Below are 144,179 nucleotides of genomic sequence, written 5' to 3'. Positions count from 1 at the left end.
ATGACCTTGAAACCCACCACAATCATAGAACATGTCAGCAGCTACCAATTTGTAATTGATTGTGATAACAAAATATGTCTCGTTACCAATTTAATATGGAAATACTAAGTTACTCTACTATTCAACGCCCCCTGGTGACCATATGCAAAACCCAATGAACTTGAAAATCACCACAATCATAGAACATGTCATGAACTACAACTTTGCATTGATCATGATAACAAAATATGACTAGGTACCAATCTATTAAGGAAATACTAAGTTATTCTACTATTCAACACCCCCTAGTGACCATGTAGAATAACTAATGTCCTTAAAACTCACCACAATCATAGATGCAAATCGCAATAAGAAATGGCAAACCAGTAGTAAGCTACAGGACTCACAATTCCGGCCAAAATTGACATTTTTGGGCACTAAAAAGGTCATAGGACGACCATCTTGAGTCCGATCGACCCAATTTTTCTTATGCTGATGGGCTCTTGGGGTTTCAAATATATACAAAAGATCAAGGTAATTAATCAAAGCGTCTTCAAAATTTCCATCAAAGCTTCAAAAATGTGTAAGAAGTGCGGATTTTGGCGAACAACAATGGCTGCTAGTCGGCCATCTTGATTCTGACCGGGCCAGTCTTTGGACTGAAGATGTGTCTATGGTAGATACATGTGTAACCCAAATATCAAGACATTATATTGAAGCGTCTTCAAAACTTCCCAACATAACTGGATTCCGTATACGGACAGACGGACGGACGGACGACGGACGAAAAGTGAACGCAATAGCCCGCTGGGACTAAAGTCCCAAGTGGGCTAAAAACGACAAAATATGATGCAAGAAATATATGATATATATGTATACCTTCCCTGATAGAAAATGTCCACTATAATTTTTAGTTGGTCCCAGTCTCGTTAATAACGCGTGTTTACAAAAATTCACATCGTTTCTATACTGAGTTGAATACATGATTGATATCTACACGATGGAAATGCGTTTACGCAGAAATACATTAGAATTTTCTCGTTTTTTCCCCCGATAAAAACTACACTAAAACCACTCCGGCAGTTTTACGGATACACGGATATTCAAATTCGATTCATATCGTCGAAGTAAATGGCTTCACCTGCAGCAGCTGGTTTCAATAAGACTCCAATAAAAAATTTATGATTATGAAAAAATACATAAGAATACTGATATTTTGATAAGACATTTTGAATACCTCTTTTTTTCTAAGTTGAGACGCAATTAAACGTTGACGACCATTTGACGTCCGTTATGACGCACGCAGACAACACGCTATACGTCACAGAAAACCAGGATGGCCATTAAGTAACTGCTCGTTTAAAGTTTAGTTTATAGTAGAAATAATTAAATAATGTTAAACATTAAATGTCAAAGCTGATGCGTGACGTCAGTGAAAGTGGTCTTTAATTAGCCCTATCTTGGTCCTAGTTGTACTGTTATGATTTAAGGGAGGGGTGGGTTACGCGAGGGGGTTAGCATAATACATACGTTAGCAACTGAGGGTGACAGGGTAGGAAGGGCGGTAGGGGGAGAGATGGGTTTGAGGTAAAGCAGTTCATTACCACCGAGCCCATCGTTCAAAACATCAAGCGTACACAAACACCGTCAACCAAATCTTAAAACTACCCGTAATAACTGAATCAATATCAAACAAATAAATCAATATTAATTATCGATTGATTCCATCAATCTATTGATTATCAATAGCGATTAATAAGCAATCGATCGTTATTTAGTAATATATATCCGAATCTATAATCAATCGACTGATCAAATATCGATAATCAATAACATATTGCTTCCGTCTGATATTTCTTTGTGTGAAGTTGAAAGATATGGTTGTAGGAACAGCCTGTATTATTAACAATCTAATACTGTTTTGGTATTGATTATAACATCGATAATAATCTTAATACAATCATAATACATTTTATAAAACATTATCTATAATAACATATTTTCACGTAAAAACATTTAAAACCTTCTCTGTTGACTCTATGCTCGATGGGAACTCCAACGCTACAGTGGCAAGCGAGCTTACAAGTTGAATCCTCGATTGCCACAGTCGAACGTAGAGTCCCCATAGCTCAAGAGCCTAATTCTAATCGACTGTTGTCGACTTTGTTTTCGCTTCTGTGGTCGCGTTTGGCGCTTTGATAAATCGACTCTATATCACCGTAATTCGGTTTCGAATGCCGCGGACTGGCGACTGTCGGCTTCGACGTTGTCGACGCGGGCAAAAATACGTGCAAATTCAAGCATAAAGTAGTAGAAACTGCTGTTATAAGCGTGATCAAACCGATCATTAAAACGAGTGAAGCTACGTCGCGTTTCAGACGGGCCGAATTGGTCAGAACGTTGTTTGAATTTTTCATATCCTCTCTGCTGGATAGAGTCAGCAGTAAAGCCATCAAACCGAACGGAAATGCAATTACCATACAGGCGTATGAACACCACATTAGATAGTCGCGGGGCCTGCAATGAAAGGAAAAATAGACTAAAAAGTTAATACCACAAGACCACCCGAGGGTTCCGAACCCACGAGACATTAATATGACCAGGCGTAAGCTCAGTTTCACTCATCAATTATATTGACCGTCAGTGGCCGTTAAATGGCTAAAGACGCGCTTTGCCATCAAGCGAAATACTTCCATTAAAGCGAAAAGCTTTTGGCGCTGTGAATTGACCATAATTTCAGTTTTATAACTGATTTATTAGAGAGAGAGCCAAAATATGTAGCCAATTGGAAAAACCAAACAGGACCCCACGCTCCACCTACCAACCGCAAATGCAGTTACGTTTCCCTTACCTCCTATGAGCAAACATGAATACCCGGCCATCTTCCAGGTAGACATTATAGTTGTCGGTGCTACCTTTCGGTTCAATATGAGGTACTGGTTGTTTAATGCATGGCTTGATGGCGGGTGTCGTACAACCATTTGAATAGTTGCTACTAGAAGGATATCTATGGTTAGTGCATGGGACGGTCGCGTAGTTTTTGATGCTGTCGCCGATTTTCTGAGTTTTTCTGCCATTTTTCGCAGTCGTTGATGACGTTGCTGGATCATTACTGAAAACTTGCAGCGGGAATTCGGAGTCGGTTTCCGTCGCGTGCGCATTCGGGCATATATGCAAGACGACCACGTGTTCGTCCATGGGCAGACGAACTTGTTTTTTGGGCTGGGACGGATTCTCGGAGCGTTCCGCCTTCAATGCGCCGTTGGAGCAGGCCTCATCTTGCCGAATTGAATCGTTATCGATTTGAGTTTTGTTTCCGGTCAATTCATATTTTGCGGCCGATTTAGACGTTCTTTTTGTATTTTTCGATGGTTTCGCAAAACTGCGGAGTAAGTTCTTAAACATGGCCGTTTAATCGAATACATTTGGCCTGTTAATTCTCAGCGGTGCCCTGTTACAAAGGATAAAGCGAAATTAGTTCATTTTTAATTTTTTTTCTGACATCAGATTTCAAGAATCAGACTTAATGGGGCCAGTAACGGCTTGGACCCAAGTTGAGTCTAACACAATCTTGGGTAGGATAATAATACCGCAAAGGATATTCTAAACGTAAAATCATATAGAAAATATTGACAAGATTGAAAATAGTGTTGGATTCATCTACTACGATTACACTAATGTAGTTTTCGCGGAAGAGCCGGTCATGGAGCCATCGGTGAATGGAATCAAAGGGGGATGCGATTACAACAACTGTTTAGCTAATAACGCAGACAAGAAATTATATGAACAGTTAAACTTTCTATCACCTTGCCAATGCGTCACAGACAATGGAGAAGACAGCTTCAGTTTTACAGTTTACAAGACGAGACCTAGACAGAAAACAAATTATAGTTGCTTCTTTCCTGATTAGAAATCCGAGAGTAAAAAAAAATCGAATGCATTAGAGAATTGAATGTTATTTGCATGTATTCACGCCTTGATTGTAGCGTTAATAAATTGAATTTTACTCCGTTGAAAGCGAATGAAATTTTCATTCGCGTATTCAGAATCTCACGTTTCACAGTGGGTTTAAACACAATGAATTGAACAAGCCATACCGGTACGCGGCAACGCTTCTCGGTCTCGAAATCCGAAAATACCATGCGTTATTTTTTATTGCATTTTTGAAATGTTGTAGCTAGGGAGAATACAATTCAATTATTTCAATTTAATTCAATTAATGTTTATTGTCTTTTAAATCAATATTACATGACCATAAGTGACAAGAATATTAACAAGATGAGGAAGAAAATAGAATATATATATAATTAATTATTATTGATTATTAATTATAACAAAACTTCTAATAGCACTTATATTTACAAATTCAAAAAAAGGTAAAAGGTAATTAATACAATAGATGATCGATGGAATTATAATGTCGTCTTGATGAAACCCGCATAGCAAAAACGACCTAGGTCTTTAGCTAACTTAGTTGACGTGAGAATCTGAATAAACTGTACATTAGTATTTCGAGTACAATAGTCTGGGAATAGTTTTGCAAAATTTTTCAAAAGGGGGCCCTTAGAGCTGAATACTTTACATGTAGTTAAATTATGTCAAGACAATTTTTGTTGAATTTCAACACAGTTCCTCATATGAGATCATCTTCAGGGCCGCGTCTCTGAAAAGAATGAGTTTTTAGTCCCTACAGTTCTGCCGCTAGGTGGTGCGCTGGACACATTCTTTGCACTGACCCCCATACTAACATCGAACCTACGTTTCGTCAAAATCACCCACTATTATCGAAAAGAGAAAGACACACAGACCCGCATACATACAGACAGTGCGAGGCTTACACCTGAATAAAATTTATTTTTGCGATTTCGTTTCGCAAATCTCACTGTTCAGTGAAATTGCGGTGCGCAGTGGGAGACCCCTTTGGCGCGTAATCTCTTACTCAAGCGGTTACAGATCAGTCGTCAGGAAAAATCATCAAAAAATTTCAACGCAGGCCCTAACTGCAAATAACCCTCTTCAACCACTGTGAAAATTGGAAATATAGCTTAAAGATATACTTAGATATTTCAAAATTGATAGATATCGCGATTTTTTTTACGCGCGGTTAAGATATGCGGTCCTTAGTTTCACATATCGTCACTGCTCTTAATTGTTGCGTTCTAAAATTCCAAGAATCACCGGCAAATATCTGCATTTCATTTCCTTTTAAATTGGTGTATAAACTAAGTTCGTCGAGCAAGGGACTGCAGAACTGTATGATATTCCATCTAAACTTATGTTTTAAAAATGAGCGCAAATTATCGCAACAATGGGGACCTCGAGGGACCGCCACAAAATGGCGCCTAGAAACTGGAAATATCTAGAGTTAAAACTATGAAACTAGGCCTATGATAGAATTCAGCATCGTATTGAAAAGTTCTGAAATTATTATTCATATAATTACTCTCAAATGCGCATGAACGGATAGATGTTTAGTGACGTATTTATAACTTAGATAAGACGCAGTGACCAATCTGGACAGAAGTTCTGGACAAAACTCTATTCAATGCACTATAACTTCACTCTGCGGCATTCTACCATTAGACCATCAGTTCTGTCCGAACTCATGCGTTTTGACGTCGTAAACCTAAACTATTACTAACCTCTAAACCTAATCCTTAACCAAGCCCTAAAACCAATCTCGGGGTGTTTTCTAACCCTAAATACAAGAACTGATTTCTTGAATTACATTTATTGGAAAATCCACTCTCAAAATTAACGTTTCAATAGTTTAGCGACGGTTGACTGCAATGTTTTCTTCAGTTCGTTGATGAAATGAAGATCCCGCAATATGATGAAGTATGTTGTTTATTTTCTAACAGTTTTCGGATTTACCTAAATAAATCCGATCATCACAGCGGAAACAAAGAAAAAATGAAATAAACTAGATAACTCGTTGCCCTTTAATTAATACTGCCATCAAAAACAAGACAAAACCTTACGAAATCTTTTGATACGTTTTTTTTTTAAATTTGGTCAAAAACTAGAAATAGAAATTCGACACCAAAACCGAGAAATGAAACTTACCAGTATACCCAGTTGCCCGCCATACTCAACTACGCTGCTGCCGAGATGTCAAGCGGTAAGAAACTGATAAGAAATCGCCAATCGTAAACGGTTTTATCTTGCCACCAATGAGGTTAAACATTAACGAGCCAACCAATAACACTAAAGCGGCGATATCCTAGCGACAAATAACACGCAATGGTGTGAACCTCAGTTTTCTTTCCTAGGTCGCAATCTTAAATACTTTCTGGCCGTGTTTATTTATGAGAAAATGTTTTTTTTTCGCCGTCTAAAAATGTCAATGTTCTTATAATAGTTACAGTGCGTATAATGTTTCGACTGTACGTCGAAAGAATGCTCTTTTATGGTTACATGGTCCAAAGTCATTCTGATTTATTGTGTCAACTTTTTTTTATGCCGCTAGATACAGTCTGAAAATGTCATGCCTGTACAGATCTTTTTCATTCCTCGAACACGGATGAAATGATTAGCGAGATTTTTAAATTTTCTTCTTACAGAGGCAGAGACCAAAGCTGAGAACCGTGAAATTCTGTCACCGCCGGGATTCGAACCCACGAACATTCGAATTGGCAACAGCAGTGAAAAAGTGAACAGATAAATACCGAAACAAGCCGCAGACGGCAACGGTTCGCGGGCTCCGGCTCGAATCTGGAACTCCTAAATTCCGTTAGTTCCTATTGTATTTTTGAGATTTTGTGTCTAGGGCCAATAGCTTTGTCAAAACAATCAATTTAATTTTGACCCCGTTCCTCAGTGATGAGGTCATCTTCAAGGCCATTGGCTGAAAATAGAGTTTTTAGTGCCTGAATAGTTCTGTCGTTTTGAGGCGCAATGGGCCCATGCTTTACACTGGTCAACTAGACCCCCATATTAACATTGTACCCGAGTTTCATCAAGATCGACCAACTATTAACAAGTTAAGTGGCTGAAAGACAGCCACGCAGACAGGCACGCATACAAACAGTGCGAAAATAAGGGCTTCATAACGGAATCCCGAGATCCAATATTGTTAAGGTTGATTCTTGAGCTGAAACGAATTAATTTCCAATTTCCTTAAACGCACGTGTATCTGGGTCCTGGATTCAGTTCCACACTTGTGAGTTTGACTAACAATTTAACGAATTTAACTTCAAAGTGGCGTCGATTTAAACCGTGAAACCGTCACTGGAACTAGGGAACATCACATAGCTCTTGGTTAGATCGTTGATTTCCGATGTTTCAACTCAAGTTTAGTGAAATCTTATCATATAGCTCTTGGTTAGATCAGTGATTTCCGATGTTTCAACTCAAGTTTAGTGACTCTTGACTCGCTGTTGATGGCTTACCGTCTAGTTTCACTCCGATTTTGTCTGGAAAGCAGCGAAGACAAGTCACGGGGGAATTACAGCTTCTATACCGGGCTCATTCGTGTTACTTTATACGTGTTGCTTTTACCAGACGTAAATTAGATTCCTCGTACAGCGTTTTATAGACAGCACGACGACTGTTGTGAGACAATCCCGTTTTTTCTTCAATTGAAGACTAATTTGGTTAATGACTTCGGCAAATTGGGGTTTCCGGTTGGTGCCAGAAGGAACTGTGTCGCCACCGGAATGACGAAGAAATCAACGAGGAATGATATTTAGATCTGATACAATTAACGCCGAGACATTCGATGCACAACACTAACTGAATGACAAATAACCATCTCAAACGTTCGTCTTGTTAGAAAGACTTAAACAATATATACACTTATAACAATATATATATATATATATATATATATATATATATATATATATATATATATATATATATATATATATATATATATATATATATATATATATATATATATATATATATATAAATATATATACAAATAACCATCTCAAACATTCGTCTTGTTAGAAAGACTTAAACAATATATACACTTATAACAATATATATATATATATATATATATATATATATATATATATATATATATATATATATATATATATATATATATATATATATATATATATATATATATATATATATATATATATATATATATATATATATATATATATATATAAACTCTTACCTAAATACAGGAAAACTAGCGGTAAACTGATCGAGAAAATAAGCCTTTCAAGATACGATTTATTAAATGTTGGTTTTCGCGAACCGATCGTGACTGAAATTGCGTGCGCGGTTGATATTCAAATTCGGCTGTGGGGTGACGAGACATATTCGTGCTTTGACCGCTCAAAGCTTGAAAAAAAACGCGCGGAAACCAGCCTTATCATCAATGTGGGATCGTATTAATGAAAAAAAAAAAACCGCGGGAACCAGCCTTATCATCAATGTGGGATCGTATTCAATCGCATTCTGAGAAAATCGGTGCCAGACCGACCGAAACAATTAATGTTCAGTAAGCCTCATAGACGGTACTATACTCCAAATACTCGTCAGGAAATTAATTTAAAATGTACATTCATAGTGGCTCTGTACTAATGTCATTAAGCTATTAACTCGGTCTTACCTTATGGCGCATTCTTATGACTGATTATGACAACAATCGATTCTGGAAATAAAGGCTTTGTACAACCGGTCGTTGATTTAAGATCCAGGTGCACCGCCGCCTGTCTGTGCCGCGTTTCCCCGTCTGGTGTGGCGTAATCATTATTTCTCGAAAATACAATGGAAGTTCTTGTAATTTTCTGCGCGTCAACCAAAAAAAACTCGTAAATATCAGAATAGCGCAAATAAACCGCATGCTTTCGAGGCGGCGGGAAGGCGGTTTTCATAATCGTCGGATGAGAAAGGTCGAAAACAGAGACCCGCATGCAATAAATCGCCAGACAAACAATAGTGATGGGAACAGCCTATAATTAATGTAAACACATGGTCTAACTTTATATTTTCACAAGACGCGAAAGAAATCAAAAATGGACTCGCGTAAAATCTTACTTATAATTAAGTGAAGTGAATTATTGAAGAAAGCATATCAAATTTAGAGTTCGTTCAATGAAATCAAACATTTTCATTTCATTTTAGAAAACCATTTCTGTTTTATAGGTATGCAAATATATCATTTACCTTAATCCATTTCATATCCCTTCTCACCGGAGACAGGAGTTAAACATTCAAATTATGGAGTCATTTTTCTCTGATTCCACTGGAGCAAACGAAGCTTTTTGACAATTCTTCAATTCAGTGTAAAACGCACGTACGTAAAAACAATGACGAGAGAAATCCCCCAATAACGAAGCCAAGATTGAAAAATTATATATCAGAATGGTTGTATTTGAGGAGCGACGTACGACGTATGGGTACGCCTGATGATGGCTAACTGTTGTTAGTCGAAACGTCGCTCCTCAAATACAACCATTGCGATATAGAATTTTTCAATCTTGGCTTCGTTATTGCGGGATTTCTCTCGTCATCATCATACACGGATATTGTGTATCTTCTCGTCTAATAAAAACAATGTTTTATTCGGACTGCACAGATTTCACTGGTCACATTTCAGACCAATTCGAGGTTTACTGTAAAAATTGAACGCGGATGAGAACGATCGAAACTGCCGACTGTAGTATTTCAATTCAGGCAAAGACAAAAAAAGCCTCGGTAACTGTCAATTTTGTGTTTGTTATTTTTGAAGGAAGTGAATCGTGTGACCACACCCTCTTCCGGTTGTCATTCTGATGACATGTTTCTTATATTCATGAATTTAATGACTACCTCATGAGATGAAAATAACTGGTCTTTTTAGGATACACACACGATTGAAATGATATGGCTTATGCGACAGATAAGCGAAAAAACCGACGTTTTAATTGCGGAAGTTATTATGGGTTCGAGTCCCGATTTATCCGATAAAAATGGATACTATTTTAGTACGTTTTTCGAACGTGTCACGCGCGCTATGCATTGAACTGCTAACTGTTTAGTCGTCAGTCTGAATTTACTGTTGATAAAACAATAAACGACGAAATTCAGGCAGGAATCTAAGAGGGTCAGGGAGATTGCGATTTTTCTGAAGACCATCAAGCTATTCATCTTTACGGGAAGGGCCGGTATAGCAAGTTTGATTTGTGAAAAAAACTCCATTTGTTGAAGGAACAATAAAGATTCACAAGCTACGAAAACGACTATCAAAGCGAAAGCCATTCGCAAAGCCCTCAATTCTAATGTGTTAGAACGTTCAGTTCTTAAATCTTTCCTGGCTGTAAATTTCATAATTACTAACGATAGAATTAAAATAACGTTTAAAAGAATCAATAAAAGCATTGGTAGTATGATAGTGGGTATCGTTCCCAACCTTCCTGTCGAATGTACCTCCCAGTGAACTAATACCGAACTCCAGTATTGTGGAAAAAGTCGATTACGACGACTGAACGTTGACTTGTAGCCGAAACACGAAACCGCACCTAGTTGCCATTTCGGTATAAACATCGGCAAAAAGCAAAGGAAACCGAAAATTGAGATCAGAAAAACAAGAGAATTCACAACTTTTCGAGTCCAGAACATTCGTGATTTTAACGGGAAAAGTGTAACGATAAGTCTTTCCAAACTGATTAGAACAACGCACCAGTTTCGAATTTGTTGAAACATGTAATATGGTCCTAAAGCCACTGTAATGAATTCCCAACCAAAATGCCAGTCGTCATAGTGGAATATTGTTCTACCTAAATGTACAAAGAGGTGAATAGTGCGTAGAGGGTACATGATGAATACACTTGTACAGTAAGATACATCAAAAACTGCTAAGACTTTGATTAAATAATAAACTTCATTGTCCATTTTCTTCAACACTAAAAACGTGATCGTGTTTAAAATAATAGCGCAAACTGTGAGCGACCCGTAGCCAAATATATACATGTAAACACTGAATATGAGATCCCAGCCGGGCGGATACGTGTCCTTCGCCCAATCACACACACTCGACCAGGTCTTTACGATCGGTTCGATCGTAGTCGTCGGCGTTGAAATATTTGAATCTTTCATCGCGTTTACGTCTGCCATGAATGGATTTTCGTCCGACGCTGACAAATGTAGATTTTGGATCAACGTGATTCAACTTGCAGCAGCGCCACGCCCATCACTAGCAAACCCGGTAATTTTAGAAAAACAGCCGTGTACGTGCAGTATCAGTTTGAATAAGGATTTTTATAGTTCCCTCCGTATCACTGTGACTACAACGTTCAAGGTTAAAGGGAAATTTGGTTTCGCTTTAAAGCAACCAGACTCTGAATGTGATGCCAACTGATCGATCACCTCTTGTGGGCGAGCAGCGATGTGTTGAAGAATTCACGCGCAATATTTTCTTTTAATCGGAAATAAACTACTAACACAAGATAATAGAAATCTTATCAAAAAACTGATCGTCTATGTGTTTGAAGGGGCAGCAGACTGAACCGCCTTTCTGAGTATTGGCTGTGCACATGCTTTCTACTACGGTGTTTGTAAATATGATACTCGCTTCCCTGTGCATACTATCAATACTATCAATAATAAATCCTTCAAACTTTACTATCAGAAGTTGTTCCATGCCCGATTCGATCAGAATATCCTGCGTTTAAGGCGTAAAGATAGAATTACTAAAGACTATATCCGTGCGGATGGAATATGCGCCCTTAGTATCAAAGCGTTGATAGGCTGAATGTAGTTCTGGTCACTATTGGGCCAAATACAAAATATACACGGCGGGCAATGATGCCGCGCCTTGTTCTTCAAACATCAAAACCTTTCCTCTAAATGTTTACTACAAATGCAACATTGTTTTAACATCCTCGATGACTGATTATTCTGAAAGGTTTTGCGGAGTCGCCTACCTATTTGCCTTGTTTTCAGTCGAGTTCAGGTCAGTCTTGTTTCGGCCCAAGAATATTTATCCGGCCATAATTGCTAAATTTTCTGTCGGTTCTTGAGTAAACAACACGTTTTAGTGTATAGGCTTTTAACACTGATTCATAGCATGACTGCTCCCCCCAGACTTCATAGATAAGAAACCACACCACCAGCAATCACACTTCACACATTTGATAAGATAGATACTCGCACTATTTTAGTCGATGATGCCTTGTATCCTTAGGAAATTTGAATAAATCACTCGCCCCATTTTAAAGATTAAATCTCTAATTAAAAACCACCAACGTGCATCAAAACTACCCACTGTCAAGGTAGCGAAAAGATGAAAAGTAGGCGAATAACCACATGTCTCACATGTAATCTAGTGTCACCTTGTGAACAAACATACAAAAATACATTTGTTTTTGAGTCTCCTCTCCATCTCTCAGTGTTTTATTTTGCTGTTTGACTGATTTTTCGACAGGTTTTGCAAGTGCCCAATCTCTTTGCACTCAGGTCAGGATTGTTCGTTTGCTGGTTTCAGACCAAGATCATTTATTCGGCCATGATGCTTGAATTTCCTTCTTTTTCTTCGGTTTTCTTCATTGTTTTGGTGATAATTGCAGAGTTCAACCGGTTTGAGTGCAGACTTTCGTCAATGGTTTATAGGTTTTAGGTGACAGCATTCGCAGCAGACTGAATCTTTCATAGCCATAGAATGCAGACAGCATCGGAGCTGTATCGGGATTCTAACCCGACGGCCTGAAACCTTCACGGCATCCGTCAGATGTCGCTCGATAGTCGAATTAATTATTAATTGAATAAATGAACCAGCGGATAAAGGATAAAGTCTAACCATTATCGTATTAGTGGCTAGTAAACAAATTCGTGGTCCAGCAAGTCATGATCTCATCTTCCTTAAGTAAGTTCCTTCCGTTGCGAGTTCTGAAGCACAAATGACAAAAAATCGTGATCGAGCGAAAGTGTTTTCCTGGTAAACATGAAAAAATCTTCGCGAGAATTTCACCTATTTTTCGCGCCGTTTCTTGAACGGGTGGTTCTCGCAAAGCGACATTCCACCAGGATCCGCCAGGTGTCGCTAGCGTTAAATGCGTTAATATGACGTCAAAATGGTTACGTGTAACTATAATTTGAAAATCAATGAGATAATGATATAGTAATGTATGGTAATCTGTTCAATCTATATGGAAACAACCAACTTAGTTCAAAATGTATTGAATCCATCACGTATTAAATGATTACAACTTAGATTACGTATGGATGATCCAAGATCCAGTTGATGTCAAGGATTAGATAATTATATGAAATTATTCCTTAAAGATCGATTTATTCAACAGTGGTGGAATGAAATGGCTATACCAAAGATACCCTTTGTAATTATAGACTAATTAAAAAGAATTTTGAGTTTGAAAAAATACCTCATTGAGTTACCGCCAAAATTCTGTCGCTATTTGCTACGATACCGTGCCAATAATCATTGTTTACCTATTGAGAAGGGTAGATATACGAAAGAGAATTGTAATTCTGGCGAAATTGGTGATGAATACCATTATTTAATGATCTGTTATTCTCACAGCCCGGTCAATGATCTTCCTTCAACCTTGTAATATAGATAAAAATTGACCCCAATCAGTCGTTGGCCGTTTCAGACTGGTTGGAAGATTTTTTGAATGAACCGGAACCGAATTTCGTGCTTGGATATAAACAAAAAAATCTGTAAATTTGACCACCGATCACACATATATCTGTACTTCGATTTCCGATTTCAAAATCAAACCCCCGTTTCGGGTTTGTAAGGGACACTCAATCAAAAAAAAAATCAAACGAAATTTACCAACCAAACAAATAACAGGGTCAATCAAAAATATGCTTGGCAATGTCGGCCTTGACCCTCGGTGTTTTTTCCTTGACCTTACGTGTTGGCCCCGATCCCAGCGTTTGTCCTTGAAATCATCCAATCACACCAATTCGTCATCATTAGCCTCCCTCCCTGAAAACTTATTTTTTCGGGTTAGTATATTTTCATTTCTCGATATCTCAAATTTCAATATGAGAGTAAATTATGACTGAAAATCTAAAGAAAAAACTACGTAGTGATAACGTGCAAATCTAATGTATATAGCATATGAAACTATTGGATTTTGAAACGTTTGTCCTTACACGAACTACAGTGTACCGGCGTCTACATCATATCTCAATTAAAAATGAACCTTGAGATTGAGAACGTAAGGCACGGTATCTCACAACCATATTAGATTTTATGCCCTTTTCGCATGAATAAAACATGATTCACAGTTGTTTTATGTCTGTGCAGTAGATGATTACGCGTCGTCTCCGCCGCTGCTCTCTGGCTAAAAACCGTGTGAACGTATATACACAAGATGCGTTCGGTGACGTCTAATATTCATCGAACCCGAGTCCGCTGAAGAAAGGATTTCATTAAAGAAAAATAACCGATGTAGCGGATTTCCAGCAGATTGAAATTAAACCCACTACGCAACTGTGGAACTGAATCCAGCGACAAATTAAACCTAAACAACCGTGGATTGAACTGGGTTACCCACACAATATGTGAAACTGGGCCCACAGTGAAATTAAACCCGCACAACTGTGGAACTGGATCCAGAGGCAAATTAAACCTATACAACTGTGGAACTGGATCCAGAGGCAAATTAAACCCACACAACTGTGGAACTGGATCCAGAGGCAAATTAAACCTATACAACTGTAGAACTGGACCCAGAGTCAAATTAAACCCTCACAACTGTGGAACTGGATCCAGAGTCAAATTAGACCCACACAACTGTGGAACTGGATCCAGAGTCACATCAAACCCACACAACTGTGGAACTGGATCCAGAGTCAAATTAGATCCACACAACTGTGGAACTGGATCCAGGGTCACATCAAACCCACACAACTGTGGAACTGGATCCATAGTCGAATTAAACCCACATAACTGTGGAACTGGACAAATTTCGCACAACTGTCGAATTGAACCCGGCAGGAGTAAAATGGATGTTGGAATTCATTTTGCCAATACTTTGGTCCAGTGTCAAGCGTCAGTTTTCCGTATTTTTGAAGTATGTTTCTGATATATGGACATTTATCACGTGGCTGCAGTTTTGTTACCGCGCGGTTTATGGCTCGATCGACCTCAACAAGATTAAAGAGCTTTGAAGAGAGACAGAGAGACACACCCGGTATTCCCAGAATGCTCAATTACCAGCATCAGAAAGTGCTAATTGACGGTGTAGGTCTGTCTACGCCATATCAGACGTTGCGTCGAGGCTAATATGATTTTGAGTATTTCGCAAGAATGGAAAAATACCTTTTAAGATAAGAATAAAAACGTAAATATTAGCCACGTCGATCGGTAAAAATTCTACTTTGTATTGGAGAAAAACACATCGTTGATCACGAATAGAAATAGTATCCTTTTAATCAAATATAGCCGCCAGTCAAACATGAGGTATAATTTGACATTTTCTTATCGTCTTACACAGTCCATTGTCATTATATAATTTCTGATATCATTATCTGCAATTATAAAAATCATCAAAGAAACTAACAGAGACGACTGTGGCGAGTTCGTCCGATATCCAACCTAGAATTACAACAATTCTTCTGCGCGTTCGTTAAGATATATATAAATATATGTAATGACCCGATTTCTGGCAGACAAACCCATACTTGAAAATAGACTAAGATTCAAAAGAATGAATTGAAAAAACATGAATATTTATGACTTTTTCCACAACTGTGGAGCTGTATCCATACATAGGGATCTACCCGGTTCTACATAAGATCATACATTCCATAAGGTATTCCTCGAAGTCAAGGTTCCAAAATCTATTTGTGTATATACAATCCATACTTTTTAATAAATAAAAAAATAAAGAAGAAAAGGATGAAAATCACCGAGGACTGAGGATGAAATGACCAGGGGTCCAAAGAATCATTCTTACCTTCACGAGAGATACGTATATTAGTGCTACGTATTGGAGATTGAATCGGTGTACGTCGTATGATATAAACACCGCGGATCGTGGTAACATCTGAGTGAAGCGTCGTCTGACGATGACGTAATCTATTAGCAGACGTTATCGTTCAGGATGACCGATCGATCATTTTTGCACGAATTGTCTGTCTGTTTCCTTCGTTACACGTTGCACTAGAAACAAAACGACGATTCTATGTTCCAATTGTATTTAGTTGTGTTAACTCAGAAAAACTATCTTATTTCAGCGTCATTAAAGAACATTTCGTTTATTTCATAAGTCGTTTTAGCAGACGATGAGATCGATTTTCTGATGCCAGATTATTCAATATCTGTATCGCATCTGACCAGACGCGTACACACCACAGTCAGTCAGTCAGTCAGTCAGGGTTCGAATCCAACATAATCCGGATAATCCGTTACCAACTCCTGAGTCCAGGTTTCAATTGAATTGCTTAAATACGCAGGTACCTATATCAATCTAGTATTTATCATGATGGTTTTCGGGTCCATCCGGCAGATGAGGACAACTAAATTAGCCAGAGACAGTACGTACATTCCATTAGATAAAATCAAATCCTAGATGTTCAGCTGTAAAGCTGTCTGTGCATTTACTGCAGATACAACCACTTTACACTACCTCCGCAGCCTGACAACACGTGGTCTTTATCAATGCGATTTATTCGGGATTTTTATAACGGTTGGCTTTCTTTTTTATAATTCAAACGCGCATAATTTATTGTCGTAACCGAACGACTATACGGCTCGGAAGATAAATTCTTCGCTTACTGTTAACAGAGTTCACTCTTTACCCGAAGTCGTAAATTTCATTAAGAAAAACATCAAAAGATAAAATCAAACGCTTTCTCCAAAGCGATAAGTTTCTTTTTCTATAATATACATTTTAGACGGGAGCCACTAAATATATATGTTGATAAACTCTGTGATAAGCGACTGTGAAATTTATGTCAACTGTTTTTAAGTAAAGTTTACTTGCGTATCCGAAGAAGCTTTTTTTGGCAAATCGCTGAAAAACAGAATTGCCGAAAAACAGCGAAATTCCTAGAAATTGACTTTTATCGTTAAAAACGCAGACGTATTTAGGTTTATTAGCAGCAGTTTGAATTGAATTGATAAGAAATGCTCGAAGAGCCACGTATTCGATTAACGCGTTTTGGATTAGAATCATCGTATATATAAATGAAATCTGCGCTTCATCAGTGTTGAGTTGCAGAGAATTAATCCCGTTAAGATTACTGAAATGAATTTTCGATGTAGGATACACGATCCCGAAATATCGTTTACCCCTACCTCTTCAACACAGTCTTAATGCTGATCTGGATTCGATTTTATCTCCACCTCCCCCTACTAACGTACGTAATGAAGTCCCGCTCTAAATTTCCAATAAAGGTTTAGCAAATATAGCTGCAAAAAATCACGAAGTCGTTGGTAAACTTTTCTGCATCTTGAAATAGATTTATTTCAGTGTGAAATCGCTGAAAAAATCTGAAGTTGTTTTGAAAGGGATTTACACCGAAATAAAGAAATAGATCTTATGTAGTTTTTCTTTGACTATTTGTTACGGTAACTTATAGGGTCTCTTCGCGTCGCGTTTGAGCATATGCATATCAAAACGGTATTTATGTCATGTCTGGAAGAATTTTTTTTGGGAAGATGACGAAGCAAGTAGGGTGTATTTCCAGTTGGTTTTGTGGTCGGAGAAGCCGCTGAAATTCGCCTGAAAACTGAAATAGAATAGATATGTCCGTTTCGTCACATATATCTAAAAGCGCAAAAAAATCGGCGCGTCTTCAAGCGATTTTTGTTGAAAACTTAAACGACCTAGTTTTACAAACGTAAAAGAACTGACTTTAACCTTAACCTTTAACTCAACAAATGAACCTGAACCCAGTTCATGGCCGTCTCCAAGATGTAAACCCCTATTTAAAAATAAGTTGGAAATCAACTCAACGAGAACTCCACTTTGATACATGATGATTGGTCGGAATATTCATTTACTTCGAAGCACCATAACGGGGAAATATCTTTTGAATCCTTTTTTATCTTTTTCTTGGATAAAAGTTTTTGACATGTTAAACTTCGACCGTAAATCTACGCCATAAACACCCACCGATAGGACCGGGGCTGCTAGCGATATGTCCCGAGTCTGCTCCGATCATCTCTGGCAAGACATGATTTGCGTGTTTAGCAAGAGAGAAGAAAGGAATTTGCTTATTTTGAATCCACGGTTAACCAAGAGCGGCTAAAATGATTCAGTTAGACCAAAAACCTCTTCCAGTATTCCTCAAAACGCTATCAGAAAGCAATGACCTATTCCTGGGCGCCTCAAACAGGGCTGCTCGGAATTATTATCTCGGAATTCCGTAACCTTTTCTTTAAATCTCATCTTTTGAACAGGTATATCTAAGTTATTAATGATAACATGAAATGCACAATAAAAAAAAAATACACAACACGTGAAGAAATTAGTCGATAGAAATTGGGGAAAATGATAAATCTATATTTCTAAACTCCGCCGTCAAATATGAATTTGTTCTTGTACTGATTTCCACCATACATGTGTATTTTCGATAATTCTTATCATAAAGGCTTGTACGTAACTTTGACAATAGACCTTTATTATCCTTATATATATTCGATATTAAATTTACGCAATCGACTTTCATTAAATCGAGAGTGAATGCCAGAGAATACATATAGTAGCTTGCATAAATAAGGCATTGTAAACGTGAATTTCGGTCGATTGTTTGCGGCAACGATGAATCATACTCAAGTGGAAGTCGGTCGGACATACAGCAGTTACATAATCCTAATGTCCGTCGCAAACAAATTTGGCAGCTACCGAACGGTAGCTTTGGTTATTCTACCTATCTTGTTCCTACTAGGAGCCTTCGGAAATTCAGCTACTTTCCTGATCATGACGAGTCGCAGATTTCGCAGTTTATCTTATGCCTACTATCTTATTGTTTTGTCAGTCAGCGATTTTATGTATTGCATCAATCTCGGTTTGATGCCTGTTCTACAATTTGTCCTCTTAAACGCCTACAACGGTCCTCTATTCGTGATGAATTCACTGATCGTTTGTCAGATCTACGAATTTTTGATGTCACTTTGTGCCACCAATAGTTCGTGGTTGATAGTAGCGATATCTCTGGAACGAGTGGCAGTTGTGCTCTTCCCGTTCACATCTCGTTTGATATGTACACCTAGATTCGCTAGATTTGCTATACTCATAATCATTGGGATGAATACACTTATCCTGTATTTTCTACCTACTTTGGCGATACATTTCTCCGACCGGTTTTTCGGATGTTACTATGAATTATCAGATCAAATAACATTTTTTATCATAATTGTTATCTACGTTTACTTTATACCACTAAGTTTGATTCTTACATCGAATTCTGTTATAATAGTTCAGTTATTCAGAGGTTCAAAAATGGTTTCGTCCGATAAGAAAACTACAAAATCAAAGCGTACGACAATAATGCTTGTAACAGTTTCACTCGCATTTGCAATATTTACACTTCCATCCGCTATTACAGTATATTTACCGATCTCTAAGGGACAGAGGGATTTTCTGTATGATATTTTTACTCAGTTTCAATTGTGTAATTACTCCGTTAATTTTTACATTTATCTTTTATTGGGACGAGAAATTCGAGCGTATTTCTGTTCAAAAATCTGTTGTAAAAAAATTCAAATGAACAGCCACTGATATCGAGTTTGGTTTACCAGTACAATTTTATCAGTCACATTCATTGGAAATATATAATGTTGCTTGGTTTTCTGCGATATCGTGCTCAATTCAAGTCAGTATATACTTTTACAAGTCTAACCCGCTTAATCTGGATTAGTTAAAATCTGCATTTCGACACAATCCAGAAATACATACATGTACGTAATTGAGATGTGATTGATCTTAATCCGGATTTCTCATAAACTGGAAAATAAATACCAGCGCACATAGAACAACCTAGAGTCAAACTTTAACAGAGGACGTTCATTTATGTGTACCTGTATTACATACATGATGTGTACACAAATAGCCTACTTTCTAAAAACTTGATACCCAGATCCCAGAAGCGGTTAGAATCCATGTCTACAGCATCTAATTGAAATGCGTAGAGTTACTTTTTGAGTAAATAGGGGAATTTAAAGATGCATAGTAATAACCAATGTATAAAAACATTTCTGTAACGGTTTTTACGGCGTCAGAGATTGACAAATGTTATGTATTTGGTCGTGTTGATTCTCGGAAAGACGACTGGAATGAGCTACATTCGATTCTAATGGCTTCCAAAACACAGCATTTCCGGTGTCCAGGTGGCGCTACTGATGTGGCAGCTGCAGATACATTAAATAACGCACGTATATGAGCCTAAAAAATCTACGAAATATCTCTACGCCAATAAAAACCTGAGAAACCTTGAAGATTTTTTCATGATGATAGAAACTCGATAAGCGATCCGATAAACGATCGCACAATTGAAATATTTCATACAATTAATAATGAAAACATTATTGCAAAGATACAATAAAAAAAGAAGGCGAAAGAGAATTAATAAGAACGCATTATTAGTTTGAGATTTTTTTGTATTAAGAATTCATGTTTCTGCGTGAGAAATCGATCGTCAACAAAGCTTAAGAATTTTTACCGGGAGAGGAAGAAAAAGATAAAAAAGATTTTCATTGTGGTAGAAAGAAAGAATGATGAGAACAAAAATGTGTCCCGAATAGATATCCGTATACAACAGTACAATAGGGTGAATGGTGGTTTCATACGGGAGCAAGTAATTAAATATTTTCATATCTTGGAAGAATGCTCGGCTGCTTGATCGATTCACTTGATCAAACTCATTCGAAACACCCCACCCCCCTGTGCTCAGTATCAAAAGAGTATTCTCGATTTTTTTTTGTAAATAGATGTGTCCTGAATAGATATCTGTATACTGTATACAATAGGACAAAAGGATGAATGGTAGTTCCAGATGGGAGCAGAGTAATTAAAAGTTTTCATATCTTAAGAACCTGTTGGGCTCCTTGATCGATTCACTTGGTAAAATTAATTCAAAATTATCCCTTCCGCTTATTTATTATTCACGGTTTTTATCAATATATGCGTCCGATGAATTGTGATTGAACAGAAACTGTTAATTACGACCTAAAACGCACAATGGCTCGCAGCTTGATGCCAAAATATTGCCGATGGAACGATCCTATTTATAACGTCGTTTTAACATCCTCGGAATTCATATTTCGATATGGAAATGATGACTGTGATGAAGATGATTACGTTCATATTGTCTTTATTTCTGTTGTCTTGCGTTCGTTTTACAACATCATCGGAATTCCCAGGTACGTTTTTCTATCAAAAACTTTGCTTTTAGGCAATTCTTACGTGGTTGCATATGGTAAAAATAATGATGATAATCGTCATTTATGTAGTGGAGGTATCCAAAATAGAGTCTGTTTAAGTGCGCTCCAAATTTGGTATCATTGCCCCCTGCCTATATATAACTCTATCGATGTATCACAGTCATATCTCCCTGGGTACAAGTAACATCCGAGCAACTACTAGGCGCTCAGGATACGTCTATAAACGTATGGTAGACTTTACCTTAATCGGTGGTGGCTTTGCAACATTACGAAGTTCACTACCTGAGCGAACTGTATTATCAGTAAATAGGAGAGGGGGATGTGAGGGCAATTTTTGAGTTGAGCGGTACAGAGTAAGAAATTGACCCGTACCAAGTCTACCCGGTTGCACAGTCACGGCTTTGACTTAAGACCAGTCTAAGACCAACCTAGTTCTATAGCCAATCTAAGAACTTAAGACCAGTTTTAAGATTTAAGTCCACTTTTGGACTTAAGTTACGACTGTGCAACTGTTTTGCAATACATTCCGCTCGCAACAACCGCGTTATTCATTCAGTCCCGAGGGATAAGTGTTCATCGTCAAAAACGCATTGTCTTTCTAATTATAGAACCGATCGGTCGCTGGTTTTTCGCTACTAATTTAAACGATGACATCGGGAACGAAGACGCCACTAAGGATAATCAAATTGGATGGACGACTACGGACGCGTTAGACGCAAGCCATCATGGTCAATCAGCGACAAAGCACAAAGCGCTCAAACTTCAATCCAAATCGCAGGTAAGCTTATTCGTCTGGTTCAGAGATTCTGCAAAATAATGTTGTGATTGAATTCATCGGCGTTTTTTCATTCGCCGACGTTAACGCTTCCTTAAGCCCGCCGCACACGGCATAACGCTTGTTTCACCAAAACAGAAAATACAAAGGAAAACGTTTTCGAAAACGTTTTGACCGCGAACGATAGGCGTTCAACGCACACGGCATAACGGCGCAGATAGAATTTTATGGAATCTATGCAAAACACAAAACACCAACCGCACACAGGACGAAAAACGTTCTGTTGGGCGTTTTTTTGTATTGACTCCCCGCACACGGCATAACAAAAAACATCGAAAACGTTTTTTCACGAGCAAAGTTTTTTCAGTGCCGTGTGCCAAAATACTAACGAGTTTTGCAAATATTTCAAAACATTTCTATTGACGCACACTTCTGAAATAAAGCACACAAAAACGGTATTTCTGCGTACGGCTTACACAGCACAGGGAAAAATGGGGTGTTTCTCTTAAACGCGCAGGACAAAATGTACTTCTTTCTCATGTTCCCGTATTTCCGTGCGTCGTGTGCGTTGGGCTTTAGACATAAATTCTTTGCTTCATATTTTGGGCGTCTGTCTTGTTTTTGTGCGCCCGGCTTAGAGCGTCATCGATATTTGTATATAATCATGATATCACTATTCATTTCTATTCCTGATGGTCAGCTTAATAAGATAAGAAGATACTCTATTAGTAGTGTCTTCATATAAACAAGTCATGTCTCATTTCATCCATCTCGTGTAGTGTCATATCAATCTTTTCTTTGTTTTTTTTTAGGGTACAGTCACCACTTGGCTTGGTCCAAAGTCTGTGTCTGCACCCTCACTTATTGATGTTAATTCGGCATTTATAATGTTCATTTCATTGTTATCCGTAAGTAAAAAATGAATTATATATTATGTATTAATTTCATATTTAGATTAAGATCAACCATTGCGAACAGGATTTCAGTCTTTTCTTCTGTGTTCACCCGGACAATGCTACTTCCGGTGTCCGTGACCTTGTTCGTTGGGACGACGGCTCCGGCAATGTTACGACGATTCGTTTTAACTACGACAACGATGAATTTGAATACCTAAACGAAACGTTCAAAGAAGTCGCCGTAACGACCAATGCCACTGCCGGTCGATGGACTCTCATCGAATGGAGCCGAATTGGAAATAAGAATAGAGATAAGGTATGCGTAAGCTTTTGTTCAATTTGTGTCACATATTGTTTCGTCATACCTTTTTGGGCCTGAATCTATCATTCTTCATGTATCCATCTATAATTCTATTATCTGCACCTATCAAACGTTCAACACTTAATTAATTACTGGACGGTCGCCTTGATTGATACGTCATATAGATTTTGAAAGGATTAGTCATATTATTACCAGTACACTTTCACAGGCTGATCGTACACCTAAGATGTATTTTTAATTGAAAAATATATAAAAATATCGAACTTTTGACAAAATCACCAAGGTTTTACCTAGAATGAATAACCTTGGAGTAATTTATTTACAACGTACGCATTAGGGGAGGGGCGAGCGCAATTACATACGTAATGCTAAGCCTACATTTTATGTATATGAAAAAATGGCTGATTTTTCGAACAAGCATCGAATTTGTGAGTGATAAGTTTTCACATAGGATATTATGTAACTTCCAGGTGTGCAATGATTACGCATGTTCACTGAATGTCGATACAGACAAACACGTCAACTCTGGCTCGTGTAAGCTTATATTTGGAAACAAAGATTCCAGCAAATCATTCATTGGTCACATACGACACGTTGTGTTATACAATGAGTCAATCGCTGAAAGTCATACGCTCTTCATGACCGAACTTTGCAATGGTCGTAAGTACTTTTACTCCGACTCACCGCGAAGTCACTAAGGTCGTTTTTGGATCACAAGGGGTTTCGATGTACTCGAAATAATTGCGGAGACGGGAAAATTTAAAAAGAAGAATTTCTTTTCTTACAACAATGAATTCATTACTAGTTTACTAATCGGTGAGATAATGATGCCCACCAGGATTCGAAACGTGGAGGCCAGTAACCGAACGCTATCAGTCACGATATTCAGTGATAATACAAATAGTTCAGATTGGACCTGTCAGCATTTATCGTTTTCTAATCCAGAACTGCAGGGAAAGTGGCCGCTACGTCACAAAAGTTTAGACGATGAAACCGGCATGAAGCACCATTTTGAAGTTGTTAGCGGTTACCCCAAAACCGCAGAGACTGACTTTTATCTATTTGGGAACGAAACTGCGGGCGACTCGTATATAAAAACGTCCGCTCAACCGCTCATCGACTCGCATTATGAGTTACTACTCTCATTGTGTATATACCCCGAACAACAGACAGACAATTACACGTTCCTCGAGTTTCATCCGGCTACACACTTCTGGACAGGTAAGAAAAGACTGTCGGCCGAAATGTGCCCACAAAAGTCATGTACATATAGGCTACTTGTCTGTCGTCGCCTTTGCATTATTTTGTTCTTTCTTGATATCAATAATTTTGTTATAATCATGTATATTTGTATTGTTTTTCGCGTGTTTTTTTTCTTGTTTGAATGTACTTGAATGATATTTCTTGCTCGGATTCGTTTTTCATTGTTAAATTTTGATTAGAAAATGTGAAAGGTTGTGATATCCATTGAAGGCCTGCACCAGAGGGGAAAAATGATTGGTTACAAAACACTAAAATACAACATGCATTTGGAATACTTTTTATTTGCATAGAACAATACAAACATACACATGGACAATGAGGTACCATGCCCAGCGAAACCCACAATGCTATTGTTTCAGTTCACCCGAAACCTTTACAGTTTTGCAATCTCATTGTGGGGTTTTCTGCCACGAATAACGACATCTTTTGGTGAAATAACACTCTTATGTCAGTTGAAGAAAAATAAATAAAAGGTCCACATATATTGCGATACAATTTCAAATAATTATTTTTGATTAACTGAATTATTCTTTGGCTTTTTATTAACAGCAATTATCAGGTGGAATGATTATTCTGGGGTTGGACTTTTTATTCATAACCTCTTTTGTATTTTGTCCACCATTTTAGGTACCGGTGCGGACACTAGAATCTACCTCCAAGGCGACCACAATAGCTCGTTCTTTCACACTTTCATATCTAACAACTGGAATCATTTGATATGGTACTCGAAAGTGGACGTTGACGAATCGGAGACTAGGGCGTCCGAAGTTCTGTGCCTGAACGGCCAATGTCAGGAAATCGATCGAGACGACACCTATAGGAGCCTGTTAGAAACTGGAAATTTTCTGACGCTCAAACTCGGAGGTCCGGGATTCAAAGGCAAAGTGAAAGATGTTCTGCTTTTCAACCGCTTCAAACAATTAATCCTCAAACATCTGATGATGATTGAAGATCACTGCAGAACAGAAGGTAATATATTTCATGACGTTATCAATAGGCCAGTCAGTGGGAACAGTTTCGAAAGATTTTTTGACGCCTTATAAAACGTTACCATTATGAAACCTAAACAATGCTAACCATTCAGCGTCATTTTACAAACGACAACCGTAAATCGATGTGCAAAACGTCACAGGTTTATGTGTACACATACAAGCTATTTGGCAAAATATTATTGATAAAGATGTAGAATGGCTCCCTGTGATTATATTATGACCTCTATTTGAACGTCGGAATGTTATATTGCATTGAATATCATGAGAAGACGTATTGTAATAGTAAAGGATGTATGATTATATCAGGAGCGTCAGGCATAAATAGAAATGATAAGTAAATCGGATTATTCGGTTAAATGGCGGATGTATACACGATTTGGAAGTCTGATATAAAAGTCAGACCCTGACATGGGGATGCTAGTGGAATGACGAAGCTATCTACGATCTGAGTAGGGCCGGCGTGAATTTCATCGGCGGCTACAAGCGGTCTATATAAAATCGTGTAAACATATAATTTCAATATTCAAATGTTTTAGAAAATATGTTCGATATTAGAGGTATGCAGGTTTCGTGAGATAAGCAATTTATAATAGCATAACTGTCATATACGGCTCCGCGTCCACTGATGGCATGTGTATAAGGTGACAATTCAATTCAATACTTTATTGATCCTTATTTCATTGAAATTCCGGGATAAAATTCCCAAATTCAATAAAGTTACAAATTTTAAACTAAGAAAATACAAAATACAAGACACACGGGTAATTCATACAGAATAACATGAATAAGTTATTTAAATGACAATGTCTACTTCAACCCAGACTCAAGTCTAGGATATCGAGTGACAGTCAAACCGGCCGATCCCGCCGGTCGACCGGGCCGGCTTGCTACACGATATGCTCGAAGTCATGATGAAGCAGACATCAGAAGAGCTCTTTCTTCAACCATGGAGGCAATGAAGTTGCAGACCAGCTTAGAGGCAAAAGTGAATCGAAATCGGTCACAAGTTGACAATTTTTTTTTAAATTAGACCAGTCGAAGATTGTATCATCTACCCAATCGCCAAATCTCATAATTCCCCAAATTTCTTAAAACTTCGATTTCAAATTTGCAATTCCACATTAGCTTATCCCAGAAATTCTACATTTTTTCGCAGGCGTCAAATAATTTATTAAAGTTAATTTTCTTGTTTATATTTGTTTTATATATGTTATTTCAAATTACAAAATCGGACTTTTATTTTCAGATCCTATCGCTGCATACTTCATGAACGCTACACTAGAAGACTTTTCCGGTCTGGGTAACAATCTGACATCTGCAGGTGGAGCGCTTGCGTTCAATAAAGCTGATTCGTTTGATTTCCGCAGTAACCCGCCTTTACAGGCTTTCACCGCGGTACCAGCTCACCGTGCCACTTTTTACGCGTGCATCAAACGCGATGGTTCAGCATCGTCGGATGAAACTATATTTCGCTGGCACGGCGCAACTTCACCGGGAGACAAACATATATATCTAAACGACAAGAACGTTTATGTTGACGGTACTGATGCGGGAAAAGTGACGTCAGGTGAATGGTATTTTTTGCACTGGTCTCACCACGAAACCGACGCTGGCATCGTTGAGGAGATATGCCTGGACGATACGTGTACCCCCGTTACGACCTCTGCAGCAGTAAATGCCGAGATGAATGTAACTTTGGGAAACTTTACGGGCTTGATGAAACACGTCTTCCTTTTCAACGTCATGGTATCTACCAGTTACAGAGTAGCGATGGATTTGTGTCACGCAAAGTGTAAGTATTACTGATAGAAGTGGTTAAACATGAAGCGGATTTGTAAGGTTAGAGCCCCGATTATCCGAATTAAACGTGCATTACTGCCCCGTTCATCCGCTGTTTTAAAGTTTTGAATGTTTGAACCCGCTTAGCAGGGGAAGGCTTTCGACGGGTATTAATTGATACAGAATTGTGTCATAACGTCTTTGAAGCCCAGTGCACGCGGCAAGGCATAGTCCGCGTTCACACTTCATTATCTAGAACGTTCTGAATGTAGTCCGTTCTAATTTAAAACGGCCCAAGCCTTGATATTTGCAAAAAATTGGTTCTAAATTGGTTCGTTCTAAATTTCATTTCTCTGTGTTTGTGTGAGTAGAAAGTGTTGAGTTGACAGTTGGACCAGTGAGTTAAAACAGAAGTTTCGTGACTTGAGTGCGTTGCTCCGAAATACGGAATATGGTTTCCCAAAACCGTATATAGCCATATGCGACGAATCGACACAGTAGCACACTATATATTTCGTGTTTATTTCTTGCGGGCTAATAATATATGAGGCGCCAAAATATTATCTGATTCAGGTCCAGACGAGGGCTTCCGGTTGACGAATGAGACGCTATATTCAAATGACTTTGGCACGGAGTCGATAGTTGCCAGCGGAGGCGTGACGTTTAATCAGTCAGTCAAGCATGCATATTCTTATCTATCCGCATCTAGTAACGGTTCGGTGAGTAGGCCTTTTAAGCACTGGACGTATCGGCCCCACTCCGCGCGGTTGCGCCACCGTGCGGGATTTACGCGAAGCAGCAAACACAAACATGGCCACTCTCTCAATTTTCAATGATAGAAATCGTGTGTGCATTTCAATTATTTCGGCTGTTAAGGTTTTAAGGCACAATATAAGTTGATGATGTGATATGGCGATGTTAATTAATGATAATTCCGCAGTGAAGCTAGTCACGAACGGTGCCGATTGAGTGTACAGCTGCCAAAAACACTGAAATGTGCGTAGTTGCGTAACTATTTGCAGTGAATTGCAGACGAAACATGAAGCCTTAACGGCCGTTTAAAAAAAAATTATACCAATCGCAATTGTAAAATAAAAATGAGATAGAACCTAAGTTAAAATTCTGGCCATTTCTAAAATGTTATTACTAATTTTTAGTCAGTGCCGAACGTTTAGTTTTCCAACAATGATGAGGGGTGGTAGGTAGTCATGCAATTCAAGTCATCATTTATTACACGTTACTTCCTTCCGTGTTGTTGAAAATCTCGCGAGTCCTGGACCAAACCCCATTGAACAATGTGATCTGTGTGCTGGCCACAAATGCACACAGATCACACTACAATACCCATTACACACTCCAGTACCCACAGCTTTCATATATCCATCCAAATATTTAGAGTGTCTTTCTTCCTGGATTACAAACAATTTAGGCACTTGAATATGGGCTTTGATAATGGAGAAATATGTCAGAATTACTTCGATCGATTATCCGCCATGTTTTATGATGAATTTCCCCATGATGCAACTGAATTCGTCTGGAGTTTACTAGAATGTAGAAATATAGATAGAAATATTTCGGATGTTGTAAGCACTTCCTAATCAGTCTAGAATGAAAATGATACGTTAAGTGATTTCTATGTTTAATAGTTTTTCTCCATTCACACTTTACAATTGTGAGATTTCTTTCCCGTTTTATCACGCGTATTAATTGTGATTTCGAGTGAATCGCCTGCGTGGCACTTTCACGATCTTCATTTACATTCAGTTAACCCTGCACAATAGTTGCGAGAAGAAGTTTTCGCTGTTCGTCTGCTTCAAGCCGAAAAACGGTTCGGATAACGTAAAACGAAATCTGATCACATGGGATACCGGTCACCCGACCACCGACCCGCAAATATACTCCTTGAATAAGAAAGTCGGATATCTCACCCACGATTCCATTAGAGGCATTCGTACAACCGAATGGAGTTTTATCGAGTGGACAAAATTCAGCACTGGCCAAGAACGGGTGAGTTTGATGTTTCCGTTCACTGAAATTAGCTACATATACCTTATTCTATTTATCTGAAAATACTTCGGTCAAATTACGTAAATGTCTTAAAGCACTTTTTTTTGAATTTCCATAATCTATTATTCCCCTATAAAATCACTAAATAATGACGTACTTTTGCTATTATGTATATACTGCCCACGCATATTTTGAGTTATAGTAACTTCATGTTATTTGTATTAAGTTACGATGATGAATGCTGCGCTCCAAGTTCAAAACGCTCATATTCGAGGGACTTTTATACGAAGTCCATGTGATCATTAAAGGCACATTCAAGTCAAACTATTTAGCAACGTTTAAAGCGAAGGTCGTAATTTCGTAACAGTTTGAATATTCTCCAGACTGAGAGTCAATGTACGATTAGTTACTTGTAAAAGTCGTTGTATCATCGGTGATTGACCTCGATGTTTTTATTTTAATGCATAGCATCCAAATGAGGGAGGCTCTGAGAATATCCATATCATGGCGTTCACTAAAATATCAGCGAGCTAAAATATCAACCATATCGAAATGTTTATTATCTGTATAGATTTGCAAAGATGAACATTGTGAAGATGTCACCGATGGCATCGCCTACAACGGCGGTGGGTCTTCAAGTTGTAAACTCGTGATCGGTTCAGGCAATTACGAAGGATACGTGAAACACGTTTACTTATTCAACCAGCCACTGAGAAAACAGTATCGCTGGCTGAGGGACGTATGCACTGAAAGTACGTTACAACTAATATATAGTATTAACAATGAAATTATAACTGATATTAAGTCTACCTGTACTAAAGATTTCAATAAAAAAACCCATGAAAAGACGTTAAACTTTCAAATATACTCCTAGACATGCAAATCGCTCGTTAATTTTATCGCCCGGATCACGCTCTCTCATCTGCACCGTAATCACCGTCACTACCACACTCATGGGTGTTTCTAATTTCCATCCGAATGATAAATTTTCGTTACACAAAATTAAGCAGCAAATCATTTTGAAACGTCATGACAAATTGTAAATTGGATCGAAAAGTGATCGCCAAGACGCGTGGTCCAGATGTTAGGGTAGTATTCGAGCCAGATGTAGATAAACTTGCCGTAGAATGATCGGGTTGGTTCATTAGGCTAAACAATAATACTTTCTAAAACATAGGAATATTTCTTTTATGACATAACTCTTTAGGTGTCAAAATTACTTCGATATATACAACTCACATGAATCGTATAGTTGTACTAATATTCTCACTAGCTGTGCAACTGAACCTGAAATGATATTTTAGGGCGTATATCATTTTTTCAAATAACCGTGTTTCGTTTTTCATTTATTGCAGCATATGTTGAGGCAGCTAAAAGCAAATTTCCACAGATGACTCTAGCCGTTCTCTGCGATTTGTGGCTAAATCATGGATGGCCATGTACGTTTCCTAACAGTTCCATGGCATTCTCTTTAGCAGGGATTCGAGCTCGGTATCTTCGAGAATTACCAAATAATGACGAAGATGATAATATTTCTTTATTTATCTCTTTTTTAACATCAAACGTTATTGATTTATTGAATATTGTATTAGATAATACGTAAAAAGGGAAAGGAAAATGGTCAAGCCATTTAGACGGTTCGTCAATTGGGTTCGAATCCCTGCATACGAGGACGAGAAAAAAAAGTTCATTTCTCAAATCATCATTCGTTTTTCATCCGAGTTGTATTTCACTGTAGTCTCTAAACCTTGCGTTAGCGGAAACCTACCAAACGGTAAGAAACTTGTTCATCAGAGATTCACAAAGAACGTTACATACGAGGAAGCCGAGAACTTCTGTTTGGCATTGGGAATGAGCCTCCTGAATAGCGCTAGATGTTTGGACACAGGAAATATGGGCGACTAGTGAGTACTGTACTGTTAAATGAGTGTCAATTACCACCGATATACCGCCAGGTTTTCTCAATGTACATCTCAATACAAATACATAGTAAAACACCACCGATATACCGCCATACTCTCTATACCGCCACTGTTCTGCACCGATGTGGGCGGTATCGGGGGTTGACTGTTATATCAGAAAAAAAGATGATGATATGATCGACGGGTTTGAAATACATTTTAAATTTGTTTCTATATCAAGCCAATCCAGAGATATGAACGAAATAAAGAAAATAAGCGAGGGGAAGTAGGGACAACAAAATCAACGATGCGGACCCAGCGCCGATTACCCAAAAACATGACGTCGCCACCTCCTGACGCGTAAAATATCCTTACGCGGTTATCACCGGATAAAGAAGCTCCGGCGTTACCTCCTCGACACTCAGTGTCAGGTCCCCATGCTTCCATCCCTGAAAAGTTTTATGAATCTTCACCAATCATTTCTCACCTGGGGAGAACTTTGTAAACAATTGTCTCTATGGCAACAAATTTCATTTCGATTTCAGTTCGGCCGAATTTTGGAAACACACGGGTAACAGAAATTCGACGATGGATTGCAAGACGTTGTATAAACAAAATAATCAGTTTCTCAAGAGGTGGCGTCCATGTAGTGATGAAATTCCGTTCGTTTGTATACGAAAACATTACAGGTCAAGTATTTATTTCGAGGTATCGGAGAGCTAGAATTGAGAGGTAGAGCCGCCATTATCAATTAGTTTTTTGTAGTCTCCGTGACGTAATGGGCCCCGGCTGTACTATATCATATTCAATTTTTTGTATGCCGCGACGTAGGTACACGTAACTTAAATAATGTGAAGAAAATGAATAAATGATTATGATTTTACAAATGTTATCCTTACATTTACAACGTCATTATGCAAATAAGGGAATATATCGACCAATCGGTGTTGATATTGATAGCTAAGTGTGGCGGGGTGGTTACGTTCATGCCACTGAGCTAGACGCCTTAATCTAATCTCATGATTGTTGGTTCATGTTTTGCAGATTCCCGTCCCGTACCGGATCAGCAATTCACGGACTTGTTAAAAAAGCGGGGCTCTGCGATGAGATACCAGAGAACGACGGCGAAGGGACCTATGGATGGTAAGACCTAATTCACAACTATGGAACTAACTCCATAACTGTGTGGGTCCAGCAAAAGATTTATAATTTATCATATGATCGAATGAAGGGACCGACTTTATTATCACGTCCGGATTGATATCCGGAGATTTCGGGGAAAAAAGAGCACAATCGGACTGAGCACGACTGTTCTATCGCGTAATAGACTGGTTGCTGAGCCTAGACTGGTTGCCTGTTAATGCTATCCTGTGCCTAGACTGGTTGCCTGTTAATGCTATCCTGAACGTGTATCTTCTTTTTGGTCGCACGGCTCCACTCCGCAACTATACAACCTCGCCGGCCGGCGGAATGGAGAGTCCAGAGACCTCCCGATGATCGATAAAAGAATGAAATTGGAGACGGCCCGGAATCAATCAATCATGGCGAACTGGCCCGTTGTCCGGCCTCGCTTTCATAATATCTCAAATAAATTTACTTCAGTTTAATGCACAGGCAAAACTTTTGATACCAAGCTATATAAACCTCAAACTTTTTTCAAATGTCTCGTTTAATTTCGTGGATTTGTACAATTCAAGAACCGATGAATCGCTATATATTTCTACCATATGTTTTAACTTAAACAAATACATATATTGTGATTGTTTTGTTATTTCAGCGAATTTCCTCCTGAAATGTGTGACTAAGAGAAAAAATACAGACTTCAAACAACTATCTTTAACGGCTACCTTTTAACTTCAATCATTTAACTAAAATCTGGATTTCAAATAGAATTGCATCAATCAAAAATTAAATGTGTATTGGTTTTCTCTAAGGAGTTTTCATCATCTTGATTTCTAGAGATATTTTTACGGTATTGATTTTAGAATTTCTACAATCTACAGCCTATTACCACCGATTGCGGACGATCAGTTTTGGGAAATGTGTTGAACACATGTAAAGCGTGGACGATCAAAAAAAAATATTACAAAGCGGTGAATGTCTAAAGCGAGCTGGATCCATGTGCAGAAGTGTGATGTCCGGGTGGATGCAGGCCGATTTGAGGAGGACGGATCATTTATATTCCTCTGATAACATCGACTTGCAATTCAAATGTGAAGTTCAACGATCGGGGGGGAAAAGAGTTAATGAATGAGAGAAATAAATCGATATCAAAATCGCAAGGAATAAGTTCAAGAACGTCATCAACACATCAAATAAATTTGCTAAAATGGGGCTAAGGGGGTTCGCCGTGGACATGCCAAAGACCTGTTCAAAATATGAATTATTAAAACTGAAAAAGGAGTTCTGAGCGCTAATTTTAATTAATTCAATGATACGATCAGTAGGAATATCATAATTGAAGTCCAACGAGGGAAGTTTACGTTTGAGAAAATCCAAGGTAGGCGCGAGAGGGACATTTGTAAACAGAGAGCTAGCGTCGAACGAAACCCACTCATTCTGGATCCTACTTGCATTATTTTTCCTTTACTACTTATAGCAGGTTTACGGTAGACCGAGGAAATCAAATGAGAATATTTATTGTGAACTAGAACATCTAAAAACGGAATTTGGTCATTTTATCCCCATTAACAAGTGAATTTCGAAGATGGATATTGGGAGTTGATGAAGTCGATAGAAGGGGTGAGATCAATTATCGACTAATCGATGGCTAGCTATATAAGTCAAGACTCAAGTCTCCTAGGAAAAAACCAGAGGTATTTCACACGATGTTTCATCGTAAAATTCTCGCGTACAGAACTGAGCCCGCAGCCGTCACCGCGTGACAATAACGTGACCTTTTGTCGTACATCGCCAAACTGGTTTGTACCAGAACAATCCAAAAGCGACATATCTGGTCAATCTGTAGATTGCGCATGAGTAGTCACGGCAGGATTATTCCTGCTCGCATTGAGCATGAATTATCGAAGACCGGGGTCAACTAAAATGATATCGAGATACCACCGTGATGCCACGACCACAATTTGGGTTCCTCGTTTAAAAATACGACTCGGCCACGATTTCGCAACTCGAAAACGATCCGTACCGATAAGCGCTTTGATCTGCAGGGTATTCGCCTGTCTTTTGTGTCACACTACTGCTTATATTTCTGTTGTAATAAATGAATTATTGAGTAATCGATGGCTAGCTATATAATCAAAGCCGACTCCCAGTATCAAACCTAGGCATCAACGCATTTTAATCGAACGTGTATGATCATCCATTCTATTCTGCAGCTTTTTCCTCGAATAAACGTTCAAACTACGGCAGTGTGTCTTCAAAGTTTGGTTGAATTAATTATGGAAATTGAGGGGGGCAGGGTAGGGTGACAGTGTATGATTCGTTTAGGATGGTTTATAAGCCCTCCTGCCTTTTAAATGACACCGTTTACGATTCATTTAATAATCTTTGCAGTTTTAACTTTCATGAGGATGGCTAACCGTCACTCCTCAAATGTAATCAATTGATGTAGAATTTTTCAATCTTGGCTTCGTTATTGTGGGATTTCTCTCGATCATCATACACGGATATTGTGTATCTTCTCGTCTAAGTTTGGTCATGTTACGTCACAAAAATGTTCGCAATAGCGGTTCTGTGCGCTCAGTCTCCACACGAGAATTTGACAAAGAGACGACGGCGAGAATACTTAAGTTTTTCCACTAGCACACCATTCTATTCCATTTTAACCTCCTCAAATCAAAAACTTTCCCACCAACGACACTAAAACAAATACAATGACATTTTCTGAATATACATTTATTTTTCAATATATCCAAAATAGGACTCAATGCCCTGTTAGTTTATTAGCTATAAACAAGATCTTCTTCACATATTACTCTTTTGACCCAGCGCCACAGGGTTCAGAGTTAAAATTTAGATCCGGACCCAGGTCCACAACAGTAGTCATAATACAAGTTTTTTTTAGTAATAATTCAAGTTTAGTTTTCTTTGAACGATCTGTGGCAATGGAATCAGAAAACAAAAGTAAACTCTTGATTAAAGTAATTAATTTTCAATAAGACATCAGTAGAGTGAAATTCTAAGCTCAGAACGTGTAACTAGATTTTCGATGTTCTTATAGCAAGTCAAAATCAAACGACCACTGAGGAACTGGACCCAGAACTCAAAATAAACAAAACTTATGAAGAAAAGATCGAAAACCTTTTCATGGGCCCTGGTACCGGTTAACACCACCGCATCACTGGTAGTTGAAATATCGGAATACATTTGTATTCGCAAATTATACAATTCTCATGAATCGCTTTGAACAAATATACTATATCAAGGTGCGCTTTATTAACAGTTGTTGAGAATTTGAAATAAAACATATTCGATATATTTTTCAATTATCTGCTGACCTGGATATAAACTCTTAAAGCGATTAAACTTAAATACCTAGAGAGGTCAAAAGTATCGAATCATGGACTACTTTCGCTCGCGCTCCTCCAGAAGGGTGGCAGACGCAAGATATGAATCAAAGGTGGTGTCAGTGGAAATTTTATGATGAAGTCGACATTTCCTCGTGCACAGAGTCTTCCAGCCATCGCAGTGTCGGAAGAATTGCCAGAAAATTCCAAAAGCAGAAAGAATACAAGCGAAAGAAGCAGATGATTTCTCTACTGGAGGAGCACAATCTAAAGACGCTAGACCCAGTTCCACAGTTGTGGCTTTTAACCTGGTTAACCCTTTCAGTGCTGACTAATTAATACCCTATAGTGCTAGAGATAATTTGAAAATTTTGAAAAATTCTACTCTAGTATGTTTAATAACAAGGATACCCTACACTGCGGTGCAGTGTATCGTTAGTTACTAGTATTTCACTATGTTTGACAGGTGCTGCCATTTTTCAAGAGAGATAACTACTAATTACATCAATACACCGCAGTGCTGTGTACTAGCAAAATCTATCACTGATTTATACACCGCACTGCGATGTAGACGCACTGAAAGGGTTAAGTAAGCCGATATGAACATTACTGAACTACATTTTCTTAAAGCCAACAACTGCGGAACTAGGGTCCGGACTTTTCTGTCGAAAATAGACTTTACACAAGTACAAGTTAAAATGTAAATATTCGATAACCAATCAACGCGTATGATATCAATAATAATTTATAAAGAATAATTATATGATTTCGATACCAAAATATAACCAAAAATCGTGCATGCATTACTGTGCCTCGGCAAGGATTCGATGAGACTACCACATTGCTCACTCGCTGGGATTTGAACCTGATGCCATAATGAGACTCTGGCCACATTCTTCACTCACAGGATTTGGCATCATGGGATTCAACCATGATTTTTATCTCTTCGAGGGAGGATGCACGGAGCAAATTCCAAGGAGCGTATGTGCAGTTGAGCCAATTCTACAGTAAACCTTGCCTTACTCAGACATGACCAACTCCAATTTCCCAATCGTTAACTGGACGATCAAAAAAAAAAATATTACAAAGCGGTGAATGTCTAAAGCGAGCTGGATCCATGTGCAGAAGTGTGATGTCCGGGTGGATGCAGGCCGATTTGTGGAGGACGGATCATTTAGATTCCTCTGATCACATCAACTTCCAATTCAAATGTGAAGTTCAACGATCGGGGTAAAAAGAGTTATGAATGAGAGAAATAAATCAATATCAAAATCGCAAGGAATAAGTTCAAGAACGTCATCAACACATCAAATAAATTTGCTAAAATGGGGCTAAGGGGGTTCCCCGTGGACATGCCAAAGACCTGTTCAAAATATGAATTATTAAAACTGAAAAAGGGGTTCTGAGCGCTAATTCCAATTAATTCAATGATACGATCAGTAGGAATATCATAATTGAAGTCCAACGAGGGAAGTTTACGTTTGAGAAAATCCAAGGTAGGCGCGAGAGTGACATTGGTAAACAGAGAGCTAGCGTCGAACGAAACCCACTCATTCTGGATCCTACTTGCATTATTTTTCCTTTACTACTTATAGCAGGTTTACGGTAGACCGAGGAAATCAAATGAGAATATTTATTATGAACTAGAACATCTAAAAACGGAATTTGGTCATTTTATCCCCATTAACAAGTGAATTTCGAAGATGCATATTGGGAGTTGATGAAGTCGATAGAAGGGGTGAGATCAATTATTGAGTAATCGATGGCTAGCTATATAAGTCAAGACTCAAGTCTCCTAGGAAAAAACCAGAGGTATTTCACACGATGTTTCATCGTAAAATTCTCGCGTACAGAACTGAGCCCGCAGCCGTCACCGCGTGACAATAACGTGACCTTTTGTCGTACATCGCCAAACTGGTTTGTACCAGAACAATCCAAAACCGACATATCTGGTCAATCTATAGACTGCGCATGAGTAGTCACGGCAGGATTATTCCTGCTCGCATTGAGCATGAACTATACCGGAGACCGGGGTCAACTAAAATGATATCGAGATACCACCGTGATGCCACGACCACAATTTGGGTTCCTCGTTTAAAAATACGACTCGGCCACGATTTCGCAACTCGAAAACGATCCGTACCGATAAGCGCTTTGATCTGCAGGGTATTCGCCTGTCTTTTGTGTCACACTACTGCTTACATTTCTGTTGTAATAGATGAATTATTGAGTAATCGATGGCTAGCTATATAATCAAAGCTAACTCCCAGTATAACTCCTAGGCATCAACGCATTTTAATCGAACGTGTATGATCTTCCATTCTATTCTGCAGCTTTTTCCTCGAATAAACGTTCAAACTACGGCAGTGTGTCTTCAAAGTTTGGTTGAATTAATTATGGAAATTGAGGGGGGCAGGGTAGGGTGACAGTGTATGATTCGTTTAGGATGGTTTATAAGCCCTCCTGCCTTTTAAATGACACCGTTTACGATTCATTTAATAATCTTTGCAGTTTTTACTTTCATGATGATGGCTAACCGTCACTCCTCAAATGTAATCAATTGATGTAGAATTTTTCAATCTTGGCTTCGTTATTGTGGGATTTCTCTCGATCATCATACACGGATATTGTGTATCTTCTCGTCTAAGTTTGGTCATGTTACGTCACAAAAATGTTCGCAATAGCGGTTCTGTGCGCTCAGTCTCCACACGAGAATTTGACAAAGAGACGACGGCGAGAATACTTAAGTTTTTCCACTAGCACACCATTCTATTCCATTTTAACCTCCTCAAATCAAAAACTTTCCCACCAACGACACTAAGACAAATACAATGACATTTTCTGAATATACATTTATTTTTCAATATATCCAAAATAGGACTCAATGCCCTGTTAGTTTATTAGCTATAAACAAGATCTTCTTCACATATTACTCTTTTGACCCAGCGCCACAGGGTTCAGAGTTAAAATTTAGATCCGGACCCAGGTCCACAACAGTAGTCATAAGGCTAAACAAAAATGATACCTTGTTTCTCCGCAGCGGCCGGGTCATTTTTGTAAAATATGATAAAATTTATAAACAGTTCATTTCTATAGCGGCCGGGTCTGTTATGGTGAAATTGATCACGATTTTAAAAAAAGTAATGTATAGGGTAGATAGGCGGCCGGCCGGGTCAACATTTAAGCTCAGCAGAGCGGAGAAACAAGGTATCAATTTTTTTTGGCCTAATACAAGTTTTTTTTAGTAATAATTCAAGTTTAGTTTTCTTTGAACAATCTGTGGCAATGGAATCAGAAAACAGAAGTAAACTCTTGATTAAAGTAATTAATTTTCAATCAGACATCAGTAGAGTGAAATTCTTAGCTCAGAACGTGTAACTAGATTTTCGATGTTCTTATAGCAAGTCAAAATCAAACGACCACTGAGGAACTGGACCCAGAACTCAAAATAAACAAAACTTATGAAGAAAAGATCGAAAACCTTTTCATGGGCCCTGGTACCGGTTAACACCACCGCATCACTGGTAGTTGAAATATCGGAATACATTTGTATTCGCAAATTATACAATTCTCATGAATCGCTTTGAACAAATATACTATATCAAGGTGCGCTATATTAACAGTTGTTGAGAATTTGAAATAAAACATATTCGATATATTTTTCATTTATCTGCTGACCTGGATATAAACTCTTAAAGCGATTAAACTTAAATACCCAGAGAGGTCAAAAGTATCGAATCATGGACTACTTTCGCTCGTGCTCCTCCAAAAGATGGGTGGCAGACGTAAGATACGAAACAAACGTGGTGTCAGTGGAAATTTTATGATGAAGTCGACATTTCCTCGTGCACGGAGTCTTCCAGCCATCGCAGTGTCGGAAGAATTGCCAGAAAATTCCAAAAGCAGAAAGAATACAAGCGAAAGATGCAGATGATTTCTCTACTGGAGGAGCACAATCTAAAGACGCTAGACCCAGTTCCACAGTTGTGGCTTTTAACCTGGTTAACCCTTTCAGTGCCGACTAATTAATACCCCATAGTGCTAGAGATAATTTGAAAATTTTGAAAAATTCTACTCTAGTATGTTTAATAACAAGGATACCCTACACTGCGGTGCAGTGTATCGTTAGTTACTAGTATTTCACTATGTTTGACAGGTGCTGCCATTTTTCAAGAGAGATAATTACTAATTACATCAATACACCGCAGTGCGGTGTACTAGCAAAATCTATCACTGATTTATACACCGCACTGCGATGTAGACGCACAGAAAGGGTTAAGTAAGCCGATATGAACATTACTGAACTACATTTTCTTAAAGCCAACAACTGCGGAACTAGGGTCCGGACTTTTCTGTCGAAAATAGACTTTACACAAGTACAAGTTAAAATGTAAATATTCGATAACCAATAAACGCATATAATATCAATAATAATTTATAAAGAATAATTATATGATTTCGATACCAAAATATAACCAAAAATCGCGCATGCATTACTGTGCCTCGGCAAGGATTCGAACCTGAGACTACCACATTGCTCACTCGCTGGGATTTGAACCTGATGCCATAATGAGACTCTGGCCACATTCTTCACTCACAGGATTTGGCATCATGGGATTCAACCATGATTTTTATCTCTTCGAGGGAGGATGCACGGAGCAAATTCCAAGGAGCGCATGTGCAGTTGAGCCCATTCTACAGTAAACCTTGCCTTACTCAGACATGACCAACTCCAATTTCCCAATCGTTAACTCGGACTTCGCTTACCTCGGACCAATTTTACCGGAGTTAGTCCGAATTAGGCAAGGTTTACTGTAGCTGAGTTCAACATGAAAAGAAAAATCTAAACCAACTAAGCACCAATTTTACTGAATTCATCAATAGACCACACAGTACATCATAGTGTGGACAAACAATATTTTGACAAACAGTATCATTTTGTTTATGTATATCTTGTTTTACATCATTCAGACCTTCAAAGGCTGTCGTTGTTAGCAGCCAGCAGGACTTAACCAGCTAGCCACCCAGGACTTGATAGTGCAGAATGTAACAGCATGATGCCTTTATCCCCCTAAGCTACTGAGGCACTTTCTAGGGAGGACCTTTGGACTAAATACAATTTCGATTTTGAGATAAATCCCACAATAAATTCAGCCAAAACTTGCATAGAAGAGTATATATATTTGCGCAACGTTTCGGCTAAAGACTATTAGCCATCATCAATAAATCATCATAAATCATCAACAAATATATAAAATCTTCTATTCACGTTTCTCGTTTTGGCTTCGTTATTGTGGGATTTCTCTCGTTATCATCGTACACGGATATTGTGTATCTTCTCGTCTCACAATTTCAATTATTAAATCCTTCTTCATCCGGATCATTTCAGACCGATGAAATTCATCTGGTTTATCGATAAGTTAATCGTAGGACCCCAGTTCGACGGTTGAGAGTTACGTTTGAAAAACTCAGCAGTCAAATTTCTTCAACTGTGAACCGTGTCCTGAATAATACCGAATCCAGTCGGATAAATTACGCGCAGAAAATAACATTTAGAACAATATTTCTAGTAAGTTGTTGAGATTATTAAAACACATGAAGCACTTGATCATGATATATTAAGCCATGCTGAAGTGTCGTGCTTTTTTTCAATTTTTACCCCGATGGTTTTGACACAGATGAAATGTTGTACCGGTATATATCAACATTATTCGCACCTTACATCAACTGTTTTTAAACCGGCATCTACGAAAACACTCACTATTCAAACACACGCCCATTCTTTACTAGCCCACAATCACTTGCAGAATGTCCTAGCAATCACTAGCCCATGATTACATCACTAGCCTATGATCACCTGCTCAATGTCCTAGCGATCACTAGCCTGCAATCGCTTGCACGATGTCCTAGCAATCACTAGCCCGCGATCACCTGCCCGGGTTTAAATGATTGGGCGCGTCGGCGAACATGAATTTCAGTTTGTAAGCTTCCGCCAATAAAAGTCCGATCTCCTCATCTCCCCAGTGATATGTCGGTAAATTCTGTAGCATGATCATCAAACCCTGAAACGAGACAAACAGCCGATATAATCAAAATCTAAAACATAGATAGAAGGGTAGAAGGCGGAGACTCGCGACGACGAACCTGGAAATCTCTTTCCCGTTGCAGATCCTTAGAAAACTTGACTAGAAAAGCAGCACACACGTACAAATGGAAGAACGCGAATCCATCAATTTCAGACTGAAAACAATCGAAAACAAAATCACTGAGAAAAATGTTTTGACTGTTGGACTGACAGGTTTAATAATTCATTCAAGTGGAATACACGTATTCGTATAAAGGTCTCACACTTGACACGTAGTTTGTTTGCAAACCGTTGCTGGCAACTTGCCATAAACAACCGAAGATAACCAGGGGTCAGTTATACAGACTGGCAGTTAACTTAAATCCGGAGGCTAACTCAATTTTGAATTGAATTAGCCACTGGGTTAAAGTTGATACCAGTCTATAAAACTGGGACCTGGGGATTGACCGCCGATATGGCGCAGTCAAAGTAAGACCTCTATATAATCGTTTTAACGAAGTTCCAGTTTATCTAGCTACTTAAAGTCCATCTTATCTACGAAATGATTTATAATAAGGAGATTTTGTAAAATAAAACGCTGGACGACTTGGTGAAGTTAAAGATAACTTATGACTTATGATGTGAATTATACGTAAGTGAATACATACTAAATATGTATCCCAGAGTCGAATCGTGCATCTCAACGGAATTTCTCTCATCAGCAGATTATTCATCCATCGAAACGCGAACTGAAGATATTCTACAGATTGTTCCTCCAAGTGTTGGTGTAAACTCACTAGAAAACGATAGCAAAAACGTGAACGTCAAACACGATCGCGCAACTGCCGGGGGGGGGGGCAAAGCAAAGGAAACCTAGCAATGCAAGCTGTAAGTCACTTCAGACAGTGAAAACTGGGGCTGGTTGCATAGTCATGGCTTAGACTTAAGACCAGTCTAAGACCAACGTAGTTCTATAGACAATCTAACAACTTAAAAGACTGGTCTTAAGATTTAAGACCACTTATGAACTTAAGTCATGACTGCGCAACTGGCCCCAGGCGCCAGTTCTACAGCTGGGACCCAGTTGCTCAAAGGTTGGTTAAAGATAACCGGTGGATAAATACCAACACAACAATGAACTTTCAATTGTCACCATGCCAACTATCCACCGGTTAACTCGAACCAACTTTTGATTAACTGGCCCCTGATGATTAAGTTTGAACACCTAGTTACTGACGGGCGAAGTGATCGAGAGTTACTTACAATCGATGCGTTTAACCAGTTCTTTCAAGGCGTTGACTTTCACTTGAATACCGGGTTGAGCAAATGTATAATTGTCTTGTATTCCGTCCAGCAGTTTAGATAAACACCAGTAACAGTCGGCCTCGATGACGTTCAACTGTTCCTGAGGTAATTGACTCAGATCACAATTATCTGATTCCACATCTACAATAACAACACCGAGATCATCAATTCTGAATCCAGTCCTGGGCCGCAGTTTTAGAGCCAAGACATTCCGCGCCGAGTTTCACAAACAATTCTAGCTCAAATGTTCTTGAAAAGTACTTATCGTTAAGGAGTTTTTACGGAACGAAGGACTCGTCGGGACCCTAAATTGGCAACAGGTTATATTTACGCGAGAGTTGGATGTACTCACCATTATCTATAAATTCGGTAAGAAAGACAATAAAGAAAGGTGTGACCAGATCATTCATTCCTTGCACGTAACCACTAGCCGGATGGCGTATCGCCCATATATACAAGATCCGTTCAAAAATCTGTCGCAAAAAATCAAGAGAAAACGCGTTACTTTTTTTTATTACGTAATAACTAGAGCTAATTTGCCATCTAATAGCCGCCGAGTTGATGGTAGGTGCGAAAAAATTGTATACCTGCCACCTATTGCCCAGAATGTCAATTATCATCAATTATAATCAGGCATTTCATTCTATTGAAATACTGGGGCAAAAATTACACACACTGTTATCTTATCTAGGTATCATTTGACCAGTACAACTTCCACTTCTATCCTGGGCTCAGCTGCACAGTCACGACTCGCGCCCAAAATTTGTTTCTCAAATCTTATGATTTGACTGAGATATTGTTAGATTGGTTTTTCCAACTAAGCTGGTATAAGACTAATTTGGTAAAAGACTGGTCTTCGATCCAAGCCTCGACTCTGCAACTGGACCCGGTATATCATCCGTTTCCACGAATAGATTCTGATACAGAAATCATCGATTCTGAATAATTATAAACCTTGGCTGTTGTTCGATGTAATATCAAATGTATCTAACCAGCTACGGCGGAGTGGAGTGCGGGAAGTGTTATGTCAATATTGCGTTACTGCCGTAATTATAGAGATGGCTCTACTCGAAGTGGGATTCACAGTTCAAATACTGTAACAGCAGTTCAAATAGAACTGTGATTACATCTCACTATTTCATGTTGCACACGGACCCAGCACGAGGAGGCTGCAGGAGCTGTTAGTACTTGTATGCGGGACAGGTAGAGATAGCTTGCCCCTTTTTCGGCCAACAATTCGGAATTATTTCCTTTGACAGTGAATTACTGTTAACCCTATAAATGCCATTAGACAGGCGGCACTTAGAGGGTTAAAGAAGTCTTTCTTACCTGGTCCTCAATATGGGTTTTGGAAAGTTATGAAAGGACTGAATGAGGAAGAAATAAGGGTTTTGGGAGGAAGAAAGGTAGTCGAGACGGAGCGCAGACTTGAAGAGGAGAACAGCACACGCACGTACGCGAGGTCCAGTCATCACTCACCTCACTGGCTTTGGGTCTATTTGTGAGCAAAGTCATTCTGCACAGGTCTTTCTGAATCTACAAAATACACCAAAGGCAGATACGTGCCGGTTACCGCATAAAACCCTGTTTACCAGATACGCACATACGAATATAAAGAGACAATCAAATGACACGACACGAAGTGCCGATTAAAATATTATATATATATATATATGGTACGTACGAATAAAGCCTTATTTACATGAATTGTATCAGTAATTTCATCACACATCTGTCGCAAGGCTCGTTTCATAGACTATACACTAATAAATCAAATTCAAATGATCCAGATTTCGGGGGATCTAAAATTACGGTTAATTTCAATTGCTGTAATACTTGAAAATGATGATGACTTTGCTTGTCAATACACCAAACAGTGCATGTCCATGTTTTTTCATTGTTACTGCCGCGAGTATTTTCACTATTTTCTACGAAGTGTGATCAAATTACTGGAACGTGAATTCGCCGCAGAAACAAGTCTCATTTTTGTCTCAATATTTTCTTGAACCCAAGAAAAACTTCCTAAACAAATTTAGCACCATAGGGTCCAGTTCCACAGTGAGTTAGTTAACTCAACATCACTCAGAACTGTGGAACAGTATCCAGTTCCACAGTGAGTTAGTTAACTCAACTTCACTCAGAACTGTGGAACAGTATCCAGTTCCACAGTGAGTTAGTTAACTCAACTTCACTCAGAACTGTGGAACAGTATCCAGTTCCACAGTGAGTTAGTTAACTCAACTTCACTCAGCACTGTGGAACAGTATCCAGTTCCACAGTGAGTTAGTTAACTCAACTTCCATCAGCACTGTGGAACAGTATCCAGTTCCACAGTGAGTTAGTTAACTCAACTTCACTCAGAACTGTGGAACAGTATCCAGTTCCACAGTGAGTTAGTTAACTCAACTTCACTCAGCACTGTGGAACAGTATCCAGTTCCACAGTGAGTTAGTTAACTCAACTTCCATCAGCACTGTGGAACAGTATTCCGTTTGAGAAGTTTTTCATATTCCATAACTCGGTTTGACGGCAGTTGTGAGCGAAATTTCACTCCGGAAAGCAGTGAAATTTATACATCAACAATTGTCAAACTCGAGCTGTAGACACCACCATTAACCGACATAGTTACAGTCGTACACAAATATATAAATCATAAAATCTCTTCCTATCTTTCAACCACATTTTTGTTATTTGAAAAGTATGTTTCATGAAACAAGTGGTAGCCTAATACGGAGCCTTGAATGGACCAATATTCTAAAGACCGGTTAAATTGGGCAGCCAAAAGTGAAGCCATGAAGACTTGGTCTTTATAATGCACCATGACCTTGTTATACAGTTGCAATCTAAGTCCACGATTATGAATCATTTCAAATATTAGGACCCAATTGTAGAACTACATTACATTTAGACTGGTCTTAAAAATCTAGGCCTTAACCACCCTAAATGGGTCCTAGTCTTTTCTACATGATGAAAAGAACCATATCGATATAGGGTTGTAAAGGCTGAGAGACCGATCCCTCAAATGGTAGGGAAACAACTGTAGCTGTAAGATAGAGAAGAAAGTTTATACCAAGTGCCACCAGACACGCCGAAAACATGCACTTTTTCCATAGAAGAGTTTGCGATCCACATCATAGTAACTATAGCCTATATGATTAAGTGATAGTTAAGGGTGGTAGGTATATAGGTACCATGCGCCATTAATACCGCCCCCAACGTTATTAGTGGCGTGTTTCATTTTTTTTTCCGAGGGACGACTCACCTCCTGAACGACCCTCTGTTGAAACAGGGGCAGTAAGGGATTCATACGAGGTATATCGATACCTATCTGTAAAAACAATAGCCATGCGACAAGCGACGAACGCACGTTAATATCAACCAGCGACAAGCATCTATTACATACGCGTATGAACAATGGCAGACGCTTGGTTCTTTAGAGAGAGATTACATTACTGAATCTTACAACTATTTTAGCGCTCGATTTGGCCCGACCAAAAACATCGGACCAGGCCGTGTGGAATTATGACCCGCGTGGGTTACTAACTGGTTCCGGTAGTAACTCACTTCACTCATCGCATCGGTTTAAGTATAGTGAGGCACGGGTCAAATTTGACACAAGCCCCGGTGCAGACCAGATTGATTTGGACTTTCAATAGTCGATCATTGGAGTCGAAATTGGTTCGTCTTCAATTGAATATATGAATTGATAAGTCGAGGAAACCAACAACTTCGAAAAACTCTTGAAATGAAAACTTTGTGTCCAACGCAAAGATCACAGCCTAAATTGCTTCGGAAAATATTTTTGCTTGGATTTCACTTCAGTTCAGTGATCCTAGTTATTGATGTCGTCCGATGACATTATGGTATTAACTGGGGTATATCCAGCACACGACTTATACTCCACTACATATCTCTGGATCAGATTCAGAAAAAAATCAATATGACAGGGATCACATATCCTTCTATAGAAAATATTTGTAAACAATGAACACATCGACCATTAGCGGCAGCAGCAGCAGCAGCAGCAGCAGCATCCTATACCAACAATCAACTTCACAACAATTTATTACTGACTCCCGACAACATGCACCTACGTAGAAAGTGACACCGAGGCTCAATTCCGTATCTCAGACTCTAAATGCAAGTCCAGGGTCTTGTTGACTTACCATAAGTCAAAATGTGGTCTTAGATCTTAAGACTTTTGTAAGATATATGTCTACTAAACTTAGATAGTCTTAGACTTGTCTTAAATCTTATGTGCAACTAGGTCCAGGGGCCTGATGCATAGTCATGGCTTAGACTTCGAGCCCAGTTTTAGCATTGCGTCTTAATCACGGTAGAACTGGGTCCAAAGTAATCAACTCATTTTTTGCAAAATAAATGTTGAAAATAAGATTTAAATTTAGTTTTCAGTGCAGGCAGAAAGTTTTTCAGAAATTCTAGTATTAACCAGACGCGGGTATCGAAAGTGTGGAGATAACGTTTTGACCGGTGAACTGTTGAGCCAGGGCGATACTTTACATACATAGATCCACGGCACCCGTCAACAACCAAACCACAACACAACATCATCATTCAATCATTAACACATTAGTTCATTAACATTGCCTGCGTGCTAAAACAGTTACAACGAAATAGTGAATTCAGACTTTCAATTTCAGCGAGCTTTCAATTTCATTTTCAAGATACTTAAAAATTGCGACCATTACGGTATGTATTAAAGAACAAGATTCAAATTGGGACCAAATACGATATTAGATTTTTGCTCAATTGAGATTTCATTTTTGAAAAATATCACACGTGTTTCCCGGACGAAAATACGCTACGTATTTCCTCGCGATTTATTCAATTCACAATAATAGCACAATGACGCAGGCATGCACACGTGCTACTTAGTTAGCGCACAATGTGGTACTTACAATTACAAAAAAAAAAACTGCCCACAAAAACCTGGTTTTTTTTATGGTTGTATAGATAATTTCTACGGGGGTAGATTTGAAACGTATGGATGATAGAATATCATTACCTGCGAGTCCTTTATGGGAATAGAAATAGTGGATATAATTTATGAATACATTGTTCATGGTTACTTAATATTGAAAATTATTGTCAATTTCTAGAAATAAATATAACCCTTCAGCACCGACTACCGAGTGCTGGAAAGTCCTTTTTAATCACGATACTTAAGACCCCACAACAAAATGCTCAGTTATGTATTTTGAAAATGGTCGTCAGGCGGGAGGTTGTGTAATCTTTTCACGATTGCGAATAAATGATGGACCAAATATGACTCGGGCCAAATAGTCTCCTCAGCTAATACTTGAACTGTCTTAAGGTACATGTACATGTGTAAAATGACCGCTGATTTTAGGGTGCGGGTGCCAAAGGGTTAACACAAATATCTATACTCAGTCGTAATGTCGAGAATTAGTGCAGTTTTTCTGACAGTAACATGTGTTTGATAGATCACACATACACGACACGCATCAAATCTGTCGAGGAAAATCTTTTTCAATTTTCTAAAATGATCCGCTCGTCGTTCAATCGAATAAAAAAGAACATGTAAGATCATTCGAAAAAAATAAACGATTGAATAGGGTACCGGCACATCGCTTATCCCATTATAGATGGCGCCACATCAGACGTACTTGATCAAAATCAGTTCATTTTCATTATTGACTTTGATCTCAACGGCAAACCACGATCAACTTGGATTAAAATCTTCAGACCTCGTATGTGGCTCGATCATTTTCAAAATATTTTCGTAAAATAGAATCATCAGATTTTAATCTAGTTAAAGAAGAAATCCAGCTTGTACTGAACATAAGCGACACCTGGTGAATTCGGATGGAATTTCACTTGCCGCAGTAGTGTTGCCGGTACCCCATTGACAGAATGTGTATCACAAGGTGGACACTTATATCTTTTTCTAAACACTTTTCATCTAAGTTCTTCCCTGACTTAACCCAATAAGAATCAAATCAATTAACACAGTCATATATGTACGGAAAACATAGACTATAGCTTTTCAACAAGATTCCCAGACCATTTCAATGAATAAATTCCCCGGCTGATGTCCAGCTGAGTGGCCACTCTGCGCAATATCAAAATCATATCATATTGAAAAATGCATACGTGTCGACTGGGAATATTTGAGTAATTACCTGTCTGTAGGTTCCTTCGTGTATCTCCTGATGTCGAGTGTCGTAATACTGCTCGACGAAACTGAAATACTCGTTACGTTTACGCTCCAATGTCGGCTGTCTCCGTTCGAAACTCGGCGGTAGATAACCCTACAACAAGGCATCCATTACAAATCTATTTTCAAATAAGTTATGGGTTAAATGTGCTTATATATGGAAAAGCTAATTAAGGTATAACTTGAGGGCTCTTACAAATAGGGAACCCAAAATTCTTTATTTCCCTGACCATCCACCGAAAATTCACTGATTAAGTTATGAGATATCCTCAGTGGGGGCTTTTTCTTAAATAAAATATCAAGAGGTTCCTTGTTCCACTCGTCCCCAGCAAGAAAAACAAGATATCAAGAATTCAAATTCCCTAAATTTTCCTGAAGGGATAAATCTGGAATTCCCTGATCTGAAAAAACCCATTATTTGACTTTCGAAAGCTTACTTTTGACACAAAATCACATTACTACTACTAGGCCAGCAACCCAACTCTAGTTTGATAATATTGTAAGAGAACTTACTGATAAAAGTTTCCACGTGATAGGCCGGACTGATTTCGGAATTCCAGACCAGCTCATTTCTCTCAATTGACCTGTACACAAATAAACCAACCGATAAGTCAACATAAGAAAAAATCCTGGTCCTGACAATACCGATTGAGGCATAGTTTACTATACAACTAAAAACCACTAGCCTATTGCATAAAATTGAAGGAATTTTAAAAGAGTTTCAGACATTTTGCTCGAATCAAAGGAGTTTCATGCATGTTTAAAATCATTTTCTGCTTTGAAAGAGTTTTAAAGGAATCAAGGAGTTCTAGGAACCCTGAGATTAATTTTCTCGTTTAGAAAAATGAGATTTCAAACGTTTTTGCTTCAAACTTACTGAGGTCCGTCGTTGATGCGTCGACGAGCAAATGAAACTTCTCGAGTTTTTTCTTCTCTTTGTCCAGTTCGGGAAGATTGACGTATTGCATCGGACTAGACTTGGGTAATATCAGACCGTAGTTCAGTCTGACCCCGACACCGGGACCCGATACTCCTGGAGAATGAGGCGAAACTGGCACCATACCTGAAAATAAAACGCATTTTTACGCTTTTTTCCTCTTAACAAATCTCCCATCTCAATAAGGAGACTCATCAGTATATCCTATCTTTATTTTGGAGCCTTTTTAAAGAGTTCCAAGACCTGAAATCGTTTAAGCAAATCACACTGCCTGATATCTCTATATTGTAGTAGATTTCACCAGAAATGAAAGTGATTTCACATCAAAAATAGTAGTTTAATTGAAAATGAACTACAGACTATTACGACTTTGCGATTATTTTGTTATTTTTGGGAGAAGTTGAGCTCTTAAAAACAGTTGAAACTACTCTCAAAAAGTAGTCATATTCAGATCTGTCATTGTTATCGAGAGTCTTCGAGAAACTTTCACCTAAAGTATTAGAAATGCTTCAAACACATTAAGAATTTCCCCCCAGAGTTTTTCTCACTAACCCCGTTCCGATAATTGGTTATTTTCAGCACCATTTTGATGTGATGGTTTTTCATTTTCGTTCACCCCCGCGTCGTCTTTCTCACCAGCACCAGCAGCACCAACAGCAGTCTTACTACCTCCGCGGACGCCGACGCGCCCGGTTTGCGATGAATTCTGTAATATCTGCTGACTATGATTATTCAGAACGGCCATCGCCGACGAGTGAACGTCTCGTAGCGACATTTTATGCGCCATCAACATGACGTCGTCATCGCCGTCGTCCCACGCGTCGATCGTATCGTTCTCGAAATCCTGGAACGAGTCGCGTTTGTTTTTCAGACGCGACGCGGCCGTGTCTTCTTTCTTCGGCGTCGGCGGACCGCTGCAAATAAAAACAAGCGAAAATTTAGATTTTCGCAGAAAAAAAATTCCAAATTGAAATGGCAAGTCCCCCATCCCGTCCTGAGCTAATTAATAATCAATCCGCTAACCTTAAACACATACATAATATGCTAGACAAAAATCAAGGGGTCATAGGGCCCCTATTAGTGCTGTAAAGGATTTGTATTTATTCACTTGTTGACCCAAGGTTTTAGGCGTATCATTTTTTTTTTGCTGCGTCACTAAAACACATTTTAACATAATTCTATTTATGGAAGTATGATGTGCAATATAAATGTGTAAATAGTTTAAGACACATAATTGTCATAATTGAACGTTTAAATTGGTGAATTGTCCTGTTTACCTGCCGATTTTTTCTTGAATTGGAGGATGTTGAGCTCCATAAACCGGTTTAATACTGCAAATAAAGAACATTTTACACTATTAACTGATCCAATTTATTATACCTTAGAGGCGGTACGAGGCATTTCTAAATGCAAAATCCTTACTGAACAAATTGGATGCATATTAAAATTAGATCAAAAATTAATTGACTTAGGTTTGAATCGAAATGTCGCACAGAGGGGAAGGTTAGACAGACAATAATCAACCAATGTCAATAATAGTGATAGGTCAGCAGGAAGGAAGGGAATTTGTTTGTTAATGTTGTCGCTTATCGTTGGTGGTAAGCCTTCATCATAATAATCAGATGGGCTTATGCCAACTTTTGTGGTTTGTGAATATATCTGATCGTGGAACTTAAACACAGACCAAAAGCAGAGGTTAATGTATCTAGACCGACTGACTGGTGGAGTGGAGGGATTCGATTGTGCCCCGAACATTGTGCTGGAAAATGGCACCAAGCCAGCAGCCGTGATCATGATGTGGCATCCCATACTGGATTTTGCAAATGAGACTAACTGTTGCCTTAACAGAATTCTACAGTTCCAAGATACCTGAATTACTCGCGTAACATATTGAGAGTTTCTGAACGTTATGAACTCAGACTAGCTGTATATTATTGACGTACCTTCCCGGAACTGTTTTCCCTTTCTTCCAGAATGTTGCTCGACCGCCGAGATCTGACTTCTGATCTCTTCCGAACCCAGACATAACAGCACCCCGAAAATACTTCACATTCGCGCCTCAAATATCGTCTTACGACATCGAAACTTGTGCCGCTGTCAAATAATATTATTCATTGACTAGTTGTCAACATGGCGGTTTTCGGCTTCAGTGCGCGTGCGCGCGGATATGGCATGATTCCACGCGACCTTCGTTTTGCACCAAATATGAAATCAATGCCGGGTGGACCAATTCAGCAATAAATACTGACATTCTAAACTAATGCTTTGACTTTGTGGTTTGCGTACTAGTTTGATTTAGAAAGATAAGTAAAGAGAAAAATACAATTAAGTTAATTTGTTATTTAGATTTATATACTCCACAATGACCTTTTTAAAATCCCAACCGCAGAAGAGGAAGTCACGGAAATGGATTATATGGAAATCACGGATTGGGATGATTTAGGATTTCGTTCGGGTTGGTGGATTTTTACATCTTTCTTGAATATTTTTGAATTTTCGCTAAGTTTGGAATCTTATCAACCGATGAAAACTCGAATAGATAATTAAATATCGTTTCAGCGATGTATTTAAATCAGAATCGCGCCGAATTTAGGAATAGGAACGTCGAAAGAAATGTTGGCATCAACAGTAAGACGACTGGGATTAATAGTTCGCAAATGCGACGTTAGAGGGTGCTCGATCAACACCTGTCAAAATAATCATCCTAAAATAAAAGACGGCAGCGGTGGGATGGCATCTTCCGCGATGACAGTCGGTATGCTGTTACAGTCGAACCTGGAAATTAACAATAGGACATTTTTGGTGACGCTGACACCGTCGACTGTCTACTGGGATGTGCCACATTCGGCAACTGGATACAATACACCAACTGCTACAGATCCTGTTCTCAGTAAGTTATCACTGATCAAATTCTCTAATTTTTAGGCTCGATTAACGATATTGTTACGAAAGACTTGCTAATTATCCATTTACATTCAATCTATCCATTGGATTGAGTTAATTCCATTTTATCCTGTATCAGGAACAAGAGGGCACTGACCTAATAATAATTTGCATGCTGGAATGAATTGTTCCATCTGGAATCAATTCCGGAAATGAGTGAATTCGGGATACATAATCCAGAATACACAATGCTAACAATTAGCGTTTACAAAATATTCTGTTTCAGTGGAATACCGGTACTCAATTCAGGCATTTTGCAATTCCTGAATGTCCAGTCTGGCAGAAAATCCAAAATACCACGGTTCTCAATTCCTGTTTTGAGCAATTCCAAATGCTCAATTGCAGAATACTTAATTTGGGATATTCAATTCCAGAATACATATTCCCAGTGGCCTATTCCAAAATAGTCAATTCCAGAAAATCTAGTTTTTTTCTTGAAGCCAGATTTAAGATTGTTCTAAGACCAAAAAAGTTCTATAGGGCCTAGTAAATCTTCAAGATTGTAAGATTCTTACAACTTAATACCAGTCTTAAGATCTAAGACAACTTCAGGGGCCTGTTGCATAGTCATGGCTTAGACTTAAGACCGGTATAAGACCAACTTAGTTCTATAGCCAAAAATTATTCAAACTCGTGATATTCATTTATGATTGCATAATTTATAGAACACGATGTTCACACAGTTGATTTACGCGAGGTCGTGTACGTGGCGTCCGAGCCGAAACATCAAGGTCATCGAGACTCGAAGGGCAACGAAATGACGTCGCTACAATCGAACGTATTCTCGTTGTGGGTTTTGAAACGGATGCCGAAACACAAATGGAGGGATCGAAAAATAACGTTCTCGTGTCGCGACGCGCTGACCTGTCAACTGTGGATTAAAAAGATACAGGATCGACTCAACTCAAACGGTACGAAAATTTGCCATTTCGTTATTCTTAGACTCGGACTAGGAGATTGATGAAAAACTGGAAAAACTTTGAAAAAAATCTGTTTCAAAACTTATGAAAAATCATGAAAATGTATGAAGAATTTGAGAAAAGTGTCTTGTTAAAATATGCCAAATTCCATTGTGGTCTGAATTTATGCGTGAGCTGTGTTTAAAGTTTTAAGAAATTTTTTATCTTTATCAGTCCTGATAGCGATCAGGAACCACCGCATGTGTTATTGTACCTTCGTATGAAAAATGTTTTTAAAAATCCGGAAAAACAATGCGAAGGATATGAAAAAAAGCCTGGAAAAATTATGCGCAATACTTTCAAAATCCGGGTAATTTCTTGTGAGAAAATGTGAATGTGACATTTCGAGAGTTCTTCAATCTGGCTGAAGCCTGGCGTCATTTAAACGTGTCAGACCTCCTCGGGCTTTAGCCCCTTTCTGATGTAACCTAGATTTCTATTGTAGAATTCCGTCGACCGAAGAGTCTTCTGGTGTTTATAAATCCTTACAGCGGAAAAAGACTCGGTCCTAAAATCTACGATGAAAAAATCGCCCCTTTGTTGAAACACGCCGGAATACACACTGAAGTAATAGGTACGGCGTTTTATTTTCGATTGCCGATAATTTTCGTGAAACACTTATTTCTGTTCTATTGTTAGAATTTGTTGTTTTGTTTGTTCCAGAAACTGTACGTGCCAATCACGCGCGAGATACGATTATGGAATATAATCTGAGTAAGATTGATGGGTAAGATGACACTTTCTTTTTTCCAACTTTCGCGCTAGTGTTCAAACCCCTAAAATTCCTTATGCACCTATTTCTTGTTGATAAAAACCCTAGATTTATTTTGGTCCTTGATTATTAAAAACTTCGCTTTTATTTGAGCAAACACCGAGAACTCCTTCAAATTTGAGAAATAGACAATTAGATAGTTAAGTAGTTGTAGATTAGACTACGCCTAAATCAGTACAGTTGGAACCAGGATCTTTTTGTTACTTAATTAGGTGTTACCAAATCAGAAACCGAGTTTATGTAGTGTAACGGATAAAGATTTCCTTATAAAACCAGTGCATTTATGGTTTACCGAGATAAACCGTACCAATTTAAGAGGAGTCTACCATAATTGCTCTAGAAATTTAGTGAACAAATAGATTTTGAGTTAAGCCTCAGCGATCTTTGACTTCCCCGCTGTAAATTCAGTGAGACTCCGTTCTTTAATCTCTACAATATGGCGTCTAGAATCTTAACTTTACAACTGTGAAATACGTGAATCTTATGAATGTGACTGATATACCATCAGCAGAGCAAACATTAATGAAACGACGAGTGAATAAATGGTTGAGGTATCTTTAGAGGTCTTCTGAGATATGAATGATGACGGAAAAATCAATATTAATACTGTCTGCTACTGTCGAGATAAGTGTTTCAGTGATTAATCAATGTCGGGGGTCCTCGTAGTGAGAGTGAGGCAGATAGAGAAACAAGAGGTGGATAGGGGAGATGTATGTAGAGGAGGGGGAGAGGGGATGGGAGGGGGAGGGGGTAGAGAGGCAGATAAAGATAAGGTGGATAGGGGAAATGTAGAAGTAGAAAGCAGAGAGTAGGGATGAAGAAAGAAGGGGGTGAGGATGGGCAGGTGGAGAATGGAAGAGGATAGGCAGGTGGAGAGCGGAAGGGAGTTGTTCTGTAGGGTAATAATAGTTGCATAATGACATCAATAATCATTACATTAGGGAATAGATTAATCATTAGATGAAACCGATGACAAATGATGACATAGATTGACGGATGGCGAACCTCAAACCGACTACAGCATTATTATTGACAATCTCATATAACCTCTTCAAATTCATCGTAATTGAACAAATATTTGATCCAAAAGTTGAATTAACTAAAAACTGTTGAATTCAGTATTGTTGTTCATCGTACAGCAGTGAAGCCGGTGCTAATTGTGACTAATATTCGAGTGGGATATCATAGTTTTCTTAACCGTCTATTGGCGTTGATTATGTTATGACCGTAGAACCGGCACAATATTTACATTAGTTGCTAGCCGCGAAGAACATGTTTAAAAATCTGTTTTTGTTTCGTAATCAATAGTCGGTTCGAAAAATGAAAAACCAGTTTGATAAATCGGGTGAAAATTCAATTGGATTTTTTTTTGGTATGTACGTACCGGTACATGTATTGTGGGTATTTCCCTCACGGAAATAAGTCTCAATACCGGGTATCGGTAGCCAAAAATTGTAGAACTCATATTTTGTCTGGAACCGTTTCTGATGTCATTGTTATATGTCATTTCTGTATGAAGGCTCTTTTGTATCTAGTAGCCGTTATACAATGAATGATAGCATCTGTTTAATGCATAATTTTGTATTCACTGGTTGCCTGTTGATGGTCAACACTTGAAGCATAAAGGCCCTATTGTAGATTTCATCAGGTCATAATAGATATTTAAGGGTTTTCTGATATGTTTATTTTCTAGGTTTGAGTGAATGTTTTCAAAAGGGTTTTCTATTTTTAGGGTTCAGCGAATGTTTTCTAAACTAAGGTTTGAAAGGGTTTTCTCTATTTTCAGGGTTCAGTAATTGTTTTCTGAAATGTATTTTAAGGGTTTTCTATTTTCATTGTTCAGCAGTTGCTTTCTAAAAGGTTGTTAAGGTTTTTCTATTTTCAGGGTTCAGCAGTTGCTTTCTAATAGGTTTTAAGGTTTTTCTATTTTCAGGGTTTAGTGAATGTTTTCTAAAGGGTTTTAAAGGGTTTTCTATTTTCTGGGGTTCAGCAAATGTTTTCTATTTTTAGGGTTCAGCAGTTGCTTTCTAAAAGGTTTTTTAAGTTTTTTTTTGTATTTTCAGGGTTTAGTGAATGTTCTCTAAAGGTTTTTAAAGGGTTTTCTATTTTCAGGGTTCAGCGAATGTTTTCTAAAAGGTTCCTCCTCTGATATTTCAGGGTCGTATTCGTCGGGGGTGATGGAATGTTTTCGGAGATCATGCATGGTTTAATGTATCGAACGCAGTTGGATGCTGGCATCACCGATAACGCTCCGAATCACCAACAAAACCAACCGTTCATACGAATCGGTAATATCCCCGCCGGTAAGCGATCTTAAGTCTAAACGAGAATAATTTCTAAATGCAATTTCCCGAATAATTTGGCGAAGACATGATTAAGATTCCTTTCTATAATCTAAGATCCCAGATTCATGCGTGCACGGGTATAAAAATTTTACTGGTTGAAAATTTGGTGCTACATTTCTCGGCTGAAATTTGACCAATTTGAACTAATTGTGGCTCTGTGAAGTCGAGCTTAACTGCATAGCATATTAGGTCGACCATTATAACTAACAATACTGTTGGCTCCAAAAACCTAATAAAAGAATATTTTTCAATTTTAAATGGAATTAAATTTCAATTTTTTCAGGAAAAAGATAAAAGTAAAATTTTCATAATTTGAATATTTTCCTCATAAAACCTCGGAAGTTTGTGATTGAAGGAGGACTTTAAAAAAAAGTTTTTCCAACTAATTTGATGATTTATGTAGAATTCTGGAGGCAGATCCGCACTCGAACTAATTGAAAATAAGGCTTTAACAACACACTCACTCGTGCGATTCATATTTCAACGTTAGCTTCAACGATTCTATTATGACTTGGCTTTTATAATGAAATAATTCAATCTCTCGAATTCACTCACAAGCTATTCACCAGTGTTAATAAGTTTGTGTTTAGTGCACACGACCTCATTGACCTTCAGGTGTTAATAAACTGTATATGTAAACTTCATAATCAACGGCTTTCAAACCAGAACAATCTGATTTAGTAAATGAGGCCATTTATTTTCAATAGAATGAGTGCACCCGTACTGAACTAGTCGGAGCCCAGTCCTAGTTCATAACTAGTCCTATACTGCAGCCTGCACCACTGCATAGTCAATGTTTCACTGTTCAACCAATTTTTCAGTACTGATTGTGTTCAGCACTTCACCCTGGACATTATTTTTTAGTGAAAGAATAAACTCCAGACTATTGACATTTTATCAGCGCTTTACCTGAGACATTTTCAATTGAAAATGAACTACATACACCAGATATTAGACATTTTATCAGCACACTTTCAAAAACTGGTCGTCAACTCTTACATGTGTTCAGTGCTTTACCTGCAGACACCAGACATTAGACTTTTTATCAGAATACTTTCAAAGACACACTTCACACTTCAATAGTAGAGGTGGTGCAGATTGATTCTTTAAAAGCAATAACAAGCCTTAACTAAAACTGTGCAATGATTACCTCGAACTAAAACCAACAATTTTTGTGACTGAAAGATCTGTTGAAATTTCTTAAACTATATAATGTATTTGTTTATTTGTGAAGGTTCTACGAATACAGTAGCGTTCAGTACGATGGGAACCGATGACGCAATCACCGGCGCTTTACATATTATACTAGGTAAGTATGATGACCTTGACTTTGAAATGCGTGTGCTGATAAACGGAAATAGTTTTTATCTAATCACGTTCATTGGCGCGTGTCAATGAGTTCAGGATTTATTGGCAAAATCGATGTTTATTGTTGATCAACTGATTTCGGTACAAACAAAGAAACCCGCGTCGATAAAGAAAACCTAAGATGCGACTTTGAATCAATTCTATGACTGGTTTTGAAAAATAGGAATGTCAAAATCCTCAATTTGTGAAATCCAAATTCAGATTTTGAAATGGATTTTAGCTTTTTGGTATTTGAACTTTTCGGCTCTGTGATTGTAGAACTTGGAGTTATTATTCATTCACGACACAGTGTGAATATCTACCTCTCCTTTATTAGGTTCTCTTCAGGTTTTTATTCAAGTGAATTGAAGACATGGAAAAAATTATTCAAGAGTATTTTTTTTCAAACACCAATTTGATTTCAGATAAGGTCTTACGTACGTTACTAGTTTTATGACTCACCAATTGCAAAAGCGCTATAAGCGAGGTATATTTTCAACGGTATTTCTTTAAACATCGTATGAAAAAAGAAGCCGCATAGAATTGAAATCATCCCTTTTGTTTTTGCTCAGCACGAGAAATGTCGCCGTTTGTTTTTGCGCAAATGCATTTCTCATGTTCTAATAGATAGTTCTCATCTCGCGCGCTACAAATAAAAAATCAATGATACACAAACGCGTCGTCTTACCGAGGTATAACTTACCGGGGGTTTATATATAAAACATTGTTACACAGCTCCACCCAACGAAAATGCATCCAAATTAAAGCCTAGCGTATACATCGAAATAGCATCTGATCACATCCAGTTCCGAGTGAAGCGAGTACCCTGTGAAAACTGTAAATCTAGTAAAACCAGCAACTGCGTGGCTCGTGTCGGTCTCTAGGTCAACAGCGCGCTCATCAACGGCAACTGAGATGTGTTACCTAATAGATATTCTTGAGCCTAATTGAGGCAATTCTGTGTCAAATTGCTTTGTTTTAGTCAGTTGCGCCATGTGTTGTTGATTATGGTGTGCGCGCATCAGCTGATGGCCTGTAACGGAGTGCAACCAGTTGCTCAAAAGTTGAATATAGGCAACTGGCTGGAACTGGAGATAAATTGTCCTTTACCTATCACAAGCTGGCGTACATTATCAACGCATTCATGATTGTATCCAACCAGTTCCTCTCTTACACCGAAAGCTGCCAGGCCTTGTCATTGTACACAAGGTTTAATGAGGACCCTGATGTACTGCACCAGTTATCTTACCAGATGGCATGACAAAAATACAACAAAATTTAGTTCATTTTCAATCAACTTTCTTTTTTCGTCTCTGACATCAGAAATTAGACAAATCACGCGTCTTGATTAACTCAGATTCATCTTTAGGATTCACATATAGCACGGTTTTTTTAGAAATTGAGAAATTCTGGATCGATTTTGATTGAATCTGAGAAAAACATTCAGCATCGTTGCCCGATTGCGCACCAGCGACACCTGGTGGATCTTCCCTTGCCACAAGCGGAATCTCACATCACTTCATGTCCTGTTAAACACTAACGCCACCTGGTGGATCCACACTTGCCGCAGTCCCGCTTAATTGTTGTCTTTTTGTCAACTGTTTCTCGCAGGTGATCACATGGCCATCGACGCTTTCACCGTTCACCACGGCAACCAGTTCATCAAATACGGCGTGTCGTTAATGGGATACGGTTACTATGGCGACGTCATACAGGAAAGTGAAGAGTTCCGTTGGATGGGTCCGAAACGTTATGATTACATAGGTACGGAATAATTTGGTGTTGATGTAACACAGAAATTTAAAACAGATTTACATTCATATCAGGGTCCTTACGACTCCTTGATTCCTTAAAAACTCAGAAATGGAAATGCTTTTAAACGTGCTTGAAGCTACTTTAATTTGAGCAATATGTCTGAGACTTCTTTAAAACTCCTTCAATTTTGAGAAACAGTCAATTAGATACCTTAGAAGTTATATGTTAGACTACGCCTAAATGAGTACAGTTTGAACCAATAACTGAGTTAAGTTAGTGTAAAGGATAAAAATCTGTTTATAACACCACAGAATTAACAGTTTACTGATATAAACAGTATGGTACTGATTTAGCAGGAGTCTATAGTAATCGGGACATAGGCTAAAAGTGATGCAGACGCTTCCTAGAAATATGAAATTTTCTCCTCACTGATCGGTAGGGACCCTGTTATATACACTTTTTTCTGTACGGTCACATTTTCAATAATGTTTTATTTTTTCTCCCCGGGAAGGTCTCAAGAAGTTCCTATCGAAGAAGTCGTATACCGGCGAGGTGGCGTTTCTACCCAGTACAGATCTGGAGAATCATCCGCGCGATGGAACTCGCTGCATGCATAAGTAAGCACATCTTCCCCGGGAATCCGATGAACCTGATGGCACAGAGATTGCCACGGTATGAAACCGTGCCATTTTGTTAGCAATCATGCAACAGGCAATCTGATTGGCACCGCATCATGCGACTAAGTTGTGTATGTAATTGTGCACTGGGGCTAAGGCGTAAGAAATGATACCTTGTAAGTTGTTTCTCCTAATCAGCTGGGTAATTTTTCAAAACTGCAATAAATTTTTTTAGCTGCTGGGTCTGTTGTGGTAAGCTTGATCATGATTTTAGAATAAGTAATGTAGAGAGTAGATAGGCGGCTGGCCGGGTCAACATTTACGCTCGGTGAAAATATGAGAAACAAGGTATCAATTTTCGTAGTCCTAATCAGGCAGGGTTTTTTGTACAGAGTCTCGCAATGCCATCAGGTTTGAATACCTCCCAAAGGAGAATGAAGGGTATGCAATTTGACTACTCGCTGGTCCCATTTGACCCTAAAGGGTTGTAGAGTGAAATGAACTAATTTTGACTCTAAAATGTACATTTGTCATTGAAAATGAACTAATTTTGATTCCACATTTGAAGTTATTGAAAATGCTTCCGTTGGTTCTAGATTCAAAGTAATACAAAATGAACTAATTTTGATTCTAGATTGAAAGTAATTGACATTGAACTAATTTTTGTTCTACATCGTAAGTAATTGAAAATGAACTAATTTTGATTTTAGATTTAAAGTTATTGAAAATGATTACTTTCAATTCTAAATTGAAAGTAATCGAAATTGAACTAATTTCGTTGGTTTATTTTTACTAAGAAAATAACCAGTTGAATTGCCAAAAAAAATCGCAATAAATCTATCACTAACGATCCAAGAATTTCCAAATCGATTTTCCATTAAACGTTTCGATTTTTCAAATTATTCGTTTTTTTTTTAATCATGCGTAGTTGTTACGCGTGCCACGCGGCGTCTCAACAGAAATTCGATTACGAAGCCGATAATAAAGAAAATACGAAATTCGGTGAGTAAACAAAAATGAAACGATCCATTTCAATCATCTTTTCGTGGAATATTTTTTCGTTTGTTTAGAAACGTTTGTTTTCGTTTTAGTAGACACTGAGGGTGTATCGCTGTTAGGAGGTAAACTATGTTCGGATTTTGCCTTTTCTGAATGACGTTCTAATTTTCGTTTTTTTAAATCGACGAATTCTTAACTTAATTCACTAAAATCACCGGGAAGCCAATCAATTTTTCCCGGGGGGGGGGGGGGGGTGTGTTAATTTCGGGGTTAATTAATTCATCAGGGTGGCCACCGATCTGGAAAGGCTGGATCTAGGAAAAAATCAGGGAAAACTTGGGAGTATTTTACTAATTTTACCAGGGAACTCAGACAGATTGCTTTTGACCACGTGTTTCTTTATCAATACGCGATTCAATGAATAATGAATGAATTTAAAACATTTTAAACCTTGAAATGTCTCAGATTCACTCGGGCAATTTTGTGTAATCGCATGGGAAATGCAGGGAAAACTCGGGTGATTTGTAAATGGATGGAAAGTGGCCACCCGGTTGATCGAGTTTACTAGAACTGGAATCAGTTCCAAAAAAGGATTGATTCCAATTTTGGATAAACTGAATTGAGAAATTGAATCTAAACGTTTGTTTCTGTCAATAATTTTCCATGAAAACCGGGACCCTCGACCCATTAACTCAATAACTCGAGTAACATCAATAACAAATCTAGTAGATTTGTGCTTACTTATAACTCACACCTCGGTAATTAGTGGTCTATTTGATATCCTTGTATTTTCTTCCTCTCTCGCTCCATTCTAACCTTTGCCTCCTTCTTCGTATGAACCCTGTGGTGCATTACATTAATGAAATTCTCCTCATATTCTGATGAAGTTTTCAACCAAAGGAAACCAATTTGACTTCTCTACCTTGTTGATAGATTGAATATTCTTTTTACAGAGATCTAGGTGTGCTAATGAAATGTCGGATTTCTAAAAATGTGGTTCATGAATGGGTCTTCTTCTGTGTTTTCTTTTTGTCTCACAAATTTTTTGCGAAATTCTCAAAAAACTGTTGGTGTTTTCAATTCAATACTATTAACACGTATCACATTCATTAAATGAGAAACCCACAATCGGAAGAACAGTTAGCATGCTAGCATAGGGGTATTTATACTTCTGGGGCCTGTTGCACAGTCATGGCTTAGACTTAAGACCAGTCTAAGACCAACTTAGTTCTATAGCCAATCTAACAACTTTAGACCAGCCTTAATAGTTAAGACCACTTTTGGACTTAAGTCACGACTGTGCGACTGACCCCAGGAATCAGTTTTATTGACTGGTATTATCTTTAACCTGAGGGCTAGGGTTTAAGTTAATGCTAGTATAAAACCAGCCTCAAGAGAATCAAGCCCACAATGAAACTACCAAGAAATTTGAAAATCTATACTGAACTTTAAGTCGAAACCATTTTCGCGTATTAATCATTGATCATATTGATCAAGATATGTTGTGTTTATGGGGTAAGTATGTGACTACCCTGTAAGTAAAATTGACTAGCAAGACAATGACCTGCGACAAAAGAACCTTTTCGTCGTTTCATCGCGGTTTGACATTTGTGAATTTCTTACTGATCACAATATGCTTCTGATTGTGGGTTCTTCTACCAACCTAAGACTGCTACAAGCCTTTTACAATCTCACTGTTGAAATGTGCCTTCGTATGAGCAAAACCCACAGTTTATAAGTTAAGTTTATTCGGACAGTTTTAACTAAACTTCATCATCAGGGCCCGGTTTCACGAAAAAGTTTAAGCCTAAAACGATTAAGTTTGAATTGTTGTCCTCATCGAAAACATGAAGTAACCAATAGCGATTACACCAAAAATTTGGGTTTAACTTTTTCGTGAAACTGGACCCTGCTGAGAAACAAAAATAACATAATAAAGTCATTGTTGTTGTGATGTTATTTTCGTTTCGCTGATGATGAGATAAACAGAAAATCATCAACAGTAGGTTTTGCTCGTTACTGTGAATGCTGAGATTAATATCAGTCTACTAGTTGTGCCGTAGAGTATAGGGGATGACATACTGGACATAACGAATTCAAAACATTCTAAAAGAACTTGTTCTATCATTTTGATTTGGCCTACGATTGATCCGCGGTCAATCCGTTGCAATCTCTTGCAACTCATGTCAATCTTACAATCTGTCAATCTGATTGGATTATTCGACCTGATTTAGGCTTTACCGGCTTTTAACTTAAACTTTTTAATTAAACTGGACCCTGACGTGACTAATCTGTGGACGATTGATCTGAAAGTTCTTTTCCCCGTTGATTCGGTTGCAGGTAAAGACGGCTGGCAGCGAATTCGCGGACGTTTCATCGGTATCAACTCGTACTCGATGAGCTGTCGGTGTGACCTGAGTCCCGACGGTCCGTCGCCGTCGTGTCACCTCGGCGACGGTACCGTCGACCTGGTTATCGTGCACGATTGTTCGCGGTTCGATTATTTCCGACATTTGATGCGCACGACTCGAACCGGAGCCGATCAGGTGAGTGAACAACAGTTGAGCATTATTTTTTTACTTTTTGGTCGGTCTTTTCGGTTACTCCTTTCTAATTGGACCATTTCAGAACAGATGCTTGAAAAAAAAACTAAAGTCAGAGTTTTGCACATTTACCAGTAGTTCTAACTGTGGTTCCATTTTTTTTCTTGTTTCAGTTTGATTTTAATTTCATTCAAGTGATCCGCGTGAAGGAGTATAAATTTCGCCCGATGTCGCAGGACGACGATCCCGTCGAGCAGACGGACGACGAGGGCCAACAACGACTGCAGTCCGGTCCGCGAAATAGTGTTTGGAACTGCGACGGTGAAGTCGTTGATCAACCATCCGTCGACGTGAGGTGTGTATGGAGCATCCTCGCTTGCCAGGGTTAGATTTTCAACCTCTGTCTGCAGACCCTTCATTGGTTAATTGATTCTTTGGTTTTCATGATTTCTTGGGTCCGGATAGATTGCTGCCCAGTGACCACCAGTCTATGTAACAAGACAATCAGATGCGTTATTTTTCACCGGTAGACTCGCTCTTTCAATACCATGCATCTGATTGGCTCCTTATAAGACTGGTGGCCACAGAGCAGGCCAGGGTTTATGTTACATGAGCTTTGGTGGGAGGCAATTAAACCCTAGCAAGCAAGGACGGTATGGTATGGAGCTAAGTGGACATTTTGGGAATTTTTTGGCTTTTTCAAAACTGGATATCTCGAGACCTGTATAAAAGTAGGAGAATAAGGCTTGAATGCATTTACTTCTTTTTGCAGAGCGCATTGTCAGCTGATACCATTGTTCGCGCGCGGCATCGAAGAGCAGGTGTCGAAGAAAACTTGCTCGTTCGCCGAATGCGTCATCTGCGGAAAGGCGAAAAAAATGGGCATCATGCGCGATTATATGATCTAGGCTAGATGTGCTAGAGGCGCAGCGTCGTCTAACGAAAACAAATTACCAGTAAAGCATTTTAGACGTTGTAAGAATCGAAGAATTTTGTCGTAATTGACCGGAGACCGGCACGATCTGCTATCCCACCAGATGGCGCCTATAATAGTCGTACTCGTATTTGCTTGTATCTCGACGAACTTATTTATAGCTTGTGTGCGAAGTTGTGTTTGTATATCATGTTAACTTAGGTCGGCTTCGGTGAATGTGCAGTTAACTCGGCTCAAGTTAGACTAGCTCAACTCGAATATCTGTTCAACCCGGATATCAGAATGATATTGTGATTTAACTGAGAAGAGCGCCACCAAGCAGGCCCGCAATTACCGCAGCAGCTTTTATGCCGGTGCCATGATTATACTGCCGTAAAGACACTTGTTTCTGATATTTCTGGCATTTTATCATTGATCTAATTTCATGTCTTTCGAAGAAAGATGAATAATTGTTTGTTTTATCGATATGAATGATTATGGTTTAGCTGTCTCTCTTTTTCTCTTGTGCTGGGCACATTTATTTTATCAAGCATTTCAGCAGTTGTTATTTACTTTTTATCGCTGAATTTCTTAAGATTGTCTAATACTATTTCCTTGATATACCCGGTAAGTCTAGTTCAAAATTCATCTGGATAATGGAACCTCGTTACAACGAACTTCGGGTGACCAGAAAATCTGTTTGTTATAACTTAAAATTTTTTGTAACATGATATACAACTAATATTCTCATTTAGGATGAAATCTTTAGTCTGTTATCTGACAAATCATTATATCCTAGTTCGTTATGATGAGGTTCCGGTGTTTGTCTTTCATCTTTGAGAAAGTTTGTACAATCGAGGCAAATGAATATATTTAAACTCAAAGTTTCTCGGAGGCGGGTTGATTCAGCCCTGGAAACCGGTTGTTTCAATGTAGAACAGGGTCCAGTCCAGTTCTGAGTTAAGATTTGCCTCCGAGTTAAAACATTGAAAATGAACTAACTTTAACTCAGAGTTAACTCTAACTCACAACTGTGGAACTGGGTCCAATTTTATAACACGGTATAACATGCTGGGAAACAGACATTGAAGTTCTTATTGAGGGGGATGTTGTCATGGTTAGAATTTAACCTTTGATCAAAAATTGTTTTAAGACATTTTTAAGTAAAAGGAGCAGTTTCAAAATCTATAATTGTCTTTTACAGTATTTTCTGAATTCGGAATCTAAGGGACCACTCTTTGTAGATATTTAGAGCTTGCTTCGTGTTTAACTCAAATTATTTTTATCATAGTTCTTGCTGTTCATTCCTACACAATGTGTTTGATGCATTTGAATTGATGAAATGATATTGTTTATGCCTATCAAGGGTTGGCATCTCCTGGGGTACAGTACACAGTATTCAACATAAAAAACTGCTAGTATTCTGGTAAGATCTGTACGCATTATGCAGGGTCTACATTTCTTGTTTCAACGTGCATATGAGCCACGAAGTATTTTTGGCCCGGCCCAAATTTCTACAATTTGGCCGGGAACAACTAACTGTTCACGCAGGTGCATAATGGGTCCGTGCCTATTTGGCCCAACCAAAAACGTCGCACCAGGCCCAAGCCAAATTTTAACAGGGGTCAAATCAATGTGTATGAATTGCAACTGGTTCCGGAAGTGACCGACTTCGCTATGTTTTAGCATTGTTTAACATCGAGTAGGTGTTGTAATGATAATATAGAGAATCCTATACATATGATAGAAAGAAACGAGTCCGGAAAGGTTTAAGGATTTATGTTCAACGTTTCGACTTAATCCTTTAAGTCATCTTCGGGAGTGCTTCAGTATTCCTTAGTAACGAGAACCTTACTAAGATATACGAAATCTAACGCTATTTTTGTCATGTGAATAGCTCTCTCTTATCCAGTATTCAAGACACGCTTATCCGGTATCCACGATTTTGGGGTGCCAACCCTCATTATTATCATATCTATAAAGTACTGGTACATTTTTTATTTTGGCAATTCAGTAATGTAAATGTAATAGAATATTGGCAAGAGGGGAAGGGTTTAAACATTTGTTTTATTATTATCTCGCACATAGGTTTATATTTCGTGTTGCGTAAATCATTATTTTCAATTTGTCGATTGTTTTATTTCTGAAAAAGGCCCGTTTCGGAGGACGTTGAAATGTATCAAAAAGGCATTGATATTAGGGATCTAATTGAATCCAGAACGTGTGGGTTTGTAAAATAAAGCATAATCTGTAGATAGTATTGTATACCATTATGACAAGTAGATTATAAAGAGCTTAATGATCTCTGTTCGGGAAAGGGAGTGTTCTTTTAAGTGCGTATGCAGAAAAAAAAAGTAAATTTAGACAGTCCAAGCTCGCGTACACAGGACTCCTCTTTACTCGAATGAAGTCCAGCTATGACTTAAACAAGTGGAGAGTTGTGGAGAAGTCCTGTTAACCTGATGTTAAATAAGTAAATATGACGACAAATAGTACTTAGTACGTTAACAAGATTTTATTGAAAGTACAAGCTAGCTTTGAATCACTCATTTACCTATACACTAGTAATGAAAGCTCGTACTTTTGATAAAATCTAGTTAACATACTAAGTTCTATTTGTCTACGCGTTGACTCACTTGTCTCGTATATAACAATTTTAGAACATTGCAACAGAATGTGAAGTAGATTCCATTGTCTAACTCTATAAAGTTCTAGGAGCAGTCTACTGTATGCGGATGATGACTATGTATTACGATTGATAGAACACTATATCCGTGTTGACGCGATGTAGAGAGAATCCCACGATTATAACGAAAAAGTCCGAAAATGTAACTTCGAGATAGTAGTTTATTTCAACGTTTCGACTTTATCCTAAAAGTCATCTTCAGGAATACTGTATTCCTTGAACTAGTGTAGTTTATTCAACGTTTCAACTATATCCTAATAGTCATCTTCAGGAACATTATTACATTTTCGGACTTTTTCGTTATAATTGTGGGATTCTCTCTACGATGACTATGTATTATATGTACGCAAATACTATGATTATCTGAGGACTTATGCTGTAACTCAATACCAGTCTAAATGGACTCTTTGCTGCCGTACCAATGATTTACAATAGAAATGACTTATGAAAACTACCCGCCTATAAAACCTGTGTTCAATGCGTACAACATTGATCGGGTTCTGTTATGAAATGTACTAATGATTAATTATAGATAAACATTCGAGTTTTTGGAAATATGTGAAATAAATCAAGACAGTGATAGATTCAAACGCATGGTCTTAATGTCTCATTTTTTGAAAGGTCTAAATTGCATTCAGCGATTGAGCACATTTCCAGTAGACCAGCAGTCATTCAAGCATGGATGATTTAACCATGTTGAAGTATAGGTCAACTCTATGTGGTGATATTGGTAGTACCGGTAGTTATGCTTATGGTGCAGAAGTTAGTGCTCCTCAGTATTTACTTCCTTGCTAAGAGAACCATAGGACACAGTGTAATGAACATTTAATATAGCTGTGGATGATACTAAATGAAACACCATGTCAGCAATGGTGGTGACGACTTCCCAGAGGATCAGATACGAGGTAAATGGTAGAAAGAACACATAGTCCAAGGTAGGGCTCCCTTTAGGGTTTCATTGTAGTGTGTAATACGTTTGATGAAACTGACACAGTTAACATACATATACAGTTAAGTCTGTGATTCAAGCGTGATTCATTAATGTGATCGAAGGGTCTCTCGTCAATTCTTGATAAATCCTCATTTCTCATAGTTTCTTTAGATAACTTTATTTATCCAATGTGAACTCATATCCAGTAAATGTTATGAAGGGCCATCATGATTGGTCTAGAACCTGTCACCTGATGTAAACAAATGGGTCAAACCTTGTGAGCATGGCTGATAAAACCCTAGGTTCTGATTGGTCTAGAGGTGTTCACCTAATTTCAATATACAGGTCAAACCTAGGGTTATTGTGTTTACTATCCCCAGATTCTGATTGGGCTAGAGCTGGTCACCTGATGCAAGAAATCAGGCCAACCCTAGAGTTACTTTGGTTTAGTACCGGTAATCCTAGATTCTCATTGGTCTAGAGGTGGTCACCTGATGTAAACAAACAGGCCACATTCTGCTATTTGAGCAGACAGGTAAACTAGAGAATTCCTCCTGCCTTTTGTCAACCCACAAAAAAAAACTTCTTACTTATATATTCGATTCTTTTCTTAAGAATATAAGTACATGTACATGTATACAGTTACAATATAATATTTGTAAACATTTTAGGAACAAATTTTTCTAATAGTTCTGACACACATGTGTATAGACAACTCACATTAAACTAAGCGTAAATAAAATATATCACTTTCAGCACTAAATAATATATAAAATCATCACAGTATAAAAAACAAAATCTCTTCAATATTCAACAGGAATGAAAACAAAAACATAATCACGCGGCAACAATTCTATTCATATACCGGATAGCATTTGATATCGGCATCGAGTACCTATCATTTTATATCACATGATGTACGAGGCCTTTATTGTTTTAGAATTAAAGAAAAAAACAATTTAAAACGGTGATAAATACTTTTTACAGTCTCGAACGAAAAGTTTAATACGCCCAGAAAAAAACCAAGCAGGTTTAAATAGTTTTTGTAATAATTGTAGTAAACATGATTTTATCAAAAATAATCGTCACAAAGTTTTTTGGATATTTTCTAAAAGGGGGACACCTTTGCAAAGGGGGGGTTAAAAACAAGGCACGTAGGGGTCTAAAAAGGCATGATCTACCCGGTATTATGGTATCGCTGATACCACACAAAACAATTGGCAGTTGAGGGACTTAATTTTGGCTTGATTTATTAAACTATTGAGATGGCCCCAAAACGGTGAATTTTTCAAAAAGCACATTAAAACTGCAAAACTGCACATCACAAAGCTGAAAGTTTATTTCAAGCGCGAATGAGATTTTAATGGCCGCCGAGGCGTGCGCGGTAGAAACTGCGTGAGTATAAAGACCCGAGCGCGAGACTACGCCGGTTACCGGTGCCTTGTTGCGTAAGCGAGGGGAAAGCGTGCACGACCGAACGCGAGTTCGTCAAGGGAGGGATGCGAAATCCGGAGTCCGTCGATTTTAAAGCGCGATGATGCTGCTGCGGTGTCGTCGTTGGTCGCGGTTCGAATCCGCACGAACCGCGTTTGTAAACGGCTGCTAGGATGTGATCGCGGGGAACGGCGGTCGCGCTGGAACTCGGCGGGCGCGGCGATACATCGGACGCACGCGGGGAATAAGGCGTACGCGCGCTTTTACAACGTTTGTATTTGACCCCGGCTGAACTGACGCTGTCTTGCCGACATTTGCACTGGTGTTCGTTGTCGTAGTGGAACATCATGTTTAGGTTGTTGCCGCACTTGGCACAAATCTGACCCCAGCTGCCCTCGACTGCCAGAGAACCTGTGGACGGCGAGAAAAAAGTGCGCACAGTTAGAATTAAGGCTCAAAGCATGCAATACAATACATAGACATTTACATGTACAGTAGACTCCAACCAACTCATTAAAAGATATGCTTAGATTTTGAGGGGCAAACGTTGCCTAGGTCCTGCCATGAGAGTGAAAAAATCTAATCACATATCAGAGGACAGTTGCTGTTAAAAGTTAACCTCTGGATAAATACCAGAGTACGTAGTAGTAACAATGAAGTTTTAACTGTGACTATGTCAATTATCCACTGGTAAACTGTGACCATGTTTTGAGCAACTGGAACCTGAAGACTCAAATTTGCTTAAATTGCTGATGACTTATCCAGACTTATCCAAACCGAACTGAGTAAGGCGTACGGAGTCTATTGTACATTAAGATATCAGGTGACTTAATAACTTAATTCAAAGAGTGCAAGAATATTCTTAAAGTGAATTTTTGAAATTGATGAAAATCTTTTTAGAAATTAAAAGTGTAAATCAAAGAATTAAATATCTGTAAATCCCTACACATATTGTGGGTAGAGCGTTGAGTATTACTGAAACGTATACAGATTCGTAAAAATGTATTATCATAATTAAATCAGGGGAACTAATTCAATAGATAATTCAATTAATAAGTGTAAATAATTTGATTATCATTTCCCAACACCATAAATATCTAGAGCTAAGTTAGAAATTATGATTATCAAGATGAGTATAGTTCTAAAGGCAGGTGCAGGTCGACTTGTGACTGCCAGTGACGCAACCAGTCAAAATGGCCACATAGTTTGACTGCAATACAATTGGCGGTCGCAGAGAATCGCTGGCAGTCAGAAGGTTGATCTATGCCCGACTTAACCCTTTCAGTGTGTCTACACCGCAGTGCGGTGTACAAATTGGTGAGGCCTTTGCTAGTACACTGCATTGCCTTGTATTGCATTGAATTGTCAAAATATCTCCAGCACTGAAAGTGTATTGGTTAGTCAGCACTAAAAGGGTTTATGGTGTATGATTGAGGCATCCTCCCTCACAGTTGATACATTTTAAAAGGTGTGCAACTAGGGCATGACTTTCTATCGTGGCTGTCTCACGAGAGACAAGATTATAAATATCCCTGTTGAAGGAGGATGTAGTCTGAGGGTGTGCATAGGAGTGCATGCAGTAGAAATGAAGCCCTACAAAGATAGATCCAGTTCCACAGTTGCCCCAATTCAACCATAGTCAAATTCTAATCCAGAACCGTGGAACCATGTCCAGAAGCGTGCAAACGCCGGTCATGTTTCTTTCTCGAACTTTAACGTGATGAAATTGAAACCACAAGAAATCGGTTAAAATATAGTATTCAGAGTAATGAAGAAAAACTTATTGACACCGTCCAGAAAATATCCTTTTCGCTTTTGTTTGAAAAAAATGTTTTCGGATTCAGTTTAAACACCGTGAAGGATATCTTCGGAAAGATTTTTTAGATCTCATCGATTTCTATTCAGCAGTTTACAATGAACTCATGATGTTGATCAGATAGACAAAAAAAATACATCCATATTTTAGTTTAACAAACTTTTGATTTTTCTAGACCCGGATGATGCTCATTTTTCAAGGCTTAGGGGTGTTACATTTTGGAGAATATCTTATAGCAAGCAGGTAAATAATCATACAAAATCATAATATATATTATAAGGCACTGCATTACACAAAGTATCAGAGGCTGGTTGCACAGTCCAGGCTAAGATTCAAGAACTGTTCATTTTGGTTCAGAAGCCAATCTTACAGCTTTAAGACCAGTACCGGTAGAATGATGACTAGGTTTATGTTAGGATTCAGCCATGGCTATGCAACAATGCCTCGAGGCCATTTTCATGCGACCAGTTTCATCTTAAACTCTGGGTTAATTTCACTATTCAAGCAATTTGAGTTAAAAATCAAAACCGGTCTCGAAAATTGGCCCCAGTTCTCAAAAGTTTGCTTACAAAACTGGTGAACGATTTCGATGATTGTAGATGTGAGCTCTAGTAAGAGGTGGCAATTTGACGCGCATAACTGCAGAAAGAAATACGACAGCAAAATGTCAGTACAAATATTGTTATTATGAAAAAAGGGCTCTAGGAATTCAGTTATAACTGAGCAGCTGGGTGCCAGTACTGTGGAACTGGTTCCAGAACTTTGGAATGGTGTGAGCAGGGATAGAATTACCATACGGTGTGCACAGGGATAGTATTACCACAGTGTGTGCACAGGGATAGTATTACCACAGTGTGGGCACAGGGATAGTATTACCACACAGTGTGCACACAGGTATAGTATCACCAGTGTGCACACAGGAATAGTATTACCACACGGTGTGCACAGGGATAGTATTACCACACAGTGTGTGCGGACAGGTATAGTATTACCACACGGGTGTGCACACAGGTATAGTATCACCAGTGTGCACACAGGAATAGTATTACCACACAGTGTGTGCAGGGATAGACAGAGAGAGATGATAAAAAATATAATAAAGAATAGATTTGAGCGTACATTGATACCTCATTCGCGGATGAGATTTTACAAAATCTGAGTCTTTATAATTGGGAGTTTTCCAAATGACAGCTTTTTTGGTAGAGGAACCTTGATGACATGGGCTGCTTTCAAATCGTCAATAGTATGTTTGCGATAACCGGGTGAAGACTTCGTTTTGCCTGCGACCAAAATAATAAGTTTTTCGTCTTTTATTATGTATAACCGATAGATTAGCAGCAGGAAAAGAGAATATAAATTGAGTGACAATCATTCTTACTTCACAAGTCACTCAATAGACAGATATAAAACTGTAGTTTCATCGGAATTAAGCCATTTAAATTTGATCTATCGAACCATGGAAAAACTAATCTCAAATTTTTGGTTAATTTCAAGTTTGATTATCAACGAAATAAGCCTAATACGTTTAAGCTTAACTACCAAGGCCCCTGGGTTTTATTCAAGTCAAATACTTGGTCAAGACAAATGGATTTTCCGAATGGCAGTTTTTAGACTTTTTGCCATTCAGCTTTCCGTCTTTCGATACTTACGACGCTAAATTGCTGATATGAGATCCTGGCCCCCTGTCCCTAATTTGCATAAAATGCAAGTGCAAAAAATAATTTTCAATGGAAATTCTATTCTATATAGGTAAAAGATTACTAGGCCACTTGCACCGAAAATCCAGTCGTGCTTCAGGAATCGTTTAGTTCAAACTTTCACGTTAGTTAAGACCAAAATTACATATTTTTTAGAAGCAAAAAGAAAAACACTCTAAAACTCTCAAAATTAACCGCAGAAAAAACTGGGATTGAGCTGAATATCATCGCGATGATGCGTACACTACAACCAGTCATTCTATGAATAAACTGTTTTGCGGTTTTTGACTCGAAAAATATCGTAATCTAGGCGCGCTGGACGACTTAGCACCCCCCGAAACGACGGTCTCATCGGATACCATATTTGCATACGGAACTTGTGGCAATCGGAAACTCGCTTTATCATCGTCATCGAACCGATCGATACTTTTCGAGCGTCCTTTTTTATTTCGAATCGCCGGGACGACGGGCGCGCGATTCAAAACGGGAATCTCGCCGCGCAGCCGATGATTTGCGCTATCGAGCCCGACGATTCGAGGAGGGGGAATTCGATTACTATCAGCGGAACTTCTGTGAGAAAACGCGGTTGACGAACCGAGCAACGATTTCTCTTCGACAATCGTTTTTAAACGTTCGATTAATTCATCCTCACTCCCGCCGACGACGACGCCGGCGCTGTTGTTGTTTTGATTATCATTACCTTTCGAGGGCGGAGCCAGCGCCTGCTTCAAATCTAAGGCGTCGACGTTCGTCAATCGCAGCGGGAACCGTTCGCGTTCCGGTAACTGTCTCGCCGTCGTCTGCTGTTGAACGATGTTGTTATCGCGACTACGAGAACCGGTCGCCGCGACCATCGACGACGAACTGGTCGCGTTTTTTACTGTCGTCGCCGCCGACGACGACGATTTGCTCGTCACGGAATTCACGGAGTCTTTTTTACCGAGTGTCGTTGATGACAACGAGGAAGACAGCGTCGGTGATTTGTAATGATTCGTCGGTTTCGTGTACGAGAACGGCAACGGTTTATTGTTGGAATACGTCTGTTCGAGCGCGGCCGCCGCGCCGCTCGACGCCAAGTACGGCGAACTACGATTCACTTTCGATTCTTTAGTTTGATTCTGATTCACTTCGGCGACTATGTCTAAACTAGCACACGTGTTTCTGCGAGCGGTGAGAATCGAACCGGGTTTACGGATGCCCTGACCCTCGACCGATAAACACAGTCCGATGTACGGAGGAACGTCGACGACGCTCTGTTTATACGCTAATTCGAATCGTCCGACGTCTGCCGTTTTGTCATATTTTCGATCGATTACGACTGAAAAATAGAAACGTTGAACATGAAAATATGACTTTCTAATGTATTCACAAGGCAGAGTCAAGCAGTCACACGGTCACGACCTGCCGGTATGTCCAAAAGTGGTCTTAAATCTTTAGACTGGTTTTAAGTTGTTTGGCTTTAGAACTAATATGGTCCTAGACTGGTGTTAGATCTAAGCCATGACCAAGCAACTACCCGGCGTAAGATCCAAGACCGGTCTAAGCTTATTTTGGTTCGCTAACCAATCAAACAACTTAAGATCAGTCTAAGCCTACCGTATTTTGATTCTGAAGCTTATCTAACAACTTCAGACCAATCTAAGCGCATTTTGGTTCCATAATCAATCTAACAACTCAAGACCAGTCTTCTTAAGACTTAGGACCACTTTTAGACTCGCTCATGGTTGTGCAATTGGGTCCAGGTTAAGAATAACTACGGTTTGAGAAACAATCTATCTATTCCCAATAACTCAGTCTGAAATTCTTAAAATTATTTTGGAACTGTTCCAGGTATCTGATAAGATAATTGATAATGCTCAATGATCAAGTTTACTTTTTCCTACATTTTGAATCTCTACTAGCACTATGTAATGAGCCTCTGGATTTTAGTCAGATTGTGTGGTACCTTTGATCGTGTCTTCCTGAACATTCGCGCAAAGTCGTGACGTCACTTTAGTACTAGGAGCCATCGTCGGGCTACAGTTAATCTCTATCAACCACGGACGGAAATCTTCAGTGATCATAAAATCAGCACCGTACAATTCAAATGATGACTTCATGAAAGAACAAATATGTAAGTTTTTAGTTTAATAAGTGAATAGTGAATAGCTCTACAAATCTACAAATTATTGTGGCGCGCCCACTTCATAAAGGTGTACACTGTATGAAGGTTTATAATATAAAATGTGCACACTGTAATGAGGTCTCATTGTTAAGTTTTTCACCAATAACGCTTTTAAAAAAGATGGTAGCCCCAAAAAATAGAACGAACCTTTCTATATTCAACTAGATCTTGTGTACAGAGTAGAGCCGAGAGCACCGCCTCCTTCATACCGGGATAGATCACTTTATCCCAAACATCACCGTGACCTCTACGTCTGCGTGAATAGAAATATCATTTTATTCAGTGAAAAAAGTATTAATTCGTAATTTTGAAAACTCCATAGTCAGGAAAGTAGACAAAATAAAGTCTTGAATTTCTAGGATCGGGAAATCATGTAGTTCATATGCAAGATAGAATGATAGTCTTTAAAATCTAACTTTCTGACGCCATAAAAAACCTTTACAATACGCATTACCGGTATTTAAGGGGGAGTTGATGTGCACTACATCATCGATATATCGTTGCTCGACTGGTTGCCGGTAAATTCAATTATCGATATATTCAAACCCAAAATAATCTTATTCATTCTTTATTTTAGGCCTACATAATTTCCTATTTTACTAAGCAATATATATGTGCTATAATTTTCAAGGTGTCGTTTAGCTGAAGTTTCTTGTTATTTCTCTACCTGAGATAATCTTTAAATTGATCGTTGTCCCACATGTTATCCTGAGGTAAATGAGATGAACGAGGTCCGTTACTGTAGTGTTTCTGTATCGAGTTATTGCATAGATGAATCGACCTGTAAAAACATGACGAAATTACGTCATAAAAACGTATAAAACTTTCGAGACCGGTTCGGTTTATCTACGACTAGCAAAACTTTCTATAGAAGAAGTGTCCAAAAATAGATCATAGATTTGTAATCTAAGGAAATGATCCAGTGGAACCTGCAACCGGTTTCATAGGCTTAGACTAAAGACCTGCTTAAGACCACATGAGTTATAAGTCAATCTAATGACTTAGATGCTTAGACCAGTCTTAAGATTTAGGGCCACTTTTGGTTTTAAGTTTCTACTTTGGAACTGGCCCTACGATCCACAGTCTCGGTTAAATTTGACTCTAAATTTGACTTGCGTGTTGACATCCACAGAAAATTTCCCTGACTTTTCCCTGATTTTTAGCTTTTTTTATAAAATTTTTTCAAGAAAATATCTTATATATGGTAGATAAGATATTTCCCTGACTTATCGCTGGTTTCCAGGTAGGTAAGTGACCACCCTGAATTGGTAACAAAAAACTCAATTTACTAATATTAACTGAATCAATTCAAAGAAATTGAATGGTTTTGAAAGTTGGATATCATTTTTGTTGCTACCAATTGCTACAGTACGGATCAGGCATCACTTACGCGTTGTAGTCGTCTAGAGTAAATTGCTGCGTACAAAATCTGAAATAACAGTCCTGATAAAACCACATGGTCAACGGGTTCCAATCGGTTACCAGAAACCACTGACGTATATCGAACTTCGTGTTGTAAATCAACAGGGGGCGCTCTGTGCAACGAGAAGTAAAATAAGCAAATTTCACGAAATAAATGAGCCGAAAAATCTGGTTTTTTTTGCAACTGCAGTTGAAATACTCACCGATGTATTTCTGTACGACGTATTTCTTGGTATTGACTAATTTCAGAATCTCATCTAGTTTTCCCATGACCATTATACCTGAAAAACAACACACCAGGGAGACATTATCTAACCATGCGAGTGGAGGCTCATATCCTGAGAACAAAGTTGTTAAGATGGCTCTAGATTCAAAATGGTCTTAGACTGGTCTTGAGCTGTTAGATTGGTAATAGAACCAATTAATGAGCTTAGACTGGTATTATTGGTTAGATTGGTTATAGAACAAAAATGGACTTAAGACTGGCCTTGAGTTGTAAGATTGGTTATAGAACCAAAGTGAGCTTAGATTGGTCTCAAGTTGTTAGATTGGCTATAGAACCAGAATGATTTTAGGCTGGTCTTAATATCGAACCCTTGACTGAGCAACTGGCCGCAGTAAAGTAGGTTGTAGGTATTTAGTATATTGAAATCTATATAGTGTGAATCTGTCTACTATTTGAATTAATTTGATATTTCTCATGACTGCTTGCTTAAAAACTGACATATCTTCCCTAATTGACGGTAGTTAAAAACATAGCGATATCAAGCTTCTGAAAATAAAAAAATATCACCAGAGATGACATAGCAATCATATTACTAATGGGATATATGGGTCTTTCTGTCTCGTGTAATGATCTACGAAAATCGAGTTTGCCCTCGCGTGAAATCCATTCGCATTTTCATGAGAATAAAACAGATTCGGAATTTGAAACAAGTCAAACCCATGGTATTCCCCTACATCGTTGATTTAGGATTTTGGTGATACCCTTTTTTATCGTGGCCTTTTTTACATTACCTCTTCCTCTTGATTGGGCGCCAGGTTTGACAATCCATATATTCTTCGTACCGTCCATATCAAACTGAGGTTTCGTCAGTCGTAGGCGATCGGCCATTATTTGACATTCGGCTAACCGCGATCTACTCTGTTGAATTACACCGTCATCCCTACAAAAACGAGAAACGGATCCATAATCTTCAGAACTTATTTCGAAATTTTGACTTTCAGGGACTCGATTTCCCGGTCCTTCGTTTACTAAGGATGGTCGATGATTGAATGTCGGGGGATAATCAAAGGTTGACTACATATTGAATCTTATATCAAAAATTGTCAAAAACTGTGCACAAACTTAAACATTTCAGTGCGTCTACACTGCAGTGACATGTATAAATCAGTGATGGACTTTGATAGTACACCGCATCATGGTGCAGTGATGATTTTTAGTAATAAGTCTTCATCTTTATTGAAAGATGGCACAGAAAGGGTGAATGTAACTGGAAGTATATACATAGTTATATCCCTGCGATTGAAGAATGCTGACTTACTGAGTAAGTTGATAAGACCACTGTATTAGCTGATCCCATTGAGCATCAGAAATTTCATACGGCTGAAAAAAAGTCAATCGTTTGAATTGATCCTGATTCTAACCTTTGTCAACTGTTGACCAGACATTTAAAAGAATTTTTAAAACTTACATCCTCCCAATGATCGATATCTTCGTTGTTTTTGAATCTGATCCATCGTTCACATTGTTGAATAGCTACGTCTAAACATTTCATCGGAACGACACCTCCTTTCTTCTTCCTACGCGATGGAGCTGCAAAATTCAAGAAAATTGTCATCATTTCGAAACCATTTGGATTGTAACAGTAATTTCTTCTGCAGTGTATTTCACACCAACTAAATGAGTTGATCTTTAAGTCTACCTAGTACTAAGCTGACAGTGTGGTTTGATTTTACTGTGGACCAGTTTCACAGTTGACTCAGGGTCAGGTACTACAGTTGTTGGTTTACCAATTGTCAAACTAATATCATAACAATATTTTGAATGAAAAAGAACTGTATTCAAACATACATTTGTTATTTGGCGCATTTGACGTATTCGATGTATTTGACATATTTGAAGTATTCTCCTCTAATTTCTCTTCTTTATCTTCATTTTCACCCTTCTCCTCATCTTCCCCCTCATCTGGCTCCGGTTCACCTTCATGCCGATAGATCACCCATTTAATAATATTCATACAAGCTGACAACCGATAATCATCTGAAAACAATCAAATTCATGAAATAAATCCCCAACAACTTAAGATTGAAACCCAATAGATATTGCTGCTCTTCATTCAAAACAAACATGGCAGCTCTTAGGAATGCAGAATGTTTGGTAGCGAAAATCATGAATTTCGTGCAATTAATTGAAACCCTGGGTTAGGTGACTTCATAAACAGTTGAAGCCTTTAACCCTTTCAGTGCAAGTACCCTTAAAACCCTTTTAGTTCGAGTACCTTGGTATGTAGTGTATAATCCACCCACCCTATATTGCACCTACCACCTGATGCAGCGTATCCATCTTATTTTCAATTAGTAAGAATCTCCATCTCTATTGAAAGATGGCAGTATCTTATATTGTAAATATTAATAACTAATGATACACCGCACTGAGAGGTAGATGCAATATAGCAGTGTGTATGATATACACCACACCGCACTGAGAGGTAGATGCAATATAACAGTGTGTATGATATACACCACACCGCACTGAGGGGTAGATGCAATATAACAGTGTGTATGATATACACCGCACTGAGAGGTAGATGCAATATAACAGTGTGTATGATATACACCACACTGCACTGAGAGGTAGATGCAATATAACAGTGTGTATGATATACACCACACCGCACTGAGAGGTAGATGCAATATAACAGTGTGTATGTTATACAAGGCACTGGAGTGGAATTTGACAAAGCATTTAACAGCATTTTTTAGTATGAAACTGTCGGCACTGAAAAGGGTAAGAAATCAATAAGTGTAACGAGACTTACCAACAAAATTGAGCTTATCGTCGTCTTCGCTATTGAGTTTATAACTACGCGGGAAGAACGTATCGGGATCGGCGTCGTAATACCATTGAACGTTTCGTATGTTCGTACACAGCCCGGCTTTCGTCGTAAACGAACCGGCGCGACAATAATGATTCACCATCTGATCTCTGCTCATAAATCGGAAATCGACCGCGTCGCGACGAATACACCAGACGAACGTCGGCGATGAATTCCGCGCTATACGAGACTGAAATATAGACATTTCAATGATATATGTCGTGTTCCTTTTATCAACTTTGAATTGCATCAAATAATTAATACCAAAAAGATATAGGCAGGAGATGATTAGAAAATTTAAAAAGGTTCCACCCCAGTGCATTGTATAACAGGCATATCGCTATAGTGCGTCTACACTGCGGTGCGATGTATCATTAGTTACTAGTATTTCACTATGTTAAACAGGTGATGCCATCTTTCAATGGAGATAAAAGCGAAGCATCAATACACTGTGATGCGGTGTAAGAGCAAAGTCGATCACTAATCTATACACTGCACTGAGGTGTAGACACAAGGAAAGGGTTAAGTCATCAGAAAGATCTCCAATAAACTGCGGCTTCATGCCCCAGATGAAACATTCTATGATAATGTCATCATAAAACAATCAGGTTTCTGGGAAGAGTTTAGAATCAAGAGAAATACGAACCATAATTCCGTAAATGCCATCATTTTCTTCCCACGGAGGAACTTTATTTTCATCGGCCATGTAATCTGTGTTAGAGAATATCATTAAATTAATGATAGAATTTTCTCCATTAATGTACACAAGTGAAGAGACATAACAGAATTTTGATCGAAATGATTATATAAAATTCATAATTCATAAAGAAATACAAAATTTATCAAAAATTCGGCAAATGCAGTTCAATTTTCTTAACTCTTTAATGCTGCACTTGCCAGGATTTCCGTGTTATTCAGAGATTCATAAAACAAAAACTAAAAGAGATATCATCATCAAATTTGTTTTATTTTGTTTATCTGGTCTTGCTTTTTCATGTAAAATAAGCAGCATTTCTTCTAAAACTGATAAAATCTGCAGCAATCACTAGTGCAGAGGGGGTATTTTATTATGCCAATTCATGCGTGTTCAGACCCCATTTCAATAGATGACGTCACTAACACACTGCATTGAACGACTGATAATAGTTTAAGGCATTAAACTAACTATTGTTGTGCGATGGATTCGCCATCTATCGTTAAAGTTAAGAAACAAGTCAACCGTACCAGTACGGTTTTGGCAGGCAATGAGTTAATAAGATAAGTGTGATAAGCAAAATACACTGTTTTTTTGTAAGTTTTATACGTAAACACGATAGATGCTTACCATCAGCGTCTCCATCATCATCTCCGTCATCATCATCATTATCGTCATCGGAATCGACAATTTTCGGTTTACGATTCACGGATCTCTGTATTTTTTTCACCGGTCCCGGAATCTTGTAGAATTTCTCCACCCAGCCTCGACGGCGTAGACTCGCTCGGATTGACGGGTACGGTCCTTGTATCGTGAATACTTTACGTTTCTGCAACAAATCAATTTAACCCTTTCAGTGCTGACTAATCAATACCCTATAGTGCTGAAGATAATTTGAAAATTTTTGGAAATTCCACCCTAGTGTGTGGAATAACGGGAATACCACTATAGTGCGTATACACCGCACTGCCGTAAGTGACTAATATTTCACTATGTTTGACAGGTGCTGCCATCTTTCAATAGAGATGAAAACTAATTACTAATTAAATCAATACCCCGCAGTGCGGTGTACTAGCAAAATCCATCACCGATTCATACACTGCACTGCGGTGTAGACGCACTGAGAAGGGTTAATAGATATTCAAATATGACTGCAACACACTGACAATCGAATTCAGTGGAAGTTTTATGATCAATTTGACTGTAGAGTGAAAGCCATCTAGGCCTAACTTCTTGAGGAGCAGCTTCGAGGGAACGTACCCTGATAGCTCGTTCTGCCATCAATTTAGCGTTTTTCACCCGGTCTAGATTCATCTCTGTTACTTTCGACATCGTCGTTTTCTGTCCACCAGGGGGCAGCGTTTTACTACGATTATGCGAAATGTGTTCGGGATGTTCATCTAGAAATGAAATAAAAACATTTGAAATCTGAAGATAAAATTTTCAAGCGACGGAGAAAATTATATCTTAAATTTTCTATTCTATGTGTGACTAAATTTGAGATTTGTTTTTCATCAAATTTGTTGGTTTTGGTGCTGTTATATTGTGATGATTATTACACACGGTGAATGTTTTAACAAGTGCTATTAGAAAAATTGAACCAGACCGTGTAAAATCGGGTTGAAAATTTTGAAAAAAATGTCTACAACTACTATCTATCTATCATCTTAAATAATTCCCAAATGATTTCGCCAGAGAAAAAGTTTCTCCGCTCTGAAATAATCTTGTCTAACTTGAATAAATCTTTAAAAACATTAGGAATTTGTCGCCAAGATGTTCGCAAACATACTGAGAAGATAAAGGGAATTACCTTTGCACTAGAGGCACGTGTAGGTGTGTGGAAAGGAGCCAAAAACACTAAACGCAAAAACTTAGACCGAATTTTACCTTGATTATTTTCTGACTCGTGTAAAGTTGGATTTTTACGTTCGTTATTACCTCGTTGCGTTCGACTCGAATCTACGATCGTCGTGTTCTGACGTTTTTTCAGATTGGCGGCGATTTTAGTTTTCTGTTTAGCGAGAACTGTGCCGGGGCCCGCGCCGACGCCCAACGAACCGTACGGACCTGGTAAAAGTATCAATCGATTGAGGAGTGCGAAATGTGGTCGAACTCACGCACGTGATTGTTAACATTTTAAACTCGTGACAGACTAGACAAACTTCATAATACACCTGTGATTGAATTCAGGAAAAAGAGGTTCATACATTTTAGGAGAATAAATGATCTGATGTATTTTTTCACTAAATCTTTTCGGTGTCCTGTGGTACATTACGCAAAATTTGGTTTAAAAAAAATGATTCAGCCATGAAATTCGCTTAGTCTATCACAGGCTTTAGCAACGCAAAAATCTACATTTTGTGGTGGTAGGTATAGAAATTTTACATGTGAAATAATGATTTTTCTGAAGTTCCACAGTAATTATATGAAAGTAAGTATAACTAAAACCTCCAATGATGATTGGACTGTAGAAGTTAATCAAAGCAAAACTTTGCAACTGTATTTTGTTTACAATAGATATCAGTCAGTTATGTTATGTTATATCAACGATTTAACCCAGTTCTAGTTAGATTAAAGTTCGTTTGTAAAATTTGACCATAACATTAGTCAAACTAACTTATTTACAACGACCTTTAAGGGAACCTTTATTAACTAGCAACTGTGGAACATCCAAAATGGCTTGTTAAAACCCTGATAAATCTAGGGAACCACTGTGAAAGGGTTAAAAAAATTCCTGACACCAAACTTCTCTTGCCTACCACAACAAAAAGAGATCGAGTCAATGAAACCTTTAAATATATGGCACTGGGCCTCGTTACTAAAACAAGTTTTCCGCGATAAAGATTTTCATTTACCGATCAACACAAAAGACTTTTTATTACTTTTATCACTTTTATGTTGCAATTTTTCTGAAGAAATGGATAATTTTGGAAAGTGTATTGACATGATTAAGTGTTGTAATTTACTGAGTACACAATAAATTCCAACCGACCCGGCCCTTTATTACAAAGCTGTTTCATTAAGCATTCGCATTGAAACGCAAACACAATACAAGACAAAAATACATGTGGACACTTCACTAAACATCAGACATAGAGAGATCTTTTGAACTATACATTTTTCAACTCTATATCTTCGCGTTTGTCGCGTAGTATATTGTAAGAGAGACAAACCAAGAAAACCTTTTTTGCGTGCAACCATGGACTCTAGATTCCATGTTGCAACAGAAAAGATTTATAAGGACAACTCCAAATGAACAATTCAAATGATCTCAAGTTGTTAGAGGACCCTAACTTCAATTATTCAAAGCAAACAGTGCCATAAGAATGGAGGTAATAATCCCCCTGGTAAAAATCCCCCAACAAGAGTAGGCAACTTGAATAAAAACTAGGTTACAATCGTTTACCTGGGGGATTTTTACCTCGTGGAATTTTCTCCAGGGGAAATTATTACCTTATACCGTGCCATAATCGCGGTATTTCACTTACTATTTTCCAGTCTGCTCAGACCTTGATTTGAAACGGTTTTAGATGAAGTAGATTTGTTGTTGTTCACCGATGTATTTGATTGCGATGCCTGTGGTTTCATTGCGTCCTTATTTTCGCTCCCGGCGTCAAAACTCTGCAGAAAACAATTGAAAGATGCGAAAGTGTGAAAATTATTGTAATCGATAGTTCAGTATTTTTCAGACCAGATTTTGAACCCAAGTCTTGATTGTAAGTCCTCAGGGTTAAGGGTCTGGTAATAGATTCATGGTTTAGATTATAAACCGATTTTATCATATCCCATTCTGGTTCTATAACTAATCTAACCAGTCTAAACTCATTTTGGTTGTGTAGCCAATCCAACAACTTAACACCAGTCTGAGTTCATTTTGGTTCTATAGCCAATCTAACAACTTAAGTCCAGTCTGAGCTCAATTTTTGGTTCTATAGCCAATCTCACAACTGTGACTGTGGTCTAAACTATCTAAGTGGTTTTTTACTTAAGCTGTGATTGTGCAAATGGGCCTCAAAATAACATATATCCTCATTGAGGCTACCTATTGTAAAAAATAAGCCATCCAGTAAGTAATTATGATGATGGCTCAGTACTCACCAGAGAGCCACTTAATATCAGCTGCAGTTTTATGCACACTAATCAAAAACGATTATTTAATACAATCCTCCTAAATAACAATAAATATCCACTCGATGACGATGAGATGATGACAACCGCAACAGCCGCGGCTGGAGCACCGGCGATACTGGCAGACGCCAGGAAGTGTAGCCATGACGATGTAACAGTGATAGACAATGATAAATAGTTTACTGTGAAACAAAATCATGTGTTTAGCGATGTTGAAGGGTTTATTGAGCGTGACAGGGTTCACCAGGCAACCAGTCAGCGTTACAAAACAGTTTGCTACGGCAAGGTGGGGTGGGATGGAGCGGGGTGGGATGGAACGTGGTGGGGCAGTTGCGGTGATATTTGATACTTTAAATACGAGGGTTATTTAGATGGATACGAATGGTCTCAAATCATTAAGACCAGGGTTGCCAACCTGTGAAAAATGCTATTAATAACTAGTTGAATATTTTCAGTAACATTTCATTGAAATATGAAAGAAAATGTTAAAATTAATCTGTTATCAATTCCTAGGACCTCAGTAACATCTTTCACAATTCTGTAGGCTATGCATTAAAAAAAAATTCAACAGCATTTCTCGGGACAAAATATTAATGAAATACTGAAAATCAGGAACAGTTGGCAGCTCTATAAGACTGATCTTTAGTTGTTAGATTGGCTATATAGAATCTTAAACTGGTCATAAATGTACATTGAAACTGGGCCCAGAATCCCAGATCTGGACCTGATTACATGAAAAAGTTTAAAACGATTAAGTTTGAATAAATGCACCTAAAAACAAGAATCATCAACAAAATCCTCAAATTTTGAGTACAAATTTATTTAACGTTTAGTAAGTAATTGCAAGTAAAATGTTAAGACTGCTACAAGTTGATCACAATACCCCGGACTATAGTCACAAAATGGTCGTAAAGAGATGGTCAATATTTTTTGATTTCATTCCCCTTGACTTTCTAGAACTTTCTGTCCCAAACATACTGACACGATTGCAAAACAAAAACTATATTTTCGTTCATGGGAAAAAAGTAAGAAAAGTCTTAGCGCTATGTATAGAATATCATAAGAAAAAGATCTTTACGCAAACGAAACAATTTCATGAATACGTTATTTGTGTACAGTGAGAAATATTCCAAGTAGATTATAACCGTGCATTAAAACTGAACAATGAAATAGTTTTAGATTTAAACGTTAAGACTGATTTTGTGACACCAGCCTTAGGCACGGGGGTAACCTTTAAGATAAAACTGAACTAGTTTACGACCAAAATCAAGGTCAGATCATCTGAAAAATGATCAATAAGTTTAACAGAATTATAGGCTACATTATTGTTATTACTACGCCTAAATAATAATTAATGAGCTACTTAAACCTAAATCTTTAAAAGGAGGCCTCAGGAACATGTTTACGCATACACAAACATCTAAACCCCTAAATATTTGACTACTTCATTCTTACTAACACATTCCACTGGTTCAGAGCGCATTTCCATGTTACCCTTAACCTAAATTACAACATTACAAACTTAAATACAAGCCACAACTACATTTCAAAAATATATTTAAAGATCCAGGATCTGCCAATTTTAGGCCTACAACGGTGACTCTAATTCTAGTAAGTTTAGCTACCTGCGTATTTACTGATGGTTTCATGTAGGCCTATGTGGAAGTGGTATAGTTGATTTAACCTTTCACGGCGAATAGAGACCAGAAACTACTGAATTATCAACCAGTTCATAATTGATTAACAATAAGTTCAGGGGAAACCTTTCAGTTCTCAACACGCGATCGAGCAATCAAATCAGTTCAGCTTTCATGATTTCTCTTGTGCTTAAAACAACGAAAATAAACAACCCCCGAACAGTCGTTTGTCTGTTTGGGCTGAAAGGAAGATTGTTTACACAAACCTGAACAGAAATTTCCAATTACGTACTTCGATTTAAAAAAGAATTCAGTAAATTCCACCGACCATCCGACTGTACTTGATTTCCCATTCCGAAATCAAATCCCCCGAATCCTTCCCAGATTTATATGCCAGTAAGCATCAGAGCGATTGAAATCAAATAAATAAGACGTATAGTTGCCTATTTAACATACAATGATATTTTATATACAAGATGAAAGAAAATAACTTAAGGTCATGTATTTAGATTAGCAAAAAGTTAAGTTTAAAAGAAATTAATACCTTGTTTCTCATTTCTGCTGAGTTGAAAAGTTGACCCGGCCGACTGTGTTAAAGTAATATACAGGGCAGATAGATCTGCCCTGAATATTAATTTTGTTTCAAAATCATGATCAAGCCAACAACAACAGACCCAGCGACTTTAGAAATGAAATATCGTAATAACAAATTTCATTGCGGTTAACTAAAGCGACCTGGCTGATGAGGACAAGGTATCATTTTAGCCTAAATTTTACCATAAACTTTACTTGTTTTCCCACTTCAAAATCAAACCCAATGTTTCTTTCCCGGTAGATGTAACTGGTTGGTTAGTAAGGGATTAAAAATGATCACATAAATAAGACAAGACAATTTCCTTTTCTCAGGTCAAAACCACATTAGCAAATAGTTTCGATCTCAACATGATTTGTACCGACTGAAAATGTATTTTGTGACCACCTTTTTTGGTGCCTAATGTAGGCCTACATAAAATAGTCCAACTCCCATAGTATAGAGAAAGATATGTTTTTTTTCCAAAAAATGGTTAAAGAAAATGGGGGATTTTTTTTCGCATTACTTGCGGTCAGGTTGGGGTCAGCCCTGTTAACACAGGATATTCAGCACACGATGAACTTCATAACGCTTCAATGTCGTTATTTATTAAGTATATATATATATATATCAAATGATTGAATAGGTTCCAGATTAGAGTGACCATAAAATAATAAACACTTAAATCATTAGACCGTAGACATCTTTAAGTGGATTCAAACATTTGACCAGTAAATACGTGAGCAATCAGCTCTTAGCGTAATCCTTAACGCCAGTAATTCACACACAGTGAACTAAATGAATCCAATTAATCACCAATGACTTGACCAGGGAGGCCACTTTTATCTAACTTGCTTTTCGCCTATTCCCCGACATATATGTTGTTTCCATTTTCCATTTTTTCGAAGGACTTTCACCCAAAGTTCTGAGTTTAGCGTCAAAACATTGGAAATGAAAAACTAATCTCAACTCAGTTTCAACTTAACCATGCTCACACAACTGTAAGATTGAGACTTGGTTTTTAAATCAATCTTTCACTTAAATTTTAGCATATCAATAATGAATTATTAAAGCAAATCCCTTTAGAACAGATTCATTAATCAAATTCGATTAAAGTAAAACTCCTTTGCTAAGCTCAGCCCAAAGAAGTCGACTGATAAGAAAGGCTAAAAAATCCAAAACTGAAACCCCTTTTATAGATTACCCAAATAGGGTTTAAACAAAGAACTTGATGAAGAACAATGATTTTTGCATACCTCACTTCTCTTAGTGTTAGTTTTCTCTGTAGGAGACGTGGATTTCTTCACTCTGATCTGTTCTTGATAATGCTGATTCGCTTGTTCCAACTGTAACGATTAATAAACGTAAAATAAAGAGCAGTCAATCTGCTGTCTGGACCCGGCCCTGGCCTCAGACATTGTCACCGTTGATCGATCAGACTTCACGTGTGGTCAGAACTTTCAGGGATATTTTTAATGAAAAAATTAACTTCAAACACCGGACTTCAAAAACTGTTCATCCATATTTCGATGTGTTCAGTAACAATTTTTGATTATCCTGACTTTGAATGTGATCGGGACTTCACAGACATTTTTCGTTGAAAATAAACTACAAACACCAGACATTAGACATTTTATCAGCAAACTTTCAAACACTTCATCCGTGACATTCTTAATTGAAACGGCCTGCTTTCAAAAACTGACCAGGATTGTCTAAAAGGAGATAATTTTCAGGTCGTAGATTTGATAATCGCTTCAGCTAAAGCTACAAGACAAAAAAATACGTACATTTTTCTTCTGTTTTTCAATGTGTTGCTGTTGCCTGGTCATAAAATCCGAGCCCAAACCTTCGACTATTCGAACGCTTGCCGAACTCACTTTCGGCTGAAACGTGAACGGATTTTCGTCGGCGAATTGGAACGAGCTTTTTCGACTGCCGTTCGTCGTCGTCGTGGCGATTGCCGCAGCTCGGGCCATTATCCTATCGTGGGCTGCCGCGGCCGGACTGTTCTTCGAATGCAAAGATGACGTCAACGATAAATTATCGCTCACTTTCGGAAACGATAGTCCGGAAATTTTCGAATTAGATTGTCTTCGCTCGGAAGGACTATTATTCCCCGGCGGTGAACCTGAAGAGGGGGAAAATGTCAAAGAGGCCGCGTAGAGTTTTTTCGCGATTTCTAACCTGCGTAAAGGTGGCAGCACTAAAGATTCCCTCCTGGCTATCGTATCTTGCATATAATTCGGAACGCTTTTATCGTAAGAGCTCGAATCAGTTGCGATACTGATGAAGTTTCCCGGATGGTTTTGCTGGTTTTTTGGCTTCGATCGGCCGTCGACTTTGCGTTTTCGCGAAGCGGACGCTAGTTTTTTCGTCCGGTAGCTTATTTTTGGCACAGACTGCAACTCGGGTTCCCTGTAGGGATTACGCCTCCCCATTTAGGCGCTATTGGAAATCGATGACAACATCTCCGCACCGCGGACACACTCATTTTACGCGAAAAATCGGGGCCGAACTGAACGTTGCCAAGGAGTGGCCGCCATGTTGTTTTACGGTTGTCAGCGGCGAGATTTTAGTCCCCGAAAAAATTTCTTCTGCCCAAAATGATTTGTATTAAGAATTTCATCTAGAGCATTATTTGTGCGTTATTAAGTATAAGATGCGTAGAATTGGTCATAAAATTTCTATAATTATAAACGAAAGTCGATGACATTAAATTAGAGTCAATTCCGATGGCTTCGTTCGTAATTCTTCAGATAGATCGATGCTCAGATTTCCATCATAAATAAAGAAATCCACATTTTCACCCTTAAATTTTATAGAAAACCAAATATAAGTGTTGAAATGTTAGAGTAATAGCTCTTTTTTTTCCAAAAATTACATCTATTGAATAACCAGTATTACTAAGCTAGTTTATTAAAATATACCCCTATCATGTCACTTCGATTTATGATGTTTCATGAGAATTCCTTAAACAAAGTTTTGAGATAAAATCTCCATCAAACAATTATAAAGAATAAATATTTACAATATTTTTGACTAATTTATTGAACTACTATAGATATTCAGAGAATCTTCGACTTATTGCAACGTGTTTTCTTAGCGACACAACCAAAATGGCCGCGGTCGTGACGGAAATTTCGACTTCGAAAAAATCGAAAGATTGCGAAGAAAACGGGCACGTGGTCGACGATGTCGACGCTAAAGAGATCGAAGACGTAGAAGCCGCAGAGGCAACGAAGAAAAAGAAAAAAAAGAAGAAGAAAAAGAAAGCTGGTGAGTTCAGAAAAAGACATTTTTGTCAAGTTGTGGAGCCCTCCACTTTGTTGACTTTTTTCCGGACCAACCGGAACCCGTCCCATCCAGACCCAGCAGACCATTCCCATCATTATCCATCCAATTTATCCACTTTCTTAGGAATAGATTATTTTTAGACTTTTAGAAAATATTTATAAGTCCTTGTTTCCCTGAAATGAACATTTTCCTCTTTAAACAGATTTTTTTTCATTTGACATATGCTACATGTTTTTTTTTTCACACGTGACACAGCCCAGGAAGGTCAAGAAGGAGGTACACAAGAAGGAGGCGATGAAGACAAAATAGATCAAATTACTAAGAAATTAGATAACCAGGATCTAGAAGATGGGGGTAAGTTGATTTCGTTAATGCGACATGGTGTGGAGATCTTGGAGTTCCACAGAAGAAATCAGTTCGAAGAGAGAAGATATGCAGAATACAACTGTTTATTTCCGACTTCGCGGACAGCACATGCTCATGCTAATATGATTAACTCAGGGCGGGGATGACCTATTTCTACTAACATAAACTACTAACTAAACTGGCGTTCGCTGCACATTTAATTAGCAATGAATTTCGTGTAAAATTCTCATTATTTCTTAATTAGAGAAAGAAGCCGACGCGGAAGGCGCTCCTAAGAAGAAGAATAAAAAGAAAAACAAGAAAAAGAAGGGTCAGTTTTTTTTGTGGCCTGTTATAAACGTAATAGTTGGAAACATGGACCCAGTTCCGTAATCCTAGGTTGAATAAGTCAAAAGGCATATCTCTATTTTAGGGTTAAATTAGTAAGATTAGTCTACACAATATTATGGAAAGTTTGTCAACGCCTGTATTTAATTTGTGAAAATTGTGATCGTGATCTTATTCTCTGCTGTGATTTTAATTGGTGCATCGTTCTGTTCCCAGGTGGCGGTAAACAGCAAACAGTCCCTCCTAGTCTCGCTATCGTCGATCTTTTCCCCGATGGAAATTTCCCCGAAGGTGAAATAATGGAATATCCGGCCACGCAGGATGAGTACGTTATTCACATACAAACCTTATTGCTTTAAAATGATTTGAGAAGAAATTCTGTCCTAGTATGAATCCAATTTCAGCGCGAATAATGTTACTAGACAGAGTAAAATGGCATAAAAGTCATAGGTTAAGCAAAACGACGACAAAGCTGAAAATTTGATAATTTTTTGAAAAATCTTGTTAGGGTCAAAACGATGGTACTTACGTTTCATAAATCATGTTTAAACAGTAAACCATAGTCCAAGTCCAGTTCCCGATGTTAAGATTTGATTGGAAATGGTAAAACTTTGAAAAGTAACTAATTTCAATTCAAACAAGTCAGACTTAAGCTGCGTTGAACTGTGCAACTAGGTCCTGGACATCGGAAATATCCTGTTAGAATTTTATCTGAATCTATTTGCAGTCGTTTCGCTAAGGATAGAATAACGAACGAAGAAAAGAAACAATTAGATCGTTCGCAGTTAGATTTATATAACGAAATCAGATTAGCTGCTGAAGCCCATAGACAGGTAATCCGTCTGGAAATTCTCTTTTCTTTATATAAGTTCGGTGAATATTCGTGGAATTTTCGTGAAACATTTAGGGGAAAAAGTCGGAGGAATTTAAATATTGAGAATATCGTTTGTGCGTATATTGTATTATTGACCAGTTATTATTGACCAGTCCATCTATGTCTTCCATATTTTAGTGTGTTAATTGATTGGATTCTTAGCTGGTCAAGTCACAGAAAACAACGTGCATGTCAGGGAAACTTTAGGGAAAAGCTTACTGAACAATGGCCACCGTGGTGGACTAGTTAAATCTGTTTTGTGGATCACATCTGGTTGATTCAATTGTTATAAAGTCATTTGAATTTCTATATGTTTCAGACCAGGCAGTATATGCAGAGTTATATTAAACCAGGAATGACTATGATTCATATATGGTAAGCTTGTTATTTATTTGTCGCGGGATTTAGTAGGGTTTACTTTGATTTATCGAAAATGGACTTATTTTCAAATTTATGAGTCGGGCCTAACACAATACTGTGAGACATCTGCTTGTTAACTCATATTGACGTTTGAGGTATTTTAAACATCTTTGGTAATCGATCTTCAAGTCCCCTGAATTGGGAGACAAGTATTGAACCAGCTTTATATTTCCCTAAGGCCAGAAAATTGATGGGAATTATTTGTTCAAATAGTTCCAATTTATTTTGTGAGAATTTTAGATACCAAAATTCTAGATAATAATTGAGTCACAGAAGAAATCCAGCATTGATATCAATCTGTGATAGTATTGCTGTGGGTGAGATTTGCCCAAATTCAAGCCCTGCTGCTGCACCACTAGCGCACCTGGTGTATCCTCAACTGCCACAGGTGGAATCCTCTATTGCAGCATAGTTAATATTTTATACAGCAAACTAGAGCATCTGGTGGACCCTTACTTGCCACAGGTGAAATCCTAAATTGTCGCATTATATTGGTACTAGCGCACCTGGTGTATCCTCAACTGCCACAGGAGGAATCCTCACTTGCCACAGTTGACATTGAGAAAGAGTCCCGAATTGGTATTAAACATATGAAATTATATTTCAGCGAAACGTTGGAAGGAATTTCGCGCAAGTTAATCAAAGAGAACGGTTTAGAGGCTGGTTTAGCGTTCCCGACCGGGTGTTCGTTGAATCACTGCGCGGCGCATTACACCCCGAACGCCGGCGACACGACCGTGCTCGGCTACGACGATGTCTGTAAAATTGATTTCGGAACGCACATTAACGGTATGTTTGTCAGAGCGTTGATGAGGAAATAACCTAAAATTTGAGATTTCTGTGAAGAATTGTGTAAAAATGTGAAAAATTCTAAGGAATTCTTGTTTTGCAGAAAATGTTGATGTGCTTTGTTTTGTGGCAACATTTTCTTCCTTAACCCTTTGATAGTTAATTCGCGTGTCAGCTAAAAAAGAGAAACCCTGATAGAAATTCACATAGAAATTCATGTAACCTTGATTTTGTGAAATGTTGATGATTTTGACAAATCTGTGAAAAGTAGTGAAATCTGGCGACAAATCCTATGAATCTTAACAGTTTTGAAGCATCGACGATCGGGATATTTTGTATTTATTTCTATTTTTGACAGGTCGTATCATCGATTGCGCGTTTACGATGAGTTTCAACCCGAAATACGATAAACTTTTAGAAGCGGTGAAGGACGCGACGAATACAGGAATCAGGGTACGTACACCGACCGGGGGGCAGATCTACCCGGTGCTGCCTCTAAACATTTGGATTCATCGCTGGTCAAAAATACCTTGAAAACTCGGGGAATCAGAAAAATCGAGTAAAAACCAGGGAATTTGGATGTGTTATTCGCCGCATATTTCTTTATCAATGCGTGATTAGTGAATAATGAGTGAATCAATTGTAACATTTTAAACCAAGAAATTTCTCCATTTCTCAGCGTGGATTTCTATTATTACATGGCAGAAATTATACTGATAGATTTTACGCAATTACAAATATATAAAACTGATCCCTGAAAATTTCAGAATTATAAACCCATTCTCTCTGTGTTTCTGAAAAGGAGTTAATGTTCTCCAATGAGTTTTCGTATGGTGAGGGGGAGCCCTTTTAGGAGTAATAGGTGTCGACTCTCCCTAATGCTGACCCTTAGATCGGCCCTGCTTGACTTTTTTGTTGTTTCTTCAGAACGCCGGTATTGATGTGAGGTTGTGTGATATCGGTGAAGCGATTCAAGAAGTTATGGAGTCCTACGAGGTAGAATTGGACGGAAAAACATATCAAGGTAAGCCCAGGGTCCAGTTCCACAGTTGTGAGTTAAGATTTGACACTGAGTTAACTCATTGAAAATGAACTAACTTTAACTCAGAGTTAACTCTAATTCACAACTGTGGAACTGGGCCCGGGTGTTTAATTAGCCATTTAACCAGACAAGTTTGATAACTCTGACACGAGTTGAGTTGTTGTCATGGCGGTAGGCTAGTTGTGCTAGTAATGTTGTTATCAAACATCTCATAAGTAGTAAACCATCATCTCCAGACAGTTCGATAGTTTGAATTATCTATTGCGGTAAATAACAATGAATTCATTGGTAAAACTATCAGTGAATGAGACTTGAATTTCATTTAGAATAATCCGCCCGCTCCATATGTTTGTTTGCACTTAGCTGTATCCTATTATCCCTTCTATAGTAAAATACCGTCCATGATTATATCATCAATTGTATAGAATTTGAATTCATGATACTTGATTTGTGCGCATGAGTATCTGAACATTCTTCAACACTTCCTACTGTAGTTAGCCATTTATAGCATGACATCATTTCAGAGTTTCAGTTAAGTTGTCAGTTATCTGTGATATTTATATGTTCTGTGTTATAGAAATTTTTTTTTTTTCATTGCAAACATATTACTAATATCACTTTTGCTATGAATCCTTGACCGAAATGTAGGTTTCATTCCTTTAACTTAATTTCTATATGGTCCCTGATTATCATGGAAAAAAGCAGCACGTGGGTTTATTTAGATTAGAAACAGCTCCTAACACCTCTTGCCCTACCCCAACAAAGTACGTACATACTTTGATCGTTAATGATGAGCCTTATGAATCCTCTATGTTCGCCTCCCCTTGTTCAGATATCCAGCTATTCATAATGATTTTTAAATCGTATAGATCGTGTGTTAATGATGAAACAGTCTTAGGAATCTTTCTACCATACCACTGGTTTTATTTGGCCTATCCATTCATGTTGATTTTGGCAGCATTGAATGATGAGTGTAGAATTTCAAAAGCTGTTTTCCGGAATTTCTCATTTGTCGCGCAATACACGATAAAGTTTACTGACGAATCGACGATGGAAAATCCCAACGCTATCAGGCTCATTGTGTTCAAATATGGGATCAAACCTAACCTCATTAAACGGTAAAAGAAACCAAAACCTTCACAGATTATGAACAACATAACTACTGATAAAACCATCCTCAAAACCTTCATTTCCATTCTAGACGATTCGTCAGTTATACCGAGCTCTGAACGTCGAGTAACCCGACGCAAAAATGTCATCCATATAAGAATTGTGTTTATGACAACTAAAAAGCCAATAGGGATCATGACAGTCAGATACATGAACAGATAGGTCGCAGAAACGATACTCCAACGTCCTTGGTTAAACCACGCGGGATAACGATAATTCCTGACACGTACAGTTACATAAGGCCATTCAACGGGACAACCGAGATATGCGATTGGTTGCGAAGGTATAAATTGAATAAAATGGCCACAAAAACTCAGAAGTGAAATGGAAATCATCGCGCATTGTGACACAAACTTCATCGGAAATTTACGAGATTTCATTGGAAACGATACGACGATTAACCGCTCTAGACTGAGCAGTACAGTGCACCAGTTACGCGTCATCTGAAACATGTAGAAAAAAGGCATGGCGACTGAGATAAAAATCCAACCAAAATTCCAGTCATTCAATCGAAACACAATATCCCCTAAAACTGCGTAAATGTACGCAGTTCTCAGCGGATACAGAATGAATGTAGCGATCATAAACAAAAGATCGTTTAAAGCGAGAATTTTGATGAGAAAATAAACATCAGATTTAAATCGTTTTAGAACTAACAACGTGAACGCGTTGAATACTAAACCGAGTACTGACGCCGGTAGATACCAGCCTAAATACATGAAAACACTGTATTTGTTGATCCATCTGATAGGTTGTGTTTTAAATCTCTGACACCGGTTGAGTTGAGTTGTCGTCAATGCGGTAGTTGTGCTAGTAATGTTGCTATCAAACATCTCATAAGTCGTAAGCTGCAATAGAGACAGTACAACAGTTTGATTATTGAATGCTGCTGAATATGAATGAATTCATCAGTACAGTGAATGAGGCTTTGATTTAATTTGGAACCAGCAGTTTTATAGAATCAAATATATCTAATTTGCATGGCATGAATATCTGAAAATCGTCTGCCAACATTCTGCCCTCTAATTTAATCAGTATTTCAGAGTTTCAGTAAAGATATAAGCAATATCTGAATATCTAAATGTTCTATTTTATAGTTGGAAGTAATTCTTTGTGCTGTTTCATTCATCTCAAACGTATAACATTTCTATTAGTTTTAAATAAAGATACAACACAACAGCATGTGTGTGAACACTGCATACACTTCAGTTATACAATTACATCAATTTCTACCATGAATCCTGGACTGGAATTTCTTACACGTCAATATCAGAAACATTTCGTAGATTCTAGACTACTCTTACTAGGAACAAGTGACGAGTATTTCTAGAATTAATTCGATAGGATTTATATTCCCTACAGAAAAGTCAGTAGCAATAATTCTGCAGTTGATCAGTGAACCTTAATATCAAGTACCTTCTTCAACTCAGGGTCGAGTTCCACAGTTCCGAGTTAAGATTTGACCCTGAGTTTACGCATTGAAAATGAACTAACTTTAACTCAGAGTTAACTCTAACTCACAACTGTCGAACTGGATCCAGGGGCCAGTTGCATAGTCGTGACTTAAGTCCAGAAATCGTCTTAAATCTTTAGACTGGTCTAAAGTTGTTAGATTGGCTATAGAACTAATTTGGTCTTAGACTGGTCTTAAGTCTAAGCCATGACTATGCAACCGGCCCCAGGAGTCTAAAGTAACTCATAAGTTAGGCTTATAGTTCTACAGCAGGCAGAGAATGCAACTAGATGTACATGTAATTAAACATCATGTTTTCTGATGTTTCAGTGAAACCGATTAGGAATTTGAACGGTCACTCGATCGGTCCGTATCGAATACACGCCGGTAAAACTGTACCGATCGTAAAGGGAGGCGAAGCCGTTAAAATGGAGGTGAGTTCCAGCAAAAACTGTTTAAGACTCAATTTTAGATTTTATTCATATTTGAATTAATAAGATTTGAAAAAGTTCAAATCAATCTGGGGAATCGTCATTGACTTGAATAGTGGATGATTTTGCGTATTCATTTTACGTGTTTTCTTTTGTTAGGAAAATGAATTTTACGCGATTGAAACGTTTGGCAGCACCGGTAAAGGTATCGTTCACGACGATATGGAAACGTCTCATTATATGAAGAATTTCGATGTCGGTCACGTGCCACTCAGGTTCGTTTATTAAACTAAGCGCAAAATGATCCTGAACTAAAATCTTTAGAATTTCAACAGTTTTAATACGGTGAACCTCGCCTTACTCGGACATGGCCAGCACAGACTTTTCACTGACTAAGACAATAAATAAAATCATCTACTGACCCCGTAGATTTATTACTGTATCAATATTCCTTATTCGACAAGGAATTCAATTAATACAGGCTGGCCACTGACCTCGAAAACCTGGAAAACTCATGGAATCAGTAAAATCATCAAAACAATCAGGGAAACCGAATTTTGTCCAAAAAAAACCCAGCAAATTCAGGGAATTCGCATAGTGCTATCGACCACGCGTTTCTTTATTAGAGGTTCGAGGAACGAAAAATGAATGGATTGTTACATTTCAAACCTAAAAATTTCTCTGATTTACTCGGGAAGTTTTTTGTAAGCAAATGGAAAAAAAAATCAGGGATAACTCAATGGATTAGTACGTAAATAGGCGGAAAGTGGTCAGCCTTTAATATATAAGATTAGGGATATAGGGCAAGCCTAAAAGCTGTACAGTCAACCCCGATATACCGCCCACATTGGTGCAGAACGATTTTGGCAGTATAGAGAGGATGGCGGTATATTGGGGATGATTTACTATGTATTTGTATTGAGATGTACATTGAGAAAACCTGACGGTAGGCGGGGGTGGCGGTATATGGCAGGGCGGTATATCGGGGGTGTTTTACTTTGTATTTGTATAGAGATGTAGATTGAGAAAACCTGACGGCAGGCGGGGAGGGCGGTATATCGGGAGTCGACTGTACTTATAAATATGATCATTTACTATTCGTTGTGATTTAATGCAATTCGGTATATTTTCCAGGTTAGCCAAGGCTAAACAACTGCTGGGAGTAATAAACCACAATTTCGGTACGTTAGCTTTCTGTCGACGATGGTTAGATCGTCTCGACCAGTCGAAGTATCTTCTCGCTTTAAAGAATCTATGTGATAACGGAATCGTCGACGCGTATCCGCCGCTCTGCGATATTAAAGGCTGTTACACGGCGCAGTTCGAGCACACGATTCTCCTACGTCCGACGTGTAAGGAAGTTATAAGTCGCGGCGATGATTATTAGCGTTTCGCTTCCGCTGTTAGAGTCGTTCGGGGCCTTTAAACTCTGAAATTTCGGTCTGAGACCGGTCCGCGGAGGTCGTTTCCGTAGCTTCTAAAAACGAGTCCAGGGTTCAGTTTCATGAATGAATTGAAAGTTGACATGTTCGTGTTTGAAATGTTGTCCTCGTTGAAATTAAACCTGAAATTTGAGTTTAACTTTCGCGTGAAACTGGACTCTGGACGCTAAAGTTCATTTCGTATGTTTTTGATGTTTTAACCTTTTGGTAGAGTCAACTGGTCTTAAGATGCTAGGTTGGCTAAAGAACTAAGATGGTCTTGGACTGGTCTTAAATCTGAGCCACGACTTCAACTGGCTCCAGATCAATCCAGATAGATTTCTTTATATATTTCTAAGAGTAAAATCAAAATCAGGTCGGTTCAGGGGAAATTCTATTTTTAAGACGCCCCGGTCTCGCCTGAAAATGAGGTTTTGAATTCATTTAGTTTCTGCAGTCTTGAGACCGGTCCAGCAATCGGTTCTGTGAATATAGTCATTATCTACTCGCCAAAATTGAGGTCCAGTGAGAAAAAAAATATAATGCTGAATAATTTAGAGCACGTTGTAAAAAGGTCTATCGTATATCGCCGGTGTCTCTGATATTTTACACCAGAAGAAAACCATGAACTGTAAAACCACATTTCTATCACTCTTGTGGGTCATGGGATTTTGTAAAGCGCCACTGATTATCATCAATATAATGTTATTATGTATGTGTTTACCGGGTCTTACAAATCTAAGATATCGCTATAATGTAAACATTTAAAAACTGACAAAAATGTATTTCTATAAACAGTAAACCTCACCTTGCTCGGACAGGACCGACTTTTGACCAACTCTGACAATAACAAAATGATTGTTCTGACTTCCTAACGTATTTTCCTATCGGACTTTGCTGAACCCGGTCCAATTTTTCCAGTCCGAGTTAGGCGAGCTTAACTGTACATGTGCTTTAGCTTTGTGCTTTTCAGAACTGGGTTACACCACGTATCCCCGCTGGACCAAGTTGAGTGATTATTAAATGCATTGTTAAGGCGCAAAATTATCAGTCTTGTTAGTTTGGAATGAGATTGGACTGATCTTACATTGTTAGTTTACAGAAAAGTCCACTTAATCCGGATTTTTAACTATCGTGTATACTCTCATACATGTATTTTCAGTCCATCTACACATAAATGCATGTAAAATATGTTTAACCTAGATTTATGAAAAAAACCAGTTGAATGTATTTCGTTGGTTTCAAATAATTTGAATTTAGTGGGTTCTCTTGTAGAATCAGAAGGAGTTTGTCTTAGGTTACCAGGTGTTAGATTGGCTATAGAACTACGACATCTCTTAGATCAGTCTTGACTTGGCCTTTGTCTGTGTAACTGGCACCTGTTGGAAATTTCCAGTCAACCGATTGTCCTTCAAAGCTTGCTGTCTTAACTGCATTCTGAATATTAGACGATGAAGGGGTTCCTCAGAGAACAACGGACTGGACTGGTTAACTGTGAAATGGCCACAGTGTACAGGATTATACTCTACTAGGTATTTTGTTTGGATAACGCGGGGGTTTTTTTCTAGGGAACTTTTGAAAAAATTATGAGAATTCTGCAGTATATTGTGAGATGTAAGCGAGAAGAGGAAATAGCAGATTTTAATTGGTTTGATATATTTGAGTGGTTTGTAATTAATCGCGATAATTAATTGATATGAAACTGGTGAATTTATCGGTTGCTCGCATTTTGTTATGTTGCATTATTATTGTTACTGATAAAGCACTACTGAGGTTGCAATGTAATGGCTTAATTTTGGGTAATAAAAATATTGCTTTTGGTAAAGATTCTTGCTGATACATGTTTAGTGTTACTGTCTCATTGATGGCACGGATTTCTGTAGCAGGGATAGCGCATCTTCACCCGTCAAGGGATTCGAACCTACTACGCTAAAGCTGTTCTCCGAACCCCTTGACCTCACGAGTCGTTGGAGTCGTTACTAGCCGACCAGAATCCGGTCGTACCAATCACAGCGCTTGTAACAAACCGACAGTAGACTTCTGTTGGTTTTCCCGTTAAATGGACCAATCAGCGAACGTTTTACCGAACAAGGAAGTATTTCGCAAATCGATATATGACGTCATGCGCAACAGCGCCAGTAATGAAATCACGCTTCGTGAGGCCAGGGGGCTGGTGGAAGCGAGTTCGGGAGTGATACTGGACCCCTGGCAAGCGAGGATGGGATAGCGCAGCTAAAAGTCCCAGTGGTGTTAATTGCTGAATTACGGATGACCAGCGATGTCGCTGTCCTAAAGTTCGAACGAGCTCTCACGCTACTGGTTCAGATTCTAGTAGTGAAAAAAAACCGAGTTCGGTTTGTTGTAGAATTTCACTAGTTCCCACCAAAAACCATATACAAATTCGACGTTGTTATACTACCACATGCGGCGCTGGGAAATCGAGTTCAACACGAGATTTAAAGCTTGTCAGCGATTGGCCTGGTTTTGTATATTTTAATCTATATGGGTCGTAGCGAAAATTGCATCTCACGGACGCAATGCGAATATATTCGCTGTGACACTATCAAGCATGTTCGATCGGGACGATTTTCGCATGCACAGGATCGCACACGGAAATCACCTGCAGCAGACCGAACACTATACGCGAATTTGGGCGTGAAATCTGTAATGATGATTCGGTATCTTTACCCGAATCTCCGCGCTAAACTGAACGGTTATTATCGGTATTACGACCGTACGGCGGTTCAGATGACACCCTACGCGTCAGTAAGGTTCCGTTTCGAGGACATCTTTTAAATAATTTACCTTATCAATTATTCCTAAAAATCAATTATTATATTTCATATATTATATCATTATATAAACTAGCAGGAAACCCGTCTATCCACAACTCTGATACGAGACCCCGTTGAGAGGTCTTAAACTGGGATAGAGGAAAATAGGGTTCCAGGTTCGGCCCGTCTACTGTGAATGGTCCTGGTAATAGGGGCTATAATCATGAATAGATAGGGCTGTCCATTTGTCCTTGGTTCGAACCCGGTCTTCGATTTTGACTCTGGATGGTTTTGTTGCGAATAGTCTTTTTAGGATTAATCTACTAGATAATAATTTTCATAGAATTTGTTTGTTTTTGTTACGAGAAGCGATTGCAAATAGTGTTTTTCTGAAGTTCTTATTGACTGCGATGTATATAAAGAAGTTAATACAAGAATTGAGTAAAGTAGTCAAACCCCCGACAGTAAAGAATTCCGGCCAAATTTTATTATTCCTAAATAAATGTCTGGCTATCGTAATGAAAACTTGAGGAAATTCTAGAATTAAAAACACCGAACAAATATAAACAACTGTAAGAGTAGCTTTCGTTTGAGAGTTTGAATTCGTTTCACCACCAGGCGGCACTGTCGCTGACGGTCGCAGAAGTGACCGCCGGCGCCTCCTATTAATTGTGAGCCATATTAGCAAGGACGTATCGATGAGAACGGTCAGCAATACGGGTATAAGTGTGATGGAGATGCGCTTTATGATTTGGATTGGAACGCCAACTCGCCCCTTAAAAGTTTTTACGACGATGACGGTATCCAGGGCTGGACATCCAGTGGTAATAACTTCGAGCGTCGGTTGGAACAACCAGTCTAACATCTTTAACAGGAAAATTACAAAGCTCATCGATGCGCTGAATGCAATTAATCGACGCGGTGTAATCACTGTCGGCGCCTTTAACGGGAAAAGTAATATTAACAGGCGCTCGATTTGAATCAAAACTGTCACCCAGTTACGAGTGGCGAGAAGCGTAGTGTTAGCAATCGCCAACCCGTGTAGCAAGTGTGGAAAGATGTGGAAGGAACGTCGCTGAAACACGTAACGCCCGTAAATGAGGCGATACACCACGTATCTCAGCGGTCCAAACGGGAGTTTGTTTAGCAGGAAAGCAGTCTCTACGATGGCCAGGACCATCAGTAAGGTAACAGAACGGTGTACTCTACGCAAACGACTAAATATAACAACTGTTATCACGTTCAGAGTTAGACCGATGACGGAAAGTGGACCCACACCGTATACAACGGTGTAGTAACGATTGTAATAAAACGGTACTGGTTCTGGTTCGGGGCATGACCACGAGCTATTGCTCTGCATCGATGCTGCAAACTCCATCACCAAACATGTACTGCGACAGCTTCAACAAGCGATCAATCCCACACACCCGCACGTACAATGGAAGCCGCGGAAGATGGAAATTAGTTGACGAATAGAACTTAAAATCTAAGCAAAATCTCGGCGTCACATTTTCAAAACGGACGCCTAACAAGATTAACTTTGCAGATATTCATATAGACTGAATGCACAGTATTCATGAAATTGAATTGAATACAAATTGTAACATTTGCACAAAGAGATAATTCGCTCTTATGTAGATATATTACTTCACCACCTCACTGTGAAATATATGCTGCTTGTAAAACGGTCTATTAAGTCATGGTATCCGTACCTATATGGATTTTGTAAAGCGTCGTCAAAACGATGTTATTATTTTCTTCAGTTTACCGCGTCTAAAAAATCTTGAATGTTTACTTCGAAAACTGGCAAAATATTCATATATCCATACTGTGAACTTCGCCTTTCTGGTCAAAGTCAACTTTGAATTTTGCAAACTGCTCAGACACAAATTAAATCATTTTCCGATTTAAATCAGATGTTTAACTATTTCGTATCCAACAGTCCATCTATACATGAATGCATGTAAAATATGATATTTAACCCGGATTTATAGAAAAAGACATTTTTGGTTGAGTTCATTTCGTTGGTAATTGAATTAAGCTGGTCCTCGTAGAATCACGCCGAGCTTGTCTTCGGTTACGAGGTGTAAAGAATCAGGCCGATATATCTTATATCTGCGAGTCAAAGTTACCTAAACTCAATAGAACGATGTTGTTTCGGTCATACTGAAATTGAGCCAAAACACCGATATTCGCTATCGTTTTATATACCGGACCACAAAGGAAGATTACTTACTATATATCTATAGTATCTAAGACTAGTATATATTTAATTCGACACGTAGCAATAAATCAAAAAATTAATAAATAACTGCTTCAATGGCAGCCATGCAAGTAATAGGGGTTTAGTTGTTCTAGGCCAAAGGTTTTCGGTATTTTCATTTTTACCGTTTTCTATGGTTGTTTTCTTCTCTTCAATAAAGGAATTCTAAAAATAATGTCTATGCAAATATTTTGAGTTTTCAACTAGAATCAATCGAGGTCGTCATCGACTGCTGTCAATCCGTTTTAATGGAACCGATCATGATTTGGGTTTCGGTTCATCGTCGATTCGTCTTCTGCGGCCTCTCACTTTTAGAGAAACGTAGGGAGCACAGCAACTTTAGGAATGTTGTTAATTTTTTATCGGTGTCGGCGTTTAGTTCTTGCTTGTATAAATTTCATATCAATAGTTATTTTCGTGTAAAGAAGGGGATTAAGGGACGAGTTGATCTGTAGGAAATGAACCGCCAGCCAAGCTGCCACCTGATTCGGTATTTCTACTCGAATCACCGCGCAAAACTGAACGGTAATTATCGGCAGCCAGCAAAATAAATTAGAAAGATTAATCACCAAACTCCTACGCGCTAGAATCAGTTCGGTTGGATCAATTCTACCCGAACCAGACCTGCTTCCCGATACGAGTCTGTACATTTGCGCGTAAGTCATCATTATTGTTGCAAGTATAACCGAGTTGAACCCGGCAAAAATTGCGAATGAATATTGCCAGGCGTTGACATCAATAGAAATTAAATTCATAGGTAAACAAACTCCAGTAGTACCATAGAAGTGGTCCCCGAAATAAGATGATGGTATCAGTGGCACTAATGAAATAAATCCAACTATAAACCAAACCAGGAAACATATGAAACATACATATCCCGAAGATGTTATTCGGCTTCCAGAAAATGGATGAACCATCTTTGTAAATCTATGACGTGTTAGAATACACAGAAACGTCAATGAGCCTTCACATGATAGAGTGACCATAACACCAGCGAAACCGCACAGCGAACTGTCCGTCCAAGTTTCTGAATTTAGGAAATAAACTCCTCTATATACGTAATCTGATCCCGCGATCACAAACAAATAAATCGACATCAGAAAATCACAAGCTGCGATATTGATGATGAGAATGTCAGAAGGTGTGCTACGTGATTCAGAGGATGAAATTGATCGTATTGATCGAAAACGAAATAGAATCACAAAGCTGTTTGCAATGCAACTGAATGCAGCGATGACCCAGATGATCGCTCTGAGGACTGCGTTATCCATCAGGTCTGAACAGGAGGAAAATTGATCAGTCAATCTGATATTTTGTAAATTTGCACTAGTAATTGCGCATGAAATATGTTTTGATACGGCAAACCTACGATGACGGCCTTGTTGGTTTTCGTGTAAAATGTTACCGATGGTAGTCCCATTTGTTCAGGTATATTAGCGATAGGTTCACTGTTGGTGTTCCAGCCGTCATGAATTTTAACCGAAGCCAACTCGAATATAGGATACGTTTTAAAAGTAACACCTGTGAATGTCAGATTCAGACCAAGTTTATCCGCAAGTCCGACCCATTCTAGATAGAGCTGGCATGTTAATCGATTTATTGCAAATTTGTACCCCTTCGATGTTCGTAATTTGCCCAATGTAAGCAAATTGCTTCTACAGTTATGACTTATATTCAAATGGCTTCGTTCATAACGATACACGATATAAACCCGACTACCTCGCGCACCATCGCCGTTACTTCTAAACATAAACGAGATCGAATTGTTACGGTGGATTTCTCGGTCTCCATCACCGCAGAATCTGCAATCGGACTCACCGACGAGAAGATAGTTTTCATCACAGAATATTGATGGCTCGATATCGTAATATAGTTTGATGTTGAAAGTTCCCGGTAAAGAACTGTATAGGAACCAACGACATTCAACACCGCGCGTTAACGACGGGTAATTCGGTGAAACGACGTAACCGGACGTAGAATCGACGGGGAACCAAGTGTTGTTACAGTCAGACAGATCGATTCCATCGATTCCACCGCAATAATCTCATCAAAACTTATATTTTGCCGGGCAGCGATGTGAGGTTGATAGCCTCTGCATGGCTTAGTAAGAAACCCATGCGCGTAGTATCGGATCGAATGTTGAAGTCTTACAGTTGGGATGTTGCTGTCCGGGCACGCTGACGTTGTCCTCGGGACATTGTTCGCGTGTTCGAACCCCGGTTGTTCTGTAGTGCTCTTAGGCAAGGCATCAATTCACATTTGCTACTGGACAGAGTAGTAAGTACCTTGTATCGCTGAAGTGCAGCTCAGGAACTACAATCTCCCCCAGGGTAAGAGAAAGATGAAAGCCTATTCCAGATAAGGTCCGGCGTAATAATAATCTTCGAGGATCACCTATGAACATTGTTTATCAGTGGAATGGGCGCCATAATGAACCATCATAACCATCATCATCCTAACCGGGTTTGCCGGGGTTACGACCAACAAACTCTATTGTGAGTTTAGTTGATTGAAAATCCACTAGATGGGGTACATAATCGTAATACCCTTTTATGTGAGGGAGAAAAATGCGCCCGAAATGGCGCTAAACAACATTCGAGAATAATTTACAAAACCCACAGTTGACTCTGAAATACTAAATTCAACCAGTCTACCAGCCACCAATCGAAATGCTTCTGCGAACTCCAAATCAATTCAAATTCCTAAGAAATTAGATAATAAGGCAACGTAATTATTTGTCTTATGTTATTGAACTTAATCAAATTAGTTTGACAGTCGTTTTTGCACAAATTATACCCATCTAGTGGTCTACGTCTATGAACTAAGATTTACAACACCATATGACGAATGAGTCACTCCGCAAACTAAAACGTTAAAAAGTTCGAAAAACTAGACACACAATGAAATATCTATTGAATGCGACAAGTAACGAATTATTGATTTTTCACAACGCATTCACAGGGTATAACATTTGAGTAATATTTTATATAATATCTAGGAACCATAAACATAACAACATCATAGATAGCTTATATTTTAAGTATTCCAGCCACGACCTAAAAATGTCAGGATCGAAGATTATACATCAAACAGTCCTCTCTAAGTGGATAAAAAGGAAGATAGTCACTTCATCAAAGACCGTCTTAGTTCGGTTGCTTTAAGTTCGAAGAATAAAATTCCGATTTTGGTACCAAACCAAAGACCAGCGCACACTGTATACTCCATCACATATTTTCCTTATCCTATAAATTGTCGAAGTAGTCATGTGGTAGCGGGGTAGCGGTGATCATTCGTATCTCTGGGATATCGGCTCCATCAGAGCTGGATTGTTTATCGCTGATTTTGATCAATCTTTCTGCCTGTACAGTACCGGGTACTGTCAAACCGTAAGCGATAATTTCAGGTGAATTTTCCCTCTTCAATTCATCCGAATAATCGGCCCTAGATTTCGGATCGTCTGCTTCGCAGTCACCATCCACGACGATAGATGTCGCCGACGTCGAGCCCTCGTCTTTCTCGTCGAAAGGTGACTGACGAATTTGGCTCATGTTTGACGAAGCCCGGTCGAATTCATCTACGGAAAATCGAATTTCTGCTTCGTAGTCGGTTTGAGTCTCTTCAACCGGAAATTCCTCGTGATTGGTCGTCGCCGTGTCATCTTGATTATCATTGGTTGAAATATCAGCGTCGGTTACCGAGTCATCTCTAGCTGGAGTCGACGTGGTTGCTCTTTCCTCTTCTTCTGTAACGAGTAATTCAGTGGCTGTTGGAGTTGTCGGATTTTCACTCTCATTCATCGCTTCACTGGTTTCTTCTTCAGCCGTTCGTCTGCCCAAATCGCTGCTACTCGGAAATGGCGTCGCGACTCTCGATTCGCTGACATCTTCGTCGGTTTTCGGAGTCGCTTCGTTAGTTTCATTCGTGACATCGTCAGCTTCGGGGGATTTTCGCCTGCCCAAATCGCCATCACTGGGAGTTATTTCGCGGGACCGTGCATCATCGTCGTTAGTGTTCGGAGATTTCCGTTGGCTCAAGTCGGTACTCAGTGCTGGCGATTCAGTGCCTTCTCCGGCCTCTGAAGATTTCTGTCTGCTAAATCCATCAGTAGGAATCGGGGTTATTCCGCGTTCCATATCGTCGGTTGTTGTTGTTGCTGGATCTTCAATGATAATATTGGTCGAATCGGTCGGATCTAGATCTTCCGATTCTCCCGGCTGCTCCGCATCTACAGCGGTAAAACTCGATTCATTCTCTCGCTTGGTCTCGGTGCTGAGTTTCGACTCGGCACTGATTTTACTCGCCCCTGACAAAACCGAATTATCCCGCCATTCACCGCCGCTCCAGCCACGCTCCTCTCGACTGCTCCGTCGCTCCTGTGACCGTTCGTCGTAGTCCGTCCTCATTAGATTAGCGATTTTAACGCTCTCCAGCCCGTACGAGGCTATATACTTCGGGCTATCCCTGGCGAAATCTTCTGAACTTGTACTTCGCGAACTGTAGTGAGTCGGCTCGTCGAGAATTTCATAATCGCCCATATATCGCGGCGGAGTCGACCGTTTTGTTGACGCCGCCGCTGGTTTCGCCGTTCTCGGAGACAGCGCGATGTGATGAACGTTGAATAGATGATCGGGACTGGTTGGCGTGTTGACCCGCTTCACGGACGGTAACGGTCTCCGATTTTCCGGGAAGTCAATCGAAGGCGAAAATGAAATATCCGGTTCGGTCGGAAAGAAATTGCCTTTGTTCATGTAACCGCGGGTATAGTTTTTAGCACGCGGCGATTCCGATTCCATTCGCGAAGTGCTCCGGCGATTTACGTCGCTTAGATCTAGCTGTGGTAAACGCGGACTGCTCCGATTATCCCCGTTCAACTGTGGTAGTCGTCTGGGTATTCGTGTTTCGTTCGGTAAACTCCGCGACACAAATCCCCGTCCCGTTTTCTGATTACCGTACCCGGTATACAGTTCATTCTTCCTCGAAGACGATTTACTGTAATTTGAATCCGGGGTTTCGCGAACGCCGTTTCTATTTCTACTCCCGATGTATCTGGCGGTCGGGGTGTCCATCGTGACGTCATCGTCGCCGCCCAGTAATACTTTATCGCTCGAACTTAACGAACTATTCAAATCTACGTAATCGTAATTAACGCGAAATTTCTGACGATTTTTCGACGCGAACATTTTCTGCCGGATGTTATCGCCGTATTCTTTGCGCAGTTTTTGATTGGCTCGTTTCTGATCGATATACGGCAGACGTTTTTCGTCGTCGATATTCGAATCTAACGGATTGTTGCGCCATTTTCTCGGCGTTGTACTGGCGATCGAATTCGACTCGATACTCGACCCGTGACGCGATCGGTTCTCTTTCTGCTGTTTCCGTTTTTGCATCGTCGCTAATCGCTCGTCGTCGGCGAGGATTTTTTTCGTTCGGTACTCGCGGCTGAATCGGTCCACCGACCGGTAGCTGTTCGCGTTTGAAAGCGGTTTTCTCAGCCGGGCGTCGAATGCGGTACTCGCCTCTAGTCGAGGGCTCTTGTAGTTGCGAAATTTCAAATCAGTCGTTATCCTGAAAAAAAATGTATAAGTAAAACATGTGAATGTCAGAGTACTAATTGAGATAAGCTGTTGCAATCAATATCAATTACGAGTGACCAGCTGGCCTACCGTCGCGAGGTTAAATGGACAATCCAATAAATATTATCAGTCTTGGAAGACAAATCTCGAAGTCGAGAAGTCAAATGGAAACGATGGGATTGTCATATCTTTGATAACAATTATGCGATTTTCCAAACGAAAATCAATTTTAGGTTGAATTTTCCGTGATATTTTTTTCTTTTTAAAAAATTCATATAATTTACGACTTTTCGCCTCATCCACATTATTTTCGATATGTGTTCAACCACTCGTTCTAATTGGGGTACCCGTATAGAGAGTACTATCAGGACTTAATGAGATTTATCTCATGGCGTATTCATCAATGTGTCACTATGGAAATGATGAACGCCTATTTCATTTATTTTCTGTATGTAGACAAGGAGACCTATACCTGGCCGCGAACAAAATAAATCTGAAATATCAAAACAAAGGACAGGACAGCATACACGAAATTTAATGTTATTATGAAATGATTTTTTTTCTGCAAATGTTAATATGAGTTATTCGCGCGTTCGATCAAGAAACAGAAAGGACTCGGGGAGAATTTTTATTTGGTATTTCGAGTCTCGGGAAACGATTTATCGGCGGAATTTAATTCTTGATATTCACACGACGGAACAATGGCAGCCGAACAGCGGTGTGTAGGCGACCAGTGTCTGCGCTTATTCGAGAAACCGCTCTGAGTACTCCGTTAGACATTGAACGAGTGAAGTCTTAGAAAGAATATAATATAATAAATCAATTTGTTTTCGTTTTCGTTATTAGAATTTTTTTTCACAAAGCAGTGAAAAAATCAATTTTTGCAACGCAGTTCTCGCGAATTACTCCATTCGAACGAATTTCGGGTAATTTATCTCCGTTCAAACTTATCGTTGAACATTTACGAACCTAATAATCATATTTCCACTGAACTGGTATTGTATTTATGTCAGTGATGAATTCTATTCTGTATTTTACGCAATTAGTTTTAGCACAGGTATGAAACCATGCGTTGACACGACTATGTTTTATCCTTTTTTACTATTTGTTACGCATGACCATTTGTTTTTGCTTGGAAAATAAACTACATATGAAATACAGATATACATATAATATGATCCAATCCTGCACTAATACCTAAAATTATCCATCTCAATAACAATACGTCAACGAGGAGAATCGTATGGATCATAGTAATTACATACATGATTATTTTACATTTTATAATGGAACGACACGATTTTGTATTTTCGAAATAAAATCTTATTCATTATCAGAAATAAAGATTTATCATTCAAGACGTGTATTTAGTAACTTTTCCTTCAATATCGTTTATGAAAATTGTTTTTTAGAATATTTATATGCTATATACCCGCTGAGACGGTATCAAATAATTGATGATAATGATTCTAAATTCCCTTCATTTTCATAGCAAAGTGGGGCTGCGTCAGCATACACGCTTTCGTGGTCGACACATTATCCGGACAAGATCAAGAATATGAACAAGGCTGTGCAGAAAACCCGTTATCGCTGCTTTACAGCTATAGCACCGTTATTATAAATGAACACGTTTCAAACTTGAAAATATTCATCAAAAAACAAGTGAATCGTAATACGTAGAAGATGATTGGGAAGGCGAGGGCCACTACTTAAAGCACCCATGTTAATAAAAAAAGGTAAAACAAGAGAAGAATTGAAAGACAAAGACAGAGAAAAAAGTGGTTGAGGATAATTAATAATGCGGTAGCCCACACCCTCCGTCAGATTATGCGTATACCAAAAACTACAGTTTACCTCTTTATGTTTTTTCGGTATATCCAATATCATTACAGACTGACGAAGGGTAATACTTACCACCCGAAATATGTATTTCTTTATATTCTCATAGATTTTTACGTTTTATTAACTATAAGTATCAATGGGACAGACAGCATAAGCCTAACTAGCAAAACACGAAACCAATGAAACAACGACGACGCTGACGGAATGATATTGATAACACGTATTGCGAAGGAAGTTCTTTAATACTTTGATTATGTATATTAACTATTGATTTTTTGGGGCATCCCCCATCATTTGGTACAGTCTCTAGACTTGGGGGTGTCCTTTCAAAAAATTATATTCTGTTAATGCAATATATATCGTAACTATTTACACGCTCTGATATTTATTGAGAAATGAAATTCATAAATAGTAAGATAACTTACTTGTTGGCTGGTCTATGTACAGCGAAGAAATCTCTGACATCCCTGCAAATAAGAGGTATAAGGTGAGGATAGTTTAGGAAGTGGCGTGAGTAATGAAGTATTTACGATACAGTCGTAATTATAACGAGTACCACGCAGCAGACAGACATGAACGCGCGGTGCCGTATCATCCGTCATTAATTAGATTCTCATCTCGAGTGATGCGCTACTAAAATTAGACACCGCGCTATTACAGATCTACGTTATATGACACCTACTACGCCCAGTTCACGCGGAGTCTTACGTCGCATAAGTTTACGAATGAGATAAAAATAACGTCAATTACTCTCCTACCAAGACCCGAATTCCATCGAATCTTATCTAGTCATTACCCTCCATAGAATTCGAGTCTGGAATCGACTTTACAGGTGGTGGATTTAGGAAACTTGGAAGACGTCTAGACGAAAATAAAATGCATTTCTCGGATAAAGCAGCCATCGTCAAAGGCCTCTATTAGGGTTCCACATTGTTCGGGCCTTGGTTTTAGATAGTTTTGAAGGAATACATTCGAAAGGTTACAATTTCAGAGAGGATAAGTGTTGAATTTACATATTTTAACGAAATCTGTATTGGCGAAAAGGGCAATCTCTGCAAAAGCGGGGATCCGGACCATCGAGACCACCCCCTAAATCCACATCTGCTTTGCAAAGTACACGTGTTTATTTTGTAGTCACCACCTCATAACACAATCTCAAATTCATCTAAAGTATATACACCACTGTCAGTGTCTGTGTGTCATCCACGGTCACGTGACAGCCACACAGCAAAAGCTCTACCACAGTCCTCAGGTAAAATTAATAACAAGGGAGTCACGTGTCAAATTAGTTAACTTGTATCGAATCTGGGTAAAATCTGAACTGACAATATTACGTTGGAACGGGGTAAATATTTCACTCTCAAATCAGCTTCGGGAGTCCCGTTAGATTTTTATTTTGGAATTGATTAATTTGTCAATTGTTAAAAAGTCCATAATCCAAGTCACTCACACTATCACAGAACTCAACACTTTTCCATTCAAACATTTCTAATATATATATATTTGTACCTGTTAGGTCCGGTTTTAAGTCCGAGCGGATTTGTGTTCAGGTTCACGGAGAGACGATCCAGGTATCGGGCGTGTATTTCAAAGCGGGCGTCGGCGGCCATCTCTGTGGTCGACACTCCAGTCAGCGGGGAAGCCGCCGACTGTACTTCAGACGGATTCATCGCTTTCTCTGAAACTCGTAGCTATAAATCCAGTATTCCGAACTGCGCGTCCTGTAAGAAGAACGAATTGCAATGTTTATTTTTCCCCCGATCGTTTTGAGTCGTAGTTGTCAAACGAACGAGGCGAATTTACACACAAATATTGGAAGCCAGTTTATACGTGCGCATAAAACTAGGCTATTAAAATATTTCAGGATTTTAGAGTAAACAGCTCTCTGACGATAAGGCAACGCATATATCCATTATGATTAATGATTTATTTCCAATTATGATCGAGTATATAGTTTGGCTATAAATCTATGACGGCCATCGCAATATTACAGAGTATTTTCGAGTAGGCCGCCACCTGATAAGGCTTCGATAACAGAAGACTTCAGTTATAAATGTTTATCAATTTATTCACGATGAGAGGATTTGTTTGATCAGTTCATTGTCTTAACACAGTTGAACCTCGTTAATATACTGTAATTCTGTTAAAGACGAAACCCGTTTATCACGATAATCCAGCATATCCCAGCTAACATATTCATATCAATCAAGATTTGGATACGAGACCCATTTAATATGACAATTTCACTTTTGCCCACAAGATTCGTATCAATGAGGTTCCTCTGTAGGAATATGGTAAATGTTCTATTTACATCGATTAGATTCATGCTACGAGCAATTATCTAACTGTTAGATAAACGCTCGTAGATTCATGTGAAGGACCAAATGGCGGTGAACATACTTAAGGGAAGAGCGCCTAGAGTTCCACATCGAGGTGATCGTCAATTTACTTCGTCCTTTTGTGAAAAAACTCAGACAACCGTTGTTTCCAATTTTGTACTTCGATTTCAAATTTCGAAATCAAACCCCCTGTTTCGTTCCCGGCAGTTGTGATGGGTTCGTAAGAGACGCGACCTTCGAGTTGGAGACAATACACGGCAAATAACAGACTATACCAAGACAGGCAAATCATATTCGTTCAGAGTGAAGATTGTTAAAACGTCGTATCAACTCTAAACATAACATATAGAGTATTGGTATCCGTGAGATGTGATTCAAGCGTCTATAGTTCGAATATTATTAAAACTTCCACAATTACGAAGAAATTAAAGGAGAATATTTAAAGGAGAATGGCGATCTTTCGACACGTTCTGTGTGTCAATTTAATAAAAATAATAAGAAAGAAATCGTTAAGCTTACCATTAGTAAATGTGGAGTCCCTGAGTTCCACGGCGAAGTGAATGAAGATCGTCTGCTTTCAAGGAGTTGTCATTCATGAATGCGTGAACCGGTATTGTGTGTACCAAGACACTCTCTCCTTTTCTTCTTGTAAATAGGCGCTGTTTTTAGTTCGCGAGTAGAGTAAATAATTTATTGCACGATGTCGTTCGCGTCAAATTAAATCCATGTCAATCGGTATTTAGTTTTTATTCATCGAGTATTGATCGTAGTCGAAATAAATGAAGGAAAAGCGATCGAGAGAATGAATGATTGTGCGTTGCTGTTATGTTGTTGTTCAGCTCTTGCAGTGCGACCTTTCTTTCCTTTCTTTCGTGAAATATCGCGCACACGACAAGAATTTACATCAATGACGCCGTGACGTGGAAATTCCGAGAAATTTCTCATCAATGAAAGTTCAGCCTTAAGGCCACTAGGAAAGTATATGCGAGGGCAGCGACCCTCTATGTATGAGAAAAAATTGCTAAATATCAGAAATTATTTTTGAAAGCTCAATATTGAAAGCAGAATATATTTGAAAGCTCAATATCAGGGGTTTTGAAGTGTGATAAGCCAAAAAGAGCACATTTTGGAAGAAAGCCAATGCACTCCCGAGCAAAACTTGAATAGACAATGTCTTTTGTTAGATGAGTCTTTTTAGAGGGTCTAGTTTTGCGAGGAAGGGCTCAACGTTTGGATTTACTATACCGTCTCTTGGTACACAAACTTGATGCACGCATTCCATTGTTTACCAGACACTTGATTATCAGGACCTAGACCTGAAGAAATCATATGAAGGATTTGTTAACAATCGTTATTTCGATAACCGGAAAATCTGTACGATATACAACATATTGAATAACGGCACCATTGAATGTGTTTGTCTCTGCCAAAATATATTCTGAAAACAAATATCCATTTTTATATACATGGATTTGTAAGGTATTTGAATATTGTAACGACCCGACTATGAATCATATGTCGAATGTACGGAATATCGCGGGCATTTCGGTTATTTCTGTTTTGACTTTCACAGTTTATCTTGTCACATGTCGATGAAACATATTTCATTCGCGAATTTTCACACGCCTTGTATTCACAACCTGTGAACGCGAACGGATTTCGTGTAGGTTTCATTATTCTGAATAAACTTATATCAAACGTAATAAGTGTGTTCTTGTTTCTCGTGTACGAAACCCCGCGTGGGTATGGGTATTAAAATTGGGCCTTTAGTCACTATTTCAAATGAAAGAATCGATTGTAGGACGATTCACATCAAGCAACCGTGTAACTGTGTCCACAGTAAAAAACTGACACACCTGGGGAACGGTAGATGGGTTCGTAATCACATTTTGGGTATATACACGGGGCCATAGACAAATTAAACATAACTTTGGAACTCAGATCTAGGGACAAATTGAACCCACACAACAGTGGACGTGGGTTAAACAATTAGCAAATCAAACGCACACAACTGTGGAACTGCGATGGGCTTTTGTTCCAACTTCGAATAGATTCAATTCAGAAATTATTTATCATCGCAATTTATTTGTCGTCTGTTTTTATGGATACGAATAAATATTTGTCGATCATTCTATATTAAGAAGACGACGATCTAGATTGAAATTTATTGGACTTTCGAAAAAAGCAGACGTCGTAAAAATGTCTAAATGATGTAAGAGGTTTTCACGGAAGTCAGTTATGAACGTGTTATGAATAATCGGCTCTTTTGAAAAACATTTCTTAATACTCGAAGAATCTTCGTTCATTAGGGCCGGGTAACTGTCCTAATTCTAACAAGTAGAAAGAGAGAGAGAGAGGGAAAACAGGTTTGAATATATACTCTGTTCTGAAGAACGGTTAATTCAGTTCATTAAACGCATTAATCATTCAGGTTTATAAATGACTTTCACCTAATGTTGAACTTGATTTATTGAAATGTCATTACACTCGCCACAGGTGCTAGAATTTCAGTCAGTTCGAATCAAATCCGAAGGCTGAGTTTGAATGAATTTTTTTCAATCGGTATTTAATTTGTTGCTTAATTCCACGGATAGATAAATACATATATCTATGAATAGGTTGTTTTGATTCGGTGTTTTTAGCGACAGGTTCTATATGACAACAACTCGAGTATACGACGTAGATATGCCTTAATTCTGCTTCGACTACAGAAACTGCGGGACTGGTTCTGGAGCAAAGCGCTGTCCCCCAGGACCCAGTTCTATAATCATAAGTTATGTTTGGCCCTTAGAATTCAAAATCTGTCCCGATGTTTTTTTTGGTTGTTGTTTAACTCCAACTGTGGAACTGCGTGCTGGACGCAGACCGACCGTTTAAGTTCGTTTGGTTAAAGAACTAAAATTTCTTTATGCTGGTCTTAAATCTAAGCCATATGGTACTGGTTCCTCTAGTCTGTGCGACACAGCCCCCGAGACCCATAGTGAAGTTGTGAGATAGATTAGACTTCCGAGATAAAAAAAAACTGTTCCAATGTTCTAAACCGCAGAATAAAATTTCAACCGCGAAACGGGTTGAGAAAATCTACTTCGACTTTGTCATGACCGACGAAATTATCATACATATAATTTAGACAAATAAGATTTTTAGATACAGGGGAATATAAAGTATTTAAAGATTTTGCCATCATTCAATGGTTTCGTATAGGGTTTCAAAACAACGGATGTGAACTGAAAAAATTGTTTTAAATTTTTGATACCGGGAATGATATCGGAAATGATATTAATTGCGCAAATATATACAGAGCATTCAGTATATACTCCCTACGCACGGGACTGAGTGTCCCTAACATTTTAAACGGCGTTTCATTATCAATTTGACAACTTGCTTCGCAATCTTATCGCAAAAAGCCGGAACGCGACCAGATTTCGATTCCCACGACTAAAATCTATCCGCGAAGACCCGTCTACAGGTACTAGAGCGCATAAACCTCCCACCTCTACCCATTAGGACTGATTCGCGGTAAAAACATCCCAGAAAAATGTCGTCCAAGATTTTTTGGATTCTCTTGCTTCAAGTATGGACTACGTTAGCCAGTGTTTATGATAAACCAGGTATATACAGAATTCTCACTCATTATGGACTTGTTTTAGCATTTCTAAATTAATTAATATTTTTGATATATATATGATTTTTAACATGGAAATGAATGAATTATGAATTGTAATCGACTGTTCAGGTGCTTCATCAACAGTTCGAATTTCATGAGCATTTTTACGAGGTCTTCTGTGTTATTAATGGTTTTTATGGTCGCCACATGAAAATGAAGTCAATCGAAAATAGAAAATAGATCGCTATTTTTAGAAAATTGCGGTTTTTTCAAATTTATGGGCCCAATAAAATTTATTTTGTAAGACCGCGTGTTTAAGTACAATTCTGACCTAAATTAATCTGTGAATGGGACGATTTTAGACAGGGGGTTCCGGGGACAAAATCTACCTACGTACGTGCTATAGATTTTCCGTTAACTCCAATTGTTCCTTAATTAGTATCCTAAACGGTTTTCTATAGTTGATCCCTCTCCTTCGGAACAAACACGATCCAGTCTTTAAGAATTCAAACGTTTCACCGGAATTCAGGTCTCCTTTATTGAACAGGCCCTGTCGACATTTCAGTTGAAGTATAATTTTTCCTTGATTCATATATTTAACAACCTATCACAAACGACGGTATGCCTTCGTTTAAGGCCCCTTGGAAGGAAGGTATTTATCACTGTGAATAAACGATACGGTACATTCGTATTTATAAACGTGATCGGTTTTTAGTTGTAATGGACCAGAATTGCGGAAAACAATTGAACATCGGTATCAAACACGGCGGAAAACTAATACTGACCAACAAACAGAAATACGCGCCCAATATGGACTGCACGGTCACTCTGGTGGCGCCGAAAAACAAACGAATTCAAATCTACTTCAAGAAACTGGACATCGAAAACGTGCCGGCTTGTACTAAAGATAAATTAGACGTTTACGAAGGCATGCAAGTGATGGCGGGCAAGAAGTTACCAAGTGAGTCAGAAAAAGATATAGGCCTACACTAAATCAAGTTGCTTGGCGTTCGTCCGTCATAACTCCAAATTTCAAATACTGTTAAACTCATTATAGGACTGAAATTCTACTATTTTTCTGAAGATGTAGATAAATCTGGAAACTGTCAAAATAGTAAACTTAAGATATAATCAATTATGGGATCATTGATTACCAAATTTTTACAATTTTGTACGAGTTTTGTACGAGCATTTGAGTTCTTTTTTGAAGCCTTGAGGCCATTGAAAGTATTTTTCGACTGAATTTTTTTCAGTTCTATGTCTAACCATTCTGCAAAAATTCTAAATTTCTCAGCATTCAGCGGCATTTAGTTAAATGAATCACGTTTATTTTGTGTGCAGTTCACATGATGGGATTCTGCGGTGATAGTACACACGCCCCGTGGCCCCATTCCGACCAGAATGTATTGACACTTCATTTCACGAGTGACGCCGACACTGAGACGAGCGGATTCGAAATCATTTTCTCCGAATATCACGACGGTAAGATGTTACAAGCTCCCGACAATTCAAAAATGTGTATTAAAAGGCAGGTCGCTGGAATTATATTCTGTACTCAGTTACGATCGGATATTTTCACAAACCACGTCGGTATAAGCCTATCCGATTATAAAAGCTCACCAACGTTAGGTAACAAACGAACTCTTCTGGCGCGCTTGTTTTAACCAGAATTCACCCTACCGTATACCGATATCGGAACTGAATCTGTAAACCACCTGATAGAAGTGGCCGGTAGAGAATTGTAATCCGGAATTGATAGTAACCAGAATATACGTTCTATCGACACATGTCTTAGTTTTTGGTGACGAGCCATTTTAACAGAATCATGCATGATCATATATCTTCATGAGATCCTTAAAACCCACGGAAATGATGCACTTACGATTAATTGTACGTATCTATATTTAGTAAATATCAGCTTGCTCTGCGTGACGTTGGTTGGTCAAAAGTTGACGCTATTCCAAGATTTTATACGATTGTATAAAAACGGCCTAACGGCCTTTATAAAAAAGGTCTAACAAAATCTTATTCTATCGTTGGTTGGAAGATCTTTCATATTGTTTATGACATGTAGATTTAGGAAAACATAATGCCATTTCCCTGTGAGCACTACTCTCCCCCGATGTCCCTCTTCTAACGCCTCTCCTATATCCCTCAATATCTGCTCCAACCATCTCTCCTCTCCCAACTCTTCGACTGCGAATATACGTATCGAGGCTTCTAACCTTGATGAAACACCCGGTTTCATAGTAACGATATGTTTAACAAAAATCCGAAAGAACAATATATATTCCTGAAGATGATTATATGGATATAGTTGAACCGTCGTAACTAGCTCAAGGAAACTTCTCGGACTTTACGAGGCGAATTTCATATACAATCATGTCTTCTCAATCATCCTTCGTGTATTGAATCTATAAAAGATGTTTTTCGTTCTCGTTGACAGATTACTGCGTGGAAGGTAAAGAGTTCATGTGCGGTAATTTCGACTGTATCGATCAGTCGTTAGTTTGTGACGGTGAATTCAACTGCGAAGATAAATCCGATGAGGATAGATACGGCTATTCTAAGTGTAAAGGTACTGTATTCATAAATTTAGATATTTCAGTCGAAATGATATATATGACCTGATTCTTCAGTTCCTTTATAGCCCATCCAAATCCAAAGACTTGTTCGTTGAATCATCGAAATTCAAATTCAACGGTCAAAGCTTCATCGGCTGCGGCACCCAGTTCCACGTTTTGGCCTCGACCTATACTGATGCGAGTTGAGGCAGGTTTCGATTGTGGTCTCTATACCAATTCTAATTCTCTTCGATCTGGTGCGTTCTTTTCGTCCAGAATACACTCTATACCTATTGCGGAATAGCGTAGCCGGTAGAGAGTTTGTAATCGGAGATGCAATCGAAACATGCCCTAGTAAGACATCAGCCTCGGAACTGTGGAAGTTTGTCCAGAAAAAAAATCATCATTTTTCTAGCAAATATCTTACATTCAGTTCAGATTTTGTATTTAAGAGTGTTCGGATTTGAAACTAGTAGAATTTAATTGTATTTTCCTTTCTGATGTTCAACGTATTCGCCAAACGATATTGCAGATTTCCTGGAAAACAAATTGCCGTGGTGGAAACGAATACTGGGCTCAAGTGATGGTAGCTAAATCTATTTTCAAATAGATCGATTTTTGAAAGGATTGTTTTTACTAGGTACACACGCACATTCACGATATCGTTGCTCTATCGATTTTGATTCTTCCGCGAAACATTTATTTATCGGCTAAAAATGGCGTATATCATATCTATATTTGCTAACATCTCGATAAGCCTAATTGCTTTTTGCAACACGCGCTTGCCGCTTGCTTTTATAGCTCATCTGATATATCAACTCAAAATGGTCTTCAACCACCAGGCCGGAATTGAGAGTATCAAAACCTAGACCAATTGGAAAGAAAGCACAAGAAAACAGTGTTAACAGAAAACTTTTTTCCAAGATCCAAACGGCCAGATTATTTTCATGATTGTTTAAAATGGCTGAGAGAATCTATTCGGAAAATGTGGAAGAAGTTTTTCTGGATTTGCTGTTTACGAGTGCTCTTCTAGATTCATTGCGATCTGACTCCATAGTATTTCATTGAGAATCAATTTTGTGTTTTAAACGATGCACAAGTCACGATGGATCCTCGCACAAAGGATGATATACCCTACTTAAAACCCGGAGAAATGTTTGTTACACATTTTGATCCAGTTTCACAGTTGTGAGTTAAATTCATCTCCGAGTTGAAATTAGTTCATTTTTGATAAATTAACTATGAGTTAAATCTGAACTGACGACTGTGAAACGGGTTCTTGGAGATCCTGCATGTACACTTCCAGCACCGAACGAAAATATCTTTGAACACGTTCCTTTCGCACCAAAGTAGTTATTTCTTCTTTACCACAATGCACGATTCATGAACAGCGGTCCAGCTGTCCACATCGCCACCCCCACCCCCAACCCATCCCTCACTCACTTCCCGAACCCTTCTAGACTGCGATGAAAACTTACGAAAGATATTCACGTTTCTATAGAGAATAGTAAAACGGGAAAACTCCCCTGGTGGAAAAGGTTGTGGCAGAAATTATTTGGTTAGTGAAAATCAGGTAAGTTTACAAAAATATTCTCCAGCATAGATGGTATATAGCAGGGTCCAGTTGCGCACTCACGACTTCAGCCAGAAAACATCGGGTTCAGAACCTGATGAGCTTAGATTGAGCCTAATATCTAAACCTTGACTGTGCAACTGACTCCTGCGGCTTTGCTTTTCGCACGCTTTCCACTGGTTAAAGGTGAGGCAATGTTGAACCAAAAATGATGAAAACGAACAAATTATTGAAATAGGAAAATAAAAGATATAAATCTATTCGTAAGAAATCTAGCAAGGGGCTGTCCATCAAAGGCGGCCAAGTTCCAGAGGAGGGGGTTGTGAACTTTGGACTTTTGTAGACAATCATGGGGAGGGTGATTATTAAGAGGAGGACATCCTTCTAATTCTCCCTGCTTAATTCCTGTAATTTAGTGCATTATGGGGATGATTACTTCAACTTCGAGCTAGAGGAAAAACAGTTCACAATATGTTTTCTGTGGACATGAGGGAGGGGGCAAAATTCTGCAATTTTGTGCAGACGTCTTTTATGGACAGCCCCTTACAATAAGTATCAAATCTAACAAGTAGTAAATCTACGTATCAAACGTAACAAATCTACGTATATTCAACATTTTTTTTTCCGTGGTATACTTTTTTGTGTTCATACCAAATTGTTTTCTTATTGTTTCAGATTGTGAAATGACTTCATGGGGTTTGGTTTGTGATGGAATTGAAGTTGCTGAAGAGGCTTAAACTTCATAAATAATACACAACACTCAAATGTTATCTCACTCGTTATTGGTTTTAATCGATTTGTCATCTTGAATATTACTGGATAATTCTCAGTTCATACCTTAACGAAGTCCGTTCCCAGCCCGGGTCTAATTAATTTGCGTAGGTCTTAAAACTAACGCCTCTCTCTTTCTGTTGTCCTACGCCATCAATTGTTGCTACCTATTTTCAGAATGCCAGACACGGATGCATCCTCAGTTCTCGATGTACCACTCAGTCCAGTAGGGTGCAAGATCCTCCCTCAGAAAAATTTGTTATTTTACAGCCTCCAGTAATTTTGTGGTTACGTCAAATTTAATTTGTAATAACAGGGATCCGCTTAAATTCGTGGCCCGCTAGAACGGTTCCAGTGGTAGGCTTCATCTGCCCCTGTCCGCAATTTCAGAATTCCTCATTATCAAAATTATATTTCACATGAAAATCCTCACTAACTTAGGACATCTTAACGAGACAACTCAAAACTATTCATCGTGACAAGAAACAAATGAAAATCTATGAAAAAGAGTTTATTTCGATTCGACGCATTATTGAGTATAAAAATCTCATAACAGTTTATCTTGTGATACGTGGTGTAAAAATAATACATTCTTATTAAATACACAATCAGTGGACTATAAAATTACCATCCAAACCCGCTGCTGCTGCTGCCCCCTAGTGAATGTATTACACACTCAACGTGTATCACGGGCAAACTATGATCACAGTCAAATAAAAGCTGCTGAATTCAGTTCTATAGTCGTTTCTTTGAACTAGGCAGAATTAGGGACAACTGTGGAACTGAAAATATGAATGTCTCTGGAGTCTTCAGAGCCACAACTGTGCAACAGAAAATATACGTGACTTTAGAGTCCAGGGTCCAGTTCCACAGTTCTGAGTTAAGATTTGACCCTGGGTTAAAACATTGAAAATGAACTAACTTTAACTCTGAGTTAACTCTAACTCACAACTGTGGAACTGGGTCCATAGTTTTAACCCATACAACTGTGGAACTGAAAAATGTGAATGTCTCTGGAGTCCTCAGAGCCACAACTGTGCAACAGAAAATATGTGTGACTCTGGAGTCCATAGTTTTAACCCACAATCCTGCGGAACTGGAACTTTTACGACACTTGAGTCGTTAGTTTTCAACCCGTAACCCTGAAACTGTGATGACTTCATCTCGAATCATCATCGTCGTCATCTTCATCGTCATCAAACTGATCCGGGGTACAGCACCAACTCAATAAAGCTATCGTCAATATAACGGCTACTCGCAGTAGTATCGCGTACGTCCAGTTAGTACTCGGGTTTATACTGAATCCTAAATAACTGAAAATATCAATAAGACAATCGATCATATATATATTTTCAAAAACCCCGACACAATATGACAAATTATCAATACTAATTTATGACATGATATAGTATGGTCACAAGGGATCCGTTGCTAAACACTTTGTTCTGGTAATGATTCCACAAGTTTAGTTAAACCTACGCCAAAAAAGGGTATCGGAAGTAGGTCATTTTACAATTCAGCTCCTTATCTTTGGAATGAACTACCTCGTAGCATAAGAGAGTCTCCATTTGTCTCAGACTTCAAATCCACATCGAAAACTTTTCTTTTTAAAAACACCTGTGGTGATTAATTTTTAACTTGCACTTTTATAATGTAGTTTTAGAATTTAAAGCGCGGTGGTTAAGATTTTATAACCGCGCTATTGAAGAAGATATATTATTATCATTAACATTTAAACACTAATTACGATGAAAATCATATGAAACGATAGATCATCATGAATGAGAACCCGGTTCCGTTATCCCTTAGTTCTCGCGAGTAAACTTACCCTGAAGGACAAACTAGAATAACGTCGGACCATCCGTCATTGTCGAAATCGCCGATCACCGCGTTCGAGTTCGGAACGCACGGAATCTTATGGACGCCGAGAATATTTCCGTACGTGAGATCGATCAACGTCATCTGATCCCAACCGATCACCAGTAAACTGTTCTATAAATAGGAACGAAAAACCACTAATGTTAACAAGGCAGAATTAACTGGAAATTATATAGCCCCTACCCCGCTGTGTGGTGTATAATGCACCTACCCGCTAATGCACCTACCCCGCAGTGCGGTGTATACGAGTAAATATTAGTTAGTGAAAATCACCATTGAAAGATGACAGCAACTGTCAAACATTGTAAATATTAGTAAGTAATGATACACCGCACTACAATACAGGCACACTATAGTAGTATGCCCGTAATACACTGCACTGGGGTGCAATTTTCCATAATTTTCTAAGTAGTCTAAAAATGGTCGGAGCTTATTATCTAATGCAATATAGTTCGGTTTTAACGCATCTATCATTATCGGCCATCTTAGAACTAGGTCCGAACTACAGCACCCGTGTTCAGTTGCGTGATTCACTTTTTTGGACTATTGTCCCGAATAACTGACATTTGGTTTCACTTAATACGCAAATAGAAGATCGCTCTATTATTGAACGGTTGCCTAGAGCCGTTCTGCAACTTTCACTCACCGTCGGCCCGTGTTTCTGAAGAGGTAGGACGGTCGCCGTGGGTTTAAATGCGTTTCTGTAAATATCTTTCGTCGAGTCGTCGCCGAACGCGTCGTCGATGGCGATACGCGACATGTGCGACCATTTCGATTGAGTCTTCGCGATCCAGTGAACGGTTCCCTTCGAGTCGTACGACACCGCCGCGCCGTTACTCGTCACGAATATCAAATCTTTCTCTTTTTGTTTCCAAATTGAATCTTCGCCCGTTAAACGATGGTGTAACAATCCTACGAACCCGGGCTGTTTAGCTATCCTGCAAAGACAACAACAACAATCAAGACACTGCCGGGTGGCCACCACAAGACAAAGGGTCTATATCGTTGTAGTCTTACACCCCGATAGAACATCAAAAGAAGAGTCTAGCCCACAGATCATTGGTGCCGAGTTTAATCTGGAACTGATAAAAACTGTAGGACTAGTAGCAATTCATAGAAATATGGGCTCTAGCCCTTGGGGCACCCGATGGCGGTCAAATCCAATCTGGGAGTCAAATCAATCCCACACAACCGTCGAACTGAGCTCAGGACAACCAAAACAAATAAACTCTTGAGACCTTTTCGAAAGTTTCGCAGAAATCTAACTTTAAACCGCAGATTTGTTAGTTTACCTCTTAACGACGAGGGGCGGTATCGTCGTTAACGGATCCTCGATGAAATTCTCTTTACCGGTCATGAGTTTATACATCGAGTATTCGGCCGGGTCGCAGAGCGCCACCTGGAACACCGTCTTCGCTTGTTTGAATTTCCCGACTACCGCGTCGCAATCGGTCGCGCCGACGCCGTCGTCCGTCGCTGCCGACGCAGCGCGGACTTTCTTCGCGATCTCCTCGATTTCTCCGTCGCCGCTGATATCGGCGTACGTCTGCCGTCCGACTGGCAGACGCAGTTTCGCGATCGGTTGCCCGCTGACGACGTTTAAAACTTCGACGCCGTGATCGCTGTGAACGACGAGGCAGTTCGTATCGACGGCTCGACCGGTGGTGCCCTCATCCCCGGCGTCGACGCCGGTAAACACGTTTTGTAGATCGATAAAACCGGATAGAGTGCTCGTTTCCTGCGGCTCCGGTTCAGTCGGAGCCGACTCCGACTCCGATGAACGTTTGATATTTCCTAACGTGAATTTCGTATCTTCGATCGACGTCCAGGAATGAGGCTGAATTGAAGCAGAGTGACGATTTTAAAATGGATTGCATCGAAAAATAAAGCAGTATCTTATCTGTTCATTCACGATTTGGATTAATCAAGAACTATTACACAGAAAACTGTTATTACTTTAAAAATCCAGCTTCAATGCATCAATCCGCAGCCTGGAACCACCCCTTCAGACGGTCAACATCGCAGTGTGAAGTAAGGATATCAGATGTGTGAAGTATGAATGTCAGATGATCAGTTTGTGCTGATAAAAATGTCTTAGTTGTTTGTAGTTCATTTTCAATCAAAAATGTCTCAGGCGAAACTCTGAACACACGTGAAGTGCGAACAATCAACATTGGATTTTAAGTGATAAAGCACCCAGCATCGAATGTCTGTCTAGGGTGGTGGGGTACAGGGTACAGATTGATGATAACAGAATAAGGATGGACGAATAACCAGGGTAAATTTTCTATAAATAGAAACAATGATTATCTCCGTGAAGAAACACGTACCAGATATTTGAGAAAATCGTATCTGTAATCCGTCCATGGTTTCTCTCCTCTGTGAAGGTGACCTCTTTTCAGTGCTAATTTCCAATGATGTGAATTCTCGAAATCCTTCATAAGAATATCGTTAAAAGTGTTAACAATTAGGGAACTGGGTAGTGTTGGGACTGCTATCAATATTTCACTGAGTTGAGAATCAGGGAACTTGGTAGGGTTGGGACTATTGCTATTATTGAGAATCAGGGAATGCGGTAGCAGTTTACTGGATACCGAGTGTTGAGAATCAAAGCAGGTTTTAATTGGTCTCTACCCGATTCCCGAATTCTCTCCTGGCACTCTACTATAAACAGTAGACCTACCTTTTCGAATGATTGTGTTTGTTTGAAATCTGCCGGTAAATGATGCCATCGAACTGTACCATCAGTCGCGCTCAAGGCAAACGTAGTGAAATGCGTCAAACTATCGTCGTCATTGTGATGAGTTTCTTTCTGCTGATTCAGTCCATCATCACCAAATAATCTAGAAATTAATATCATACACCATGATTATCGGCGGTCGGTTCAGTGGCCTCAGCTAAGTAGCTCAACGTTAAAATTGGTCGGGACGTATAGCTTAACGTTTATGAGTTTATTTAAGAAATATTAAGATTTACAAAAAATACCGGTAATCCCCCTTCCCTCTCTGTTCACCTTTCTCTCCCTCTCTCTCTCTCTCACTCCCTCCTCTTCCTCTTTCCAACCATCTCTTCTCCGCTACTACCCTCTCTTTTCTACTCTCTCCCTCCTCTCGGCCTACCTCTCTATCTCTAACTCCCACTCTACCTACCTCATTCTTTCCCTCTCTTTCCCTCCTCTACCTCTCTTCCACTCACTTAAAGCACCCTCCAACTACTATCTCCTTATGTCTCTCTTCTCTCCACTCCCACCCTTCGAGCTCACTTCCCTCACTCCCACTCTTCTCTCCTCTCTCCCCCTCGACTCTCTGTGGCTTTCCCACTCCTCTCAATAAAAAACAGTCTAATGTCTATTTCAACCTGACTTGAGAGCATTTTGGATGGCCTAGCGCGCTCATTTTTGGTAGTACATACCTGATAATGGTCTTAATGGGACCAGAAAGGACAAGCAGTCGACCTAAATCATCATTTTTTAATCCATTTGAAACTGTATTGAAGGATATCCAAAAAGTCTTCACTGAAAGGGGTTAAATGAAGAGAAGTGATTCCATGATTTGAAAGTTTAACAATATGTTTCCATGCCTATATACCAAACTTCAGTTGGTAGGCATGGAGACATTGTTGAACTTTCAAATCATGGAGTCTCTTTTCTCTCATGAACCCCTTTCAGTGAAGACTTTTTGGATATCCTTCAATACAGTTTCAAATGGATTAAAAAATTTTGATTTAGGTCCACTGCCAGTCCTTTCTGGTCTTACTAAGACCTTTATCAGGTATGTACTACCAAAACTGAGTGAGCTAGGCCACCTGGAATGCTCTCAAGTCAGGTTGAAATAGACATTAATCAGTAATCACACTAATAACTCACTGTCCGCCGGCATGTTGATGTATCTTATGAGCGAAACTTCCGCCGACCAGAATTAACCCTTCGTCTTTCTTCAGTAGTTTAATCGAAGCGACGACGATCTGCATGGATTTAATGTAGTAATTATCGCGAGATTGACCGACATCCATTAACTGAGTTCTCCACAGCAGACGCAGCTTATGATTATAACATAACACATTCCAGTCATCGGTTACAATAGCGATTACCTATAAATTACAATAATATATAATCATTGTTTACTATTACAGTAGTAATGACTGTTTCTAGTTTGCTGGTTCTAATTCCATAAACAGGGCGGCCACTGTTCGCCCATTTTCAAATGCCCCCAAGTTTTTCCTGATTTGCCAAGTGATTCAGAGAAATTTCTAGGTTCTGAATGTTACGATTCATTCATCATTCATTTTTCATTAGAGGAAACTACATTATCCACTGCTAATAATGTCGGAGATGCAAGTGAGAAAATATTGCAGATTTTAGTTGTAGGTCGCTGTTCGTTCGACCTTCCCAAAAAATGGTTCCCTAAAAACCAATTGATGAAAAAGTTCGGTGTCCCACCCCCGGTGCTACCGCTATTAAAGGTTAGATAAAAAATGGAGCCTAATTAATGAGATGATTTTTTAATGTAGACTGCCATCGGTCTCGAGAACCGTTTTACGATTACCTGTTTAAAAATCGGCACATCCGCATCTTCCTTCAACAGATACCCGGTCGCCATAGCTACCGGCCGACTGACGCGCCCGTCCTCGGACACGTTAAGCGGCAGCTGGATGTCCGTTTTAATCCGCGGTTCCGGTAAAACGTACGTCGACCGATCGTCGTCGTCGACGGTCGCGTAAATTCGCAATCGAAACTCGTTCGTAACGACGACGACTTCGTTCGAGCCGTCGCTTTCTAAATCGGTGACGATCGGCGGCGGAAGCGTCTCGGCGACCGACGGGTATCGACGATTAGCGAACATATCGACGTCGGCGTCTACGCGCCATCGCGGAACGAACGCGTACCGCTCGTTGGCGCCGCACAGATAGAGGATGATTACGCAGAACGCGAATACGGTGACGTCTCGGACGGTGAGACGACCGAACCATGATAGAACGCCGCTTACAATCTCTCTTACAGTCATATCCATACGATCCATACTCCAGCCGGAGACGACCTCCGACGAGATAAACGTTCGATTGAGAGGCCGCGTTTTGTCGTAGTATCTCTCCGACCCATCCAACTCGGATATCACTCCTACCCTTCAACTCTTCGAAGAGTTTCTCACATCACGATTACGTAAGCTTCACTGATCGGTCTTTTAGTTCACAGGGACATATTTGTGGGCACTCCCCTAGCGATCTTTTGGGCTTTTCTCTAGCTACCTTTCGCACACTATTGTAGCTATCGTTTGGGTAGGCCCTACTGCCCTAACGATCTTTTGGGCACTCTTCAAGTGATCTGTTTGATCTGTCTGAGCGGAGCCTACAAGCACTGTAGCAGAATGTCAGGACAACTTCAGCATACAAAATGTTAGGGCAACTTCAGTCTTTTTCGCCTTTAGTCTAGTACCTAGCCGTTGTTCCCCAAACGACGTTGTAGGTAACCGTAACGACAACTTGCCTTGGTACATCAAATACATAGGCCTATCAATATTACTCCAATATGGTTATCAATCAGTTCTATTTCTACTCAGGATAATAAATAATAATACTTCGGACACTGTGATGACTTTTAACGAACAGTCAGGAACACTTTCCAAAAACGGCTTATTCTGCCAATTTCGGCGTTTTCCGCCAATAACGGCGGAATCAGCCATTTATGGATTACTCAGTTTTAAACTGCTTCTGCCAATTTAGCCGAAATCGGCGTTTTCTGCCATTTTTGGCTTGTTCTTAAAAAACGCCATTTCCGCCGTTTTCAGCTGTTACAGTTTTTAAAACTACATCGCCAGAAACGGCGTTTTAGCTTAGATAGTTTTACAGGTGCTATTTATAGTGCTTAGTTCGATGGGAGTCCCTATTATGACATCATCGCTTTTCTGCTGGCATACATTTGTATATTTGCGCCGAAAAATTAATCTCATTGATCCATTCCAGGCTTCAAGAAAGAATTAAATATAAATGTACGGGTTTCCGATGGCAAATGTATTTGAATTCTGTTCTTTCTTTATACCTGTATTCTATGTAATAAATATATACATACATGTATCCCAAATTGTTTCGAAAATGTTTGTTTTATTTTGAAATGAATCTAGATACAGCTGTATTGATTCTGAGTGTTGTAACGTCATCGGCCACCAATTCATTCAATCACTACCCATCACAAGTCCAAATAGCTGGGAGGCATCGAGGATGTTATAATTACCTTCAATCAACCAACATCATATGCAGTCCAATATTCTTTATTCACTCAACCATTCTATGCTTTATTAGGCAAGATAAGACCATGGGCAAAACTTAAAACTAGATTTTTGATACACTAGTTTATACATCCATGATTGATTTGTCTTATGAGAATGATAATTATAATAATTATTTTATTTTTATTTTTAACATATAATATTTACACATCCGTTCACCTCAGCAAATTAATTATTTTATTCCGAAAAAAAGTACCCTGTAGACACTAGGGAAAACGTCTAAGCGGGTGGGGGAATCCTCATATATAACAAGTGGACTGCCAATAATGGCTTAATAGTTTATGATTATAAAACTAACTACGCCAAAAACGGCGGAATACGCCAGAAATGGCGAATGTTTTTATGTGTACCCATGGCAACGTTTAATTGAAAACTTTATAATAGTTTTTAAAACTAGTTCCCAAATTTATTTTTAACAAAAATCATGATTAATAAACTTGTTTCATGCTGTAGTAGTTTTGAGAGTTTTCCCGGAGTTTTTGGGCTGCATATGACGTAATCATTTAGAAAAACGTGAATTTGACCACTTTACCTAGCTCAAAAATTTCCATCCTAGCGTCATATGAAAGCTTATCGTCTGCTCGAGATTATGACGTAATCGGCAACATGCGCTAATTTGACCGGAAGTGCGCAAAAAACTTTGAAGCAAAACTCGAAACTTAGTGAGCTGAAACTGGCTGATTAAGCCATAAACGACTGTAAAAGTTTCAAAACTGAGTGATCCATAAACGGCTGATTCTGCCGTTATTGGCGGAAAACGCCGAAATTGGCAGAATAAGCCGTTTTTGGAAAGTGTTCCTGACTGACGAAGGCCGCAATACTTGTCGAATAAATCTTGATTGTCATTTGACTTGAAATACGGCAGGTTCTGCATTTAACGCTGATTTTTAGTTCGAATCCGGTGCAATATTCAATTCAAATGTACTGCATTCAATGGCCAACACTTATACACTGTTAAGTGACACGTTTTATAATATTCTAACGTCGTATCCTTCTATTTTCAGGCATATTTGTACTTTTTTCAGACGAATTTCTGACTTTTCCTCGACACTGGTTATTTCGCACAGCTCAGAGTTGATGACGTCATTAATTACGGAATGCCTGACTCAGACCAGGTCAAACACGGCTGACGACCCGGACTAAAGAATCGATAAGTAGTGGTTTCGCCCTCGCGAATACTATCGCAGTTAGTCCGAAGTATAGAATTTTGGCGATTGCTATTGATTGTACAATATTCAGAGGCACCAATACACTCGAGGACGGAGATTACTGTGGAAACACTAACACTTCCAGGATTGTAGTTTACCACTCATTAAAAAAGTAGGCTTCTTTTGAATCATCAGCGTTGGGTATCCGATCGGAACTAGACCACGGAAGAAGGATTGGCCGTGACTAGCCATCTCTGGCTGAGAAATAGCGATCCAAATGGATGTTTTTGTAATGCCTACGAATGATTTCGGAAATCATTTGTAAATTGGGATCGAAAAACTATGTCGTTTTCTAAAGTCCGCTTTTAGTCCGGCGGCGGTCTTGACACTCAGAGCCCACCACCACGCAGAAATGTACCTACTAATTCATGCGAACATTATATATATGGACAGTCAATTGGCTGCAAATCGGTTAACTTAGATCTGATCTACTCAGTTGTTGGGCTGGTGTCAAGGGACGCCGGTAGATTGGTGTTCACGAAATCCGCCAAAGCGTGTTGAAACTTTACAAGAAAACTGGGCGACGAACTGAAAGTGAATGCATTCTGCCCTGGGCCAATGCTTAAACAAAAAACAGCTGAAAACTAGAAAAGAGATATTGTATCTGTTTTTTTATTCGAAATATTACTATTATCGAAATATCAGAAACAGAAATCTTAATTAGGACAACATTGTCCCAAAATTGAAGAACAACATTTCGGGTTTAAACTCATGACCCAATATGTACCAGATTTCCCATTACAAATACACGAAAGTCCTCGCTTTCCAATCCGAATTTCTGTAAAAAGATAAAACGCCACTTTGATTTATGTTTGTGGAATAAAAACTTTGTTGGAAACGGCTGTTATAAACCGAGAAAAATACCTTCAGTAGCCGCGGCAGCTCCTGCGACCATAAACAAGGCCAACGCGATGAACAGAGTTTTAGTAAACATTCTGAAAGTGAATTAGAAATGTTTAATGGTTATTGAGTAACTATTACACTATGATAGTTATACTATAATTGTCGATTTAATCCTTTAGTTATGTCCCAGTAATTTACCCAAATTAGGCCCGTGCCAGATGAAGCCAGTGATGGATCAATCGTTCAGACCGGTGCTAATTAGGTCCGTACCAAAAACATCGAACCAGGCCATATCCCAAATTTTAGCAAGGGTGAAATGATTGTGTGTGAATGGCAATTAGTGACGACGCGAACTATTCACCTCACCTCCTAAATCATCATCTCATCTTGCCGCTTCATTTTTGACTGAGTGATTTGCGCATGAACACGCTCAATAATAAACCATTGGCCTAATTTGACCCGGGTCTGGGGAGGGCCAGTGTGACCCGCACCAAATGGTCTCCGTATGATCGCGGTTACTGTCACATTTCACCGCGTTTCCCTAGTCAGTTTTATGTACAGTGGTCAGCACTGTTCATGTCAAACACATTTTATACACTTTAGACTCATTCATTGGAAATTTTCAAAGCATTTAGAAAAAAGTCGGGAAACAATTTAAAATCGGCAGCTTCTGTTCTTTACTTTTTATTGTAGAACTTTGATTCGATGGATAACGAATTTTCTTACCTCACTCGTAGCCCATGCACTTACCTGATGAGTTTGTGATCAGCTTCAGAACAATTATCAACCCATAAAAATTGATCAGTTATATACAGTCAGTTGGTCCGTTGATCGTAAGCGGCTTTTAGAATTGAATATTTTTAAGCAGTTTCAATCCCCAGTTGAAATATTCATTTTCTAAAAATCTAGTATTAATCTAAATACCCCGAATAACAAATCAACCTCATTTCTCTTTTGGGTCAAAAAGGTAATAATGACAAACATCAACAAATTCTGAATACGGTACGTTGAAAATACGGATGATGAAATGAAGCTGAATTTAAGAATTGAGTATTCTCTGTCGGCCCAAAAGGGTTACCAGTAGTTGCCAGCAGTAGTTCATATCATGCAAGTTCCAACAGTTGATATGAACTCTATTAGGGTTGGCCGTAAAATGCTTTCTTGTATTTTAACATCTAACATTAATGACATTTCCTACACAGGTTGATTATTGGTTGCACGTTGAAACTTTTAAGGGTAACTTGAACAGTTCTTTAACTCCTCGGTGTCTTATACAGGGTCCCTACGACTCTTTTATTCCTCAAAAATCCCTTTTAAATGGCAAATACTTTAATGGTGTTGATTTTCATTTCGGGAAACTTTGAAAAATGCGTTTGCTAATATCTGTCATAGATACATACGAGATTTCTGACATTGTTCATACTTTACTATCGTTTTTCTGACTATTTCCGGATCATTCCAGAATAAAATAGAATCGCTTTTCCAGAAATTTCCGGATCTTTCCAGAAAGCTCATCGCGTAACGGCACGGATTTACCGCGGAATTCCGGAAAATCAGAATTATTTTTCCAGAAATTTCCGGACGTTCCAGAATAAAATAGAATGGTTTTGCCAGAAATTTCCGGATCTTTCCAGAAAGCTGATCGCGTAACGGCACGGAGGGGGGGAGGGGTACCGCGGAATTCCGGAAAATCAGAATTATTTTTCCAGAAATTTCCGGACGGTTCCAGAATTAATGGGTCACCTGGATACCATAACAAAGTTTTAACACAAAGTTTTGTGTGAATGTTAATTAATAAAATGGCGTTTTATTAACGTTTTATTTAGAACTGTGTTCTTTTTTGAAATCATCACAGCTTTTCCCTAAATGTATGACAAATCGATGGAAGCATTTTTGTACATATCTTGGAGCTTCTCAGGACATTTCAAACGATTTTGAGACGAATAGTACGTATAAAATGGTAGGAAACAGTAGCACTAACCCTCTAAAACCTAACTTTCTAAACCCTGAACCCTCAAAACACTAAAACCCTTACCCTCTAAACACTAAACACTAACCCCCTAAACACTAACGCCTAAACCCTAACCCTCTAAAAACTAAACCCTAACCCTCTAAACACTAAACCCTTACCCTCTAAACACTAAACACTAACCCCCCCCCCTAAACCCATAAACCCTAACCCTCTAAAACCTAACCCTCTAAACACTAAACCCTAACCCCCTAAACCCTAACCCTCTTAAAACTAACCCTCAAACCTAAACCTCTAAAACCTAACCCCCTAACCCCCTAAACCCAAACCCTTTAAAACCTAGCCCTCTAAACACTAAACCCTAACCCCTTAAACACTAAACCCTAACCCCCCAAAAAAAACCCAGCAAAAAAACAATTTGTTTAAACACAACAATTTTTGGAATGAGATTTCCGGAAATTTCCAGAATAATCCGGAATGTATTTCCCGGAATTTCAAGTGACCCCCCCCCTCTGCGATAATGAGATTTCTAGAATTTTCCGGAAAATTTTGGAATTATTTGTTTAAATTGTAAGACCCCTCCTTAGATTTTTCCGGAAATTTTTAAATGATTCCGGAAATTGAGAAAAATTTCAGAAACCGCACCATTATGATACATACCTGAATATATGTTTATTCAGGAGATTTAGTTTTTTCACTGATATTGAATATGTATGTACCTGAATATCCCGAATAAATAAAACATTCGCATCTGTTAAATAAATACATTTCTAACGAGTTTATTAGGCCAACGAGGTCAAAAATGATACATGTAGGCGGATCTTGTTCCTCCTTCCAAATACCGTCCGCATTAGAAAATAAACCAACAAACATCCATGGAAACAAAATGCGCCCTCCCGCCTCAAGTCTATAGATTACTTAGCTTACTAGAAACGTTTTTTTTAAATATTGAAATTAAAATGCGCCCACCCGCAATAAACAAGTACATCTTTTTATGTTTATTATTGTTTCATCGAACCCTCATGTCACGTGCGTTTTTCGAATGATTGCTTTTGAAATCTGCTGGTAAACGATCGAACAGTTCCATCAGTCGCGCTCAAGGCAAACGCAGTGAAATGTTAAACTATCATCGCCTTTGACGACTATTGCGTATAGCAAGAGATGGTTAAAACAATGTATGCTTATCAGCATCGTCTCCTGCCGAAAATCCTTCGGTCTATTACACCGCCCAAGATATTTTTACAAAACAAATGTCTGTTGTGTTTCGCCCTTTTATAAGCTTCGAGGGAATTGTGAATATCAGCGGATGAAAAAAGAGTGAGATTCCTGTGTATGTAAATCGTGATGTCGTCACAGAGAGATATAGAATCAGAATAACTTTCTGAGTCTCTCTGTGTCAAAAGGCCTAAGAATTAATTAATTACAAAATAATCGCTGGTATTCACTGACATTTCTACCCGGTCTGGGAGTATCGCCAAACTGCCAGATTGTATCAATTACTGATTGACAAGTTTGGTTATTGATAATAGTGATCACGTAAGCGATCTTATGGGCACACCTCTAGCGATCTTTTGGCCACTCCTTTATCGATCTTTTGGGCGCTCTTAAGGGTACACCTCTAATGAACTTTGGGCTCAATCACTTGCTGATTATACATACAGACCGGCCATTTTGATTCTGATCAAGCCAGTCTTTATTTGGCTGATGATATGTCCCTATAGTTTGTATCAATCAATTGATAGAAAGGCAATCAAACAAAGCGTGTCGAAAACTTCACAGACGACAAACCGAAAGTGAACTCAACGCTGGGTCTCCCTCCTTCAAGTGGGCTCAAAAATTGAAAAAGCTCAACTAGAAATGAGGTTTTGTACATTACATTATACCGTAGAATCCGCTTAATTCGGATCATTTGGGACCAACAAAATTCATCCGGTTTACGAGAAATCCGGATTAAAAATCATTTTGTATATCGCCGAAAAAATGCATTGCAAATATTTTCTGAATATAATATATTCTATAGACCAAAATCCGAATTAAGCGGGTTTGTTGACTGCATGTTATTGCTTCTATTCGACTTGAAAATTAATTGTTTCAAGAATCAGAAAATAAACGCTATAAACAACACCTTCCCATAGTTTTCTGGCAACAACTTTTGTCAGTACTCATAAACCGATATGTCCCCTTCACCAACACCCATTCTTATCGACTCCTCTCTTTTCAATCTGAATTTCTGTTAATAGACAAAAGGCCGTTTTTATTGAACTTGTAAAACAGAATAAAAACTCGCTGTTGTAAACCAAAAATACCTTTTTCGGGATTGTTTTCGAGTTGCGGAAATCGTGACCGAGTTTTCTGCGAACACTCCCAGTTCTGAAGTTGAATCGGGACCAAGTGCGCCCGGGTTTTCATCCTCAAAATCTGAAATTATACAAATTTATAATTTGTGACAGGCGATCTTATAACTTTTGCCATTTTACCATTTTCGACATGAATTTTTTTACGCGCTTTTTATTGAATTTTTTTTTAGAAATTCATGGAATATATATATGTACCCCTGTTTCCAGAAATATTTGGTTCTGCTGCGCTTTTATTCTCACTGGTAACCAGCAAACCCGATATGATCATCAACAACATCAACTTCATTATCTGTGGATTTGAGAATATTTTCTACATCAAATCACTTTTAGCTCCTGTGACTTCCTATGGATATAGTTGAGAATCCCACACTGATAAATCGAAAAATTAAGTCCGAAAAATGTTTCCTGTATAGCTGATGTGTTTTTATTCATTCGACGTTGATCGACTTAAACCTAATAGTCATCTTCAGGAATATTGAATCAACAAGAAGTAGAAATATTTATATATATACCAGAACATAGAGACATAATTAAGTTGAATAGATAAAGTAATTAAGAGCGAATTCAGCTAAGGTGTAATTAACTAAAACAAAAGTGATTCAAAGTTGAGAGAGTGACAGTAATTGAGTAAATTAAATTATAACAAAACAAGGAGGGCGAGAAAAGGGGAACAAAAGGAACATTTAAGTTTAACCAAATTGCAGATGAATTTAGAAATAAGTTGGTTATGAGGGGAAAAACCATTGTTCAGGTTGACCAAGTATCCGAATTATGACTTTCTATGGAATTCGCGTGCAGGTGACGTCATATTGTTAGTGGTCGAAGCGATGTTTTTAGAGAGGCAATCAACCAAACCGAATTGAATAAAATAAATATCGAACTTCAAAATGATATAATAGACAGCGCCTGTGCGAATAAGCGTATATGCGACATTTTAAATAAGGCGGCAGGGGCCACAATGGGCCGAAGCCGGGTTAACTTTGACAAACCAAAAACTTTGTTACATGACTATAAAGTGAAACGAGACCGTAGAATTTATAGGAAAGCGAAAAGAAATTATAAAAGATATCGATCCGTCCAAAATAGAACTAATCTGAATTCGGCGTATAAGAGGTATAAAACATCGATAAAGATATCAAAACAAAAGAAAGTTAAATTGCACAATGACCAAATAGGAAAGTTAGCAAAAGACGATCCAAAAGCTTTTTGGAAATATTTCCGAAAGGAAAAACCAAATGAATGTAAAGCGTCGCTAGATGATTTATTTGACCACTTTTCCGTCATTAACCAAAACCGTAGTGCAGAAAATGATAATCGTAATTTTTTCAATGTGAATGACTTCCTTCATGACCACAATGATGATGCACTTAATAGGCTAATCACTGAGGGAGAAATATCTAAATGTATAAAATGCCTCAAAAATAATAAAGCCCCTGGAAACGACGAAATTTTAAACGAATTCCTCAAAACTGCAGAAAATGAAATCATCGTTTTGTTGTTTAACAATATTTTGAAAACTGGCTGCATTCCGGAAGAGTGGGCTGTAGGTATTATCACTCCAATCTTTAAGAATAAGGGAGACCCTTCCAATCCGGATAACTACAGAGGAATTACTCTATTAAGCTGTATGAGCAAATTGTTTACGAGCCTGATTAATAAACGTTTAGAGGAGTTTTTGATGGATAACCAATTACTGAATGAAAATCAAGCTGGATTTCGAAAAAATCGTAGTATCATGGACCATATTTTCACATTGCATTCCCTTATAGATATTCTGACTAGTAATAAGCGGAAGCTTTACTGTATATCTATTGATTACCAAAAAGCATTCGATACAATATGGAGAAAAGCACTGTGGCATAAATTAATTTTAACGGGAATTACAGGAAATATCCTCCGAGTGATTCATAACATGTATCAACATATTAAATCTAAGGTCACGGTAAACGATCGATTATCAGAAAGCATAGATAGTCAAATTGGGTTACGTCAAGGGGAAAATCTGTCACCAGTGCTTTTCTCCATATTTGTCAATGACCTCGAGTCTTTCTTATACGAGAAAGGGTGTCAAGGATTAGATTTCCAGCTGGATGATTTCTGGTTTAACATATTAATACTTTTATATGCCGACGATACTTTATTATTATCTGACAATGCTTCCAAACTGCAAAATATACTTGACCATGTTGTGGATTACTGCCAAACATGGCAGATAGTAATCAATGTCGAAAAAACAAAAGCCATAGTTTTCGAAAAAAGACGATCTAACAGACAGCCCATTTTCTATATCAGGGGGGTAGCCTTGGATACAGTATCTGACTTTAGATATTTGGGAGGACACTTTAATTATACTGGAAATTTCGCTAAATGCAAAACAGATATCTGTGACCAAGCAAAAAAAGCACTATTTTTGTTCTTAAAAAAGTACAGCAATACTCCCTAACTATAGACATTGCATTTAAAATTTTTGATGCAATGGTGGGATCGATCCTTACCTTTGGTAGTGAAATATGGGGTTTCTCGAACTTAGATGCAATCGAGAAAATACACCTAATGTTCTGCAAATACTTATTGAAATTGAAACGTGCAACTCCAAATGCTATGGTTTATGGAGAATTAGGTCGTTTTCCTTTTGAAATACAAATAAAAGTCAGAATGGTTAAGTTTTGGGGACATCTGATCACAGAGAGCAACACTCATTCTAGTAAAATGTATCGTATCCTAATAAAAAATCATGTAAATGGTAAGACCAGTAAATGGATCACTTGTATTCAGTCTATCTTAGAAAACTGTGGTCTAGGTTACATTTGGTACGAACAATCTTTCCCGAATATCCGGTATTTATCAGAAACTGTTAAATTATGTTTACAAGATCAATTCAAACAGAAATGGCACCAGACTATCGCAGCTTCAACAAAACTAGATACCTATAGAATTATTAAGCCGAATTGGGGGCGGGAAGTATGTTCATTAGCACTACCATTTGACCTCAGGACAAATGTAATACGGTTTCGTTGCTCTAATCATAATCTACCGATTGAAACAAGAAGATATGAAAATATCCCCCGAAATGAACGACTTTGTACCAAATGTAACCTAGGGCAAATCGGCGACGAATACCATTTTATAATGGAGTGTACTTTTTTCGAAAGTTTAAGAAGTCGGTACATACCGCAACAAATAGTAACGTTTCCCAATATAAGAAAATTTATGAACCTTTTTACGTCAGAAAACCCAAACGTCCTAAGGAATCTTGCAGTTTTTATAAAAAAGGCACATAGCCTTATCTAGCCTCACCTCATCGCTGTTCCTGGTATACACGAACTTTTCAAAATAACTTTTCAATTGTAAATATAACTAGTTATTGTATGACTAGCAACTGTTATTTTATAACTGCAAACTGTTTATTTTGTATGTATCCTGTGCTCGCAAAAAATGTACAATTTTCTGGAGCAATAAATTTAAATCTTAATCTTAATCTAATCTGTTAAGCAACCAGTGTTAGATCAACTGGCCCACCAATGCCATATTTCATACATCAAAAAAGATAATCAGGGCATCTACGAACTTCGAGGGTCTGGTATACCTGTGTTTGACCACATTACGGCTTAGCAAGGCGACAGAAGCCATGGGTGCAAAACTTACCATTTACAAGATGTATGCTTGGCTTCGAATTATTCTTCAGCATAACAGGCTTTGTACGTAGTTTATTGAGGGAATCAAAGTTGTTTTAACTATGGTAATGATGTAGGCTTCGCACGATGTACGGTTTCCTCTTTATGATGACGTCACCGGGGCAATCTGTTCAGCAATTTCACTGGACCGAATCAACCATGCTGTTACTGAACTTTACAATAGGGCAAACAATTGATTTTTCATTAACGATACCCTTCAAAAGCGCTCCGATCGGAGTTTGTCACATGGAAAAGGCTACGCGGCACTGGACCGAAGATAGGAAGATGAGTTGTATGACTATTGCAGAATTGGACGGCCACGAGCTGTTGGATGTTTTATATATTTCATATATTTATATTTTCAGAACATTTTCTAAATTCTCCTAATCATGAATGAGCCATCAGTTTCCTCTCAGAATTAACACGAGTTAAAGGTGAACCCAAATTGTGGTCGTGGCATCTCTGCGGTATCTCGATATCATTTTAGTTGACCCCGGTCTCCGGTATGGTTCATGCTCAATGCGAGCAGGAATAATCCTGCCACGACCACTCATGCGCAGTCTATAGATTGACCAGATATGTCGGTTTTGGGCCAAATTCGGTTTTCGTATCTAGTCGACTAGTGGTCTGAACTAATAACCGAATGCGCTTGATTTTCGAACTATTTCCGGAATATAGTTCTGACTAACGGAGATTCGGTTTCGTTTAGTTCGACTAAAGTCGACTAACTCAGATAACCGAAGGTGGCCCTGGGGTTCGTGAAAATGATTCACGGGCCGGCCATGAATAGCAATTCACTTAATTTTATAGCAGTGAAATGGGGGTGTTACTAAAAACTATGCGCTACTAAAACGAAGACCTATGCACTTTGGGGTATTAGAACTATGCATGACTAAAAAGAAGTCCAAAGATACTCGAAATCATCACTTGGGGCGCTGTACCACCCCTTCCGGAAACGTAAATTGCCTGGTCGGTTTTCTCGGGTGCATATAGTCTTTGTTTTTAGTAGTGCTTCGTTTTAGTAACACTTGTTGCTTAACTAAACGAATGACAAATTTCAAAATCAATCATATTTATTCTCATACAACAACTATACAAAATGCCAGGTTTGTGCTCGAGGAATTATAATGTAAGCTCCTCAACCGCGGACTTTCAAAAGCAACTAGTCCAACCACCATACGCGTATAAACTATAAACGAGAGTTTATACGCCCATGGTCCAACCATATACTATAAAACAGAAACCTCTATGGCCCACTACCATGGACTCTTAAACCGTGAGTCCATGGCTCCCGCACTAAAACCAAAGATAAACCTGGCCAAATACTCTGGAAAGCGTAAGATTAAGTAATCAATCTGATTTACATTCTTACATCATTTTATTCTCACATATCAAACTATTAACTTTTAGCTTATTTTCTCAAATTTTAATAGTAATTTTATTTCCATTACTATGTATGAAATTGTACTAACTTAAAACAAAGTTACATGTAAGGTATTTAGAAGTCTTTATCTACGATACATTTCCACTACAGCTGATTTATACAATTTGCATCAATAGGAAAATAACAAAAATACACAAATACAATATACAAGAATTATAAACTTTTATCCATAAAACACAGAAAATTGGACTAGTCTAAGATTATGAATTGACAATTCATGAGGTCAATATAACCGACACTTTGTTATATTTCATGAAATATGAATCCATCACGTCAACTTTTCAAATGACATCGATTGAGGACATCTCATTTATCAACAAAAAGCTCAACTTTATCCGGTAGGACCTTAATAAATCAATGTTTTATGAACAATTGACATGAACATGTCATTTTATCTCCACAACAACATAAATGACAGGTATCCATGTACCGGAGGAAGTGCCCCAGTCATTTACAAAAACGTGACCTGTATTTCAAAAAAGTCTCAAACATAGAAACATCATAACCGGAGATAAAACCACAAATTCAATCTGGAAAGCTAAAGATTAGATTAAATAAACAGTCTTTGATTTAATTTTCATTAACATTATTTTACAAGATAACTAGTTTTGCCACCTTTGTCTTGTCTTTAAGAGGTTTCAAGACATTATCAAATTGGTTATTTTCTCAAATGTTACATTTAATGCAAAGTATTTTGGAGGTATTCTCTTCTATGCATTCAGCAAGAGTATATAAATCGAGTATATAAATATTGTTCAACTGCCAATTTGAATAGAGCTAGGGCAATTACTAATAACTAATGGCTTTGCTACAATTAAGTTAAGATTCAATAACTAACTTTTTGAGATGCTTCTTGTGCAGATATTTCAGACATTGTTAAACCATGGTTTTAGAATCCATAGCTAGCATAATCTACTGATTATTACTGTTCATCCTCATTGATCAAGAGACTGCTCCTCTATTTTGCTATTCTATTTTCCATAAGGGCCTTAATGAAAATAGTATTTTATGAACCATTGATGAGCACCACAGTATGAATGACGAAACCTATATATCATTTTATTCTTACACAACAATTATACCACGCTAAATGAGTTATTTAAAAAACAGTTCAACATAAAAACTACAAATTCACTCACTCTGGAAAGCGTAAGGTAAACTAATTAATCTTAGTTATTACGAGAAAACTAAAAACATTGCCAAAATTTTCCTCGTCTGAGAGATTTCTTTAATTATCAACTAGCTTATTTCACAAATGTTACATTTGAAACAAAGCAGGGTCTGATTTAAGCACTAGTCCAATTGCCCTGGACAAGTATATTTTCATTAGGGCATGAAGGTTATCACAATCACTCGTCCACCGGGCTTGTGTAATTCTATAACTCAAAGCTTTTATCCCACTCGATGCAAGGGATGATTGTGTCTCAATCGGACTACTCATGTAGGGCGAGTTGATTTTTGAGGGGGCAATTGATATTACATATGCTTGCCCCAAGGTCAAGTGGCATTTATTCCTTTGATCAAACCCTGCAAACTATTATAAAGGTTTTTCTTCATATAGTATCTTCATATAAATATGGTTTGACTGACGAAGCTATGGCAACTTTTTAATTTGTATTATTCAACTTGATAGTAGATATATATACAACTCTATATAAAGATCAGAAATTCTTCTTGTCCAGATATTACAGGCCCCACACAGATGCGGTTAAACTGATAATCAAAACAAAGCTAGGACAATTGACCAATTAGCACTGTATCCTCGAGTTAGCCTATCAAGAAACTGCTCCTTCTATTCTATGCTCCTGCTAATTAAATCAGTATTTTATGAACCACTGAAAAGCACCGCAGTGGAATTGTTGCTATAGAAATTTACAACTAAAATGTTTCAACACGAATGATGAAAATGCACATCGTTCTATTCACACGACAATAATATCTTAAACGAGGAATCATCATGCAAGTT

General features: G+C 38.5%; 8 protein-coding genes across 14 annotated transcripts; 3 read left to right on the top strand and 5 right to left on the bottom strand.

Moving 5' to 3' along the window:
* Positions 1-1,688: 1,688 nt before the first annotated feature.
* LOC141901438 (uncharacterized) lies at positions 1,689-8,643 on the bottom strand. 2 transcript variants are annotated; one of them, XM_074788660.1, is made up of 3 exons: positions 8,558-8,643; positions 2,831-3,430; positions 1,689-2,496 (listed from the first exon to the last, which is right to left on the bottom strand). In XM_074788660.1, the coding sequence occupies exons 2-3, from the start codon at positions 3,382-3,384 to the stop codon at positions 2,109-2,111; spliced, it is 942 nt and encodes a 313-aa protein (XP_074644761.1). In that variant the 5' UTR covers positions 3,385-3,430; positions 8,558-8,643; the 3' UTR covers positions 1,689-2,108. The 2 variants fall into 2 exon arrangements, with proteins under 2 accessions (XP_074644761.1, XP_074644762.1); XM_074788661.1 differs by lacking the exon at positions 8,558-8,643 and adding an exon at positions 6,046-6,102.
* Positions 8,644-38,582: 29,939 nt separating this feature from the next.
* On the bottom strand, positions 38,583-52,332 carry LOC141901717 (TBC1 domain family member 22B-like). Of its 3 annotated transcripts, XR_012618857.1 has the most exons (14): positions 52,139-52,332; positions 51,473-51,526; positions 50,748-51,109; positions 50,136-50,321; positions 49,772-49,842; positions 49,224-49,352; positions 46,322-46,387; positions 44,539-44,595; positions 43,412-43,532; positions 43,018-43,200; positions 42,423-42,550; positions 41,835-41,930; positions 41,452-41,752; positions 38,583-41,193 (listed from the first exon to the last, which is right to left on the bottom strand). XR_012618857.1 is itself a non-coding variant. In XM_074789146.1 (13 exons), the coding sequence occupies exons 1-13, from the start codon at positions 52,219-52,221 to the stop codon at positions 41,618-41,620; spliced, it is 1,671 nt and encodes a 556-aa protein (XP_074645247.1). In that variant the 5' UTR covers positions 52,222-52,332; the 3' UTR covers positions 38,583-41,617. The 3 variants fall into 3 exon arrangements, 2 of the variants coding, with proteins under 2 accessions (XP_074645247.1, XP_074645248.1); XM_074789146.1 differs by having other exon boundaries at positions 38,583-41,752; XM_074789147.1 differs by lacking the exon at positions 46,322-46,387 and having other exon boundaries at positions 38,583-41,752.
* Positions 52,333-52,618: 286 nt separating this feature from the next.
* Positions 52,619-68,654, top strand: LOC141901377 (ceramide kinase-like). 2 transcript variants are annotated; one of them, XM_074788583.1, is made up of 13 exons: positions 52,619-53,085; positions 53,804-54,049; positions 54,543-54,671; positions 54,761-54,824; positions 57,027-57,172; positions 58,449-58,523; positions 60,173-60,325; positions 60,828-60,933; positions 61,862-61,935; positions 62,028-62,054; positions 64,273-64,478; positions 64,649-64,830; positions 65,248-68,654. In XM_074788583.1, exons 1-13 carry the CDS (start codon positions 52,809-52,811, stop codon positions 65,381-65,383), a joined length of 1,821 nt encoding a protein of 606 aa, XP_074644684.1. In that variant the 5' UTR covers positions 52,619-52,808; the 3' UTR covers positions 65,384-68,654. The 2 variants fall into 2 exon arrangements, with proteins under 2 accessions (XP_074644684.1, XP_074644683.1); XM_074788582.1 differs by having other exon boundaries at positions 62,025-62,054.
* A 1,911-nt stretch (positions 68,655-70,565) lies between these two features.
* On the bottom strand, positions 70,566-90,213 carry LOC141901366 (tubulin tyrosine ligase 3-like). Of its 2 annotated transcripts, none has more exons than XM_074788560.1 (20): positions 89,454-90,213; positions 88,923-89,012; positions 84,819-84,951; positions 83,269-83,397; positions 82,591-82,730; positions 81,961-82,159; positions 81,283-81,347; positions 80,580-80,826; positions 79,613-79,801; positions 79,233-79,354; positions 79,083-79,144; positions 78,556-78,704; positions 77,742-77,819; positions 77,507-77,651; positions 76,784-76,897; positions 76,264-76,369; positions 75,898-76,045; positions 74,653-75,270; positions 72,825-72,894; positions 70,566-70,850 (listed from the first exon to the last, which is right to left on the bottom strand). In XM_074788560.1, exons 1-20 carry the CDS (start codon positions 90,102-90,104, stop codon positions 70,703-70,705), a joined length of 3,603 nt encoding a protein of 1,200 aa, XP_074644661.1. In that variant the 5' UTR covers positions 90,105-90,213; the 3' UTR covers positions 70,566-70,702. The 2 variants fall into 2 exon arrangements, with proteins under 2 accessions (XP_074644661.1, XP_074644662.1); XM_074788561.1 differs by lacking the exon at positions 72,825-72,894 and adding an exon at positions 73,383-73,535 and having other exon boundaries at positions 70,757-70,850.
* Positions 90,214-90,782: 569 nt separating this feature from the next.
* On the top strand, positions 90,783-101,074 carry LOC141901551 (uncharacterized). Its single transcript, XM_074788863.1, has 12 exons — positions 90,783-90,942; positions 91,216-91,314; positions 91,571-91,636; positions 91,870-91,978; positions 92,381-92,486; positions 92,847-92,902; positions 93,555-93,736; positions 94,095-94,189; positions 94,664-94,760; positions 97,732-97,835; positions 97,992-98,107; positions 98,967-101,074. Exons 1-12 carry the CDS (start codon positions 90,783-90,785, stop codon positions 99,217-99,219), a joined length of 1,443 nt encoding a protein of 480 aa, XP_074644964.1. The 3' UTR covers positions 99,220-101,074.
* A 5,719-nt stretch (positions 101,075-106,793) lies between these two features.
* LOC141901906 (uncharacterized) lies at positions 106,794-114,761 on the bottom strand. Its single transcript, XM_074789474.1, has 4 exons — positions 114,564-114,761; positions 113,215-113,426; positions 112,131-112,172; positions 106,794-109,855 (listed from the first exon to the last, which is right to left on the bottom strand). The coding sequence occupies exons 2-4, from the start codon at positions 113,373-113,375 to the stop codon at positions 107,533-107,535; spliced, it is 2,526 nt and encodes an 841-aa protein (XP_074645575.1). The 5' UTR covers positions 113,376-113,426; positions 114,564-114,761; the 3' UTR covers positions 106,794-107,532.
* Positions 114,762-117,496: 2,735 nt separating this feature from the next.
* On the top strand, positions 117,497-122,558 carry LOC141901525 (neuropilin and tolloid-like protein 1). 2 transcript variants are annotated; one of them, XM_074788827.1, is made up of 6 exons: positions 117,497-117,655; positions 118,367-118,612; positions 118,993-119,133; positions 120,098-120,229; positions 121,717-121,788; positions 122,464-122,558. In XM_074788827.1, exons 1-5 carry the CDS (start codon positions 117,583-117,585, stop codon positions 121,776-121,778), a joined length of 654 nt encoding a protein of 217 aa, XP_074644928.1. In that variant the 5' UTR covers positions 117,497-117,582; the 3' UTR covers positions 121,779-121,788; positions 122,464-122,558. The 2 variants fall into 2 exon arrangements, with proteins under 2 accessions (XP_074644928.1, XP_074644927.1); XM_074788826.1 differs by lacking the exon at positions 121,717-121,788 and adding an exon at positions 120,748-120,855.
* Positions 122,559-123,079: 521 nt separating this feature from the next.
* LOC141901523 (uncharacterized) lies at positions 123,080-131,343 on the bottom strand. The gene is made up of 9 exons (XM_074788825.1): positions 131,251-131,343; positions 128,982-130,190; positions 128,303-128,526; positions 127,121-127,280; positions 126,768-126,872; positions 125,730-126,274; positions 125,084-125,375; positions 124,388-124,551; positions 123,080-123,872 (listed from the first exon to the last, which is right to left on the bottom strand). The coding sequence occupies exons 2-9, from the start codon at positions 129,453-129,455 to the stop codon at positions 123,719-123,721; spliced, it is 2,118 nt and encodes a 705-aa protein (XP_074644926.1). The 5' UTR covers positions 129,456-130,190; positions 131,251-131,343; the 3' UTR covers positions 123,080-123,718.
* Between the last annotated feature and the right edge of the window lie 12,836 nt (positions 131,344-144,179).

The sequence above is a fragment of the Tubulanus polymorphus genome, chromosome 3 (genome assembly GCF_964204645.1).
Source record: "Tubulanus polymorphus chromosome 3, tnTubPoly1.2, whole genome shotgun sequence".
Taxonomy (NCBI): domain Eukaryota; kingdom Metazoa; phylum Nemertea; class Palaeonemertea; order Tubulaniformes; family Tubulanidae; genus Tubulanus; species Tubulanus polymorphus.
The sequence above is the reverse complement of the archived record's forward strand: the minus strand, read 5'-3'. Positions and strand labels throughout refer to the sequence as shown.

Coding starts and splice junctions, on each gene's coding strand:
- LOC141901551 (XM_074788863.1), top strand. CDS start 90,783: ATGGCCGCGGTCGTGACGGAAATTTCGACTTCGAAAAAATCGAAAGAT. Junction 92,903..93,554: donor ATGACTATGATTCATATATG/GTAAGCTTGTTA, acceptor ATTATATTTCAG/CGAAACGTTGGAAGGAATTT. Junction 93,737..94,094: donor TTTCGGAACGCACATTAACG/GTATGTTTGTCA, acceptor TATTTTTGACAG/GTCGTATCATCGATTGCGCG.
- LOC141901717 (XM_074789146.1), bottom strand. CDS start 52,221: ATGTCTGGGTTCGGAAGAGATCAGAAGTCAGATCTCGGCGGTCGAGCA. Junction 51,527..52,138: donor GGGAAAACAGTTCCGGGAAG/GTACGTCAATAA, acceptor CTTTATTTGCAG/TATTAAACCGGTTTATGGAG. Junction 43,201..43,411: donor TACCGAATTTATAGATAATG/GTGAGTACATCC, acceptor TTGTTATTGTAG/ATGTGGAATCAGATAATTGT.
- LOC141901906 (XM_074789474.1), bottom strand. CDS start 113,375: ATGAATCCGTCTGAAGTACAGTCGGCGGCTTCCCCGCTGACTGGAGTG. Junction 112,173..113,214: donor CTTAAAACCGGACCTAACAG/GTACAAATATAT, acceptor TCTTATTTGCAG/GGATGTCAGAGATTTCTTCG. Junction 109,856..112,130: donor GTACATAGACCAGCCAACAA/GTAAGTTATCTT, acceptor ATTTTTTTTCAG/GATAACGACTGATTTGAAAT.
- LOC141901523 (XM_074788825.1), bottom strand. CDS start 129,455: ATGGATCGTATGGATATGACTGTAAGAGAGATTGTAAGCGGCGTTCTA. Junction 127,281..128,302: donor CATCAACATGCCGGCGGACA/GTGAGTTATTAG, acceptor ATTAATTTCTAG/ATTATTTGGTGATGATGGAC. Junction 125,376..125,729: donor CCGCCCCTCGTCGTTAAGAG/GTAAACTAACAA, acceptor TTGTCTTTGCAG/GATAGCTAAACAGCCCGGGT.
- LOC141901438 (XM_074788660.1), bottom strand. CDS start 3,384: ATGTTTAAGAACTTACTCCGCAGTTTTGCGAAACCATCGAAAAATACA. Junction 2,497..2,830: donor TTCATGTTTGCTCATAGGAG/GTAAGGGAAACG, acceptor CTTTCATTGCAG/GCCCCGCGACTATCTAATGT.
- LOC141901377 (XM_074788582.1), top strand. CDS start 52,809: ATGTTGGCATCAACAGTAAGACGACTGGGATTAATAGTTCGCAAATGC. Junction 57,173..58,448: donor AATCGGTAATATCCCCGCCG/GTAAGCGATCTT, acceptor TTATTTGTGAAG/GTTCTACGAATACAGTAGCG. Junction 64,479..64,648: donor CTCGAACCGGAGCCGATCAG/GTGAGTGAACAA, acceptor TTCTTGTTTCAG/TTTGATTTTAATTTCATTCA.
- LOC141901366 (XM_074788560.1), bottom strand. CDS start 90,104: ATGGGGAGGCGTAATCCCTACAGGGAACCCGAGTTGCAGTCTGTGCCA. Junction 84,952..88,922: donor CTAACACTAAGAGAAGTGAG/GTATGCAAAAAT, acceptor TGTTTTCTGCAG/AGTTTTGACGCCGGGAGCGA. Junction 78,705..79,082: donor TGGTCTTATCAACTTACTCA/GTAAGTCAGCAT, acceptor TCGTTTTTGTAG/GGATGACGGTGTAATTCAAC.
- LOC141901525 (XM_074788827.1), top strand. CDS start 117,583: ATGTCGTCCAAGATTTTTTGGATTCTCTTGCTTCAAGTATGGACTACG. Junction 117,656..118,366: donor CAGTGTTTATGATAAACCAG/GTATATACAGAA, acceptor ATCGGTTTTTAG/TTGTAATGGACCAGAATTGC. Junction 120,230..121,716: donor CGGCTATTCTAAGTGTAAAG/GTACTGTATTCA, acceptor ACGTTTCTATAG/AGAATAGTAAAACGGGAAAA.